Genomic DNA, 135,021 nt, shown 5'->3' on the forward strand with positions numbered 1-135,021 from the left:
CAGGAGGAGATCTGAGCAGTGTACACATGTCCTCAGGGAACAGGGAATTAATATAGACAACCTTGATGCTTCTGTGCTCTGGGGCAGAAAGAAGGCCTCAGGATGGATTGCAAGTGGATTAGAGAGGACCAAAGGGAGTAAGATGGGCAACAGAAGGCCTTGGAACATAATGGGGAATGCAGGAGGGGTTCTGGGCAGACTACAGGATCCTCAGCAGACTATACAGGCAAGAGGAGGCTCGGGGGGCACAGTGGGGCCTCAGGACAACTTCTGTGCACAGTACAGAAGTCCCATAGGGGCTCAAAGGCCAAAAAATGGGTCATCCTAGAGAAAGTGTAAGGTCCAGGGTCTTTCAGGTGATTCTAGGGCTGCTTGGACAGCCATAGTACTGACTACATTTCCCCGGGGACTTCCCCTTGTGCTGCCCCTACAGGACAGCCCTGCACCATTCTCACCTGGTACCCCAGCCGCTCTTCAGGGCTGCTGCTGCGCCAGCCCCAGTCATGGGCAAAGTTACCACTGCCGAGTTGCCCTCCAGTGGCCCTGCTCCCCCTTGCCAACTGAGTCAGCCCCAGGCAACGATGGCCTGCAGGGCAGATATGGGTGTAGGAAAAACAGGGAGGGGGAGCCAGACAGAGGAAGAGATAGGGGAAACAAGGGACAGGTCGCTGGACAGAGGGATATGGCAAGAAACAATGGGACAAAGATCTGGAAAATGTGAGACAGAGAAAAAGACAAGGAGGAGGACAGAGAAATAAAGAAACCAAAAAAAGGACAGGGAGAAGGGCAAAGGTGGAGGGAAAAAAGCAATGGGCAGCAGGAAAGATGGAGCAATAAAAAACAGGGAGGAGCAGCAGGACAGAAGGATAGCAAGGAAAAAAGACAGGGACAGGGAGCAGGACAGAGATATGAAAAAATTAATACTTATAGGGAGGATGATGGCTAGAGTGAGAAAGAGATGAAGGGCAAGCAGGGCAGTGGGATGCAGAAAGAAAAAAATAGTGATAGGGAGCACGACAGAGGGATATATAAACAAGGTGATGGACAGGGAGCTGGAAAATGGGATACTGAGAAAAACAGAGAAAGGGAGCAGGACAGAGGAAAGGGAGAGAAAAAGAGGACTGGAGAGCAAGACAGAGCTGGAAAAAATGAAAAACTGTAATGGAAAGCAGGATAGATGCTTCCAATCCACCTTCTGAAGAAGAAATACTGACAGGGAAGAGGAGAGAGGCACAGAAAGACAGACACCAAGTGGGATACAGAGACGGGGGGGAGAGGAAAAGGACAGAGCGCCAGAAAATGGGGCACTGAGAAAAAGGCAGGGACAGGGAGCAGGACAGTGGGCTAAAAAAGAGGGACAGGGAGCAGGACAGAGACCTGGAGGAAGAAAAAATAGTGATGGGGAGCAGGTGATCAAGTCTGCTGAGGACTACTAATAGGCATTATTAGTAGTTCCTCACGCAGAGAGACAAGGTTCCTTGTCTGCAGATAGAGACAGCTTCCAGTTCAAACCCACTTCATTTTATTCTTCATCTGGTTTACCTTTCTCTGGTCTCTCCAACTTCAGCCACGAGAGCTACTCTAAAGAGCAAGTAGGTATTAGATTTGTCCCTTTTCACAAACACTTACATGATAACAAGGCAAATCAGACACAACCGAGGCAAACCAAAGCCAGATGCTGGCAACAACGTCCACAGGGCAAGAACGGGAACGCGTAGCTCACCTTCCTCCAGGGCACCGCGCATGCGCCCGAGTCGACGGCGTGAGGGAGGGGCCGGAGGCCGCTCCCGGGAGCGGCGCGAGCACAAACGCCGAGCTGCAGCACCAATTTTGGTCGCTGGGCGGCAGCAGTGCTCCAGCTCCCCGCACCGCCGGCGGCCCAGCACGGCGGGCTGGCCGCCCCGTGCCGAAACAGCTCCCGGCATGCCAAGCGGGCCAGCATGGCGGACTGGGTAGATGCGCAGTCCTGCTGAGCCGGTGTTCCGGGCTCTCGCCTCTTCGCAAAATCCACTCCTGAAAGGGGCCCCTCTAGTTTCTTGGTAGCTCATCAGTTAATGTGGCAGGCGAATTTGTTTCTTGTCATTGTCTCCATGTGTGCTTTATCAGGTCTGTGTCTCCGTATATTTTGTTTCTGGCTTCCTGCTTTTTCCCTTAGTTTACCAGCTGACAAGGTCCCTGATCAGATAAGCTTGCCGGAATACACATTCTCACCCTCTCACATGCATTCATCAAGTAGTGTGACTGACCAGGTTTGGTGGTCAGGTTGCTGTCCTTCTGTGCTCTCGTCTGTGGCTTCTTCCTTTTCTTATTACCCATTTTTATTTTGCATTGAGAAGGGTCCTTGACCAGATACCCTTAGAGGAGCAAACACTCTCCTTCCACATACCCTTACCAATAGCAGCTTCATTTCAACAAGGTCAGAATATTCTTAAGAGCCTGATACATCAGCTAGGCCTTCTCAACAATGGAAGCTCTGAGCAAAGTGCAGTTTGAAAGTTCATCCTGCACATGGTGAGTTATGGAGATGTCAAGGTGACTGCCCATACCAAGGCATAGGCCTGGTAGAGCTTTGGCAAACCCTTGCCAGTATGACTGTGCAGCTGGCTGAGGTAAAGGGTTGAGCAGGGAGAAGGGAGTGTTGGGCCACAGCTGCCTTTGAGTCAAGCAAAGAAATAGTCACTAGAGGAGGGAGACCCAAGATACTTCTCTGAGCTCCAAGAGAACAGCTTGGGTTAAGCCTTGAGGAAGGGCATCACTGCAGAAGAAACATCTTCTCGAGGAAGGATGAAGTGTTTGTGGGCAGACCTGGGCTGTGGAGTCAGCAGTGTCAATGCCCAGTGGGTTTGGGGGAGCATCTATGGTGGGTGCCTATACTTTCTGTGAGCCATTAAATCAGATCTACAGAGATGGCCTAGAGCCATCAGCTGCCGAGGTCCTACACTCCTAAGCGAGAGTCTGCACTCAATGGAGAGCCATTTGAAATGTTGGTGGGCAGGCAGAGATCTTTGCTAGTGGTGGGAGACTGAGCAAAGTGGAACAAACCTCCTTGCATCACTGCTGAGAGTAGGACAGAAATGCCCACAGGGGCAAGACTGCTGCAGGCACAACGCATCCCTGCACAGCAGGATGTGCCATCCTGCACAGAGGCAAACGTGGGGGCATCTTAGTGTCAACTGACACTAATGTTGAATGTGAAGTGAGGGATCTAACTTTCCACAAGACAATTATAGATGTTAATCTGCTTAGAGGCTGATTTACAAACCTGAAAGTTTCGATGATACAAATGGTCGTCTTAGAATAGAAGGGAGGTGCAAGATAATCTAGCAAATCACTGGTATTTCAGGAGCCAAATCAGAAACGGTGAGAAGGGTAATCAGATGCTGGCATCAGGAGCTATACTGGTTCGGTACACTACCCTATTTTTAATCTTGATATAATTATACACGAAGAGAAGAGGGAAGGTGTCCTGGTTTCAGCTGGGATAGAGTTAATTTTCTTCATAGCATCTAGGGTGAGGCTATGGTGGGGGTCTGGGGATGAAAATAGCGTTGATAATATACTGATGTTTTCAGTTGTTGCTAAGCAGTCAAGGACTGTCCAGCTTCTCGTGCTGGCCTGCCAGCGAGGAGGCTGGGGGCGCACGGGAAGCTGGGAGGGGACACGGCCGGGACAGCTGCCCCAGGCTGGCCAGAGGCATATTCCATACCACGCGACGTCGCGCTCGGTATATAAAGCTGGGACGAAGAAGGAGGAAGGCGTGGGAGGACGTTTGGAGCGATGGCGTCTGTCTTCCCAAGTAACCGTTACGCGTGACGGAGCCCTGCTGTCCTGGGGACGGCTGAACCCCTGCCTGCCGATGGAAAGCAGTGAATGAATTCCTTGCTTTGCTTGGCTTGTGCACATGGCTTTTGCTTTACCTGTTAAACTGTCTTTATGTCAACCCACGAGTTTTCTCACTTTTACTCTTCTGATTCTCTTCCCCCATCCCACCAGGGCGGTAGTGTGGTGCTTGGGTGCTCGCTGGGGTTAAACCAGGACAGAAGGCTACAAGATGTGGGATTTGAAGCGAAGTAAAGATCTGCTCCTCTAACTGGATTTGAGCGCCTGTTTTCTCAAACAGAAATGTTGGATAACCTAGCGTGTAGGACCGCAAAGTGTTACAGAAGTAGCCCATCATAAATGTTAGGCTATGTGGGAAAAAGCTCATCTCCACACACAGAAAGGGGCACAGAGGAACAATGGCAGGTGGGGGAACCCAACTAATCCGCTGACCTGGCTAGTCCCAGAGCTACCACAGAAGTGCAATCAAGCCGTAAAAGGCTCACCTGCACAGAGGCGCACATGGGGGCACCCGAATCTGCGTGGTGGCTTTTAGGGAAGGTGAAGGTGAGGTGAAAATGGAGAGGGAGTCAGGGAAAGACAGATGCCCATTGTGAGACAGATCTGTTTTCCCTGCAAGAAAGATGGGGACAGACTTTTTAGCAGGGCCTGTAGCAACAGGACAAGGGGTAATGGGTTTAAACTAAAAGAGGGTAGATTTTGACTAGACCTAAAGAGGAAATTTTTGACAACGAAGGTGGTGAAACACTGGCCCAGGTTGCCCAGAGAGGTGGTAGATGCCCCATCCCTGGAAACATTCAAGGTCGGGTTGGATGCAGCTATGAGCAACCTTGTGTAGTTGAAGATGTCCCTGCGTATTGCAGGGGGGTTGTGCTAGATAACCTTTAAAGGTCCCTTCCAACACAAAGGTTCTACGATTCTATGATTCCCATCCTTGGAGATATTTGAAAACCCTAATGTGCTGAATCCAAATCATAGCTCTAGATTCTATCCTATTCCCCCTAATTTCTCTATTCTTCTATCAAAGGGAACAGTTCCACAGTATGTTTATTGTACCTTTTTTTTAATCTTAACTGTACAAAGAAAGCCAAGTAGGTCAGAAAACAATTATCTCCCCTTTACAGAGATTTCCTCTTCTCCTCCCTAAGTCTCCCTTCCCATAGCTTTTGACAAAGGCACATATACTGCCAGATTGGTCTCTCAAAGAACACGCTGGCTGCAGAGCCAAAAAACAGTGAAATCGTTTGGTAACGGCAGAACAGAACCATTAAGAAGAAAACACATATCTGCAACTTATTGTAGTGATAGCATGATGCGTAGATAGATGTTTTTTGTCTGTTACAAATGTCATAACTGCATCTTAGCTGGGAAATGTTCCAGCATCACCAGCAAGGACGGCTAAGGAAGAACCAGTTTTCTGTAACGTCTACGAAAACCAAAAAATTAAACTCCACTTACAGATATTCAGAGCGAATACATTGAGAATGTCCTGTGTGCATACCCTTCTCCCTTATGTACATCAATAAGATTCTGTACAGTGTGCATAGAGCTTGCTGCAACACTGCTGGCAGCTACGACTGCTTGGCGATTTCTTTAACACACCAGCTGCACCTACAAAAATTCTGTACTTTCCCAAGAACCAAAAAGAGGGGTTTTTTCTGTATGTCAGATGATAACAAAAATGCAGTTTTACATGTAGCTGACCCACAAAACCGCAGGAGACAGAGGACTTGTAACAGGTACAGGACGGGTTCAACAGGGACAGCAGAGTCCAACAGCATACGCTCATAATAATCCTCTGGAGAACTGAGCAACATTTGCCAATACCCAGGCTGTGATTCCTCTCAGAAGCTCTAAGACTGCAGATGTGCACATGCCAGTGGGACCAGTTTGTACATGCCAGTATGAGCCCGCCTGTCAAAATGCTGGCACCTACTCTAAACATGATCTCTCACTCTCTCAAACTCCGGTGACAACCCCGACTAAATCTCCCTTGACTTATATGAAAGCCTAGACACTTTCTTCAGTATACATACATACATCACAGAAGCTTAAATATAAGCAAGATTACGTCCACGCTAAAGTCTTCTTGCTGAGGTCTGCAAGTTCTTCCTCCTGCACAGGAAAAACATGCCCAGCTATGGCCTAGGCAGTCTGCTGAACTTTTCCTGCATTCTTCCTCACCTTCTGCTTCTCTCTCCAGATTCAAAGGAGCTTCTGATTGTGACCTTACCTAACGTTAGTGCACAAGGCACAGTTTGCTCAGTTTCTGTCCACGCTACATCACTCTGCCCATCGTGTACAAAGACATAGTCATTTGCGGCATCACTGACCTAGCGTATCAGCTTCACTCCGGTATTCACACGCACAGCGGAATTCTCAAGTCACCTTGCTGAGTTTTCTTTCGCTTCTTAGGTTTTCTCCCCAAGAATAAGACGACAGACCAATAAAGGAAGTGTGAAGCAACGATATTAGGATCGTCTTCACATACTTCATTTATTCAGTTGTATGAGAGGAGAGTAGTAGGACTAGTGTAAAAAAAGGGTTGGTCTCTCAGGTAATTCTTCTGCTTTGGGAAACTGAGTAGCGCATTTTCGCTGGTTACAGAAGCTGCTTCTAAACTGTTGACTTGTTTGCTAAAGAGTTCTTTGATCACAGAAACCTGCGAACAGCAGCATTACTGCAGACAGTGCATCTGGGAGCAGATTTGTCACTATCAGCCCTAAAGACTGGTTTTTCTTTCACCTCTTCAGATCTTACGAATAAAGCTGCTTCTGTAGAGACTACCAAATCCAAGCACATCTGGCACGGACAAACCTGCTGGCGTTTATGATCTAATACCATGACAAGAACAGTGGAAGTTACATTCTTTTGATAGTTCCCTACACTGATAACAGTTTGAAGCTGTTCTTCTGTACACGTCAGAAATTCTCCACGCTCCATCATCCACTTCTGCTACTGCTCTTCACAAACTTAGCGTTACGTTTAGTCCATTGCAAAGTGACAATCTGGGACACAGAATAAGGAGGAAATTTTATGCCCTGAAACGTGGCCTTTAAATTTTAGGAAGTCAAGTCAAATACTTCCACCCAGGTCCAGTTTTTCTGAACCTGCCCTGCAATATATGTGGCTGAGCTTCAATATTTGTACAGGAACGTGCAGTCTGATCCGCAACTATGGCAGTGTCTTTCCAGCTCTACGTCCATACGCATGTTTATGGAAATTTTGTTTGTTTTAAAAAAAGCTGTCTCTCTCTTCTGATGTGCGTATATGCTTCTTCCTATTGGCACAGCGTTTTTTGCCAGCTTGGTTTATACGCTATGCCGACGGTTGTTGATCATGGCCACAATGTGTGACAGGTCCAAACTTTTCATCATAACCTCCATGAACTCCTCGTCTTTCCTTGCTCCCTCCACAAATTCATCCAGTGAAAGTTCACCTGTGTCAGACACAGACAGACGGCATCAGGATCATGCCAATCCACATCTGAACAGGAAAAGGAGTACAGTAATCTCACTTTAGAGACCACTTACTATACATCCACTGTTATAAAGCACCAAAAGGCCTCAGACAGTCTTTTTAAGCATATATGAAACTTCCGTGATATGCAGGCAACTCCAGTTTCCCTTCCCCCCCGCCTCCCAAGGGAAAGGCTATATAAGAAAGAATGCAGGAATTGTGTAGCTAAGGAGTGGGATCATAGCTTCCGGTAAATAAGGCTGGATTAGCTGCCTCCTTTTTGGCCTAAGCTGTCATAGTCCTAACCTGCCCCGTACTTGCTCGTTTTCCTGTTTAAAAGAAGTGACAGAAGGAAGCTGTGACAGGCAGAAACAGGTTTCCTGTCCTAGGCCAAAAAGCCCTGGTGCAGGGAAGCAGCTCGGCAGAGTTCTGCTGGAGTACCAAAAGAGCACGTCCCAAGGTAATGAGTATGAAGCAGCGAGGAAGGAAGTATCTGTCAGGGTCATACAGTGACTACAGTGGCATTGACCAGCTTTTGACTCCCTGGTCCGTAGCGCTTCATGTGCTTGCTGTACTGCCTGTGGCAGACCCAGTGAAGAAACTCTGAAATTCAGCATTAAATTCCAGTTCTTCCTTTCCCTGCTGCAGAAATATTTAGGAGCAGCTGGCGCCATCTGTTAATATTTCCCACTTCTAACTCTGATATAAGCTACACACCGACGTACAAAAAGGCAGAAAAACCCACCCCACTCCAAAGCCCCACTGCCAAACTCATGTGGACAGAATACGGCTGAGACTTAGTGCAGGGAACAAATCCTGTCATACTGATTATGTATGCTGCAAGGAGAAAAATGCTTTAGCAAAATTCACGGAGAATGCATTACTGGATGAGAATTCATGTAAGCAGCAACTATAAAATGAAGAGGCATAAAGTTCAGTCAGGAAAGGAAGACACGGATGTCTCTCTGTAGCACAGAGACCATCTGGATTGGATGACAAAGACAGGAATCTTACCATCTCCATTCACATCAATTTTGTTGAAGACTCGGTCGGTGAACTCTTCTGCGCTAGTTTCATGGTCGCCACCGTTAATAGCTCGAATAGCCTGAAAGGAAGGTGCAAAGAATAGGAAGCTGCCTACTGGCTCCCAAAATGATAGGCTGATTCCACTGCAGCCCGTCAGCATAGATTCAGAACAAAACAGTCATGCCTGGTACCTTCCCCATACAAATGAACGAGCATCATAGGAAAATGCATCAGAAGTCATCAGGCCTTACTATTGGCACTGGAGAGTGAAAAAGGAGCATGGTTCTGGAGCATGGAATGAGCAGTGAAACCCAGAGGATCACCTTAAATCTGCTTAGATAGAGGTGAAGCACTGCAGAAATGGCAGAATCAGGATCCACCTGACTGATCCACTTTCTATTGCCCTACGGTCCACCAAGCCCAATAAACACTTCCAGAATCAGGGAAGAAGGGAAGGGTGGAGGGAAAGTGTTCTAAGATTTGGTTTTAGTTCTCATTACCCTACTCTGATTTGACTAATAAATTAAGCTAATTTTCCCCAAGTTGAGTCTGTTTTGCCTGTGACGGTAATCGGTGAATGATCTCTCCCTGTCCTTATCTGGACCCACATGCTTCTCGTTATACTTTCTCTGCCCCATCCAGCTGAGGAGGGGAGGGATCGGGTGGCTTGGGTGGGCACCCGGCATGCAGCCAGGGTCAACCCACCACAGTGAGGAATAGCAAATGTCTTACTTGTGTGGTGGAATTTGTGTTTAAGGAAAGAGGAAAGAATACAGACCCCCGGAGACTCACCTTAATGATGTTGAGCAATTCATGTTGGTCAATGCAGCCATTGCCATCTACATCATAGAGCTTGAAATACCACCGCAATTTCTGCTCCATCTTCCCCCGGAGAACGAGGCTGAGGGCAGCCACATATTCCATGAAGTCAATATATCCATCCTGTGGGAAAACAAAAACCAAATTGTGACAGGAACAATCTGAGGGAGTTACGGCTCTGGAGCTGTTTTACCTTATTGTGCTTTAGATTCGCAGCTAAAAACGAAAAAAAAAAAAAAAACAAATGGCACAGAGACTTGGACTTAGGAGAAAGCTTTGGTACCCATACATACACACACACACGCTATTTCTCTGGCCACCTTCAAGGTCTCCTAAATACCTGGATTCCTGAAGTTATGATCTATTACATGTCTAGACTACTCTCTGCTCGTGACCTGCAGAGATGAAACCTGTCACTTCTCATGCCCAATGTGAACGAACCCCCTCCCTGTCCGCCACAGCCGACTGCCTGTGGCCTACTGGGAGAGAAAATTGATCCAGAGTCCTGGCTGCAAGAAAAGTGGAAGGTAATTCTACCTTAGGTTTTCTATACTAGTCTGCTTTGTCTTTGCGGGAAACCACTGCTATTTCAGTAAGCCATAGCTCTCTTCTCCATTCTCTGGGGGGGGAGAAAAAAAGTGATTGAAGATATTTTTTAAAATACACAGAACACGATCTGACAGCTGGAAAAATGTTTCTGTATTTAGGTTTTTAAACATTCCATTTCTTGAGTCTACACAGAAGGTTAAAAAGCTCTTCTTTCCTCTGCGAGAAAAATGCCAGACAGTAAAGGCTCATAATCCCTAGATTTAACACTGACTAAAACTTGAAGTGGTTAAAAAGAAACAACAAATAAAGTACATATCTCTGTCAAAGATTCTGAATAACTACTTCAACAAGTTACAGAGAAAAAAAAAAAAAAAAAGCAGCTTTCATTTATCGAGGTATCTAAACTAGTTCAGGTGCCTTTCTGGAATGGACGTAAATAAATATATGTAAAAGGTGAATGTAGGTGGACTAGCAGAGCACTACTGCTTTACAGCAAGGATCACGACATTTTAAAATATTCATTCAGGATCATTGTAGTACTCCCCTTATGTGAGTTTTTCATAACTTCATTGAGCAGAGTCACAGAAAACAAAGATAACCAGCTCTAAAGGTGAGAAGGAGGGCGTGACTGCAATTTATAAAATAACTCTGTGGAAAATTTATCCTCTTCGTCTTCATCAGAGTTTTCAGAATCTGGAGGTCTGGAGGACAGATGATTCCATCCATTGTCAACGTCTGTATTACTACAGAGTGGCTCTTCCTCTGGGTGCTCTTGTTCATATAAGGAGCTTAGACTAAGTGTCTAACTGTTAACAGGCTAAGATTAATGGGCCGATGTGAACCTCATGAGGATCAACAAGGCCAAGTGCAGGGTCCTGCCCCTGGGTCGGGGCACCCCCCAGTATCAGTACAGTCTGGGGGATGAAGAGATGGAGAGCAGCCGTGCTGAGAAGGACTTGGGGGTACCAGTGGACAAAAAGCTGGACATGAGCCGGCAATGTGCGCTGGCAGCTCAGAAGGCCAACCGTGTCCTGGGCTGCACCCAAAGCAGCGTGGCCAGCAGGGCGAGGCAAGGGATTCTGCCCCTCTGCTCCGCTCTGGGGAGACCCCCCGCTGCAGGGCTGCGTCCAGCTCTGGAGCCCTCGGCACAGGAGAGACAGGGACCTGTTGGAGAGGGTCCAAAGGAGGGCCACCAAAATGCTCAGAGGGATGGAACACTTGTCCTGTGAGGACAGGCTGAGAGAGTTGGGGTTCTTCAGCCTGGAGAAGAGAAGGCTCTGGGGAGACCTTATTGCAGCCTTTCAGTGCTTAAAGGGGGCTGATAAGAAAGATGGGGACAGACTTTTTAGCAGGGTCTGTAGCAACAGGACAAGGGGTAATGGGTTTAAACCAAAAGAGGGCAGATTTCGATTAGATCTAAGGAAGAAATTTTTGACAATGAGGGTGGTGAAGCCCTGGCCCAGGTTGCCCAGAGAGGTGGTAAATGCCCCATCCCTGGCAACATTCCAGGTCGGGTTGGAACGGGGCTCTGAGCAACCATGTGTAGTTGAAGATGTCTCCGCTCATGGCAGGGGGTTTGTACTAGATGAACTTTGAAGGTCCCTTCCAACACACACTATTCTATGACTCTATGATTCTATCATCCTATGATTAACTGATATAGGTCCGTCTCCTCTAGTTGCCACACTCGTAGTTCATTCCCCCAGAGATAACTATCACTTTATTTAAAAGATAGCTTTTTATCTTTGTATGACCAAATTTGAATTTGAGAGTCTTCTTAAAACATTGTTTACTGCACAAGACGGGGCTCACGGGAGAACTTTGGAACACGTAACATCCTTGAACAAATTATAAATTCCTTGAACAACCCAAGAAATGACAGAGGTAAGGGGAAAGACCTGTGCAAGAACTGTAAATGAGTTGGTTTAGTCTATAAAACTCCTTCTCATCACTGTCATCATCCTGGGCACAGAAAACATTAGGATGAGAAAGGGTATTATTTGAGATTTGCAGTCATTTCCAGTCATTACATCCACCACAAGACCTCAGCTACCCTAATGAAGCCTGGCTGCTCCTCCCTTACCTTTAAGAATTTTGTAATATTCCTTAACATTCCTTAATGCCTTATGCCTTCTCACGTGTTGTCCAAACCAACGCTCTTTGCTCAGCCCTTAGGCTGACCTTCCTCACAACTGACCCTGTGATTTTTCACCTGCTTCACATGTGTCTCTGACTAGCTCCTCCTTGACTCACAGACATTTGCTCCAGCCGTTTCAGAACCTTGGAGCAGAGAGCAAAGCTGCATTTTCCCAGGATGCCATAAAACTAGGTTTCTCTGTCATTGAGATTACAGGCTTGCAAGCATAGGCTTAAGTATACACGGGTGAAAAACAAGCAAAAGTGAGGGGCATTGCATGCTTGAAGGCATTATGGGGCTACTGCTTCTTACCTTAAAGACAGCCAGTGGCCGCCTGTGACAGTGTGGACTACTACCTACCTCCTAGCTACTGCTATATGCTATACCTCCTAGCACTGAGAAGAGCCACATGGATTGTGCCTGTGCAGTATTAATTTCAGCTGCCAAATACCTGGAAATTGCTTCCTCTGTGAATGCTATGATGATTTCTGTTGTGTTTGATTCCTGTAGTCTCTACTATCTAATAGAGATTCTTTTTTAATAATAAGAGTGAAAACATGTAAGAATAATAATGAAATCTCCTTTCATTAGTATTTTGCTAGTCAAACAAGGCCAAGTCAATTAATACACAGTAAGGAATTCTCAAAATTCAAAGATGAACTTGCACAAGGTAGTTAGATAGTAAGGTGTTACTACCTATGGTTATGTTATTTATGTCATTATCTATGCACGTTAATTTGCTCCTTGCATTTAGCTACTCTACATTAGCGTTCCTCAGCAGCTTTCCACACCAATGTTTGTAAGAGAGAACCAAGGACTCTATAAGTGCAGGAGTCCTTTTGCTTTTAAGCAGTGCGAGGCAGTTAATTTCCTTGCCAGAGAACTCACCTTGTTCATATCAAACGTGCGGAACATCTGCTCAATGTACTCACTGGCCTCTGCATCTAGCCCTCGAAGCCCAAAGAACTGTTTAAATTCGTGCTCCGTCAGCTGTCCAGAAGGACACTCCATCATGAACTTTTTGTACCAGTGGTGGATCTCAACAGCCTGCAGATCATCCACTGTAGAGCTGCTATTGTTGCCCATGCGTATGCGTGGTCAGAAGAATGATGCTACAGGAACGATCCTCTTCCTCCCGTTGCTCTCACAGCACTGCCCGTCTGCTGCTGTCAACTGACACTAATGTTGAATGTGAAGTGAGGGATCTAACTTTCCACAAGACAATTATAGATGTTAATCTGCTTAGAGGCTGATTTACAAACCTGAAAGTTTCGATGATACAAATGGTCGTCTTAGAATAGAAGGGAGGTGCAAGATAATCTAGCAAATCACTGGTATTTCAGGAGCCAAATCAGAAACGGTGAGAAGGGTAATCAGATGCTGGCATCAGGAGCTATACTGGTTCGGTACACTACCCTATTTTTAATCTTGATATAATTATACACGAAGAGAAGAGGGAAGGTGTCCTGGTTTCAGCTGGGATAGAGTTAATTTTCTTCATAGCATCTAGGGTGAGGCTATGGTGGGGGTCTGGGGATGAAAATAGCGTTGATAATATACTGATGTTTTCAGTTGTTGCTAAGCAGTCAAGGACTGTCCAGCTTCTCGTGCTGGCCTGCCAGCGAGGAGGCTGGGGGCGCACGGGAAGCTGGGAGGGGACACGGCCGGGACAGCTGCCCCAGGCTGGCCAGAGGCATATTCCATACCACGCGACGTCGCGCTCGGTATATAAAGCTGGGACGAAGAAGGAGGAAGGCGTGGGAGGACGTTTGGAGCGATGGCGTCTGTCTTCCCAAGTAACCGTTACGCGTGACGGAGCCCTGCTGTCCTGGGGACGGCTGAACCCCTGCCTGCCGATGGAAAGCAGTGAATGAATTCCTTGCTTTGCTTGGCTTGTGCACATGGCTTTTGCTTTACCTGTTAAACTGTCTTTATGTCAACCCACGAGTTTTCTCACTTTTACTCTTCTGATTCTCTTCCCCCATCCCACCAGGGCGGTAGTGTGGTGCTTGGGTGCTGGCTGGGGTTAAACCAGGACAGAAGGCTACAAGATGTGGGATTTGAAGCGAAGTAAAGATCTGCTCCTCTAACTGGATTTGAGCGCCTGTTTTCTCAAACAGAAATGTTGGATAACCTAGCGTGTAGGACCGCAAAGTGTTACAGAAGTAGCCCATCATAAATGTTAGGCTATGTGGGAAAAAGCTCATCTCCACACACAGAAAGGGGCACAGAGGAACAATGGCAGGTGGGGGAACCCAACTAATCCGCTGACCTGGCTAGTCCCAGAGCTACCACAGAAGTGCAATCAAGCCGTAAAAGGCTCACCTGCACAAACAGGAAGGAGCAAAAAGAGACAACCACATGCTGGGGAACCCAAATAACCCAGTAAGAAAAATGAAGTTCTTGATTTAATTTCGCACAATAAGATTGGAGACCATGGGTGACAGGAGCCTGCACATATTTTGTGCCAGCAACTGGAATCAGTGAGAATCTAGGTGCCAGCAACTGGTGTTAGACCATGGATCACAGGGTCCCACATGCCTTGGGTGCTAGCAACTGGAGTGAGTGAGCGTATGCATGTCAGTATATGATCACTAGTGAATATGAAGCCATATTAGTGAGCAAATAGGTTAAATGGTTAGGGAACCAGGTGTGTGTATGTCTCTGTTAGTGAGACAACTGGAGGAGCTGACTTTTGGAAGAACCAAGGGTCCAGCCCAACTGCTGGAGACACTGTAGGGTGTGGGGTTGAGGGAGACCCAGTTGTGTATATGTGTTTCTCTGTGCAGGAGACATACAGCGGGAGAAAGCAAGGATCCTGAGAGTCTTATCAGTTATTGGAGGGACCCACAGTGTTATATGTCTTTGTGTATGTTGGCATGTGCAAGGCGATCTGTTCCAGCAACCGTAGTGGGGCTGTTAGCCCCCAGGGTCTGGCATGTCCAGGTAATCCAGAGCTAGCTACTGGGTAGACCGAGTGCCTAAGCCCAGCTACTGGAGCAATCTGCATTGTGCATATGTGTATATTTCCCACTGATGGATCTTCACCCTGATCAGCCAGAGAGGCGGACAGGATGCAGCCATCGGTGCTGTTTGTGTGAGTGCTGGGTGCTTCTGTCTGTGTTGCTGGCTGGGTGCATATGTATATATATGTTGTATATATTTGTTTGTATGTGCCTATTAAGAATACATTCTCGGCTTTCACCTGGTTGGACCTCGGGGCATAGAGCTGTAGCAGCCTCACCTGTATCAGGCCACCAGATCTGGCAACTCCTAACAACAGCACAGAGGAATTGGAGGCAATCACCATCTTTACTTAGGAATGGTTGTCATTCCAATGTTTTATCCTCACAAACCTGTATCTGTTAAAACACAGTAATAGCTTATTTTTGTAGTGCAATTAAAAAAAAATCCAAACCCAGGAACATTTTATAATAAAACAAAGAGAAGTAGTTTTAAAACTTGAAACAATGAACAGTGCTAAACAGTCCATATACTTATCTTTTGTGGACAGCATCATATAACAATGTAAGTAGTAACACCTCAAATTCACTTTCTCAAGAGCATATTAAATCAATGTAACACACATTATGTATCACAAATGTTTCAGCTACTTACACTGAAGCTGCAGATAAACATTATTAAGACCATTAAAAAATTGTTTCTGTTACTGAAATGTAGTGAGATACTAGGATAACTAAGCCTTGAAAATTATCACCATTAATCCATTTAAGAAGGACAGTATGTAAAGGAGACGGAGGATTTCTCTCTCTGTTAGACACCATTACTAAACATTCTTAAACTATGAACTCGGTGTTATGTTCAAAATCTCGTTTATGGACAAAGAGGAGGTATACCTTGCATATAGAATCATAGACCATAGATCATAGAATGGGTTGAAAAGGATCTTAAAGAAAGATGGGCAGGGGCACCTTCCACTAGACCAGGTTGCTCAAAGCCTGCTCCAGCCTGGCCTTGAACACTTCCAGGGATGGGGCATCCACAACTTCTCTGGGCAGCCTGTTCCAGTGTCTCACCACCCTCACAGTAAACAATCTATTCCTAATATCTAACCTAAATCTACCCTCTTTCACTTTAAAACCATTACACCTCATCCTATTACTACACTCCCTAACAAAGAGTCCCTCCCTACAGTCTTTCCTGTAAGCCTCTTTGAACTACTGGAAAGATGTTATAAGGTCTCCCTGGAGCCTTCTCTTCTCTATGCTAAACAACCCCAACTCTCTCAGCCTGTCCTCATAGAGGAGGTGCTCCAGCCCCCTGATTATCTTCGTGGCCCTCCTCTGGATCCCCCTCTAAAAGGTTCATGTCTTTCTTATGCTGGGGCTCCCAGAGCTGGACACAGTACTCCAGGTGGGGGTCTCACGAGAGCAGAGTAGAGGTGACCTGCTGGCCACGCTGCTTTTGATGCAGCCCAAGATATGGTTGGCTTTCTGGGCTGTGAGTGCACATTGCTGGCCCATATTCAGTTTTTCATCCACCAATACTCCCAAGTCCTTCTTGTCAGGGCTGCTCTCAATGCACTCATCATCCAGCCTGTATCCATGTTTGGGATTGCCCCAACCCAGGTGTAGGACCTTGCACTTGGCTTGTTGAACTTTATGAGGTTCACATCGGCCCACCTCTCTAGCCTGTCAAAGTCCCTCCAGATGGCATCCCTTCCCTCTAGAGTATGAAGCACACCACTTTACATATATATGTAAAGCCAAGAATTTATTGTTAGTATAATAGCAATTTTAACAGTGTAGTTCAAGAGCTATCATTAGTCTAGATTTAATTACAGAAAAGCAAAGAAAAGTAACCTAGGTTGAGTACTCATACAGAAGAAAAAAGTTGCACAAATAATACAATTATATTGCAACACACACACTTGGTTTCTATACCTTTTCTGGTGTTACACTCACTTGACTGCTGCTCCTCTGGATATTGAGATCTGTGGTTGACTCTGAAGTTTGTGGTTGCGGGGATGTTGTGGCAAGTTGTAAGCATCTGGAGTCCTTCACTGGGAGGAATGGGATGTTCTTGTTAATGGTTTCCTCATTCGCTCTTTTTCTTTCTTCTCTTTCCCTCCACTTAGGCTCATGTATATATGTTTGCTAACATAAATTTACACCTTTCTCTTTCTTTTTACATTTACATTTGAATTTACTCTATATGGTGCCCTGTACATATCTTAGATATGTTTACTTTGTTACCCCTAAACTCAGTTTTGTCCAGTTCTGGGTCTGCATTTTTTTAACTAATCATTAGTTAGTTGTTATAGCCATGGGTTCTCCAGCACAAAACCTGTGCCCCATCTCTTATCATCCCATATCTGTTCTCCTCTATGCCAAATCCTGCATCTCCACTTCTCAAGACCTCAGCTGTTTTATGAGCCCTGTATTTCTCTACTTTACATCATGGTGTTAGAGTTGTAAGTATCTCATTTTACCTAGAATAACTGCTTACCTAGAATAAACTCCTTAGCATTTTATATAGGTAAAAAGCATTTTTACCTATATAAAACCATGATTGTACCACACAAGGATAAATAAGTAACATAAATTCACCATAGACAACTGATAATTAGAGACATTGCTCTCACAGCTAAACCAAGTGAAACAAAGCTGCAGGTAGGTCATGAAAAATTCAGAGCAGGCCTGGCAAGCCTTAGTCCTGAGGCCTTGCAAACTCAGTATAGAGGCTACAGCAATACTGTGACAGGACTACATGGTCACAACAGGAGCAGGAATATAAGTGCATTCAAATGTATATGCTAATACACAATGAAGACAGCCAGGGGACAAGGGAGATTGTGCTGTTCAGATTTCATGAAGTTCAAAAAAGCCAAGTGCAAGGCCCTACACCTGGGTTGGGGCAATCCCCAGTATCAGTACAGATTAGGAGGTGAATGGATTGAGAGAAGGCCTGAGGAGAATGACTTGAGGGTAGTGGTAAACGAAAAATTGGACAGGATCCGGCAATGTGCACTTGCAGCCCAGAAATCCAACCATATCTTGAGCTGCATCAAAAGAAGTGTGGGCAAAAGGTCAATGGAGACAATTCTCACCCTCTGCTCCACTCCACCTGGAGCACTGTGTCCACCTCTGAGACCCTCAGTAGAAGACAAACATGGACCTATTAGAGTGGGTCCAGAGAAGGTCATGGAAATGGTCAGAGGGCTGGAACACCTCTCCTGTGAAGAAAGGCTGAGAGTATTGGAGTTGTTTAACCCAGAGAAGGTTCCCAGGAGGCCTTACTGCAGCCTTTCAGTACTTAAAGGGGGCTTAGAAGAAAGACAGAGAAAGACTTTTTACCAAGGCTTGTAGTAATGGGGCAATAGTTTTAAACTGAAAGAGGGTAGTTTAGATTGCAGATAGAATCTTTGGGTTGGAAGGGACCTTTAAGACTTATCTAGTGCACCCCCCCCCTGCAATAAACAGGGACATCTTCAACTAGAGCAGGTTGCTCAGAGCCCTGTCCAACCTGACCTGGAATGTTGCCAGGGATGGGGCATCAACCACCTCTCTGGGCAACCTGGGCCACTGTTTCACCACCCTCATTGTCAAAAATTTCTTCCTTAGACCTAGTCTGAATCTGCCCTCTTTTAGTTTAAAACCATCACCCCTTGCCCTATCACAACAAGCCCTGCTAAAAAGTCTGTCCCCATCCTTCTTATCAGCTCCTTTTAAGTCCTGGCAGGCTGCAATAAGGTCTCCCCAGAGCCTTCTCTTCTCCAGGCTGAAAAAGCCCAACTCTCTCAGCCTGTCCTCACAGGACAAGTGTTCCATCCCTCTGAGCATTTTGGCGGCCTCCTCTGGACCCTCTCCAACAGGGAGAGCCCTTTCCCATTCTAAGGGCTCCAGAGCTGGACGCAGCACTGCAGGGAGGGTCTCACCAGAGCGGAGCAGAGGAGCAGAATCACCTCCCTTGACCTGCTGGCCATGTTGCTTTGGGTGCAGCCCAGGATACGGTTGGCCACCTGGGCTGCGAGCACACATTGCCAGCTCATGTCCAGCTTTTCATCCACCAACACCCCCAAGTCCTTCTCAGCAGGGCTGCTCTCAACCCCTTCATCCCCCAGCCTGTACTGATACCAGGTGTTGCCCCGACCCAGGGGCAGGACCCTGCACTTGGCTTTGTTGACTCTCATGAGGTTCACATAGGCCCATTTCTCAAGCTTGTCCAGATCCCTTTGGATGGCATCCCACCCCTCAGGCACATCAACCGCACCACTCCGGTGTCATCTGCAAACTTGCTGAGACTGCACTCGATCCCACTATGTCATTGATGAAGATATTAAACTGTACTGGTCCCAATACATACCTCTCAGGGACACCACTCGTCACCAATCTCCATCTGGACATTGAGCCGTTGACCACTACCCTCTGGATGTGACCACCCAACCAATTCCTCATCTACCCAACAGTCCACCCATCAAATCCACCTCTCTCCAATGCAGAGAGAAGGATGTTGTGGTGGACCCTGTCAAAGGTCTTACAGAAGTCCAGATAGATGACTTCAGTAGCTCTTCCCTTTTCCACTGATGTGGTCACTCCATCAGAGGAAGGTGCTCACATCTCTAGAAGTGTTCCAGGTCAGGTTGGATGAGGCTTTGAGCAACCTGATCTAGTGAAAGATGTCCCTGTCCACAGCAGTGGAGTTGGACTAGATCATCCTTAAAGGCCCCTTCCCACCCAAACCGTCCTGTGACCGCAGCACTTCCGGCACTGCCCACGAGTATAACAACCCCACCACTCAGACCAGAAGCACTGTCCCAACCTCCCTTTCACCACACCCTAAATAGGTCTCAGAAAGCCTTGGCTGATTGGTTGCTTCCTTGGTTTTGGGCGGGTCCCCAAGTCCTATTCGGGATTGGTGATTTTGTGCCATGTTGCAGGATAGCCATGGCGTCGAGACGGTTGCTTCGCCGCAATTAGCTGACGGTCACGTCTCTATTCGTGTGTACGTAGATGATTGGCTGTCCTCCTGCGGGAAGGCGGGGCCGCGCTAGAGGCGGAAGCCGCCGCGGCGTGTTCCGGTGCTGAGGTGGCTGGGGGGGCGGTGGGATTCATTTTACGGCAGCGGAACTGTCGGCAGGTCAGTGCCTCTCCTTTATCTCTCGGTCTTGTCCTTCCGCTGTGTGTGGTCTGCGGGGTCGGCGCTGTCGCCCGGCTCCTGACAGTAGTCCCGAGCCGGGCTACTTCTGTCATGCAGCGCTGGGACGCCGCTGCCAGTCTTGCTGGGAGCGGTCCTGCTGCCCTGCAGGGCCCAAGAAGCCGTGGTGGGTTCGCAGCTTCTTGGGGTCCAGGGCGGTGAGGAACAGCGGGGAGGGCTGGGCTGACGGCGGTCCTCTCTCTCTTCCGGGCTCAGTGGTCCGGCCCGGCCCACCACGCCTGTGCCTACGCTGCGGCCGTGCTGCCTTTCGCCGGCGGTCTGACCGCGGTGCCCAGATGTAACGGCCAGCGGAGCCCGTCCTGGGGCGGTTTCTGCCCTGTGAGGCCCGTCGGAGGCATTGCGGTCAACTAAGCTCTCGTCTGCATAGTTGCCAGTATACTGGCTTACTTAATGAACACAGTGCAGGTCTTTTGTGTTCTACTATTAACTACAAAAATGCAAATACATACCAAAGTCAGTATGACCCTGGAAGAGCAACAGTCTTGTCTCCCAGAGCTGTGCTGTTTACTTTATTTGGGTGAGGCAATGGAACACAGAATAACCTCTGTCCTTTTGTGTTTGTCTACTTCTGTTCATGAGGAAATTGGCCAGCATCATATAATGCTTTCCTGCTATAAGCTCAGAAATAAATATGAAGTGCAAGCACCAGGGTATTCCTGCCACAAGTCCTTGAGGCTCATGAGTAAGACACATACTGGTTCTATCAGTCCTAAATCATGTTATCTTATGTCATGTGACATCTCAAACACGTATTATGCATTTGTGATTTTAAGAAGCTGTGGCTTAGTGCTCAATAGATAGATCAGATCCATCCTCTTCAAATATTGGTGACAGTCAGAAGGAGGCATTTTTGCATTTGGATGACTGTTTTCTAAAATGTGCTTTTACCACTGTCAAGGCAGCAGGTTCTGTTCCTCACTGGGGCATTGTGGGAGTGGTGGTTTACAAAACTATAAATACTTTATTATAATGAACCAGGGATTTCAGGTCTATAAATTAGTCTTTTATATTACCAGCTAAGTGAACAGTTGATGTTGACAGAAGAAATTTCTCTAGTAGGAGCTGTAAAACTATATTGTTCTGGAATTTCATGCCTCAGTCTCACCTGAGGCCAGCTGAGAAGTAAGCGAAGTACTAATATTTTTTTTCACTGGCTATTGTATTGATACAGAATGTGGACAATCCTGGCTTTCTGATAGTATGCTTCTTGAGTGGTTTCATCCTCTAGAACTCTTTGCAAGAGACTGACTGAGGCCTGGCTTCTTGTCTGATGTCTATTTGCTTCACTAACTGCTTCTTGAGCATTTTATTCTGTAGGCTGAAGACTGAGCTCATCCCATACAGCATAAGAAACCAGGCAATATCTCTGCAAGAACAGGAGAAATCCAATTTCTCGAACAGGGAAGACTTTTCACTTTTTATACTTACTGCAAATGACTGACTGTAATAATCCCAAAGTGTACTGTGCAGGATGAAGAATGGGCTTATTTCTTTACTGTTGGATAAATTATTTTCCTTTCTTTTTCTTTTTTTTTTTCCTCTTTCCATCAAGAATCTTGGTTCACGCAACCTGTACCAGTACCCAAGAGATAAAAAAGAATGGCGTGAGGGACCGGTGTATGACTTCTCTGCCTTGGAAACCATATCCTGGGCTGCATCCAAAGCAGCGTGGCCAGCAGGTCGAGGAAGGTGATTCTGCCCCTCGGCTCCGCTCTGGGGAGACCCCACCTGCAGTACTGCATCCAGCTCTGTAGACCTCAGTACAGGAGAGACATGGACCTGTTGGAGAGGGTCCAGACGAGGCCACCAAAATGCTCAGAGGGATGGAACACTTGTCCTGTGAGGACAGGCTGAGAGAGTTGGGGTTCTTCAGCTGGAGAAGAGAAGGCTCTGGGGAGACCTTATTGCAGCCTTTCAGTGCTTAAAGGGGGCTGATAAGAAAGATGGGGACAGACATTTTAGCAGGGCTTGTTGTAATAGGGCAAGGGGTGATGGTTTTAAACTAAAAGAGAGCAGATTCAGACTAGATCTAAGGAAGAAATTTTTGACAATGAGGGTGGTGAAAACAGTGGCCCAGGTTGCCCAGAGAGGTGGTTGATGCCCCATCCCTGGCAACATTCCAGGTCAGGTTGGACAGGGCTCTGAGCAACCCGCTCTAGTTGAAGATGTCCCTGCTTACTGCAGGGGAGTTAGACTAGATGGCCTTAAAAGGTCCCTTTCAACCCAAAGATTCTATGATTACTATTGAATAAGCAGACCTATATGCTCCTTGGTGCATAAAAGATGTTGGTGTTCACATGGCCTTTTCTGCTGTTGATATTCTAAGGGGCATTGTGACATTTTCTACTTCTGCAAAATAAGGTAGTTAGAAGGTGTGACTGACAAAGAAAAATAATGCACTACTGTTCCCTCCATTGTCAATATTTCCACACTTTAAGTGGCAATCTAAGAGCAAAGATTTGCTTACTAAGATAAAGGAGGTCGGGAATGAGTGGGTCATTGTAGCCAGCTTTAGAAACTTACTTCTAGCTAAACAGAGACATCTTGTCGTATTAAAAGATTCCATTTGATGGACATAATTATTGTATATAAACTTGATCTATGGCTAATGTGAGTTTGCCTAGTTTCAGTTTGCACTATTGGAGCTTCTTTCACATTTATACAAATTATTTTGCCATTTGCAGGCATGGACTTACAGTTGGGACAGATCTATAGCTTTTATGTTAAGAGGTATATCAAGTGTCACATGTGACCTTTCTGCCTAGAATACTAGAATTATTTAGGTCTTAAGGGACCTTGGGAGTTCCTTTGGTCAACCCCTTTGCTCTTAGCATAGCAACCCGATCTAACTGTGTGGTTAGCTGTAAGCCTATTCCAGTATTTTTTATCATCTTCTCTGTGCATATTTTATTTTTTTAATTGAAATCTCTTATGCTGCAGCTTGTGTCCACTGCCTCATGTCTATCTGCTGTGCATCTCATGAGATGTTTCTGGGTCTGTCTTTTTGGCTACCTAGTAGGTGATTATAGGGAAGACAGCAATTGCATCCCCTTCCTTACCTGCTATTCTCAAGGCTGAACAAGCCCAGCATTCTTCGCATCTCCATATGTCTTGTAATCTAACCCCCAGTCATCCTGAGGGCTTTCTGCTGTACTTGTTTCAGTTTGTTCCTGTCATTTTTGTGTATCAGGGAGCTTGAAAGTGGACACTGTACTTCAAATGTAGCCTGGCAAGTGCTGAATGGAAAGGATAATTGCTTCCCTCAACCTGCTGGCTGCAGTCTTACTAATACAGCTCTGTATATAGTTGACCTTCTCAGCTGTGAGAGCACACTGCTGACTTATGTTGAGCTTATCCATCAGCATCCCTAGGTTGTCTTCTGCAACACAGTTTTACAGCCATTTGGTCCCTAACCTGTACTACTGCATATGTTTGTTCCATCCCAGGTGTACATCTCTGTGTGTTTGCCTTTTCTGAACGTCATGATGTTTCTGTCCCTCTGTTTCTTTAGCCTGTTGAGATCCCTCTGGTTGGCAGCTCTATACTTTGATTTATCAGCTGCTCATTAGAATTTGGTGAATTTACTAAGGTGGATTGCATCCCGTAGTCTGGGTTAATAATGGAGAACTTAATATGCCACTCTCCCCAAAATGGCAAATTACGTATTGCTGGCTGGTACTGCTGCATTTTTCTGGTTCTTCACCTCCACTTGCTAGATCAGTCTGGCTCCTAAATTTCAAGGAGAGGAAAGATGGTATGCTAAGCAGCAGCCAGGGAATATGTGCCCTCTCCAGACTATTCTGCTATGGCAAGGTCCTGTCCTGTCACATATGTGTGTCACATGTGTTTCATCATCTCTGTAATGTGGCATACTTGCATCTGCATAGCAAATGTCAGGGCTGAGTTCTCCATTCCCACTACTTATTAACAGAAAGCTTCTATTATGTATTTACAGGCTATGTTTGGCCTGTAAAGAAGTGACTTCATTTAAGAATCAGTTACTCTTCTTCTGAGTGAACTAAACAGTTCATGGTTCTGTAATGTCATTGTTAAGAAAGATCAAGAATGAACTATGAGAGTGACTTGAAATCTGGTATAAAAATGTATTTTTCAATCATACATGTAGGTATCTTCATGTGTCTTACCAGCACATCCTCTGCTTTTATGTTCAGAGAGTCTGTCTGCTTTTGTTAGCATGATCATTTCTTTATTCCTGGGGCTTTACTTTGGCTTTTCTCACTTGGCAGAGGAGATGTATTCCCTGTAAGCCTGGTCATCCCTATAATGTTAGTGATCAGCACGAAGGGATGCTTATCCTTCTTAGCAGTTTTGTCTCTGTAACTGTATTCTGACTCTTTGCTTTGTTTTAGGGTGAAGATGCTGAGCCGTTTGTCAGGTTTAGCAAGTACTGTTTTACAAGAGCTGTCAGGAGATGATGGAGATGCAGTTACTGAATCCTCTATTGCTGTAAGTACAGCGCTACCTAAAGGCTTCTGTATCTTCTGGAAAATTAGTTTGGGGAGTGTGAATCATTTAACTGCAGTGAGAACCGTTTCCTGCCTCTTCATTGCTGAGCACTAGACTGAGCTGTCATTCCACTCGATTCTCCTATATTCCTGACCTCTTAAGTCAGCATTTTTGTGGGGCAGACCATAATCTCCTTAGTTTCCACATCTCAAGTTGACAGACTAACTAGAGTAGACAAACTAGAATTAGGGTGAAGAAAGACTTTTAAGATTACTAATGATTCTGTGTAACAGAAAGGGGAGCTCTGCATGATTGGGTGGCAGTGGAAGGCTTGATCTGTATGTTGCCCTTTGGTACTTGAGACAATGGGTAGTATGTGAGTGGTAGAGTCTCTCCAATACCACTCATTTCAGATTTGCTGGTGGTATGTTCAGCAAAGGTGCTCTTTTTTTTTGTGTATTGGCTCATGGGTATCCTGAGCCTTCCTCCTGGTTTCACCTAATTGTGTATAGTTCTATAGACTACATGAAATGCTTGCAAAGAACAGAGCGCAGCATTTAGGAGTGAAGCTGAAGATACCATTTGGATGCTGTGCTGCAGTCTGTTTAGACATTTTTCCTCCAGAGCACTCATTTCACTTTTTCAGATACAAGCTTTAGAGCCAGAAGCAGAAGGCATGGAGGAGGCACCTGAGGAGCTATTGGAACGCCTAGCCCAAACTGAAAAACTAGTTGTTCAGCTGAAGGATTTGATCCGAGAAAAGGATGCCCTGCTCCAGCAAAAAGAAACTGTACTCAAGGTATCATTTCTTTCACCAGGGACCTGGGAGCAAGAATAAAATGCTGCCTCAGCTTTCTGTGCAAGCTAGTCTCTGCTTTCTTTTGAACATTTGAGACACCTGTGCTACTAAATGCATCAGTTCCAGAGAATTATTTGAATTCAAAGAATGGACCATAACCTAAGAGATGTAGTATAGCTTCTGTTCATTTCGCTTAGGGGTAATTACTTCTAGATGAATTTTGTAGCATTTTGTCTCAGAGCTCCTCAATGCCTGTGCAGATTCCTGGTGGCTCTAATAAATGCTAATATCTTTTGTGTAAGGTTTATCTTTTCCCCACTTCAGAGTGTTTGAGACTAAGAGTAGGCCATGCTGCAGTCACCCAGCAGTCCAGCGGTTTTATGGCATGTAACCAAAGATACATATTGCATACCCTGAGGCACAACGTGAGAGAACGTGCTGTTACTTGAGATAGTGTTCAGGGACTACATATAGTAGAGGAAGTCAAACTGAGTTTGAACTAACTGCTAGGAGAAGTCCCTTGAGTGATCTATCCCTTGAAAAGAACGTACTACAGCAGAAGCTAACTATTTTGCTATTTATAGCATTTCAGAGCAAATTTGTTTCCTGGCTGTGTTTTAATTAGCACTTTTACTGGGGAGGCAGGTGGACAAAGAATGGCAGGCTGGCAAATCATGTAAGTTTTCCAAGTGGTGCTTTCAGGGTAGTAGGACTGGAATTTTAGGTGCACTCAGTTTGTGTCCTTCTTTTACAGGAAGAGCGAGAGGCTGCAGATGCTAAGCTGATGAAGCTTAAACTTCAGGCCAAAGCCAAACTGGCCTCTCTGAACAAGCGCATTGAGGAGCTGACAGAGAAAGGATCACCGTTGCCTGCACAGACCTTATCAGAAGAGCAAGTGTATCCCAAGGTTGGGAAAACAGGGCTACTTAAAAGATGTTGGCCTCTACTGATAGTCTGGTGCCACCCTACGTTTTAGGTCCCAGTGAGCTAGCAGGTCCCATCTGTCATGATAGCAGGACAATCATAGTTCCAGCAAGGATGTCTATGCTGTAGGAAGCCATTCTGTCCAGCTTCCTTGTACTGCAGGTGCCCTTGGAGTGCACAGTTTAATCTCCTCAAGGGTATGGGCCAGTTTCACTTTGCATACCTTCAGTAATCTGTTGTAGTGAAGTTCTTCTGTGCAGAAATCATGTGTCTATCTGAGCTTTAAGTTTCAATGTTATCTGTCATGTGTCTACAGCAAAAGAGAGGGTGGGTTGGCTGAAATACAAGAACAAGGAGATAAGGAGGTCATTAAAATTGAAAGGAAGTATCTTAAATGTAAAAATAAAATATAATACATATTTTCCAGCCATGTAGCTTCTTGTGCTACAACAAAGTTTTATGGATAACAAGCCATAGTTGTGTAAAGCCAGGTAGAAAATGAGGGGAAAGCGTCCTGTACCAAGACATTAAAGAAGCTATTAGCTACTAGCTAGAAACTCCTGTTGGAGCTGGTAATTTTTGAAAACTTAAAATTGTTCTGCTGACCACATAGTTTTCTTTTAAAAGTTAGTAATATTAGGTGAGGGAAATGTGATAGAAGTCCAAACAAATTGCAGGACACCAGATGATGTTCATTAAACCAGAGAAGATAAGGTTTATTTGCAACATTGAAAAAAAACATTAAAAAATTACAGGAAATATTAAAGAGTGAGTGTGAGAGCTGTCAGGTGAGAGGTGACTATTAATGGAGTAAAGATTGGTTCCATGACTTGTGCTTACTATTTTTGATTGATGGCATCATAAAATCATAGAAATGTGCTACTGTATTTCACTTTACAATACAATCTTGAGAATCTGTCTCAATGCAAAGCAGCATTTGGTTTTCACACAGGAAGAATCGGATGACCTTGAGGATTGACATAATATAAAAATAAAGCAAAATTTAGCAAGTGCAAGATCAAGAACTTGTGGTATACTGCCACTGTATATTGCAAAGCCATGAAAAAAATTGCCTGGCTGCAAAGGATAATGAAGGCCCTGGAGGCTGTTTAGCTATGTCACTTTGCATTGCTGTCTTGTTGCTGAAGCTTGTTTTTAGCTTATTCTTATGTAGCATGTGTAGACCCGTATGCTGTTACACTGCTTTGTATAGACTTACTGTTATGGACTAATGAGTGTTCTTGCTTCAAAATTTGAGTTTATCAGTTGTATAAGGCAAAATGAGAGAAGGCTTATCATCAGTTAATCAGTGACGTAGATTTTAAAAAGAGGACCTACTCTTTTTTACGTAAGGCAAACAGTTATCCTTCCAGCTATTGTACTAAGAGTGGCAAGGCCTCATGTGGAGTGTTGTCATGTTTTGTTCATTTGGAATTAGGAAAGATAAATTCTGAGAGCAGCAAAAGACTTTTCATTCTCCCATCACATTAGTAGCTGCTTTTACTAGATACTCAAAACAGCTTGGCTATTTAGTCAACCAAAGGCGGAGAGGAAACATAATTTCTTTCTACAGTTCTATGAGGAAGGTAAGCACCAAGAAAGTGGGAGAACTGTTACAGTGAAAAGACAGTACTGACAGGTGAATGGATGGGTGTAAATTAGCGAGTAAGAAAAATGGCCTTCTAATTAGAGGAATGAGATCTTGATACAGTCTCCAGTGGAAATTGTGTGGACAAGAGCCTTATTGGTTTTGGGTTAGAAGATCATTTAAGAGAAATAATGTTAGGGCAGTTACTTGCGATATTATGTATTTGGCACAGAAAGCACTTTCTAGATACATTCTTGTAAGGTTAGACCTACTGAGAAGCTACAGATTCCTTTATTTATTTATAATTATTTCCCCAGTAGATGCTCTCTTGAGTAATGGTGGTATTTCCTAGACAGATACTCTGTCTTTGAAGATGAAAAATTTAGATTGGGGTTGCATGTTGTGCTGAGGTATTGAACATTAGTCGTTCCTTTTGGAAATCATGAGTGGTAAATATAGCAAAGGGCTTCTAATTGATACTGTTACTTTCTGGGCTTTTAACAGAGTGCCTCATTTTCAGGAGAATCAAAATATCAGCTTATATCTTTATATTAAGTAGTTGGTATTTGTATACAGAACAATTGAGGCTCCTCTTAAACTTTTAAAGTGGGTAAACACAAATTAGGTTTGGATATAAGGGTTTGTAGATTTTGGAAAAATATGATATTTGAAAGCTTGAGCTCTGGGAACTTTGTGGCTGCGTTACTGTCCTTAATTGCGGTACTTCCTGTAGTGGCCAGTGTGCTTGGACTTTGTCAGAAGCTTTTCTAAATCTGACTGTAAATATCAATCCTGAAAGCTAATCCCAAGGAAGCAAACTAAGGCACCCGTCTTTCCCCTCTAGCAACTCCTTTGGCCCAGCCTTCTAAGTTATGTATATCCCTGGCTTCTTAAAGCTTCCTGCACTTCTGTTGTTTCTTTTTTCCCCTGTTCTACTTCTAAGCTTAAGTGCAATTAAAGCTTTCCTTGTCTGTCTATTCTGCCTGCTTCCAAAGACCTGCTCTGCAGGTGACACATGTTTTGAGGAACAGTAGCTTCTTACTTACTACACCAACTTCATAAATTTTTCAGAATGGATTTAAAGGACATAAATACTCTGTAGATTTCATATGTTATTGGTGATCTTTGATCCGATATCTGTACCAAGGAAAAGGAAGGAGATACATTTTGTATATATTCAGTCAAAAATCCTCAGCACTAAGTGCTTGAAGAAGTTGGGAGGGCTGAGATGATAAAAATAGAAGGATTTTTTTCCTGCTTCTCGATGACAGTGTTGGTATGTTAGGCCTGATATGTGACTCTGTGCTAAATAGGTGTACGATTGTGGTGTTAGAGAATTGCCTGCCCCACAGATGGTCTTTGAGAGACAAAAGAAGAATGCAGATGTACTGTGCTAGTATGTCTGAGTAGACATAGCCTAAGCACATGTTTTAAGTGAAATGTTGTCCAAGTTTAAATTTCATGGTCATAAACAGGATTTTGGTCCCTTAGAGTGGACTAGAACTGATGATTTTTTGCATATTCCCTTTGCTTATTTCTAACAGGTTCATTGCTATAAATCCCATTAGTCTAAAGAGATTTCCACGGGCATTTTCTGTAGTCTAGAATGTCTAATGTCTGCCCCTTTATCATGTGGAGAATATTCTTCTATTGCTAATTTAAAAATGTTTCCTTTCTGGTATTAGAGAAATCTGTGGAATTAAAAAGCCTCACAAATCAAGGTGGTCATATTGTAGATTATGTATTAAGTTTATTTAATAATATGATTTACCTTAGTTTCTATGGTAAGCATTCATGAATAATTAGCTGTTCCAAAGTGATTTGACACTTCCCAGTTAGACTTCTTGTGTATATCTACGCAGAAATAGGGAAAATAGCTACTTAACATAGGACAACTTCATTTAAAGAAACAAAGAAAATCTGAAGTTAAGAAATTAGGAAATGTAGTAGAAATAAGCATCTGGTTAGGAGTCATGAGTGCAGTAGCATTCTACTTTACTTTTTTTAATTCACCAGTAATACTGATCAGTTTACTTCTGTTTCTTTTCTTCCAACTTCTTTCCTCTTGCAATGTCAGAATAACCAAAATACAAGTGAAGGGCATAGAAAGAAACCTGAAGCACTAAAAGAGCAGCTCAGGGAGCAAGAGGAGACTGTTCAGGATCTGAAGGAACAGCTGGCTTTAGCCAAAGTGAATCTGAAAGATGCTGAAATCAAGTATGCAACACAGGTACAGAAAAATTTTTCTATTTTTCAGTTTGTGTGTGTGTGTCTGTGTTTCCCACCCCATCACTTACACTAGCATGACAGAATAGAATAGTTCATCTGGAAGAGGCCTGCAGTGATCATGCAGTCCAACTGCCTGACCATTTCAGGGCTGACCAAAAGTTAATGCACATTATTAAGGGTGTTGGCCGAATGCCTCTTAAACAGTGACCAGCATGGAGCATTGACCACCTCTCTAGGAATGCTGTTCCAGTGTGTGACCACCCTCTTGGTGAAGGTGTTTCCTAATGTCAAGCGTGAACCTCCTCTGACACAGCTTTGAACCATTCCCATGTGTCTTGTAACTGGATAATTTAAGACAGACAGTTCCCAAGGACATGCTTCTGCTTGGGGATATAGCTAAATCCTGCAGACTGACAGGCAATTTTGCCAAAGCTCCATGCCTCTCAGTCCAGCCAGTAGCATGGCGGAGAATGTGTTCCCAGCAGGCACACATGTACAACTCCTGTATACGTACATAGATGGCCAGCCACATAGGTAACACAGGCAGAAGCACCCAGCACTCACATGAACACAAACAGCACCAACAGCCTTACCCTGTTCCCCTCTATGGCAGCTCAAATGAGAGAATAGTAAGAATATATATAGATGTATATGTGGATCTCACTGACACCTGTGCTTAAGATTCTCAATCTGTCCAGTAACTGGCCCCTGGATCCAAGTCTCCCCAGTTCTGGCATGTGGACATACAAAAGCCCCAGGGCCCACAGCTCCACTCCAGCTGCTGGTACAGACCCATTGCATACACACATGTGTGCACAGAGCTGGAGGGGACTCGCCTGGACCCTCCAATAACCAACCCCCCTGTGCTGGCTTGCTTTTAGAAAATTCCATGCATTAGTGCATGCGTGCACACACAGCTCCCACCCCGACCACACCTGACCAGGGCTCCCCTACCCCCTTTAATAGCCAACCCCTTGTGGTCTTATCCTTAGAGAGATATAGACACACATGTGCATCCTGACCATGACTCTCCTGGTCCGTCTGGTAGCCACCCTCCCTGTCCTCTCACTCTTAGAGGCACACAGGCCCACACATGCACACAGCTGACAGGACTCCCCTAGTCTCTCTAGTGGCCAACTCCCTCAGAGATTCACACATACACAAAAGCAGGTCTTGTCCTTAAAGACCCCCAAGACCCTATGGTTCCTGGCAGCTGGCCAGAGCTCCACTGGTCCATCTAGTAGCCAAGTCTGCCTGTTGTCTCACCCTTGTGCATCATCCCCTCTCTGTCCTGGCTCCTAGGCTACTTCATCTGCTTGCCAACTAGTTCAGCCTGATACTCACTGGTGATCATACATTCTGTGGTAGGTTGATCCTGGCTGGATGCCAGGTGCCCACCAGAGCTGCTCTATCACTTCCTTCCTCAGCTGGACAGGGGAGAGAAAGTATAACGAAAAGCTTGTGGGTTGAGATATGGACAGGAAGAGATCACTCGCCAGTTACCATCATGGGCACAACAGACTCAACTTGGGGAAAATGAATTTAATTTCACAAAATCACAGAATCATTAAGGTTGGAAAAGACCTTTAAGATCATCAAGTCCAACCATCAACACAACACCACCGCACCCACTAAACAATGTCCTGAAGTGCCATGTCCACACATTTTTTGAATACTTCCAGTGATGATGACTCCACCACCTCCCTGGGCAGCCTGTTCCAATGCTTGACCACCCTCTCAGTGAAGAAGTTTTTCCTAATACCTACTCTTAACCTCCCCTGGTGCAACTTGAGGCCATTTCCTCTCATCCTGTCACTTGTTACTTGGGAGAAGAGACCAGTCTCACCACAACCCCCTTTCAGGTAGTTGTAGAGAGTGATAAGGTCTCCCCTCAGCCTCCTCTTCTCCAGGCTAAACAACCCCAGTTCCCCCAGCTGCTCCTCATCAGGCTTGTTCTCCAGACCCTTCACCAGCTTCATTACCCTTCTCTGGACACGCTCCAGCACCTCAACGTCCTTCTTGTAATGAGGGGCCCAAAACTGAACACAGTATTCAAGGTGTGGCCTCACCAGTGCAAGTACAGCGACACAATCACTTCCCTACTCCTGCTGGCCACACTATTTCTGATACAGTCCAGGATGCTGTTGGCCTTGGCCACCTGGGCACACTGCTGGCTCATAATCAGCTGGCTATTTAATTTATTGCCAATCAAACCAGAGTAGGGTAATGAGAACTAAAACCAAATCTTAGAACACCTTCTCTCCACCCTTCCCTTCTTCCTGGGCTCAACTTCACTCCCAATTTTTCTACATTCTCCCCCGCAGTGGCACAGAGGGGCGGGGAATGGCAGCTGTGGTCAGTTCATCACATGTTTCTGCTGCTCCTTCCTCCTCAGGGGAGGACTCCTCACACTCTTCCCCTGCTCCAGTGTAGGGTCCCTCCCACAGGAGACAGTCCTCCACGACCTTTGCCAGCATGAGTCCTTCCCACAGGCTGCAGTTCTTCACGAGCTGCTCCAGCCTGGGTCCCTCCACGGCGTGCTGTCCACCAGGAACAGGCTGCTCCAGCCTGGGTCCCCCTATGGGGTGCCATCCTTCAGGAACAGACTGCTCCAGCCTGGGTCCCCCATGGGGTCAGAAGTGCTGCCAGCAAACCTGCTCCAATGTGGGCTCCTCTCTCCCATGGGTCCGCAGGTCCTGCCAGGAGCCTGCTCCAGTGCGGGCTTCCCATGGGGTCACGGCCTCCTTTGGGAAATCTGCCTGCTCCAGTGTGGGGTCCTCTATGGGCTGCAGGTGAAGATCTGCTCCCTGGTGGAGCTCCATGGGTCCTCCCTTCCAGGGAGACAGCTGGCCTCACCATGGTCTTCACCACAGGCTGCCAAGGAATCTCTGCTCTGGTACCTGGAGCACCTCTTCTCCCTCCTCTGCGCTGACCTTGGTGTCTGCAGAGTTGTTTTCACATGTTCTCACTCCTCTCTCCAACTGCAATTTGCTGTTGCCATTTGGTTTTCTTTCTTTCTTAAATACGTTATCACAGAGGCGCTACCACCGTCGCTGATGGGCTCGGCCTTGGCCAGCGGTGGGTCCATCTTGGAGTCGGCTGGCTTTGACTCTGTCGGACATAGGGGGAAGCTTCTAGCAGCTTGTCACAGAACCCACCTCTGCAGCCTCTCCCCCACACACACTACCAAAACCTTGCCACGCAAACCCAGTACAACTTGCACACTCACACTTGTTCCAGTTTCTGGCACCATGTACACACAGGCCCTCTGACCTGTGGTCCCACTGCAGTTGCTGGCACTTAAGTTCACTTACTCTAATCTCTCCAGTTGCGGGCACTGTGGACACACAAGCCCTTTGAGCCTCTGTCTGGTTCCAGTTACTAGCACTTAGACCCCCCATACACACACAAATACACAAATGCACACCAAATAGAGACCCTCTCTCACAATGGAAGAGTTAGAAATGGTCTTTAGTAAGAAGACAGGACAGACTGCTGATCAGGTGCAGGGCAGGGACAGCCAAGTATATTGAGCAGACGCAGTTTACACAACCGGCCTTTTTTAATTCACTTACCCTCTTTTTTTTAGTTGTTCTTCCCCAAATCACCTAGGTCCATCCATTTCCCTGACTTTGGTTCTTCCTTCTAAACATTCTTCTCCCAAGTAACCAGCGATAGGACGAGAGGAAATGGCCTCAAGTTGCGCCAGGGGAGGTTTAGATTGGATGTTAGGAAAAAATTCTTCACTGAGAGGGTGGTCAGGCATTGGAACAGGCTGCCCAGGGAGGTGGTGGAGTCGCCATCTCTGGAAGTGTTCAAAAAACTTGTGGATGTGGCGCTTCAAGACATGGTTTAGGGAACATGGTGGCGCTGGATTAATGGTTGGACTTGATGATCTTTAAGGTCCTTTCCAACCTAGTGATTCTGTGATTCTGTGATTCCATAAGCCTTTGCAATCCCAAAATGCTCTTCACCTGCGTAATATATCCTGTACCCCTAGGCAGTAAGCACTCTTGGTGCTAAAGGTGCTCCGCAATTAACTCATTTTAATGTGTTGCACACTTGGACAAGGGGACTGATGATTCTTTGAAGAGCAGGGCGGGGGGGGGGGGGGGAACGATGGGCATTGGACAGACAGGGCATGGATGGACATGACACACAGGACAGCCCCTGGAAGGGACTGGACAGGGTGTCCCTTCCTCCGAGTCAGAATTTGGGTTCTTCCCTGCCTGACATTGCTATTCTGTGATGGGCTTTGGAATAGCTGGGGCAGAGTATTCTTTCAGGTCCCAGACCTGCCGTTGCTTCTTGGTGTTCTGACACATCTGTGGATGTGCAGAGGAGCTTTTGATCATCAGCTGTTATGTTACATTGTGTTTATGGAAAGATTTGTGTTAATACTCTGAATTGCAGGTTTAGCTTTTGATCTGCGAGTTGGGCTGCATCTGATACGAATAAAAACCGCGAAGTTTTATGAACTTATTGTATAGTAATCATATCTTTTATCATTCTGCATATTTTTAGATGAAATTCTATGGTTTTTGCTTTCTGGGATCTGAAATTTTATCAGTTAATATATATGTATTAGTAGGGTAAAGATACCATTGGACCAAGGTTGACATATAGGATTATCATCACACACATAGTATGTGCATGTTGAAAGCAAGCCTGCATGTCTGTCAAGCTTATAACCTTCTTGCTTGTGGCTTTTTTTAAATTGTGTGGCTTATGTTTTTCAGCTGAGCTCCCTGCAGGGAGTGATTCAGGAGAAGGAAGCTCTCCTAGAAGAGCAGGCTCAGCAGCACCAAGCTGAATTGCTCAAGATAGTGGCCCCGTCGGATCTGGAAGTAGAGATGCAGCAGGTATATTTGATATAATAATCTTATTATGGGAGAAAGGAAAAGAAATTTTACCAGTCTGAAGACACCCTGAGAGAGCAATTCTCTTCAAAGTAATTCAGAAGGGGTGAGAAGAGATATGATTTGACTGTTTGGGGGTTTTTGGGGTGCTAGTTTGGACTTTCAGAGTCCTAGCTTCGATCTGCTGATTTGTTATCAGTTGAAAAGAAAGAACAGTTAAAAGAAGTATTAAATTGTTGTGCTCCAGCTCCCTGTTTGTGAAACAATGGTGAGCTCTTCCATACTGCACCAGGGCTCCAGAATAAGTGCCAACAAAAATGAAGTTATTCAGGCTATTAAAGTAACTGTGTTATGAAAACGAGGTGTATGGATGAAACCAGGAAATCTAGCCTTCTTATGTTAGCCTCTCAGATACTGATAAAGCACTGTCTCTCTTACAGAACCTGCGTACACTTCAGAGAAAGCTAGAGGAGCAGGAGGCATCTCTGCTAGGACGAACTCAGGTGATAGAATTGCTGCAGCAGGAATTACGTACTGCTGAACAGCAAAACCAGGTACGTTTTCATGCTTTGCTTATTGTCTTACTCTCGTGTAAGTGGTGGATGGGGCCTTTGTCAGTAGCTCAGAAGTTACCAGATTAGTTTATTTCTGGCACCAGGTTTTCAACATGAAATCAGCTGGGGGGCTCCCTCAGGTCAGGTTTTAGAGCTGCAGGTCTGTATGCATAGCTTATAGTAGGTCCAGCCAGCAAACATCTCTAGTGACCCAGATCCTGGGCAGGTGGACAGGGACAAAGTCTATCCATACTCCAGGCTGCTGACTGATACATTCAAAGCTATCAAATACACACAATGCTTCACATAAGACAAAAGTGCCTAACACAGTTTTGCTGTAGCTACACTGTTTCTGGACTGCAGTATCCAGGCCAGATCAGAGCATAGACAGATATTCTTTAGTATGTCTTGTTGAGAACTTGCTAATATGACACAACTTCTGGAGTGGGTCTCACTTAATCATTTTGGAGCATGAAGAGAATGAGATCTGTGCATATATGACTATGTATATATGTGCCCCTTAAGACAAGGTTTAGTACACAGTTTCTTAAAAGGTTTGTTTGCAGATATAGGATCGGTGTATTTTTAATTTTTTTCCAATATCTGAACTTCTGAAAATAAATTTCCATGCCTTTAGAAGACACTTCTAATGTATCAGTCTCATGTTAGTAGGCTGCACAATCTCCAGCCAATCTAGTGCTGAACCTCACTTTGATAACTTTTACACACTTATGCACCACTCTGTTTTCTTTTCCTGTGTGTCACAGCCAGGCACAGTGGTGGGACTTCTTAGGACCAGGAAGAGGTGAAGAACCTCAGTGAGCTGATTTGTACTCACTACTGATTACATTGCTTACCAGGGTGTTTCATGAAGTGGTGGCATGGATATCTTCATGGCATGGTTGTTGGGGTCCCCTGACTACTCCTCTGTGTCTTTGACTTCCCTCATGCACATTATATGATCAGAGGGAGACCTTGGTACACATAAAAACTTGAGGCCATGTGGCTGAAGCTTCTCTTCCTACCCATAAAGTGAAGGGAGCTCCTCATCAGACTCCTCCTGAAACTAGCTATGCTGACGGTCCACAGCTCCAGGAGGAGGAAGTTTGAAAAAAATATTCTGGCAAGTCTAGGGTCTGTTTCTGTTTCTGTTCCTTGGTTGTCTTAAATCTTTGGTCAGTGTCAATCAGCTTTCTGGGATCTTTCTTGAAGCACTAGGTACTGTGTAGAGCACACTGTTACCTCCAGTTTCCTATTTCAGCATTTTTGATCCCCTTTCACATACACACTTTCTGTCTTTTAATTGTACTCTGTAATTGTTGAGTTCCCCCTCTTTTGTTGTAGTCCTTCCTCCCCTTTTTGGGAAGCTTTCTTTCCTCTGAAAGAGAACTCATGGCCACTGTTCTATTGTTTCTTTCCTCTACATTCCCCTGCTCTAAATTAAGACTTTTCTTTCCCAAAATTGAGAGTTCTTGTTTCTCCCAGCATTGTTTTCTTGCAATGTGCAAATAGTAGAGCAGTTTCTTTCTAACAAATTGAGATTTCTGTCATGTTTATTTCTTCCTTTCTGCTACTTAGATATTTGAAAAAGATTTAATGGCAATTTTAAAATAGAATTCACATAGTTTGCTTTGGTATTTGTCGCGGCCCGAAAGAAGTCATTTAGGACGACCCCCTTCCCCGTGAGACCAACGGCCAACTTCGTGATCCCCCTGGACTGAATTGAGGTGGAACGACACCAGCCAACCAATTTGACAATTTAATAATACACAATGCAAGGCATGAGGTTACATAAATGACTCAATGGAAACTACTCTAACTAAATAATTCAACTAAACAAACAAGTCCCCTCCAGCACATCTTTTACACTTCGACGGGGGGCGGGGGGGCGGAGGCAGAGAGAGAGAGAGCACGAGCGCGAGCAAAGAAGATATCACCACCCGTGGATCCAGCAGCGTCTTGTTGGTCCTCTTGATGCTCCTTGGTGGTGGGGGTCCCCCTTTTTACTTCTGATGGTGTCCTTTTTATACAGTCCGAGTCCCACAATCTCTGTCTGCATGCATATACAACAGGCTGCATGCATATGCAACAGGCTGGTTCAATCAGGCAATGGCACCTCTGCAGGCCTTGGTGTCTCCTCCCGGTCATTGTGCAGGCTGATTCAATCAGGCAATGGCATCTCTTGGTGTCTCCTCCCGGTATTCAATCAGGCAGTGGCACCTCTTGGTGTCTCCTCCTGGTATTCAGTCAGGCAATGGCACCTTATCTCCGTCTTTTCTGGGGTCCTCCCCGTATTGAGGCATGTTCAAGCTTTTGTACCAAGAAAAAGGTGTGAGTTCCTCGGAACCGTGAAATGTTTAAGACAGAAACCGCATATTTGCGGCACAGTATTGAACTAGCTGAGAGTTAAATTAATTTCTGTATCCTTTTACAGACACTCCTAGATCAATGCCAGAAGATGGAAGTGGATCTAAACTCTTTGAGGCATGTGCTAGATGCAGAGAGACGAGAGTCTGAGGATCTCAGGGAGAAGATGGAGCTGGAACTAGCTGAGAGGAAGCTGTCCTCCCATCGCTTGCAGGAGGAGGTGCAGTGTCTCTCAGAACAGCTGGAAGAGGCAAGAAGGGCGCAAGCTGAATTAGAGGTGAAGTATAAAGACCTGGAGCAGGAACAAAGGCTGGAGGTGGAAGAAAAAAACCTGCAGATCAGTTGTCTTAAGGTGGCTGAGCAAGAGCTGCAATCTAGCCATGCTGCCCTTGTAGCTGAAAACGATCAGCTGAAACAGGATGTTGACCGGCTGTTGCTGTTGTCTGCCGAAAACAGTGCTACAATACAGAAACTACAGGGTGAGCAAGCACAGTAGTTTGGTGAAGCAGGTTCTCAAGAGCCTAAGGGTCCTTGGGTTCCCTTTTATTTGGCTTTGTTTTTATAATAGCTCATAAGAAAGTCTTGGTATAACAGTTCCTAATTGCGTAGGAACATAGGAGTGGTTGTACTGTATCAAACTAAAGGTCTCCCTAGTGCGATCCCACCTTTCTGTCTCTGCCAGTGACCAAACCCAGTTGCAAAAGGAGGAGCATAAGAGTAGGGCAGCATATATGGTGCTTTCCTTGTGTACTGTCCCAGCCTATAATCTTTTGAGGCTTATGGATTTCTCAAGCCAGATGTATTTTTTAATTAATTTTAATAACTTGTTGGATTTTTTCCATCAACTTATGTAAGTTCTTTTTAGATGTGCCACATTCTTCAGAGTCTGAATTTCTACTGAAATAATAAGTAAGACAACCAAGGCAAGCAAATTGTACCATTTTCTCTGTAGGCTTGTATTAGAACTAATAATGCTGATTATGACTCAAGCTATTATTTCAAATTTAGTTTCTCCCAGCTCCTTTACAGCCCAAAACTGAAGCAATGACTGAGATAAGGGATATCATATACTATTGTGTATATGTGTAAACAGGATGTATTTCAGCAAAAAAGGGAAGAACACATCATAACTCTCCTTTTTTCCCCTCCATTAGATGACCTTGTACAGAAGTCTGAGGAATTTGTCTGCTGTCAGAATGAGCTGAAATCCCAGTCAGTAGTGCAGGTCTCTGAATTGGAGAAACAGGTATGATCTTTTCACACAAGTCTCCTGAAATTTTCCCATATGTTGAGGAACTGAAACCGAATGAAATGTTTGGAATTCCTTTTTTATGATGTATTGCTTGAGAAAGGCTTTTACAGATTCTCTCAGCTGATGGGCAGCCATGTTATGACTATGGAAGCCTGGGAAGAATTTTGAGTCAATTTGAGTAATTTAAAAGTTGCCAATTCATTTGTTAAAAGGTTAACTGAAAGATCAGAGAGTAATGTGTATGTATAAACTGTATTGAAATCTACCTTTCTCCCCTCTATCTATGTTTAAACAGGATGAAACAACTTCACAGGAAAAAATAATAGATCAGGAAGATCGGAATGGGACTTCACTCCTACCCACAGAAAATTTGGAAAGACAGAAGACTAAAGGTGGTATGACTATCTTACCTATTTGAATATTCTTAAAGTATTTAAGAACTATTCTTGCCTACTTTTAGATAATAAACATGTCCATGGTTACTGGTTCATTATGCTTTCATTGCCAAGATTTTCAAAAATAGTACATAATTCTTTCCAGTGGTTAAAGTAGAATTTAATTCTAAAGGACAAAGGAACTAGTTGAATCTCAGACAGTGAACAGACTGACAGAAACAAATAAGTAAACCAAGTGGAGTTATTAGAAAGACTGGGCTGTGCATCATAGGCACGTAGTGGGGAATAATCACCTACTAGATTCCTTCAGTCCTAGAACATCTCCCTTCTCTCTTTTTATTCCATGAACTCACAATGCAAGTCTTTAATGGACTTCAAGACATCATTTAAAATCATAGAATGGTTTGGGTTGGAAGGAACTTTTAAAGATCATCTGGTCCAACTCCCCTGCCCTGGGCAGGGACATCCTTCACTAGATCAGGTTGCTCAAAGCCCCATCCAACCTGACCTTGAACATGACCAATGATGGGGCAACCAACAACTTCTCTGGGCAACTCAAAGAGAAGCAGCCCTCTTAAAAGGCTGCAATAAGGCCTCCCTGGAGCCTTCTGTTCTCCAGACTGAACAACTCCAAGTATTTCAGCCTTTCCTCATAGGAGAGATGTTTCAGCCCTCCGAGCATTTTTGTGTACCTCCTCTGGCCCCTCTCCAACAGGTCCATGTCTTTCCTGTGCTGAGGGCTCCAGAGCTGAATGCAGTACTCCAGGTGGGGTCTCACGAGAGCAGAATAGAGGGCGAGAATCATCTCCCTTGACCTGCTACACATCTTCTGATGCAGCCCAGGATATGATTGGTTTTCTGGGCTGCAAGCACACATTGCCAGCTCCTGTCCAATTTTTTGTTTTCCAGTATGCCCAGGTCCTTCTCTGCAGACCTGCTCTCAATCCATTCACCCCCTAGTCTGTGTTGATACTGGGGATTGCCCCAACCCAGGTGCAAGACCTTGCACTTGTCCTTGTTGAACTTCAGGAGTTCCTCACGGGCCCACTCCTCAGGCTTGTCAAAGTCCCTCTGGATGGCATCCCATCCATCTACTGAATCAACTGCACCACTCAGCTTGGTGTCATCTGCAAGCTTGCTGAGGGTGCACTCAATCCAACTGCCTATGTTGTGATTGAAGATCATAAATAGTGTTGGTCTCCTTATGGACCCTTGAGGGAGAGCACTCATTACTGGTTTCCACTTGGACATTGAGCCGTTGACTATAACTCTTTGCACACAAAGACAGTTCCTTATTGATCTAACAGCCCATCTGTCAAACCCATATCTCTGCAATTTAGTGGCAAGAATGTTGAGGGGGACCGTATCAAAGGCCTTGCAGAAGTCCAGCTTTTAATCTGATACCGTGCCCTGAGTTAAGATTGAGTATATCCAAAATGTACCTGGAAGGCTTTCATCAGCTTTCTTAAAAAGCAGGTCCTTCACTGAAAGGAATTCCACCTGAAAAGTGCAATGACTTTTAGAGCTTCACTGTCATGTTACTTAAAAAGTCTTTCCTAATGCATGTTTACATGCATGTTTACTGCAAAACAAGCTTTTTTTGTTGTAATTTTGTTTTCACTGTGTGCGTTGAACACTTGGTTACTGATGTTTTTTAGCATTTTAAGCAGTGGGAGATGTAATTTCTTAAAAAAACACCAAAAGGTTAAATGGAAACATGTAAAAAATCATCATCTTTCAAACCTCCTCTGTAGGTTCTAAATGCTTTGTTACTCTTCTTCATCTCCTGATGACTTTCTTATTTGTCAGTGTTATTTAAAGTGTGATGCCTGAAACTGCCCTTGGTACTCCAGTCCTAACTTGAGTAGAATGAAATAAGGATTTACATATAGTTACCTTATACTTTGCAATTTCTGATGATTTTCAAGCAGACCTCAAAAAATGCTTCCAAACTACTTAACTGTCATTTTCAAAAATGTGAACACTTTGTACAGTCTTTTAATTTTCATGGGTTTAGCAGTGCAATTGCTCTCTTTACAAGCCACATGGATTCCTTAAACTTTTTTTGAAGTAGCTCTTTGAGTGATTGAATGTCTCTCTCTCCCTTGAATGCTACATAAGAGACCATTGAGTTTACCTTTTTCTACTTTCCCATCTACACTAAAAAAATAGACAAAGGTTAGGTTAACAGTTGGACTCAATGATCTTAAGGGTCTTTTCCAACCTAAATGATTCTATGATTCTGTCATCTTCAGGAAAAGCCTATAAAGTTCAGCCATTTAGCCAATTGCAAAGAAAGCAGATATCTGGATTGAGAGCTATAGATTGCTTTTCAGAGTCACTGTATAGATAATTTAACATAAGGCTTTCCCTAGTTTTTGAATGCTTCTAAGTTGATATTTCTGGGGAAGAAAGACATACTGTATAAGTTGTTTGACTGGGCCTTATACTAAAATGTTGAGGCATCATCTCTAACAGAATTAGCTAGAACTGAGATGAATCAGAATCACAGAATAATTTATGTTAGAAGGGATCGAAGGTGGATTTTAGTCCAGCTTCCTCCTCAAAGCAGGGTCAACTGTGAGATCAGACCAGGTTGTTCAAGCCTTTATGCAGTCAGGTCTTGAAAACCTCCAATGATAGTGACTGTACAACCTCCCTGGACAGCCTATTGTGACACTTGACTGTCCTCATAGCAAAAAAGGTCTTCATTACATGCAGTTGGAACCTATTTTGTTTCAATGGATGTGTGTTGTCTTCTGTTCTCCTACTTTGCACCGCTGTAAAAAGCCTGGCTCTGCCTTCTCAATAAACTCTTCATAGGTGTTGGAAGGCTGCTTTTAGATCTCCCTAAAGCCTTCTGTTCTCCAGGGTAAAAAAGCCTTGTTTTCTCAGCTTCTTTCCTCACAGGGAAAGTGCTCCAGCCCTGTGATCATACTAGTGGTCTTCTGCTGAACTTGCTTCATTTTATCAAGGTCTTTCCTATATTGGGGGTCCAAAACTGAATGTAGTACTTGAAATGTAGTCTGAGTGCCCAGTAGAAGAAGATAATATCTTTGATCGATCTGCTGGCTAGACTGCTGTTCATACAGTCCAGGTTGTTGTTGACTTGTTTGCTGCCAGGCACACTTGCTGGCTGATGGTTAGCCAGTGTCTAGCAGATCCTCTTCATCCTTACTTGCAGAGCTCCTCCCCAGCCTGCATTCCCAGGGGTGGGACTTTACATTTGTCCTTGTTGAATTTCATGAGATTCCTGTTGCCCCATTCTTCTAGCCTGTCTAGGTTGCTGTAAATGGCAGCCCTGCCAGTGAGGGTATGAGCTGTTTCCACGCAGTGTGTTGTGTTCTCCAAACTTGAGTGTGGACTCTGCCACCTCCAGGTCACAGAAAAAGGAGGTCTCAGATAGACCTCTGTGATGTTCCATTTTTTATGAGCCTCCAGACAGAGTACAACCTGTTCACCACTATTCTCTGAGCCTAATCATCCAACCAGGTTTTTTATACATTGAGTTGTCCTGCAGTCCAGACCATTTCTTCTTATTTTCGATACCAAATTATTGTGTGAAACACTGGCAAAAGCCTTGCTGAAATCAAGGTAAATGCTGTCTGCTGCTCTCACCTCATCCACAAACGCATAAAAGGCAGTCGGGTAGTCCAAATATGATTTAACCTGGTAAATACATGCTGACAGTTTCTCAGTCACTGCCTCCTCTTCCATATGCCTGCTAACGTACTCCAAGAGGACTCACTTCGTGATTTCTGGAGGGACAGCAGTGAGGCATGCTGGCTTGTAGTTTCCCACATCATCTTTCTGACCTTTTTTTTGAAGATGGATACACTATTTGTCTTTCTCCAGTCACAGTGGACTTTCCTCAATTTCCATAACCTTTCAGTGATGATGTTGTCCTTCCAAGGACACTGGCCAGCTCTCTCAGGACCCTTGAATGCAAGACAACCCATCTGTTCTCATAAATTCGTATTGCTCAATTTCTCACAAGTAGTCCCAAACTCAATCCTCAGGACAGAGGCTTGGAAGACTTTGTTGGTGAAGACAAAGACAAAGAAGGTACAGAGTATCTTAGCATTACTTGTGTGCACTGTCACTAAATCATAAACCTCAGTCAGTGACAGTCCCACATATTCCTTGTTCAGCCTTTTACTACTAGTGTAGAGGAAGAAGCTATTCTGGTCGCCTTTGACATTCCTTGCAAGTCTCAGCTTCAGTCATTTCTGGCTTTTCTAACATTGTCCATAAATGTTCCTGAATTTCTGCCTTGCAGCCTGTCCCTGTTTTTATTTTTATCTCCTGTATAATATTTCTTTGCCTCAAAGCTCTGTCATGAGTTCCCTGTTTACTTAAGCCAGTCTCATGATAAGTTGGCTTGTTTTCCTAAGTGTTGAGATGGACTGTCCTTGCTCTTGGAGGGTCTGTCTTTACAAACCTGCCAGCCTTCCTGAGCTCCTTTGCCCTTCAGAGCTGTCTGCCATGGCATCCCACCTACCAGTTCCTCAATTAAGGTGAAGTCTGGTCTCCTGAAGACTAGGATCTGTACCTCTGTTACATTCCTTCCTCACTCCCCTCAGGATCTTGAACTCTTCTATTTAATGGTCACAACAGCGAAGGCAGCCACTGATTATCACATACCCAGCCAGTTATTCCCTGCTTATTGTATTGGGTCTGGCTGAGATGGAGTTAATTTTCCCCATAGCAGCCCTTATAGTGCTGTGCTTTGTATTGGTAGCTAGAAAGGTGTTGTTAACACACCAGTGTTTTGGCTGCTGCATGACTTTTGAATGTCTCCAAGGTGGGAGACTCCACAACCTCTCTGGGCAACCTGTGCCCATGCTCAGTCACCTTCACAGTAGAAAAAGTTTTTCCTGATGTTCAGAGGAGACCTTCCGTGTTTCAGTTTGTGCCCATTGCCTCTGGTCCTGTCACCGGGCACCACTGAAAAGAGCGTGGCTCCATTTTCTTTACACCCTTCCTTCAGGTATTTATACTCATTGATGAGATCCCCCTCTAAGCCTTCTCTTCGCTAGGCTAAAGAGACCCATCCCTCTCAGCCTTTCTTCACAGAAGAGGTGCTCGTGTCCGTTCATCCTCTTTGTGGCTCTTTGTTGGACTCTCTACAGTATGTCCATGTCTTTCCCATTCTCAGGAGCCCAGAATTGGACACAGTACTCCAGGTGTGGCCTCGCCAGTACTGAGTAGAGGCAAAGGAATATTTTGCCTAATGCAGCCCAGGATACCATTAGCCTTCTTTGTGGCAATGGCATGTTGCTGCCTCCCAGTCAGCTTGGTATCAGCTGGGACACCCAGGGCCTTTTCTGCAAAGCTACTTTCCACCTGGGTGGTCCCCAGCATAAACTGGTGCTATGGTTGTTCCTCCCCAGGTGGAGGACTTTGCACTTCTCCCTGTTGAACTTCATGAGATTCCTGTTGGTCCATTTCTCCAGCCTGTCCAGGTGCCCCGGATGGCAGCACAGCCCTCTGGTGTACCAGCAACTTCTCCCAGTTTTGTGTCATCTGCAAGCTTGCTGAGGGTGCAATCTGCACCATCACCCAGATCATTAATGAAGATGTTGAACAGGATTGGATCCAATATTGACCCCTGGGATACGCTGCTAAGTTACTGGCCTCCAACTAGACTTCATGCTGCTAATCACCACCCTCTTGGCTGGCTATTCAGCCAGTTTTCAATCCACCTCACTGTCTCTTCATCCAGTGCATACATCAACAGCTTCTCTATAAGGTTCTTAGGGGAGACAGTGCCAAAAGCCTTAATGAAGGCCTTGATGATATCCACTGCTCTCCCCTCATCTACCAAGCCAGTCATTTCATCATATACAGTGACACACCTATGATAACTGGTGTTTATATGCCAGTTTACAGAGATATAAGTGTAAAAATATCCTGTCAAACAGCAGCTGGGTTCTTGTACCAATCTTCACTTGGTCCATGGCCCTTGAGTATTTTATTCTTCTCTAATTTTAACAATTTCTCATTTCATTTTTATCCAAATGAAATTTGAAACATTTTGCTACAATAGTTCTTTCTTTCTCCTCCTTTATAAAAATGTTTCTTAAAACTTGAAACTCTTATCAGCTGTCCTTTAATTTTAGTCTGTATAACAACAATTGTTCTTTTCTAAAAGGTGCTTAAAGCAGCATGTTACTTTAGTAGTTTGCCTCTGAAAAAAAGAAACGCATTATCCAATGTCAATGTTCTATATCTCCACTACATAAGTGTTACTAACGGCCAGATGCCCTGTTCTGTAAAGCTCCTGGAAGAATATCCTGTTACTCTCTAAATCAGAGTTTTAATTTTCAAAGAAATTGTTTGTGCTTGATGTTTCAGAAATACCACACTTGCAACTTGTTCTCCAGGAGCCTCAGCAGGAAGCTGTGATGGTCACAGAAAATGTGAAACAGGTAATGATTAAGCAGCTGAAATAAGCTGAAACTAAAATAGGCCAAGGACTGGCCTTAAAACAGCTAAGCTGTTACAGCCTTTTTTAACAATCCTCTTTGGAAGGTTATTATTAACTGGATTAATGATGAAAGACGGAAATAGCTTCCAAATACTGCTTGTACTGTGTTCTTATCAGACATTATTCCCTTTTGCCGGCTGCGTGGAATTCTTGTGCCCTTCATCCACCCAATCTGTATTTGTGCTATTTTCTGCCTCTTGTGAGTTAGTTCTTCAACACAGCCTTAGGCTAAACTGAGGCAAGTCTCAGGAAATACAATTCCAAAGGCTCAACTGTCATTATAGGATGCCTTTCAAATGAACCCTATCCATCCTGACTGCCCTGATGGGTATCTGGCAGACTGACTGGAGGAAGCTGAGTCTCTTTGTTGGGAGACAAGTAGACTCTATCCTTGTACTCTTCCACTGTGAACAGCTGCAGGTACAATTGCAGTCAACTTGTGAGAAGAGTACAGAGTTAGATACCTGCTGCTTTGCTTTATACTCAGTCAGCAAGGTGATGGAGATGACTGCCTCTATATAGTAAGAGTAGTAGAATTTGTTGTAGAATTGGTCATTAGCTTAGAGCGAGGGCTTGGCTTTTTCCAGATTGCTCCACTGTGTTTCAATCTGCCAACAGGGGGAAGAAGATGATGTGTTTTATCTAATGCATTCTTCTCCAACAGAGAGTTTATAGTGTATTATTACTGTGAAGTATTAGGGCAAAAGTTGACATTTGTGACTCATGTTGGAACTGGAGAGGCATTTTCATTCAGCTCGTCCTGCTTGACTTGAGACCCCTACATTCCAACTGCCTACGGTTGAGGTGTAAGGTAATGGATCAATGAGTACATACACACACCCCCCGCCCCCCCCATGGTCTTTTGAGGGGCAGATATAAGCCTTTGAACGATTTTCTTGAGCCCCTTTATAGACAGTGGTGATAACAGGTTCTTTAGCATATGATTCATCTGGACCAAGGTGGATGTTGAAAATGGGTTAATGAATCCAACCCTGGAATTGTCCATTTCAATGTCTTAATTATAGAAAGAGTCTAGCTAAGTAGCTTGCATAGAATCATAGAATAGTTTGGGTTGGAAGGGACCTTTAAAGGTCATTTGGTCCAACCCCCCTGCAGTGAGCAGGGACACCTTTAACTAGATCACGTTGCTCAGAGCCCCATCCAACCTGACCTTGAATGTTGCCAGGGATGGGACAAGTATGTAAGTATTTACACTTGGACAGCTGTATCCTGCCATTTGTGCATCTGACCCATGACTTCAGGCCAAGATATGTGTGAATCCAAACCCAGTTCAGGGCTTTGGGTCATGGGCACAAGTTATTTGGATACATGCCCCATTTCAGTGCTTGGATCTTGCAAAGGGCAAGTGCTCTAGAACTTGGGACTGGAGATCATTTCCTTATGATTGAGGAATTTTCCATTTCCTTACCTGAAGAACCTGAACATGCATGAGTCTATGGGACCTGATGAGATGCATCCCAGGGTCCTGAGGAAATTGGCTGATGTAGTTGCCAAGCCATTCTCCGTGATATTTGCAAAGTCCTGGCAGTCAAGTGAAGTCCCTGGAGACTGGAAAAAGGGAAACACTGCACCCATTTTTAAAAAGGGTAGCAAGGAGGACCTTGGGAACTACTGCCTGGGAAGGTCATGGAACAGATCCTCCTAGAAGCTATGCTAAGGCACATGATGGACAGGGAGGTGATTCGAGACAGGCAGCATGGGCAAGTCCTGCCTGACCAACCTGGTGGCCCTGTGTGATGGAGTGACCATGTCAGTGGACAAGGGAAGAGCTGCCTGGACTTCTGTAACGCCTTTGACAGGGTCCCCCACAACATCCTTCTCTCTAAATTGGAAAGAGATAGTTTTGATGGGTGGACTGTTGGGTGGATAAAGAATTGGTTGGATGTCGCATCTGGAGGGTAGTGGTCAACGGCTCAATGTCCAGATGGAGATCGGTGACAAGTGGTGTCCCTGAGGGGTCTGTATTGGGACCAGTACTCTTAAATATCATCATCAGTGACAGACCGTGGGATCGAGTGCACCCTCAGCAAGTTTACAGGTGAAACCAAGCTGAGTGGTGCAGTTGACATGCCTGAGGGACATGATGCCATCCAGAGGGACCTGGACAAAGCTCGAGGAATGGGCCCGTGTGAACCTGATGACGTTCAACAAAACCAAGTGCAAGGTCCTGCCCCTGGGTCGGGGCAACCCCCAGTATCAGCACAGGCTGGGGGATGAAGGGATGGAGAGCAGCCATGCTGAGAAGAACTTGGAGGTACTAGTGGACAAAAAGCTGGACATGAGCCGGCAATGTGCGCTCATAGCCCAGAAGGCCTGTATTCTGGGCTGCATCCAAAGCAGCATGTCCAGCAGGTTGAGGGAGGGGATTCTGCCCTTCTGCTTTGCTCTGGTGAGACCCCTGCAGTGCTGCGTCCAGCTCTGGAGCCCATAGAACGGGAAAGACTAAAAAACTACTCTCTCCCATGCCAAAAAAGGCGTAAAAATACCCCAACGCAACAGCAGAAAGACTGAAAACAAAATGAAGTGTTCAGAATTAACATTTCCTGCAACTACCCAGAATGTAAATCAGATCACACAATCATAGAATCTTTGGGTTGGAAGGGACCTCTAGAGGAGGCCACCAAAATTCTCAGAGGGCTGGAACACCTCTGTTGTGAGGCCAGGCTGAGAGAGTTGGGGTTGTTCAGCCTGGAGAAGAGAAGGCTCCAAGGAAACCTTATTGCAGCCTGCCAGGACTTACGTGTACTTAAAGGTGGCTTAGAAGAAAGATGGGGACAGACTTTTTAGCAGGACTTGTTGTGATAGGGCAAGGGGTGATGGTTTTAAACTAAAAGAGAGCAGATTCAGACTAGATATAAGGAAGAAATTTTTGACGAGGGTGGTGAAACAGTGGCCCAGGTTGCCCAGGGAGGTAGTAGATGCCCCATCCCTGGCAACATGCCAGGTCAGATTGGACAGGGCTCTGAGCAACCTTGTGTAGTTGAAGATGTCCCTGCTCATTGCAGGGAGGTTGGACTAGATGACCTTTAAAGGTCCCTTCCAACCCAAAGATTCTATGATTGTGTGATCTGATTTACATTCTGGGTAGTTGCAGGAAATGTTAATTCTGAACACTTCATTTTGTTTTCAGTCTTTCTGCTGTTGCGTTGGGGTATTTTTACGCCTTTTTTGGCATGGGAGAGAGTAGTTTTTTAGAGACACTTTACTTAGTTCTGACTTGTAGTCTCTTTATACTCTAGTTCAAACCTTTTCCCGCAGAAGTAGTACTAACGATGCCAGCTGTTTGTTGTGGTGAAAGACAGCGTGCATTGGGAACAAGCCAGAAATATTGCTGTTCATTTTAATTGCATGTTAACTTATAAGTGGACTTTTCAGAATGAAGAAATTAGTAGATGAAGTCTTAATTCTTGTATGGATGTCAACAGCAAACTAACCAATTTCCTGGGCTTTATTCAGCATCTTTGTATGGGCAAAAAGAGTTTGTGTCTGTGAAATATCAAAATCTCCTCTTTCTTTCCAGTGTGTTCCATCTTCTTCAACAGTCAGGTTCTGTCCTGTCTGACAGTGAAGTGTGAGACATACATCAGTTAATAGATTGCTGTGGGGTGGTTTGTTTGTGTGTTGTAGCCTGGTGTAACTTTCCTGGGAAGACTGCAGGTTCTTTATCTGCTGGAGTAGTGAGGCATACAGTGACAAACACATGACTTCTCACCCTCTCTGCTTGGGTGGTTCAGTGAAAGGTTAGAAATATATAGTTAGTCCCTTTGAAACAGCAAAGATGGAAGAGGAAGCATCTCAAGGTGAGAAGGAAGTTATTAGAATTGTTGCATTCATTGATATCCTAATCTGCCGAGATATGTCTTAGTCTCTTGCTTAATATCAAAACCAATCTACCTTTTTAAAAAATTTATTTTCATTAGGCATCAGAGTTGCATCTAAAGTTGGGACTGAAAGTTTTACTTAAAGCTTGGCAGAGCAGCAGCAGCTAAGATAGCTGTCTTCTAATGCAAAGATCATGGATCAAAACTAAGTATTTTTTTCTTCAACCAATAGAGTAAGAATGTTGGACCTGAGGTGAAATTGCAAGACATGCAGACTCTGGAAGCTCCAGACTCTTATGTAGACTCCTCTTCTACTTCTACAGGTGAGGACACAGAATAAGGCATGTGTCAAGAAAATTGTGGAAATTTGAGAAGTTTCAGGGACAAATCTAAGGTGATCTTGTAAAGAAGAGCTTTGAAGTCAGAATCTAAAGATGTACAGGAGATAGAAAAGATGCACATGAGGTAGAAGAGAACATTCTAATGTGGGATGGATAGGATATATCACAAGGGAAGAAAAAAGTGTTTCCTAAGGTGAGAAAGGGAGAAGGGTTTGAAGGAGAGTATGTTTGTAGATGCAAAGGCTGATGTGTAAGACAGAAGAGAATTAAGGTGAGGTGAAGAATTGTGTTCCTCTCTGCAAGCTAGTAAGTTTCATTTTGTGTCTGGAATTACCACCACGACCCCCACACTCAAATTATAAAAAACCAAAACCCAACCCAAAAGCAAGCAATGTGTTACCTAGTTCACTTGTTTCTTTGCCTCGCCATTCTTTTGTAGAGGTTAGGTATAGTGTAGACTTAGGTGATGCCAGCATGCAGCAAATCCAGGTGGTTTCGCATGTGCAGAGCTATTGGGGATGTCTGGGTGCAATCTATAGGCTCAAACTCTTTTTTTTTTTCTTTCTCACCTTGGAAGCCAGAGAAACTCCAGTCCCATATATTGTCTCTCCACTTACCTACTGACTTTACATGCAACTCATTATGTTGATGGTGACAAGTGTACCTTTTATCACTAGGTGTGTCAAGAGAGCTGGTGAATTCTGAAGTGCAAAAGCCTTTTGATGACACTTTGGTGCTCCCTGAGGTACAAATTTAGTCCAGAACTTTTTTCCTCTCTGGATTGTATGCATTTGTGGATACAAAAACTTTAATTTAGTTTGAAAGCCCCCAAAAGTTGTTTTTTTTTTAACGTCCCATAACTTGAAGTGATTGTTGCAACACTGCAGCAGGCTTTAAGAGATAGCTCTCCTTTAATGGTTCCCCGTAAATTGTTTCTGCCCTCCAAACTGACAGCCTTTATAACACAAGATGTTGACTTATTGGTGGGCTGCTGATCCATGCTTCCTGGGAAGGATTTGTGACTGCTTTTCTTTTGTAATCTATTTTTGGGGGTGGGAGGAAACCTTAAGACAGTTATTTGGAAAAAACCAAGCACTTTGGTCCAGATGCTTTGTCTAGTGCTCTCACTTTGGAGATGGACACAGACAGGAATATGGGCTTCTACATTGTTTCTTTGCCATGTTAAGTGGACAAATAGAATAGGGGACAAAACCTCCTCATTCAGAGACTACAGATAGGATGTCAGGAAAATGTGGCTGCATAAGTACACTGGAGGGCTTGTGAGGTTCACAGGAGAACTGAAACACTTCAGAATCATACTATCTTGTAATCAAGAAAGACTGGGAAATAATGGAATAGGAAGTACATTTATGGTCTAATCCTAAAGCCAGAATCTTTCATGCTGCAACTTCAGAAACTAAAATGAACAGAAATGACCTGAGGAGTCCTCCTGTTCTTAGTAAGGCCACTATTTATTGCAGTAGCCAGCTCAAGAAAGGGTATCCTTAAACTGCAAAATGTGGAAAGCAGGTACTTCCAAAAGTGACCCTTTCACAGGATTCAAAGGAAAATTGACACCTATTATTTTCTTTTAGGCAAGAACAGATGGCTTTCCCAATGGAAGCGAGCAGTTTACTGAGGAAAGTTGTCTGCCTGGAATTCCAGAATATCTTGCTGCAGAAAAACAGAAAGAGCTGTCAGTTTTGCTGCTGGAACTGAAAGAAGCCCAAGAAGAAATAACTTTTCTGAAAAGGCAGCTCAAGGGCCCAAACGGCCAAACTTCTACAGGTAACCAAACAGGAGAGGCAGCTAACCAGCTGGAAGATAATTCCCAGATACGGTTTCTTGAGAGGGAAGAGCAAAAGGCTTCAGACACACAAAATGAGTTGGGCTGTAGCTCATTACTGAGAGAAATAGAAATGCAGCAAATTGGTGTGCTTCAGGAAAACAGAATCAGTCTTCAGGAAGTGCCCCAGGAGAGCACTGTCCCATTCAGAGGGGAGATGGAGGCAATGCAAGAAGTCTCTACAGCAGATCCAGAGCCTGGCATCTCTCAATCTCAAGAACTGATAAGGTTACAAAACCAAATTACAGAACTGCAAATAATTCTGCAGAAATCAGAAGAATCCTATAAGAAAGATCTAGGAGAAAAAGGTGCAGAAATAAGTAAGTTAAACCAGTTGGCTGAGGAATATAGAAAAAAAATAGAGGGTTCTGACAGTGCATTTTGTATTTTGACTCAAGAACGAGATCAGCTCCTGTGTCAGATGAAGGAACTTTCTACCATAACTGAACTAAAAGAGCAAGTGAAGCAACTTGAGGAAAATCTAGCTCTTTCAGAAAAGCAGAGACTGTCAGACAGTCAAAGCAGTCTTCTGAGAGAACAAATCCAGAGCCTTAAAAATGAATTTAAATCCAAGGAGATAAAAATTGAAGCTTTGCAAAAAGACTTGGATGAAGCGCAACTTCAGCTTTCTGATCAGGCCATGCAATTAAAAGATCTGAGAAGCCAGATCAAGAAGAAGGAATGTGAAGTTCTTGATCTAGAACAACTTTTGAGGAAGAATACAGCTGAGATAGAAGAGCTTTCCCAAACTTTAGCCTTAAAGGGATGCGAAGCAGCAAGACTGGAACAGCTTGTGGCTGAACACACCAGGTCTATAGAGACCCTGCAACAAACCTTGCTAGAGAAAGACCAACAGATGACAGAGATCAGTGTCAGCATGACTGAGAAAATGGTCCTGCTGAACGAAGAGAAATTTTCTCTAGGAAATGAGCTGAAGAGTCTTAAAGAGCAAGCAAGTTTATTATTAAAAGCCCAGGAAGAAAAAGACCAAAACATAGAGGCAAAAGACACGTATCAGAGATGCGGGGCATCTGAGCAGCAATATGAGAGAGAGGCAGCATGTAAAGAAAGTGAGGTATTAATAAATAAACTTGAACTTCTGAAAAAAGAAAATGAGCAAGTAAAGCGGAAGCTGCAAGCAGCGCTCGTTAACAGGAAGGAGCTTCTGAAGAAGGTTAGCAAATTGGAGAATGAATTAGTACAGTTGAGAAGAGAACATGAATCGGAAACCTCAAGGGCTCAAGAAGCTGAAGGGGAAGAACATATGATAAGCAGAGAAGTGAATCTTGAAAGCCATCCCAGTGAGGAGTATCTAATTCAACTGCTTTCTGAAAAGGAGTGTGAGTTGCAGAGCATGCGGAAGGACCTGCTGGATAAAGAAACTACTGAAGCACAATTGCAGGCAGTGATTGAGGAAATGAGGCGAAGCTTGCAAGGTAAGACAAACAAGGTGAATAAAGATGAAATCATGGAGAATCAGACAATTGCTGACAAAGTAACTGAAACCAATAGAAGCCCAAAAGATTATGAAGAAAATGAAGAAGATACCTCAGCAGCTACAAATCTTGAAGAAAACCAAAAGTCTGCTCTGAAAGAGAAGATTTCAACTCTTGAACAAGAAAAAGAACAACTTCAAAAAAAACTTCAGGAAGCCCTGGTATCTCGCAAAGACACTATAAGAAAGGCTCAAGAAAAAGACAGGCATCACAGAGAGCAGCTGAAACAGCAGAAAGATGATTACAACATCTTACAAGAACAATTTGATAAGCAAAGCAAAGAAAAAGAGAGCATCCAGGCTCAGCTCAGACAACTCCAAGAAGAGAAAGGATCAACAAGGAGTGGTCTTGGGAATCAAGGTGTGTTGGATTCTTCATGCATGGAAGCAGAAAATACAAGAAAAAACAAGTGGGTGCAAGTTGCAGATGTTTCTGGGGAAGAGTTTAAGAAAAAACTTGAAAAATTGCAGATGGAGAAAGAGGAATTGGAATATAAAGTTAGCCATGTGCAAAGTGAACTTGCTTGCAAATCAGAATTAGTCTTTCATTTGCAAGAGCACGTAGCACAGTTGTTTCTGGAGATAGAAGGGCTGAAGAGAACCTCTGACCAAGCGGAAGCTAAGGCAGCAAGTATTCAGACAGAATTGGAGGAGAGTCAAGCAAAAATTTCTAGAGAGGGCAGTCTGGAAGATCTGAAAACACTGATGCACCAAAAGGATGAAGAAATCGAATTTCTTAACTTGCAGTTAATGGAGAAAAGCGAAGCTCTCAACAATGTGCAGGCACAGTTGCTGGAAAAAGAGGATTCAGTCAAGAGACTATGTAGCCAGTTGGAAACTCAAGCTCAGGTACATGAGGAAGAAAGCAAGCGACTGCAGACAGAGTTGCTTGAAATTCAGGGGAAGCAAGATGATGGTGCAGAAGCAGCTAAACAGAAGAATCAAATGCAGAGAAAGTTGCAAGCTGCACTTATCTCTAGAAAAGAAGCACTAAAGGAGAGCAAATCTCTAAAAGAGGAGCTGGCTAATGCTAAAACTACTATTGAAAATCTCTGTGTCAAGTTGACAAATATGGAAAGCCAAATATGTGGCCATGTTAAAGAAACAGATACTTTAACAGAAAAGTTAGTGGGCCTCACTGAAGAGCGAGAAAAACTTATTGCAGAAGTTGATAAAGTACTTACAGAAAATCAGAATCTTGAAGGATGCTGTAAAAACCTGACATTTACTCTAGATAGAGTCATTCTAGAGAAGGAGAAGCTGGAGAAGGACATGGAATCCTTGAAATGCTTTCAAGCTGCTGAGAGTTCTGAGTGGCATGAGAAATACAGGGAGCTGCAGAAAGAGTATGAAGCTCTCCTGCAGTCATATGAGAATGTGAGTAATGAGGCGGAGCGGATTCAGCATGTTTTGGAAACTGTTAGGCAGGAAAAGCATGAAATTTTCATCAAGCTGAAAAGTGTTGAAGCAAAAAAAGAGGAAACAGATAAGCAGCTACAGGAAGCTGGACAGGAAATTGATGGAATGAAGGAAAAAATGAGGAAATTTGCAAAATCAAAGCAACAAAAGATCCTGGAACTAGAAGAGGAGAATGAGAAGCTTAGAGCAGAGATACGTTTTACAGATGGAGAGCTACACAGGACTGGAGATATCTTTACAAATACTAGCCTGAAGGAAGATCTGGAGAGCTCTAGGAGAGATTACCAGTCTCTTTCTACTCAGCTGGAGACAGTAGTGGCTGAAAAGGAGTCTCTTAATCAAGAGATCACAGACTTAAAGTGTCATCTGCACTTAACAGAATCTAAGCTGAAGGAAAGCAGAGAACTGGTAGACGGGTATGTTGCTCAGAATACAACAGGGGAAGAAACAAATTGGGAAGTTGCCACACCACCACCAATGGAGAGGACTGAAAATCAAGTGGACGTAAGTTTTAGACCAGGATCTCCTACTGCAGAGCTGGAACAAAAAGCATTTGAAGGTAATAGCCCTTGTGAAGGTCTTGGTGCCTACATACAGCACATAGCTGAGCTCACAGAGCGAATCACAGAACTAGAAGATAATAGGAAGGCTTCAGAGCAACAGCTGGGTGACATCCGCATGTGTGTTGAGAGTTTAGCAGGTGAGAAAAGGGCTTTAGAGACCCAAATGGAAGAGAAAGTCCATGAATTGAATGCTCTTCAGGACACAGTAGCAAAGATGGAACAAACAGTCCAAAAAACCAAAGACGACCTCATCAGGATGACAGAACTGAAGGACACACTAGAGCTTGAGAAGGATGATTTGGAAGAAAGGCTCATGAATCAGCTGGCAGAACTTAATGGGAGTATTGGAAACTATCAGCAAGATGCAACAGACTTCCAGATCAAAAACGAGCAACTGAAACATGAACTTCGGAGTTTGCAGAGAATGATGCATGACCTGGAGGAGGAGAAATGTCAGATGGCAAAGGAGAAAAGTAAAGCAAGTTCAGAAAAGCAAAAGGAATTTGTAGAAAAGCTAAAATTCAGTTGGAGGGGAGACAGCAGCACACATGTAAAGGAGCTTCAGGAACTGCTGAAACAGAAACAGCAGGAGATCAAGCAGCTGCAGAAGGACTGTATTAAAAGCCAGGAGAAGAACAGTAGTTTAGAAAAAACTGTTAAAGCTCTGGAATTTGTGCAGAGTGAGTCTCAGAAAGAGGTAGAAGCAGCCAAAGAGACTTTAGCTAAAGCAGTTGAAGACACCAAAAAAGCCCAGGCAGAGCTTGCTCTCTGCAGAGTAGTATTGGATGACACCCAGAGTGAGGCAGCAAGGGTTCTAGCAGAGAGTGTCAAAGTTAAAGAAGAGTTGCAGGCAAACAAAGAGAATATTAAAATTCAAATGAAGAAAAAAGATGAGGACTTTGAGAGAAGACTTGAACAGGAAAAAGACAAGCACTCAAAGGAAATTAAAAACATGGAAGAAAAGCTGGCAACTTTGCAGAGGGAGAAAGACTATATGGAAACAACTGTTGGTGATCTTCAAGACTCCTTGAAGACAAAGGATCAAGAAGCCAAGCAATTGGAAGGCAGCCTAAACAACACGCTAGCCCAGCTTGCAGCCTTCACCAGGAGCATGTCTTCCCTTCAGGATGACAGGGATAGAGTGATAGATGAATCAAAAACATGGGAGAAGAAATTCACTGAAACTATTCAAAAGAAGGAGGAAGAAATACGTTCAAAAGAGGAAACTTGTGTTGTGCTAAAGGACCAGATGAAGCAGATGACCGTACACGTGGAAGAACTTCAAACTCATATATCCAGGTAAAGACGGTGATAATGACTCAGCTGGTATTCTTTTACTTCCTTTTGATAAGGCAGCAGCCAGAGGTGAAGTAGGAGTCCCCTTTCCTTTTGCAGTATACCAGAAAGAAAGAACTCTGAGTATGTAAACATGCTAAATGTGAATCCCAAAATAGATTTCAATGGAAAGATGGAGCTATGGAAACGTACCAAAATGTACATCTGGGAATTGCCAAAATTCAAAACCAAGCTGTCTTACATGAGTAAAATTGTTCTATAAAGTTTGTGATCAAAATGCCGTATCTTTGCATGCTGGAACATGAAATGAACATCAAGCATATGAGAACAGCGATTTCATTGATTTTTTTTTTTGTTGTTGTTAGCTACAATGGATGAGAGAAGTATTTTAATGAAAAGGAGATGATAACATTCAGTGTTTAACCGCCTCCATTTTTTCAATATTGACATAAAGATGTATCTCACTGGACAACTTTTTAAAAGCACCCCCCACTTCAGACAGTAGTGCAGTCAGAACTTTTAAAAGATGCCTTGAATTTTAAATTGAGGGAAAACTAATCATTTGGATATTTCTAGCTTGCTTTCTTGAAGTAAAACTAATTTTGTGGCTTTTCTAAATTAGTATAATCAATGAAAACTGTTACTGTGGTTTTGGATACTGAGATACTTCATTGATTTGTGACTGACTTTCTCTCCTCTGTTTTCAGACTGGAACGCAACAAGAAAGACTGGGAGTTTGAATCCAGGAAGGAGATTCAGCATCATGAAAAGACATGTGAAATGTTGCAGGAGGAAAAAAAAGAGCTATTGACTCGGCTTGAAGCATCTCAGAAACTGTACAGCAAGTCGCAGAATGAACAGCAGAAGCTGGAGTCAGAAATCATCAGCCTGAGAGACCAGCTTGCTGACTTACAGAATTCCTTCACCAAATGTGAATTGATCAGAGAAGAGCTGGGGAGTATGGTCAAGCAACAAGAGACCAGTATTCAGAATTTTAAATTCAGCTGTGAACAGCTTGAGGCTGATCTGCAAGCTTCCAAGGACCTAACAAATAAACTGCATGAAGAAACTAGTGCCAAGGATCAAAAGATCATTAGTTTGCTGTCTGCCAAGGAAGAAGCAGTTATGGCTGCACTATCTGAATTACAGCAGCAACATTCTGAAGAGATGAAAGAGTTGGAGCATAGGCTAAGTAGGGAGGAAGAAGATAAAAAAGCCTTGGAAAATGAGAAGAACAAATTTCTTGACAAACTTGATTTTCTCACTGAAAAGATGAAGTTAAGCAGAGAAGAAAGTAAGCAACAGAAGGCACAACTGGAGTCCTTCACCAAGTCCATGTCATCTTTGCAAGATGACAGAGACCGCATACTGAGAGACTACAAGCAACTTGAAGAACGTCATATTGTTATAATCTTGGAAAAAGACCAGCTAATTCAAGAGGCTGCTGCTGAAAACAATAAGCTCAAGGAAGAAATCAGAAGTTTTCATAGCCGGATGGATGACCTCAACTCTGAGAATGCTAAGCTGAATGCAGAGTTGGTGCGGTATAGAGAAGACCTGAACCAAGTGATTTCAATAAAGGACTCCCAACAGAAGCAACTTCTCAAAACACAACTTCAGCAGATCCAAACTCTGGAAAAGGAGAAAGCAATCATAGAAACACAGCTGAAGGAGTCTGAGCATACTCAGGGTGATCTCAGGAAGTACATGGAAGCCTTGAGAGAGGAAAAAGTCAGTATGTCTCAAGAGATTGAAACCCTTATGTCCTCTCTGTCTCAGGTGCAGAGTGAGATGACAGCATTATGTGAGGGAGGTCCTATCGTGGAGTGTCAAGCACAACTGAAGGCCCGAGAGGCAGAAGTACAAGAACTAAGTCATAAGCTTTCCTTCTCACAGAAAAGGATAACAGAACTTGAGGGGGAACTAGTATGTGTTCAAAGGGATACAGCCAAGAGAGTGGGAGAGGCAGAGGACAGGCTTCAAAAGGAATTGAAGCACCTACATCATGATGCAGGGATAATGAGGAATGAAACAGAAACAGCAGAAGAGAGAGTAGCAGAGTTGGCACGGGACTTGATGGAAATGGAACAGAAATTTCTTGCAGTCACAGATGAAAACAAAGATCTCAGAGCTCAAATTCAGTCTTTTGGGAAGTCCATGAGCTCACTTCAGGATAGCTGGGACCAGGCCAATGAAGAGCTTCATGTTTTGAAACAGAAATACTCTACAGACTTAGAGGAACAAAAGAGTCTAGTGCAGAATCTTCAGAAACAGATGATTCAGCTACAAGAGGAGCAACATTCCATTGCCAGGGACCGAGATACAGTGAGGTCCGAGCTGACAGAACTGCAGAAAGGCACTGGTGAAAGAGACCTCTTAGCCCAGATTGAGAAACTTAATCAGAAGCTCAGAGCCAAAGATGATGAGCTTCTCCGTTTGTCTTCAGAACTGGAAGGCTCTTCCAATGAAGTAAAATCTTTCTCCAAGGCTATGGCAAGCCTGCAGAATGAGCGAGACCGTCTGGTGAATGAATTGGGCAAAACACGTAAGATTGAAGACATGAAACAACAAGCAGAAGGGAGCACTTCCACCACTCCTTCAGAAGTGCAGAGTCTTAAGAAGGCACTGTCCTCCTTGCAGAATGACAGAGACAGAGTAGTAAGTCCTTGTTCTCTCTTTCTGGTCTTATCTAAAGACCTATAGGAGATTTGGATCTTCAGATCTTAAAATTCAGCACACTTAGATCCGGTATTTGCAATGTGAAACATAGATCACTGTCCACAGAATCACAGAATAGTTGAGGTTGGAAGGGACTTCCGGAGGTCTTCTAGTCCAAACCCCCCTGCTCAAACAAGGTCAGCTGGAATAGGTTGCCCAAGACGGTGTCCGGTCAGATTTTTAGTATCTCCATTGGTGGATATTCCACAGCTTCTCTGGGCAACCTGTTTTTTCAAGTATCTGGAAATGATTTCCAGAATTATTTGCTCCATCACTTTCCCAGGGGTGGAGATAAGGCTGACCAGCCTGCAGTTCCCCAGTTCCTTCTTGCGCTTGTTGTAGGTAGGGATGACATTTGTTTTCTTCCAGTCGTCAGGAACCTCTCCCAGTCACCATGACCTTTCAAGGGTAATTGAGTTGCTTCCCAATGACCTTAGCATTTCTGGGCATGCTCCATCACATCCCATGGATTTGGTATGTGCCATCTATGTTATCTTCTCTTACATATGGAAGCTGTAATTTCATTCTTAACTTTGCAGGGTGGTTTCCCTTGTTAGCTTGATTTAAAATATAGAATCATAGAAATAAGATATGCGTTCCCTGTTAACCTGCTTAGTCCACATCTATGGAAGCTCATGCATTTGATTTGTTTTAGATTTCATGTAATAGGCAGCCCTACCAGAGGGGATGCCATACTGGACCTGTTGGTCACCAACACATGTGAGCTAATCAATGACATCAAGATTGGAGGCAGTGTGGGCTGAAGTGATCATGTACTGGTGGAGTTCGCAGTCCTGAGGGATATGGGTCAGGCAAAGAGTAAAGTCAGGACCCTGAATTTTAGGTAAGCAAACTTTCAGCTCTTCAGGCAGTTAGTCAATAGGACCCCCTGCGAAACTGCCCTCAGGGACAAGGAAGCAGAACAAAGCTGGCAGATCTTTAAGGACACTTTCCATAGAGTGTAAGAGCTCTCGATCCCCAGGTGTAAGATAATCAGGACAGGAAGGCAAGAGACCAGCATGGCTGAGTGGAGACCTGATGATCACACTAAAGGGCAAGAAGGAAATGCACAGGCAGTGGAAGCAGGGACAGGTATCCTGGGATGAGTACAGGGACGCTGCCCGGTTGTGTAGTGTTGAGGTCAGGAGGGCCAAGGCATGGCTGGAGCAGAGCTTGGCAAGGAATACAAAGAATAACAAGAAGGGCTTCTATAGGTATGTCAGCCAGAAAAGGTCAAAGAAAACGTACCCGCCTTGATGACCAAGACTGGAAGACTGGTAACAACAGATGAGAAGGCTGAGGTACTCAGTGACTTCTTTGCCTCAGTCTTCCCTGGCAATCTCTCTTCCCACACTTCTCGAGGGAATGGCCTGCAAGATGGAGACTGGAGGAGCAAAGTCCCTCCCACCGTAAGAAAAGGTCAGGTTCGAGACCCCCTGAGGAACCTGAACATGCACAAGCCTATGGGACCTGATGAGATGCATCCGAGTCCTGAGGGTATTGGCTGATGCAGGTACCAAGCCACTCTCCAGGATATTTGAAGAGTCCTGGCAGTCAAGTCCCTGGAGACTGGAAAAAGGGAAACACTGCACCCATTTTTAAAAAGGACAGCAAGGAGGACCCTGGGAACTACCGACCTGTCAGCCTCACCTCTGTGCTGGGAAGATCATGGAACAGATCCTCGCAGAAGCTATGCTAAGGCACATGGAGGACAGGGAGGTGATTCAAGACAGCCAGCATGGCTTCACGAAGGGCAAGTCCTGCCTGGCCAACCTGGTGGCCTCCTATGATGGAGTGACCACATGAGTGGACAAGGGAAGAACTACTGATGTTGTCTCTCTGGACTTTTGTAAGGCCTTTGACAGAGTCCACCACAACATCCTTCTCTCTAAATTGGAGAGAGATGGATTGATGGGTGGACTGTTGGGTGGACGAGGAATTGGTTGGATGGTTGCATCCAGAGGGTAGTGGTCAACAGCTCAATGTCCAGATGGAGATCAGTGACGAATGGTGTTCCTCAGGGATCCATATGTTTTGTTGTCTGCCGGGACTTTAGTAAAGCCTTTGACATTGTCTCCCACAGCATTCTCCTGGAGAAACCGGTGGCTCGTGTTGGTGTTGATGGTTGGACTTGATCTTAAAGGTCCTTTCCAAGCTTAATGATGCTTATCACAGCATCATTACACTGTGAGTCTGTATGGGAACCAGTACTCTGTAATATCATCATCAATGACATAGTGAGATCCAGTGCACCCTCAGCAAGTTTGCAGGTGACACCAAATCGAGTGGTGCTGTTGACATGCCTGAGGGACAGGATGCCATCCAGAGGGACCTGGACAAGCTTAAGGAATGGGCCCGTGTGAACCTCATGAGGTTCAACAAAGCCAAGTGCAGGGTCCGGCCCCTGGGTCGGGGCAACCTCGGTATCAGTACAGGCTGGGGGATGAAGGGATGGAGAGCAGCCCTGCCGAGAAGGACTTGGTGGTACTGGTGGATGAAAAGCTGGACATGAGCCGGCAATGTGCGCTCATAGCCCAGAAGGCCTGTATTCTGGGCTGCATCCAAAGCAGCATAGTCAGCAGGTTGAGGGACGGGATTGGACCCCACCTGGAGTACTGCATTCAGCTCTGAGGCCCTCAACACAGGAAGGACATGGTCCTGTTGGAGATGGTCCAGAGGAATCTCAGAGGGAGGAAAAATGCTCAGAGGGCTGGAATACCTCTCCTCTGGGACAGGCTGAGAGAGTTGGGGTTGTTCAGCCTGGAGCAGAGAAGGCTCCAGGGAGACCTTATTGCAGCCTGCCAGTATTAGGTGTACTTGAAGGGGGCTTAGAAGAAAGATGGGGACAGACTTCTTAGCAGGGCCTGTTGCGATAGGACAGGGGGTAATGGGTTTAAACTAAAAAAGGGCAGATTTCGACTAGATCTAAGGAAGAAATTTTTGACAATGAGGGTGGTGAAACAGTGGCCCAGGTTGCCCAGAGAGGTGGTAGATGCCCCATCCCTGGCAACGTTCCAGGTCAGAGTGGATGGGGCTCTGAGCAACCTGCTCTAGTTGAAGACGTCCCTGCTCATTGCAGGGGGGTTGGACTACAAGACCTTTAAAGGTCCCTTTCAACCCAAAGATTCTGTGAGTCTGGAAGAGACTACAGCAAAGACTTGGGTCTGTTTCTCCTCTTAGTAGCTGATTGTCAAGACAGGTACAAGGTATTGCAGCTTCATTTTGACATCCTTGCTTGCATACTTAATGTGTCTCTATATAGTCTCTGGCACAATGTGGCTCAGCAAGTTTCAGAGTTCTAGTTGCTGGTCAGATGACAGACTTTTACAATCATTTTTCGCTCTCACTTAGTCTGTCTTAGTTTTCCCATCTGTTAATTCACAACAGACTTTGTGTTACTGTCTTAAACACATCTTCCTTCTTGTCCATTTTATATCTCAGTTATTTGTAGATTTATGTGTCCTCTACTGCTGTGTTCTTGAACTTGGACATATGTGTAGCGCTGCTAATACTAAGATAGATCCTCAGTAGAGGTATCTCCTGACTCATTAAGTACTTCCTTGTCTCCAGAGTCAGTCATGTCTTCTTGTCTTTGAAAACTGATTGGATGTGTAATGACAACTTATTTCTAATTCCAGTCTGAGCAGACTATGAAAAGGATTTTAGTTCCTCAGTGCCGTGGTTTACAGTAAATACCAACTTCAAGAGTTATTCTTAACCAGCTCCTTCCGTCTTGCTTTGTCTTCCTCGGAATAAGGGAATTAATATTTTAGCCCGGGGTCTTTGTGTTAATGTATGTCAAATCTTCATGGAAGGTCTTAAAACTCACTACTCTGATTAACAATAGAATTCTCAGGTTTTTATCGTAAGGAGTTTTTATTAGACTGAATCACTCATTCAATTTCTAGTTTCTCTGTCATCTGAACGTGACTTTTTTCCTCCAGGTGCCACAGTGAGAAATGGTCTTAAGCACTGCTAAGTAATAATCCTAGCTGCTTGCTTATTAGCCATACACTCTGATACTTCCTTTTAATTAAAGGTGAGAGAGCTGAAGAATTTGCAGCAGCAATACATACTAGTTGGGGTAGAATCAGCTGAAAATTCTCGCTTAAAAGCACAACTGCAGGAATATCAACAAGATGCAGATAAACAGCACCGTCTCCAAGAACAGCTGAAGCAAGAAAGTATTTCCTACCAGCAGGAACTCCAGCAGCTTAGGTGAGAATTGTCTGTCTTCATACTGCCTCAGAGATGCTTATGTGCCATTTCTTTCATTGAAAGGGCAATTGTGTGCAGAAGGCAAAGAAAGCATTGAGAACCTCAGCCTTACCTGTGTCAGCTGTGACTAAATCACTATGCCCTGTTCAGGACTGGGCACATGTTTCCCTTGTTCAGGTTTTGCCTCAGATGTAGGGTGAAGGATTACAGCCCAACATATTGGAAGGAAATGCCTGTGTGAAATAGATCAATGACCTTTTAATTTTTAGTTCCTTCATCCAGTGGTGGCAAATACAATTTGTTTGAGGGTAAATTTATGCTGTTTCTTGTATTGGAGCTTATATATATAGTTACAGAACTCTCCATTCCAAGCTGATGATGAACACCCTTTATTATCCCACTGATACATTGTTTAGGAAGTACTCATTTTGTATGAGTATCTAATCCTTTGTTTCACTTGCTGTATGTCTTCTATTTTTAAAAAAGTCTGTAATTCAAATCTAGTCAATTGTCATCTCCAATTGGCCTAAAACTAGTCAGACAAATATGGTATGTTCTAAAAATGGGGAAAAAATCCTTTCAGGTACTTCAGAGATCCATCTAAGAATGACTGAACCTGGATTTAAAGGGATGTGGTATTTTTGTGAAAAGATGTATGCCTTATCTTTGTCCAAAGTGGTATAAAAACTTGTAGTGCTCCTTCCCCCTCCGACTGCCCACACTCTGACCCTCAAACTAACACTTCAGATCTCATACAGTTTGAAGCAGCTTACAATTTTATTTATCTCCTGATAAAAGAAAAGGACATTCATTTCCTGTCTGGTTTCTACAATGTAAATGAAGCTAAGGCCTCAGATTTGTATGTTGGGATCAATGCTATGGTTCTGGTGCATATTTGACTGAGGCAGTGATAATGTTATGATGACAAGTGGCATTGTCAGTGATTTGCTTGACAAAACTCTCTGTACAGCAAGATCAAAACAACATCCAGGAATACCAAAAGTGTGAGCACTGAACAATCTGCAGTGTTGAGCCAAATAGAGAATACTTCCTTAAACCTGCTTTTAAGGTTCCTGTACTTAAGTGGGTTGGGTTGGGTTGGTTTAGTTATAAAATTTCCTTTCTGGCATGGGGTAATGATAGGAAATAGAATCATCCTCAGCTCATTCTGAGCTGGATACCTGGATATCTTAAGTGATACTGGTAACTTCCTGGTAATTTCCTTTGTGTCGTACTTGGCAGACAAGAGAAAACTACCTGGGAAAAGCAGAACAGCAGCATAAAGGAGCAGTACCTGATGGTCATATCAGAAAAAGACAAGCAACTGAGCCATTTACAAAGGATCATGCAAGAAATGAAACTGCCCCTCCGCAAGTCTCAAATTGTAGAGGAGCAGTACAAAACAAAGGTGGGTGCAAATACACAGATTCTTTATTGCATAGAAATGTGAGGCTTGAAATTCAGCCAAGTAGCATGTGTTGCTTGTATTCAGCTCGTACAGACTGCAGTATTGGGTTTTGTTTTGTGGCCTCCAAAGACTATACCAACAATGCAACTTGGATCGTTGAAAACCTTTAGAAAACTCTGGCATACCTTTGTGCTCTTCCCTTAGTTCATAGTTCCTAATGTTTCAAGAAAGAGAGTAAAAGAGATAGGGCTTCCTAGGCACCTTAGGTCCTTCTAAGCAGTATGGAACTTCTCAGGTCTGTCGTTGTGACTATTTTAGAATTGCTTCTTGCACTGTGTTTGAATCTAAGATCTTCTGGTTTAGTTCTCCTTTTAATGTCACATTCTAATTTTTAAGTTTCCTGTTGAATTTTTGTTGCTGTTTTTACCGTGACCGATATCTACAATCCTGACTCAAGCACAGAGAGGCTGAGGATTGAACATTGCCTTTTCTGCCTTCTTTTGTATGTATCACAGTCCTAAAAGTGCAGTGGAATATGTTGAGTATTTTGCTTGGTCTAGGGAAGGATACATGCATGCTGCATGTACAATACCTTTACATTATGAGCAAGGAAAGAACTCTCCTGCCCACATCGCAATGTTCAAGTGAGAAGCTTTTATGTCAGTGGAGGAGGGAGAAAATCTCCCCTTATCCCTTTGACACACACATGCATATCTGCAAAGAAAAAGCTAGAACAATAGGCATTCCAGGAAAATGCTTCAGTGCTAACCTTTTAGTCCATGTTGAATGAGAGCAGTGTGGACATTGCTTTGGCTTTTTGTTTGTTTTTCTTGTTCTCATTCATACACTTTTTTTTCCTTCCTGTATTGTAGACAGCTTTAAGATAACTTTTGAGAAGGACCTGTCGTATGTGCAAGTTCAGTGACCTTTCATAATTGTTTGGATTTTCAGATGGCTTTTAGGATTTTTCTGTTTATTCCCCATTTGCTGTTTTGCTTGAGCAAATCAGTTCCAGTCCTAGGAATAATGTTGGGCTTTGACCTTGGAATAGTAAATAGAGAGGACTAAATACAAGAGTGGGTTGTCATGTGTGCAGTATATTTTTCATTGTTCTTTCCCTGGCAGATTTCTTCAGAAGTTCCGAGAGGGGACTTTTCAAGCCTAGAAACAGAGACAAAACATCTCCAGGCCCAGCTAAGTGACAGCCTGAAAGAACTGCACCAAAAAGAGCTCAGAATTCAGCAGTTAAACAGCAAGGTACTGATTATATCTTATACTTGCTTGCAGAGTCTGGGATGAGGTATATGGGGAAGAGGGTAGGCTTCAGTACGTCTCAGGGAGCAGTAATGAATCTTTCTGTTCTTGTGGACATTTAGTGAAGTAACACAAAATCAGAAATATTAGTTAGAAGAGACGTCTGGAGATGATCTAGTACATCCTTCTGCTGTGCAAAGCAGCACTGTCACCAACATTAGATCAAATCACCCATGACCTTGCCTAGCTGAGTGGTAGAAAAATAGAGATTCTAGAACTTCTCTAGGCCTTTGTCCAGTGCTGTTCTACACTTCTAATGCAAATGTTTTTCTTAATGTCTAGTCTGACTCTTCCAAGCCACAGTCTGTGGCTATGGCCCCTTATTATATTTTCTGCCACTATCAAAAAGAGTTCACAGAATCACAGAATCACTAGGTTGGAAAGGACCTTTAAGATCATCAAGTCCAACCATTAATCCAGAACCACCATGTCCCCTAAACCATGTCCTGAAGCGCCACATCCACACGTTTTTTGAACACTTCCAGGGATGGCGACTCCACCACCTCCCTGGGCAGACACAGTTCGGCTGTGTCTACTTTATGACACCCTTTAATTTAATTGTCAACTGTTGTAAAATGACCCTTTAGCCTCCTCTTTAGCAGGCTAAAGCAGCCCAGCTCTTACAGGTATCATGTACTCCAATCGCTTGCTGACCTCAGCAGCCTTTTCCTGAACTTCTTCCCATTTCTCTATCCATTTTAGAATCATTTAGGTTGGAAAAGACCCTTAAGATTACAGAGTCCAACCATTAACCTAACAGTGCCAAGTCCACCACTAAGCCATGTCCCTAAATGCCACATCTACGCATCTTAAATACCTCCAGGGATGGTGACTCAACCACTTCCCTGGGCAGCCTGTTCCAATGCTTGACAACCCTTTTGGTGAAGAAATTTTTCGTAATGTTGAATCTAAACTTCCCCTGGCACAACTGGAGGCTGTTTCCTGTTGTCCTATCACTTGATACTTGGGAAAAGAGACCAACACCCACCTTGCTACAGCCTCTTTTCAGGCAGTTGTAGAGAGTGATAAGGTATTCTTTCAGCTTCCTTTTCTCCAGATTAAACAAACCCAGTTCCCTCAGCCTCTCCTCATAAGACTTGTGCTCTAGACTCTTCACCAGCTTTGTTGTTCTTCTTTGGACATGCTCCAGCATCTCAATGTCTTTCTTGTAGTGAGGGGCCCAAAACTAAACACAGTATTCAAGATGTGGCCTCACCAATGCTGAGCACAGGGGGACAATCACTTCTCTAGCCCAGCTGGCCACACGATTGCTGATACAAGGCAGGATACTATTGGCCTTCTTGGCCACCTGGGCACACTTCCAGCTCATATTCAGCCGGCTGTCAACCAACACCCTATCGTGGTTTAACCCCAGCCAGCAACTAAGCACCATGCAGCCACTCGGTCACTCCCCCATGGTGGGATGGAGGAGAGAATCAGAAGAGTAAAAGTGAGAAAACTCATAGGTTGAGATAAAGGTGGTTTAATAGGTAAAGCAAAAGCCGTGCACACAAGCAAAGCAAGGAATTCATTCACCACTTCCCAACGGTGTTCAGCCATCTCCAGGAAAGCAGGGCTCCGTCACACATAATGGTTTCTTGGGAAGACAGATGCCATACCTCCGAACGTCCACGTGTCATCCCCCGTCCCGCTTCTTCATCCCAGCTTTATATACCGAGCATGATGTCATATGGTATGGAATATCCCTTTGGCCAGCCTGGGTCAGCTGTCCCGGCTATGTCCCCTCTCAGCTTCCCATGCACCCCCAGCCTTCTTGCTGGCAGGCCAGCACGAGAAGCTGGACAGTCCTTGACTGCTTGGCAACAGCTCAAAACATCAGTATATTATCAATATTTTTTCATCCCAAATCCAAAACATAGCCTCATGCTAGCTTCTGTGAAGAAAATTAACTCTATCCCAGCTGAAACCAGGACATACCCTCAGGTTCTTTTTTGCTAGGCAGTTCTCCAGCCACTCTTCCCCAAGTCTGTAGCGTTGCATGCGGTTGTCATGACCCAAGTGCAGGACCTGGCACTTAGCCTTGTTGAATCTTATATGGATGGCCTCAGCCCATCGATCTAGCCTTTCCAGATCCCTCTGTAGCGCCTTTCTACCCTCAAGCAGATCAACACTCCTTCCCAACTTGGTGTCGTCTGCAGACTTACTGAAGGTGCATTTGATCCCCTTGTCCAAATCATTGATAAAGATATTAAACAGAACTGGCCCTAATACTGAGCCCTGGGGAACACCACTTGTGACCGGCTGCCACTGGATTGAACGTCATTCACCACAACTCTCTGGGCCTGGCCATCCAGCCATTTTTTTATCCAGTGAACAGTACGCCAGTCCAAGCCATGAGCAGCCAGTTTCTCCAGAAGAATGCTGTGGGAAATGGTGTCAAAGGCTTTACTAAAGTCTAGGTAAACAACAGCTGCAGCCTTTTCCTCATCCACTAAGCAGGTCACCTTGTTGTAGAAGGAGATCAGATTAGTCAAGTAGGACTTGCCTTTCATAAACCCATGCTGACTGGGCCTGATCACCTGGTTGTCCTGTACATGCATGTGATGGCACTCAAGATGACCTGCTCCATAACCTTCCCCAGCACTGAGGTCAGCCTGACAGGCCTCTAGTTCCCTGGATCCTCCTTCTGGCACTTCTTGTAGATAGGCATCGCATTTGCTAACCTCTAGTCAATTGGGACCTCTGCAGCTGAAAATGAGTGACCTAAAACCAGTCCCAGTATTCCAGGTACAGTCTTATTCGTACCAAAGAGAGCAGGTAATAACTTCCTTCATTCTACTGGCCTTCCTTCTCCTAAAGCAGCCCAGTAGACAGTTTGCCTTGTTCACAATGAGGAGTACACTTGGCTTGTATTCAGCTGGGCAGCTGCTCTAACTCCCTGGTCCTTTACAGCAAAGCTGTTGCCTTGGCAGTCTCTTCCCATCCTGTACTGATGCATGGGTATTGCCTCTCCTTATTGAACCTGAGTTTTCAGTTGTCCCAATTCTCAAGTTTCTCATGGTCCTTCCAGATTGAAGTTTTGCTCTTTGTCATGTCAGCCACTCCCCAAAATTCAATATTGGCTGCAAATTTACTGATGTCATAACTTATATTGCTGTCAGTGCTGAGCAACATGTGCCTCAGGTAGACCCCAGGAGTACTCTGCTCATTGCTGGCTGTCAAGCCATTGATCATTGCCTTTGAATACAGTGGTCCAGCCAGTTTTTGACTTAAATGTAGCAGTTCGTTTGTCTACTTCATAGCTCCTTAGTTTCCCAGTGTGAATACTGTGGGTTACGATGTTAAAAGCTCTGTGTACTGGAGCTGGCTGGGATGGAGTTAATTTTTTTCATAGCAGCTCCTAGGGTCCTGTGTTATAGATCTGTGACTAAAACAGTGTTGATAACACACCAGTGTATTAGCTATTGCTGAACAGTGCTTGCACAGCATTAAGGCCTCCGTTTTTCCCTTTGCTCTCCCTGCAGTGAGTAGGCTGAGGTGGGCAAGAGCTTGGGAGAGGTCACAACTGGGACAGCTGACCTGAATGGACCAGAAGGATATTCCAGGCCATATATAGATCACATTCAGGAGGATCAGTGACAGTAGTGTCTGAATCAGCAACTTTTCTGCCACTGAATTTTAGTGCCCTTTCTCTAAAGTGACCAGAGAGAGAAAGGAGCACAGAGGAGGGAAGAGGACAGAGGAGAAGAGGGAGAGGGGAGGAAAGACAGAGAGGAGAGAAGGCAAGAAGGGAGAGAGAGGACAGATTGGGAGGGGGACACAAGGGGGGAAAGATGGAGGGGAGAGTGGGAAGATGGGGGGGACAGGAGAGAGGAGGAGACCAGACAAAGGGACCAGAGAGTGAGATTATGTGAAGAAAGTAATTTCTAGATTCCATTTCTATTGTCAGGAGTTCTTTCTAGCCTCCTGCTTTTTAGACTCCTGAAGGAAGTCCCTCCTTTGGGAGGCATGCTTGTGATCTTCAGTGTTGCCTGTGAGCTTGAAAAAGTTTCTGTATTTCAGTACAGAATCACAAGCAGTCTGATTCCCACATTGAAATGGAAGACTCAGAATTTAGCAATCTTCAGAAAGAGAGTTGCATTCAAGGAGAAAGCAAGAATATAAAATCATAATTTATTGATGATATTTCTGAAAGGTTTAGGTCAATCTCAGCACTTGAGAAATCTTGTTTTGGAAGTGTATTCTTCTGTACATCATGTTGATGTTTTGGGACCCTGTTCTGGAAACCTTAGCCACAAGCTACTGTTGGACATTATCACTGGTCTTTGGACCTTAGCAACGTGCAGTGTGGCAGTTCCCCATGTTCTCAATAGAATTCTTACCCTCAGTTACAGAGAGAACAATTTTGCTGTCACAAAAATGTGTTCTTTACTTAGCAGTTGCATTCTCTTCTCAGCTATCTCAGGTCTTTGAGGAGAAAAATGCCCTCTCCCTCCAGCTGCGTGGTAGCAGTCGGAACATCTGCGAGAGCCATCAGCACTACAATGAGGTTCTGAACCGCTGCTTGGTGCTTGAGAGGCAGCTCCAGGAGCTGCAGTCTGCAGACAAGGGCATGGTAAGGGTGGCCTCCTTGGTGCAAAGCAGGGAAAAGCTTATTGCAGATGGCTCCACTAACTGTGCAGCATTGTAGCTACTTTCTATCCTCTTCATTCAGTGCTATCTGCCATACATTCATGCTTTCTTTCAGGAGTTGTTTGCCACAGATGCTGCTCCAGGAGCACCCCAAGAAAAGAATGAGCCTCAGAGATGCAGTTACACACCAGAACTGCAGGAGTTGCAGCTGAGGTAAAGAAAACCTGAGAAAACAAGGGTGGGGCTGTTAGTCCTGATGGAGGTTTTGGGGCTAGTGATGAACCTATTTCTGTTACTTTCTGTCAGAATGTTGGAGAAGTTCAGTTCCACACTAGGACCTTGTGGAAGTAAAGGAACTGTTATATGTACTTGACAGCTGTCGTTAGTTATCTCTTTGGATAGAACTTCAAAAAAGGAAGAAACAACATGCAGCAGCAATTCCAGTGCACCATCACCGCCCAAACTAGCATCTTTGATTTGATGGGCTGGGTCCTCAGTAACTGCTTAAGTGTATCAGTGGTCCTGGTCTCAAGGCTGTTAGCGTGAGACTGTCTGGATTGAGACCTAGCACATGATTCCTTGTAACCTTCTGGAACTAAGATCTAGCACATGATTCCTCATACCCTTTCAAAATAATTTTCAGAAGGTGGGACCATGGATGACAGAGCCAAGGAACTCCTTCCTGATGTGACATAGAAGCTTCAAGAGATTTATCTTCTCTCTTGCTTTCCAAAGAATTTAAATACATTAATAAAATATAACTAAGTCTTCTGTGTGAAGTGGGAGTTGGAGTCTGTTCACATACTGCATCAGTTAATACAATAGAAACAGAATAGTTCGTGAATTAGCCCTTTTTTGGGATATGCTTGGTTATTTTCTGACAGGTTGTCTGAAACAGAACATTTACATAGCAGCACAAAGGAGGATCTGAGGTATTTAGAGGAGCAGCTGGAGGAAGAACGGGACCATCGCTTTGCTGTAGAGGAGGCACTGTCTGCAGCACAGGATCAGATAAGGAGGTGAGGGAGCTTGAGCAAACAGGCAGTATCACCATAAAAGTATGGTGATCCTAGCTCTGTTTTCATCTGCACTTCATTACATCCTTCTGTTGAATGTCACTGGGGACACAGAAATGACTATACCATGTCTATCACAGAATCACAGAATGGTTGAGGTTGGAAGGGACCTCTGGAGGTCATCTGGTCCAATGCCTATGCTCAAGCAGGGCTACCTAGAACCAGTTGCTCAGGACCATGTCCAGATGGCTTTTGAATATCTCCAAGGATGAAGACTTCACAACCTCACTGGGCAACCTGTGCCAGTGCTCAGTCACCCTTACAGTAAAAAAGTGTTTTCTTGATGTTTAGGCTATCCTTCAACTGTAGAAGAAGATAGAATGAGACAACTGACTAGACATAAAGACAAATTCTGACTAGAAAAGAGATGCCAGCTTTCTCAATGAGTTAAATTAACTACTGGAAAATATAATTTGGAGACTGGGAATTGGGTGAAGGCAGAAGAGGAGTTTTCATACTTCCAGGGAATCTGTCTCCTCAGTAAGCACCTGTGTGTCATGGGCAAAACAGTCTTAACTTAAAGAATGTCACTCAATTTTAACGTATTGCCAATTAACGTAAGCTTTTCATTCATTTGGGTATTGAGAAACAATTAAACACTTAGGGAAGACACTTCCCCCCACCTTCCCTAGGATCAGCTTCAGTCTAGACACCTCTCCACCCCACTTCCTAGTATCCAGTACCCTTGTCTGCACCACACATTACACAGTCCCTGTGGTGAGGCAAAGGGCATTGTAGGAGGCTGGAGTCATTACGTAGTGATTTCTCTCTGCTGCTCCTTGTTTCTTATTCATTTCCTCCTTCCCCTGGAAGCTACTACCCTTTGTTAAATGTGTTTGAGCAGAGGCACCATACGCTCCTCTGGTTGTAGTTTTGGCACAGAAGGAAGCGTCATCCATTGCCAACTCAGCTGGAGCCAGCTGTGAGTGGTACAGGGCACTTCATGGCCTCTTGTCACACAGCTCTCCCCTGCAGCTCCCTGTTACCAAAACCTTGCCATTTATACGCAATACACTGTATCTCAGGTTATTTGACAGATGCCCTTATAGTCGGCAGAGAAAAGGAAGCTGACCTAGACTAGATGTTAGGATTAGGATGCAATGAGTCGCATGTTAGAAATGCCTCCTTCTCCTCATTGACTATGAAAGTGGGTTTTGTCATGTAACTTGATTGTAGGCACTTGTGCTGTGCATTTCCTGGTAGGTGAAATAAACCTCACTATTGGAGTCTTTTACACAAAACCAATGGCTTTCTTCTGATACACATGCTGACTTAGCCAAGAAATAATGGTCTGTATGGAAGAATTCTGGATTAAGTTCCCTGTTAATTGCTAAACAACTCAGACAACTGTAACCCCTTCTAGCGTTAAAGTCTATGAAAGCCTCCTTCAATCGATTTCACTTCACTAACTAATGCTAGCCCAAAGATTTGACAGTGCTGCTTCTGCATTTCATCCTTTAATAGTATCTTATCGATCTTGAATATCTGTCACTAGAAAATAGTTAGCAAGAACCAGCACTATTGGGACCACAGCTGGCATCCAAAATAATTTCATAGAATTTAAAATACACAGTTAAATCATCCGCACTGGCTTCTTTCAAGTCACACACTATGAAATTTCACTTGAAAGCCCCCATGTTGAACACAGAGATCTCAGTTAAATTGAAGAGTTTGAAATTCCTGAAAGGCAAAAGGAAAAAACCAGCACCAAAAAAGTAATGAGTTTTGAAGTGACGGGATATTAATTAGGTAAGAAAAGACTCCACTGCGAGAACCTGAATTGTCCTCTCTACTGGAGAGGAATGGTAATCTGCACATCATAGAGTATGGAAGTTTTACGTTTTCTTTCTGACTATGGCCATGACTATGGGCACAGGAAGTGGCTGACACTGAGCAAGTATAACTTCCATAGAGAGCACAATGTGCCTACTCTTTTAGGGTTTCACCAGCCTCCTGGTGGAGGAAGGAGGACTAGTGCTGGTTGGATTACCCAGTCCTGCTCACCTTGAGTTCAGGGGGCACTACAGTTGTACAAATGAAACTGGTTCTTGTCAAGTGAGGCCATGGCTTGCTTGCAATGGTTGATTACTTTTTGAAAAAATACGTCCTTTTGTAAGCTTGTCTACAGTGTTGGTTTGGGGCATCATAAGAAACTGGTTTTAATTTTATGTTTTTTGTGGCAGGTTGCAGTCAAGTGAGTGGACGTCTTCCTTAAGTGCTAGCATTGATATGACTCCAGGTCATGAGCATTCCTTGCTGATTGACACCATGGATAATACTTTCAGCAAAGTAAGAATTTACATTCACAGCTGTCAGTGATGTGAGCCCTGGCTGATGCAAGAAAATGTGAACTGAAAACTGTGAACCTATAGCAGCTAAAGCCTTCTGTAGGCACATTTAAATCTGTTCAGATTTGTGTAGGTTTCTGCTCTTGTCTTGCTCTGTTTTTCCATGCCAAAAGCCACATACTGCTCTGATTGTGACTCTGCTACCGTCTGCAGAAGCAGACTAAATTTCAGAGGTCACTAAAATGTAGGCCAGCATTGTCTGTGCCTAAAATGTGGTCCCAGGTTCCTTGTGGAATATTCAGAGCCTCAGTGGTGAGCAAACAGGCAAAGTCTATGCAAACAATATGCAATCTCATGCATAAGAATTATACGTGTTACTGGCTCCAGCTTCTGCGATGTCTGGAGAGTCTGCCTCTTTATTTAGCAACCATCTCAGTTTTTCCTCACTCATTGTCTTTCAAACCTGCGTCAGTCAGGCTGGGAACCAAAGTGGAGCGATTCACTGTGCTGAACGACAGCTGACAGTCACCTGTCCTGTTTTGCTAAGGATGAAGCTCTGCTGAAGAGTTTGCCCTCTGGTCTTTTCAAGACTTGCAGGTGGTGCTTTTAAGAGCAGCGTCATCAGAATTATAGCAAGAACCATAGCTGGATGCTACTCTGTGCTTACGCTTGGGGTTTGTTACTAGAATAGCCATTTTTTTCTTCCTACTGAAACTCTGCCAGTAGATGTTACATTGTCTGAGGACTCCTGAAAGAGCCTCTGTATAGTAAGGTCACTCTATAGCAGTTTGTTCAACAGCTTCAGAAGTCCTTTCAGCTGCAAGGGTGAAAGAACGCAACAAAGAAATAATTTTCTTCTTCCAGGCCAGAGGGTGAATCAGGATTCCTAGTAGCTTGAGGCTCTAGCAGAAAAGTACCATTGATCCATTTGTTTCTATTTCACTTGGAGTGGCTAGAAATTTGTAGGGACCTAATGTTAAAGGGAGTTGTCCTGCATTCTGTTGCCCTTTCTCAGGCAGAATTGGAGAGAACTGGTTCATGAGAAACCTGCAGAGAGCAGAGGAAGGGGAATATTTCACTGAGGATTGGCTTTAGAGGTCAAATATGACAGTGGAATGGATTTGGTAAGATTCATGCCCATTAGCTTAAACAAACTTACCGTCATGGTCTGGAGAGCTCTTGGTGAAGGCAGCTAGGGACATACTCATTCCTGGTACTGACTGGTCTCTCTTTTACTCTTCCAGACTCGGAATATCATTGGACTACGACGCCTGTTACACCCTCTCTTCTATTCCCGGACCCATTTGCCTCTCCTAGTGGCCATGTATCTGCTTGCTCTCCATGTCTTGCTCTTCCTGTGCTTTACAGGCCACCTTTGAACAGGAATAACAGATTTTTGTTGAGCCACAGCCCACTGTGTAATCCCTGGGCCTGCATTCCCTATCAACAGGGTAGCACTTAACCCAGCTGCCTTCTTTTTCCAAATAAGCCCTTAAGGAGCAGCTGCACCCAGCAACTTGCACCTAGGTTGCTCGCTGTCTAAGTATGCAGCAGCCAGTGCTGATGCTTGGGATCTGTCATTCTTGTCATCTGCCATTCCTTCGGTGTTTTTAAATGAGTGGTACATTTACCCTTTCTAAGCCAGGGTCCTCACACTCCAAGCTTCAAGGACATCTGTTCCTGTACCTGGAGGTAGCACCACTCATTTTATATAGTATTGTGCTTTGGTAGGAATAAGAAAAATATTATTGAGTTGCTGCAGTACTTCAACACTTCTAGGAACTGCAGGATCTTCCCCCTCTTAGGCGGGATTAATGAGTTGGGTTGGGGAAACCCTGTAGGTAGATACGAAAAGAGAAGCTTCTTCCTTTTATTCCATCCCTTAGTTTTGCTCCGTGGCTCACTGCTGTTTGAAATGCATATACTAAGTAAGTTCTTGACACTTCAAGGAACATGAATTGAATTTCAAAATCGTGTTTCCTGCTCAGTTACATCTCCTGTTGAAGAAAGGCTGAAGTTAGTATATCTGGACCTGATGAGTATTCTATTTAGAAACAGTCATATGTCTTCCTTGACAAGCCTGTAAAATAACATCAGTAATTTAGTTATTGAAAAGGAGGAAGAAACGAGAAACTTTTTAGCTCCAAGTTAGTAACCTGGCTGTTTATAGCATTTGTGCACCTCTCACAATGCAAAATGCTTGCATACCTCTTGAAATGAGAGCAAGCCATGCTTGTGCATTCTCGTCCACTGAACCTTTGTCACAAGACTAAACCTGTACAGGCTGTGTTGAAGGGTTCCATAATGTAGTATGTGGGCCCAAATCAAAGGCAGAAGCTCCAGAAATAAACTCTGCACCCTACGCTGAGGAAGAGAATAGAGTTCTGAAAACTTCTGGAATCTGCTTTAGGAAAAGCCTGTTGTAGAAAGCTAATGCTAATCATTGGACTTCTTTGAATCCAAAGCAAACTGATTCAAATACTCCTGAATATGTCCTGGAATTGAAACTGCCCTCTTCCGAAGTGAGAATGCTGAATGCAGAGAAGGTAGTTCCAATCTAGTTCCCTGTCAGAGATCAAATGGCCATTCTGTTCAGAGTCCTTGCCAGAAGGATCATGTCTGCCTCTTGCTGGTGTATTAACAGTCATATTTTTCCCATGGGAAAGGGGTAATTCTTTTTATATTGCTGGTAAACTAGATTCTCTAGCCAGTGAACAAAGCCTGTTTGAGGATGGATTGATTTCATCATGGTAGTTAAAACAACTGGATCTCGGGCAGGTCCAGAACATTGGCACTATATATCCATTTGTGCACTACCCTTGATTACCTGTGTGGACTTCCTCAACTATGTAAGATTCAGTGATCAGTGACCAAATACTTTGCCTATAGCTTCCTGGGGCATGTGCTCCTGTATATATAATAAAGATTATTTTTCAGATGGAATTTGTGTAATGTTGTCATGTAAATGCCAGAGGTCTCTTGAGGGTATAGTGCTGCTGTATCATACCTTTTACAGGACCACTATGGGACTGTAGGTCACTTTTGTGTACACTTCCTTGTATGCTGATTGCAGAAGCTCTGTTTCTTCGTATTATTTGAATGCCTATGTGGATGACCTTTTTCCCCCTATCTAACCTCTCTCACATCCTTTTTCAGCTTTTTCTGCAATGACAAAAGAAGGAAGTAGCACTGTAATAGTGAAAGCAATTCCAATAAAACAAGATCTGCTTGGGTTTACTTTTCTTTGCATTTAGGCACATTTGATTGAACACTGCACGCTATTAGAGTTGTGCAACCCCAGGAAAGACACAGGAGTTGACAACAGCAAGCTGGAAGCATGCTACTAACTTAGATGGGACTAGTTAAAACATAGTCCACTTCCAACTTGCTGTAGCCAAAGACAGGTACCTTTGTTCATATTCACTCCTACAATCCACCACTACCATTAGAATAAAAGGTAGTAATGGGGTGTTGTAAGACCATAGATAATGTTTCCACTGTATTTAATACAAGCAAGAATTGTAAGTGTGTTTTAAAGCCCATGATACCAGTTTTCCTGAACTAAGACAAGCTTCTGCTGGTTCAGAGACATTTAAATATTTTATACTTTCAGATGGAACAATTATACCTTAGATTAAATATATAAATTAAAAAAAACTCAGAAGGATGTCCTGATCTGATAATCAGCCTGATCTAACAGCTTTGTGCTTTGAGCTAATGGAAGATGTGGCATTTTAAGCTGATGTTTCCTGTTTCATTTTAACTTTTTGTTTCTTCTCTGTTTGATGGACCTGTCCTGCATAGTTTTTTGATCTGAGAAGATCGACCCATGGAGCTGTGCTGTGCCATCTCTGGGACACACAAGCCAATTCAGCATGGCCACTACTGAGGCAGGTCCAGGGTCTGGTTTTGTGCCAGGAGGAAGGCAGTGTTACAAGGGATAAGGAGGAGTGGAAGCAAGTTACTGCACAGAGCTATAAGAGGAACCCTTCCTTAACCTCTCGGCTACCTTTACAGAATAGGTATGGTACATGATGAGATAGAAGAGGAGGAACCTATGCAAGTACTCTCACCAAGGTCAGATCAACCGACCCCTTGCAACAAGAGCTGCATTAAGACCAGTGCTGAGATGAAACAACAGTGAGTTATGGTCATAGGTGAGTCCCTCCTGAGCAGAACAGAGGCACCCATTTGCAGACCAGACCCTCTTTTCAGGGAAGTTTGCTGCCTCCCTGAGGCCCGAGTCAGGGATGTCACCAGACTACTAATGAGCGTAGTACAGCCTTCCGTTACCCACTCTGTCTCTTTCATGTGGATTTCAGAAAGAAAAGAGATTTCAGGGTCCTGAGAAGAACACTAAAAGATTCAGAAGCACAGGTAGTGTTTTCCTCAATCCTCCCAGCAATGGAGAGAGACATCGGAAGAAACAGGTGTGCCCAGACATCAATACCTGAATCCAGGACTGGTGCCTCCACCAGAACTTTTTTTATAACCATGGGACAATCTTTAAAACACAAGGTATGCTGGGGCCTGATGGGATCCACCTGGCCTGATGGGGGAAATGCATCTTTGCTTGTAAACTGGCGGGACTCATTGAGAGGGCTTTAAACTAGGATCAGTGGGGAAAGGGGATACCAACAGGAGAGCTGAAGGTATGTATGTGTATGTCTGTGTGTGTTTATGTATTTTTTTAATTCTGCTGTAAAGTACTGAGTCAAATTTCATAACAAGTTCCACAAGCAGTAGCTTGCTTTCTTTGGATCTCATTGTAATTGTGAAGCCCAAGGGCTTCAGCCTTTTAACCTTTTTGTACTTTTATGGCAGAATGATTTTTTGGAAGAGATGAAAATGGAGATCACAGTCTGGTTTTGCACACTAAGAAATGTAATTGTGCCCCATCAAGCACTACTCATGGAGTCTGCAGTTTGTATCCTGGATATATGCCTTGTCAGCATCCCAGAGCACACGCAGCGTTGCACGGGAACTGAAGCACACTGGGGCAGGTTTTGGTACTCATGACTTGAGCAGCGTTGGGGGCTGGGGCACAGGAAGTGAAGATAGCTGAAGTTGAAACAGGAACTCGGAGCACACAGCAGTCCAAAAGCTGTTGCTAGCAGCAGGTGCCTGAGCAAAAAGCAGCAAGTTTGCCAGCAGGAGCTGGTGAGCCTTTTAAGGTAAGAAAGCTGAATGAGTTTTGAGAGTGGAAAGTGAGAAACAGTAACGACAACAAAATGTAGGGTTTTGGTGGGGAAAGAGAACTCCTTCCTGACCCAGCATGTGTGAGTTGATAGTGCTCGGCATTTGCTTCTCAGTCTGTTCTTTGGTCATCGTTGTTGCTCTTGTGTTTGAGGCTCTAAAGAACCACATTTCCAAATCAACCAGCATGACTGTGCCAAGTGTGGTAGCCCTATATTTGCGCTGCAGTGGATGCTTCTGAGGGGAAAAGTGGGACAAGCTAAAGGGTTGAGCTGCTACTTTAGCTCGTATTCCTCATGATAAAGTGTGTCTGGAGCCTTGTGGTGTGATTACAGTCTGTGGTTTGTCATGGTTCCCAAGATGCATGGTCAGTGGCTTTGGAGAGTAGGTGGTCAAGAACGATTTACAGCAGGTGTTAAAACGCTGAACCACCTGCATTTGAGCTAGCTGCTCAAATCAGCTGCCCTAATGAACAGCCCTGTGCTAGCTGGTTATTGCTGTTGTTTTATCGTTAACAAAAATGAGTCACAAACTTTAAAAGTCTTTGGAGTGAGAGTTGATAATAAATTAGGGAGTGGAAAAGAAGATGAAAGGTATTGTTAGATTGTGTTATGTTGTCGACATGAGCCTTCTAGCTTCCCCTGCTTCTATTTGCAATTAGCTGTGTTCAGTTTGTCATAAGATTACTGTCAGTGCATACAAGCATAGTGGAGTATGTCACAGACCTGCTGTGTTCTGGAGTATGACAACTTTTTTTTTTTTTTTCCCTGAGGCAGCCTGGGGAAGGCTTAAAGCCAGGTCTTCACAGTAAATCTGCCTTGGTCCTGCGTCCTCTCCCTTAGCTAACTATCTGGCTTTTTTTTAATAAAAGGAAGAGTCATCCCTGCTGAGCTCTTTTAGTTTCTGTTGTCTTTGCTCCCTGGTCTTACAGTGCTGATTCTCTAAACAATTGGTAAGGGCAGCTTGAAACTGAACTGAACAGTGCACAGTACTGAACTGGAAGGTTATGCACATGGCAGCTTTTGGTGTTGTACAGCTTGCACAGAAAGAAACTGTTCTGGGCATTTGGGGCCAGTTTGTAGGCTACTGTATGGTTATGGGATTGAGAGGGCAGTGCTGTTGAGAAGCGTATAATAAAAGTGTGCTTTTAAATCAGGATCCATCACAAAGCAGTTCTCTACACTCCTGTTGGTTTATTCGCAGGTTTATGTCATGTCTGCAGTGATGTGAAACAGGCCTCAGCAGCCCAGTCTTTGCTGCACATTCTGGTCAGTCTTTGTCTCTGACCCAGTGAAAAGCTGCTTTGTGTGACAGTAGGAACAATTTGTGGCTCCTCGACACTACAGGCAGTCACAGGTGGTGGGATGTGAGAGCTCTGCTGAGAACGATTGCTCTGTTGTGTAGGGGCAGGCGAGGCATGTAATCTGTCTTCTGTCTCTCATTTTGTAGAAACTGTGTTGTTTGAGAGGGTTTTTGTCATCTTTTTTCACGGTCACCTTGAAAATGAAATGCAGGAGTTTTAGATTTCACATTACGTGTATTTAACTTCCTCTTCCTGGGCCTGTCATGTCCTCCAGGCCTCTTTGGACGGCCTGCACCACTGCAGCTTCAGCCTATTCAGCCCTGCACACTGAGTGATTTTAGCCCCATTTCTTGTTCTTACCATATAACAGACATAAACACCACACTGTACTGTACCAGCACTGTCAGATGAGCATACGCCTTTTCTCTGAACCTTCTCTAGCACACTAGGCAGTGATTAAAAGATTGGAAAACAGACAAGAGACTTGAAAAGTCCAACCTGAGGTAAATAAGCATTGTATCATGGTGGCAGAGCAAGCCACGGCCTCTGGTAGTGTGCTATGACTGTGTTCCCTGCTTTAACCTCCTTCTGTTAAGCAGTCTCCCACAACACAGAAAATTAATATATGTTGGAAAAGCAGAAATCTGGTAGCTGGATGCTAGCACTAATTTATATTAAAATCAGGTGTGCATTTTAACTGGGAAGTCAGTATGCATGAAGACTGTGGTTTACACTTTAAAATCCCTGTGTGTCTTCCTGAAAGAGGTGCTGAGGCTCAAGAGTAGCTATTTTTGGGGTGCCCTGTGCTGTATGAGGGACAGAGAGATCAGCAGGGCAGATGGCCTTCAAGGGTCCCTTTCCAGCCTGAGTTATGCCATGACTGCTGTGGTCTGACATGGCCACAGCCACGAGCCAGCAGTGCCCACATGCTGGGCCCTGGGTAATAACATGTCATCTTTGTGCAGATGTGGAAAGCAGTCGTGGGACATGACGTGTCAGTGAAGGTTGAGGCTCAGGGAGATGACTGGGACACTGACCCTGATTTCGTGGTGAGTGTCTGGTGTGGTAATCCATAGTATCGGTGCTGGTGGTGTTGGTGTGAAGGGTTCACTGGCCCTAGGCATATGCTTGTCAGCCAAGCCGGGGCTTGGGGTGAGGCACGGCATGCAGCACTGCTGGCGCTGCAGGATCAGCCAAGTCCCACCAACCCCTTGCAGGTACTGTCAGGTCATCTGTCTAAGCCATTTGTGACCCGTATCTATGTTTAGTCTCCAGAACTTCCTACATCAGTATACCCCACATCTGACTAGAAGTAATCACTTAAGGAGTATAGAATTTCTAGTTTTCTTTTCTCCTTGGTAACTTCACAGAGTCCTCCCCACAACTTATGTTACAAGAAATAGTGAAGACTTACATTTTCTCTTTCCCGCACAGGATTCTTGATGGACAGTCCCTTTTGTTACACAAGAGTCCGATGTGTTTGAGGTTCAGTCTTCCCTACTTATTTCCAGTAAGAAATTCTAGTTTGGGACAGAAAAGCAAGTCCCCTCCTTAAAGTTCAAAATTATTAATGTTTAAAAAAACTTATATCCTGTCAAAATGATTATTTTTTCTTAATTTCTCCCATTTGTGGAAGCATTTAAAATAAGCCTGAACAGACTAAGACTTTGTATTAATTTTTTTATTCTATTTTGTATATACGTATTTTTAGCTTTACCTTGTATTAGGAAAGAGTTTATTGATGCTTCAATTTACCAAATATATGTTCAGACCTTCCAAAAAGAAGACTAAACAAATGCTGTCATAACAAAGCTAAGGCAGACCAGCAGACCTTGAGTGAAACGTTCACTTCAGTGTTCCTCCAGTGTTTTCCTAAACAATTAAATTCCCACAGCATTTTTGTTTGCAAGCTCCTCCCGGAGGAAGAGGGACGGAGCTTCCCACAGCCCCGGGCCCTGTCCCCGCGGCCGTCCCAGGCCGCGGCCCCGCCGGCCCCGGGCGCCCGGCCCTGCAGGACGCTCGTCGCCGGCAGCGACGGGGCCCCCAGGAACCCCGGCCGTCCTCGCTGCGCCTTGCCCGCAGCCCCCTTCCCGTCCGTGCCCGGGAACCGTCTTCGTCTCTTTGCCCGCCCCGGCCCAGGTCGTCCGGGCTCGCTCGCCGCAAGGCCCAGCCCGGCGGAGCTGCACCGAGCGCAGTCCTGCGGGAGAGCGTCGGGGGGCCGGGGGACAGAGCCCCGTTTCTCCGGGGCGGGCGGACCCGCCGGCCGCTGACGGCTGCGGTTCGCTCTGCAGAACGACATCTCCGAGAAGGAGCAGCGCTGGGGTGCCAAAACCATCGAGGGCTCCGGACGCGCCGAGCACATCGAGTGAGTACGGCCCGGCAGGGGGGCAGCGGGGGGCGGCGCGAGCCGCGCTGCGGGCGGGGCTCAGCCCCCGGCCGCTGCAGCTCCGACGTGCGTCTGGGGACCGGGACCTGCGGGCGGGCCGTTACCGCCGCGACGTCCCGTGAGGGGAAGCGGCAGCGCCGGCCGAAACCGGCCAAATAAGGGCTTATGCGCAGCGGGGCCGCGCCAAGGGGCGGAGCGGGGCGGAGTGGCCGGGGCCGCCCGTCCGCGCGGCCCGCCGGGGCCGTGGGGTGCGGGGGGCGCCGAGAGAGCTTCGCTGGCCCTGCGGTCTGCCTGACGGTTGCCCTCGGGCTCCTCGCTTGCGGTACACCTCCGGCCCCACAGAGCAGCGGGGTGGCAGGGAGTGGAGACCTCACCCCGAGCACAGAGCGCCTTGGGGCTGCACTGCCACCCCCGCGGGGCTGCAGCCTGCCCGCCCGGGCTCTGCCGGCTGCATCCAGGCTCTTGGTTTGAGATACTGGTGTTGCACCAGAGGCAAAATTCACAGGCCGCCTGCGATGCTGCAAGTACCTTTCGAGTACCTCCAGACAGCGCCTGTCCCTGTGGCAAAGACTTCATGGCCTTCTCTGTCCAAAGCTGGCCCTATCCTGCAGCTCCTTTTGGGACATCCCAGTACTGCCCTGCACAGTGTGGCTAGTGCAGCACACAGAAAAAAGAAAGCATGGGCTCCTGTTGAAGACACAGTGTAGCCCTGAATGGGGGCTGCAGGGTGGGGGCTGGATGCACCTGCTGAGCCTACCACTCTGGATCCTTTGCCAGGTCCAGGGTAGCGTCATCTCCTGCGACAGTGCAGTGGCTGCACATGTGTGGCTACCACACAGAGAGGCCCAGTGCGGGCACACAGTGGCAGCTGGCAGTGGGTTATGTCCTGCGCTGTGCTGGGCTTTGGCTGGTACAGTGGCACAGAGATACTCCAGCTGGCTGCATGGGTCTGCACAATCCCACAGTGACTTGCCCTGACTCTGTTTCACCAGCATCCATGAGCTGAGGAGCAAGGTGTCAGAGGAACACGAGGTCATCAAGAAGAAGGAGCTGGAGACTGGTCCCAAGGCCTCCTATGGCTATGGGGGCAAATTTGGAACAGAGCGGGACCGAATGGATAAGGTAACAGTTGTAGAGACTTCCTTGGGTCTTTTTCTTGTAAAGAAAGAGCATCCCTGTTTTCTGGTCTGACCCTCTAGGGAGAGCTGGCAGGGCTGCGCTGATTCACATATGCCTAGCTAGCCTGTAATCTGTCTCCAGGATCTGTTTGAATCCATTTGTATAACTTGTCTCTACCGCTTCCTTGCAACACTCCCCTTAGCTATGAAGAAGGACTTTCAGTGGCTTATTTCAAACCTGCTGCATAACAAATTAGGTGCCTCCCTACTTGTGCTTGGAGAACTATTGAATAAAAATTCCCTCCTCTCATTCTCTGTTACTGACCTCTGTCATATCTCCCCAGGATGAAGCCCTCGTTCATATTCTCTGTTCTCACATCAGATCTGCTTTATGTTTTCTGGTAATCATTGTCACGCTTCTTCCTGTACCTTTCATCATTTAATACTTCTTTTTTTTCAGAAGTGAGATAAAATTGCAGTAGCATTCAATATATGGGGTCACTCTGGGTGTGCATGGTACCAGGATGGCAGGGTGAGAAACAGACATTTCCAGGAGGCAAAAACAGAGCAGCCATACTCAGATCCTTCTGCCAGAGCAGAGTGACGATGTTTTTGTTGAGCAGCTCCTCAGCCTTCGTCCAGTCTTATCAGGATTTTGCAAGCATTCAGCCTCTGGCCCTTCTCCTGAGGAGTGTGTGCAATTCCTGGCCACACCACCTCCCGCAGGGAGCAGTGGGACCCTGGCCTGGCCTGTTGGTAGGCATAAAGGGTGATCCCAGGCAGGTCTGCTAAGCCTCACTCTGGGACACAGAAAATAGGGAGCAGGTGCCAGACCTGCTGCCTGTGGGTTTTCAGTTGTGCATGCCTATCTGCACTTTTCTCCTTGGTTTCCCCACGTTTTTATCCACCACTCCACTGGCATTTGGGATCAGCAGGTATTCAGCATCCCATGGTTTGCATGATGAGCTGGCAGTGGGACTGGTTGTGTGGGATGGCTGTCCTTGAAGCTGCACCACAAGTCTCAAAGCAGAGCTGATAATGGCAAAGGGCTGTGTGGAAGGCATCGCCACCACCAGCACCATCAGTTTGGACCTGTCACCCTGTGGCTGCAAGCATCTTGGCAGTGGGTCAGAGCAACTGTGTGGTGCCTGTGTATCTGTCTACCCTGCCAGTCTGACCATGGGTGCTCATGTCATGCTGTCTCTCTTCTCAGTGCGCAGTGGGCCACGAGTACATTGCTGATGTTGGGAAGCACTCCTCACAGACGGATGCAGCCCAGGGCTTTGGGGGGAAGTATGGAGTCCAGCGGGACCGAGCTGACCAGGTGTGTTGGACAGGGCAGCTGAAATACATACTTGCGGCCTGTGCTCAGTGCTGCCCCTAAAACACTGTGCTACATTTAGGATTGTGGCTGCAGTTTTCAAAGTGCTGGTGGGTGCATGTCCAGGCATGCCATGCACCACAGTCTCCACAGAAGCATGCAGCTCACCTCCTGTGTGCAGGACAATGACTGATGACAAATTGCAGGACACTTGTGGAGATTAACTCTCTGGTGTGCATTAATGTGCTTGCACTGTCCTGTCCAGGCAGCACTGAGTTTGTCTTGTAGGGCTGTGGTGTTTGGCATCTCCAAACCCCCAAGCTGTGCCAAGCACAGTAACTGGGCTGTTCCTGGACACACTGCCACAGGGACAGCAGCTGTGGTGTGAGAGGCTGAGGAGGCCTGTACCAGCCGAGGAGTGGCCAGACGCCTGCGTGTTGCAGCACAACACAGGGAGCAGGGTCCCAGCCTGGCCCCTGGAGGAGGGTGGGTGAGACCTGGCTTGGCCCTTAGGATGACTGACATTCCTCCCCTTCTTGTTCCAGTCAGCACTGGGCTTTGAATACAAGGGTGAGGTGAAGAAACACTCATCCCAGAAAGGCAAGTCCATGGGCACGTATGGCCCCTTGACACTTTGCCCAGCTTCTCTGCTGCTCCGCATATCCTGTGCTGTCTGCTCTGGCACAGTCTCCTTTGTTACTGCCCTCCTGTCATTTGTTTTAGATTTCTGTTCCCAGTCAGTCACCTTTGCAGCCCCATTCCCTGCTGTCCTGTCACCACTCTTCTGTTGTACATTCCACTTGCCTCTACGTTTTGCTTTGACGGAAACCACGTCATGGCTGAGCAGAAGATGACAACCCCACGTGCACCCCCACTGGATGGCTGATGCTCCCTTCCCCCTAAAAGTCCTTCTGAGCAACTGCCCCAGAGGGAACCCAAGCACTGTAAGACATGAGAAGTGATTTCTGAAAAAGTGGGATATAAGAAAAGGCACAACAATGGATATGGAAACAAAAGCCTATACAGAACCCATACTTTTGCAGAATTCTGGAGATGATTCAACCAAACTTTGACATGTACATACAAGCAGCTATATTCATTAAGAACATTTCAAGAACTGAAACTAAAGCTATTTTAAATATTCTGCAGCCCAGGAAGGTAAGAGGGCAAGCTCTGTTACTGTTTCAGATAAATGTGAGAAATACTGTATTACCAAGAAAAGAAGAACTGAATCATGTTCATTTCAGAGGAAACTATAAAAGGAAGGCAATGTTCTGAAAGCAGTCTTGGTTGATCCTAAATTAATGAATCGCATGCAATTGTGCTACAGTAACATTTTCCTGTATAAGACATTGTATACTAGATTGTAGACATAGAAATTCATCAGGCCTCTGTAAAACCACAGAAATCACTCAAGACGAAAATGCTAGAATTGGGTGAGGTGTTTGGATTGTTTTCCATACTGGAAACTCCAGCATCAGGGTAACAGTCATAAAATCTATATTTGCTGAAAACAGCATCCTAAAAGGTCTATTTCATAATGGCATAATGGGCAAGTAATGGTTTAATCAAGGCAAGTTTAACAAATTTCTAGGGCTTACAGATTCATCCGTAAGTGATTGAGCTTCTATAAAACAGAGACATTCTTGAATACAAAATGTTTTCATGCATATTTCTTTAGTCACAATCTTCATGGATTGATAAGGCTGAATTTGCTGGAGAAGCCCCAACTCATTCCTGTGAAATGCAGACCTGTAAGAATAGGGTCAGGGAACAAAGAGAGTGTGATTTACTGCTTCTGAAGGGTAGGATTTGGAATCAGAGCTGGCAGACCAGATCCCTGAAAGGAGAGTGTCTCTATACAGCCAGCATCTAGGATAGAGGCTGAAATTTCTTAGGACATCAGCCAGTAATAATAAGGTAGTCCTTAGAGAATAATTGAACACAGCTCAAGTAGTTAATATGTTACTAGTTTAGAAGATGGAAAAAGGGGAGGTGTAAAGAAGACATGCTGTGCGTCCTTATGACATGATAATTGAGCATGCCAGAGGCAGTCTGGGGGTAGAGCTGGAGCATGTTCTTCAGAATTGTGGGTTTGAGCCTTTGCTGCACCATCCAGAGTCAGTGGTTTCCTTGTAGATTCCATTTCCTTGAGAATCCATTATAGCAAATGTAAGCCATACAATAAAAGTTTGCCATGCTTCTGTACTTTCAAGGGCTCAATATACTTTTCACAGACCTTTTCAGAGACTGGCAGACCACAGCTTGAAATCCTTGCTCTGGAGATGCATGAGTGGGCGGATGCCCAGACTGTCAGTGCCCAAGTCTTGCCTTGGCTTTGCGTCCTTGGGTGCTGGAACTCCCACTGCCTCCCCAGCTGCCCTTGGTGTGTCACTTTTCTTCCTTGCCCTCTCAGCCTGCTGTGTCTCCTGCTCTCAGGAGACAGGCTCTCTCGCTGCCATGACCCATGCTTGCCCTGTGCACGCATTCCCATGGGCCCTCATCCTCAATGGCCCTCATGGTGCTCCTTGCCATCCACTCTGTCCCCTCCAAACCCCTTGCATTTTCTAGTGTTTTCCATCATCCCTGCTGCTCTTCCTCCTCCCTAGTGCGCCTCTTTAGTGCTGCTTCCCATTTTTACACCCTCCCCTCACCAGCCTCATGCTCGGAGCAGTATTTCACTCCATGCATCACCTCAGATTACTCCAAGGGCTTTGGTGGCCGTTACGGTGTGGAGAGGGACAAGGTGGACAAAGCGGCAGTGGGATTCGACTACAAGAGCCAGGCAGAGAAGCACAACTCTCAGAAGGGTGAGCTGGGGGAGCCCAATGTGGTAGGCATTGTTAGGACTGGAGCTTGAGACTATGCCCACTGGGGCTGTGGGGCACCATGCTTGGTTTCTGCAACATGCTGCATGAATGGTGGAAAAGCTACGGGGAGCTGTTGGGTGCCCACTGTTTGCAGCAGGGGAACGGGGTAGGTGAGGAAAGTCATTGCACGGTGCATGACTGCTGGGAAAAGCTCAGGCTAAATGAAAAGGAGCAGCAGATTACTATGGGCACAGAGATCTCCTGGGAAGCATGTCACCAAAGGAAGGGTGCAGGGGAAGCCCAGGCAGGTGACATGTCCCAGAGAGGAGGGACGGTTGTTGCTGCAGCCACTAATGGGGAAATCTGGCCTTGCTCCATGTGTTTTTCTAAGTCCTGGGTAGGGAAAAATATTGTCCCTGTGAGAACAGCCTGAGCTCACAGTGCTGCCACTTTTCTCTTTCCCTTCCTTGTCTGTTCTCTTTTATGCCATAATCTGGATCCCTGTGGCTGAAGACTATTCTGTGGGCTTTGGTGGGAAGTTTGGAGTCCAGAGGGATCGTCAGGACAAGAGTGCCCTTGGCTGGGACCATCAGGAGGAAGTGCAACCCCATGCATCCCAAACAGGTAGGGCGATGCTGCTAGAGGTGGCAGCACAATTTCTGTGGAGCACACACAGACCTAGAGATAGCGGTTCATACTTGACAGAGATCCAGCGGCTGAAAACTCAGTGTGTACAGCATGTTGTGGAGCAGCTGGGACACTGTGAACCCCCAAAGCACAAGGATAAACTCTGCCAAAGTAGGTGCATGCTTGGATCAGTGAGGGAGGTTGAATGCAAGTCCCTGAATTAGCATTCCCAGACTATACTGTTCTTTCTCTGAGGTCCATTCCTGATCATAAGCTCATTCAAAGGATGAGCACCTGGCAATGAGGCAAAACAGGTTCCAGGAATGGCTTGACTGCTGTATGTTTAACTAAAGTGAACAAGGCCACATTGCACTCAAATGTCAGGACTGGCTTCTCACCCCAGTGCCTTGGAAGCAGATTTGACAGCATACAGCACTGAACACCTGTGCACTTCACTGAAAGAAATGAAGGATTAGTCTTAAAAGCTACTGTCCAGACAGGGCCCCCCACAACATCCTTCTCTCTAAATTGGAGAGAGATGGATTTGATGGGTGGACTGTTGGGTGGATGAGGAATTGGTTGGATGTCGCATCCAAAGGGTACTGGTCAATGGCTCAATGTCCAAATGGAGATCGGCGATGAGCCGTAACGTCAGGGGTATGTACTGGGACCAGTACAGTTTAATATCTTTATCAATGACATAGTGGGATCGAGGGCACCCTCAGCAAGTTTGCAGGTGACACCAAGCTGAGTGGTACTGTTGACACACCTGAGGGACAGGATGCCATCCAGAGGGACCTGGACAAGCTCAAGGAATGGGCCTCTGTGAACCTCATGAGGTTCAACAAAGCCAAGTGCAGGGTCCTGCCCCTGGGTCGGGGCAACCCCCAGTATCAGCACAGGCTGGGGGATGAAGGGATGGAGAGCAGCCCTGCTGAGAAGGGCTTGGAGGTACTAGTGGATGAAAAGCTGGACATGAGCTGGCAATGTGCACTCATAGCCCAGAAGGCCAACTGTATTCTGGGCTGCACCCAAAGCAGCGTGGCCAGCAGGTCGAGGGAGGGGATTCTGCCCCTCTGCTCCCTTCTGGGGAGACCCCCCTGCAGTCCTGCGTCCTGCTCTGGAGCCCTCAGCACAGCAAAGACATGAGGAGAGGGTCCAGAGGAGGCCACCAAAATGCTCCAAGGGCTGGAACAGCTCTGCTGTGAGGCCAGGCTGGGAGAGCTGGGGGGGTTCAGCCTGGAGCAGAGAAGGCTCCAGGGAGACCTTATTGCAGCCTGCCAGGACTTAAAGAGGGCTTAGAAGAAAGATAAGGACAGACTTTTTAGCAGGGCCTGTAGTGATAGGACAAGGGGTAATGGTTTTAAACTAAAAGAAGGCAGATTTCTACTAGATCTAAGGAAGAAATTTTTGACAATGAGGGTGGTGAAACACTGGCACAGGTTGCCCAGAGAGGTGGTAGATGCCCCATCCCTGGCAACATCCCAGGTCAGGTTGGATGGGGCTCTGAGCAACCTGCTCTAGTTGAAGATGTCCCTGCTCATTGCAGGGGGGTTGGACTAGATGACCTTTAAAGGTCCCTCCCAACCCAAAGATTCTATGATTCTATGAGTTTGCATGTATTATCTCTATTTAGTTCCATATGCGATAAGATGCAGACAAAGCTAACTCATTTTACTGGTAACAGCATACAGAAGTCAGAGGTGCACACAGAATATAAAATGTATAAAATAGCCTCATTTTTTCCATACAGACTATGTGAAGGGATTTGGAGGCCGTTACGGGGTCCAGAAGGACAGAGTAGATAAGGTAAGACTGCATGCTTCAGCCTGCAATTGCTTCCTGCTAATCACTGCTCTTTGCACTTCTGCAAGACAAAAGCCTTCCCAGATGGAGATGAAGTCCCACTGCTCAGTGTGCAGCTATTGCAAGGGTGAGGGAACTGGCCCAGTGTAAATATCAGAGGGTGTGAGGAATGCAGCCTGGGGAGACTATAAAGCAAGGAAGAAAAAGTTTTTTCTGTTGTCTTTGAATCATTGCTTTTGAATCATTCCACTCTTAGACTGAACAGTCTTACACCTGCTTTCTCTTGGGGCAGGATTTATTAGCAGAGCCAGTGAAGAGCTTTCTAAGGGCATCAGACTGTGCCCTCCTGGATATCTAGTACCATCTGAGATACTGGTAGTGTTCTGTCTGGCTGCTTGCCGTCACTCCTACAGGCCCCTGTGTGTACCAGTACAGTCAGGATGAGCAGTGATAGCTCCTTGGAAGAGAGTGCAGCCTTGTGACAAGACTGAGAGGCCACAGGCTATTGCACCGTGCAGGAACTGTCTCTTCCACAGGAGAGGTGCTGGATCGGACTGAAGGCTCATCTGGTGTCATGTCGCCAGCACTGACTGACTGATAGGTGATGATCGTGCAGAGACCAGTATGCATACAGAGTGGTTCTTGCCTTGGACTACCTCCAGCAAGAAGGTGGTATCGCTGTGGCTGCCATTCCTCTAGCTGTTCTTACTCAAGGCATAAGGTTTGTTAGCAGCTGCCACACCCACATGTAAACAAGGCTTCCCAGAAGCTGGCTTGAATCTTTGGTCCCTCAAGTAGCCAACTTGCAGACATCCCTGGTCTCTCCAGTATCTGATGCAGATCTCTGGTGTCTGGCTCCTTATGCTCTTACACTACTCAGCAGCTGGTATGGCTTTGTGTATGAGTGACTGGCCCCATATCACACCCCCTTAACTGCTGGTGAAATCTGGCCATTCGTCATGGCGCTGTCTGTAACTCCATCAACTTCTCCGTTATTTGTTACTGTCTGCAGGTTTGTCTGTCCTGCCCAGGAGTTTCTTATGGTCTGTTTAGTTAGCTAAATCACAGGCCAGGGCCTAGGCATCTGCCTGCAAACCTTAACAAAACCCAGCAGGGTTGGCATTGGCAGGGATCAACCTTGCATGAGTCGTCCAGTTTGCTGATTCAAGTTTTCTGTTTGCACTGAAACCAGGCAAAGGCTCATCTACAGTCAAAATGCAGACTCAGGCCCTTTAATTAACATTGTGCTTTGGCAGGCTACCCTGCCAGCTTGTTCAGGAAAGAGGGTCTTGCCAGTGGGTGATGATCTGTGTGAATGGGGATCATAGAACCATAGGATAGTTTGGGTTGGAAGGGACTTTTAAAGGTCATCTAGTCCAACCCCCCTGCAGTGAGCAGGGACATCTTCAACTAGAGCAGGTTGCTCAGAGCCCCGTCTGACCTGACCTGGAATGTTGCCAAGGATGGGGCATCAACCACCTCTCTGGGCAACCTTTGCCAGGGTTTCACCACCCTCATTGTCAAAAATTTCTTCCTTGGATCTAGTCTGAATCTGCCCTCTTTTAGTTTAAAACCATTACCCCTTGTCCTATTGCAACAGGCCCTGCATTTTGAGAATATCAAAGCATAAGCAAAGGTAGTAAAAATAAGGATATTTGGTACCTAGGTTCTTGATTGCCTGGTTTTCAGGCACTGGAGTAGTGCTGAACTGATTGCTCCAGAGTAGGTCATAATATACCACAAGGTAATCTTAACTCCCCTTTGATAAAGTTTTGAACACTAGGTGTAGGATTCAGCTCTCACACTAAGATGCGTAACTTTAAATGTTGTCATATAAACAACATGTCCACGTCTCTGCTGTGGTCTGTGTAGACCTGCTTCTGAGCCTGCAGTGCTGTTTCCCTGCTCAGGTGTGTTTTCGTTAAGGAGAGCAGAGCTGCTTTTTGGGCTCCACTAACTGTAGTAGGAACTCGCCCACCCAGTCCGTTGGTGACACCTGCAGGTAGAACCCTAAATGTAACTGTACTAGTCTGAAAGCTGGATCCTACCTGCAGTTTTCTTTTTGTATGAAATAGTTTTCTCATGAAAGTAGATAAACATGCTCTATCTCACTTCCTTTTTGCTGCAAACACCCCATTGACGCTATTACCAGTTTAGCCATCTCTTCACACCTCATAAAGCCAGCAGTATCTCAGATGTTCACACACATTTTCACTTCAATGTTTTCCAGCCTATGCTACTGTATACACATACTGCAGGCAACAACCTACTGAAGGGACACATGTTTTTCACGGTTAGGCAGCTGCAGCTGTGAATCCAATAGGGAAGTGCTTCCATGCCTCGTACCACTGGGAGTGCAGGGGATGGATGCATTGAGTCCCTGGACCTCAGGAAGTGGTAGGCTGCCAGGCATCCACTCAGCTCTTTGTCGTTTTACCAGTGAGCGCTTCTGCCTTGAATGCCCAGCCTTGCTGTCCCATGCAGCAGTCATCTTGCCACTGTGCAACCTCCTCTGCTAGGCTCCACGTAGCCTTTTCAGCCCTCAGAGCACCACCCCTCTAAGAAGAACAGCCCTTGCCTTTGGCTGGAAGACAGCAGGCATTCCCACAGTGCAGGGGGGCATCAGGAGAGCAGGGCTGCAGCCAGCAGCCTCCATAGAGCTGTGGCAGTTGTACAGATGAGGACGGACACAGCTGGGAGCAAAGCTTGCAGTCATCAGTAGCCAAACCTAGCAGAGGATCTCAGCACTGGGCCTTGCCTAACAAGCTGAACACTTCATTCACTTCCTCTTGCAGAGTGCTGCTGGCTTTAATGAGATGGCAGCTCCCACCTCCTTGTATGAGAAAACAAGACCACTGGAGGCAGGTGAGGCAACTGAATACCAGCCCTGGGCTTGGTGGGAAGCTGTGAGCCTCATGGTCTCTCTGTGGCAGCACACTGGCAGGCATGTGCTGTGGTGGGATGTGGATTTCACCTGTGTTGAGGGGCAGATGGAGAAGGTGGCTGAACTGCAAGTTTCTCTGCGAGAGGCAGAGGTCTGGGTTTCTGCTGGATGCTTGGGGTGGTGGAAGGGAGACATTGGGCAGGCTTGATCAGCTGTCTTCTCCACAGGAGCTTCCATTGGCACCAGCAGCCTGCGGTCACGATTTGAAAACATGGCTAAGTCAGCAGAGGAGAAGAGCAGAAGGCAGGCAGAGGAGGACCGGGTGAGGTGGCAGGCTCAGGAGTGCCAGGTGTCTCAGTGGAAGGTGGGTCATAGCCATCTTGCCATGTCCACCAAGGCCGGCGGAGCAGACTTTTCCTCAGGGCCAATGCAGCTCCATGTCCTTCTACCTGATCTCTTTACAGTAACCTCTTGCCTGAACTGCTTCCCTGCAACTGCCATTGAAGTTCACAGCTGTCACTGGATTTTCCCTTTTGGCATACAGATCAGGACATGTCTGCACCCAGCCATGACCCCATGTGCTTTGTCCTAGGCTCCTTCTTGCCTCTAGTGCCTGGCAAACAGTGCAATCACACGTCCCCAGCATCACCATCCCAGCAGTCTGCATTTGGGATTTTCCAAACTGGAGATTGCACCCAACCCCTCACGTTTACAAGACCTCCTTCTGCATTGTCAACGTGCAGATCAGGTTTCACCAGTAAAGCACTCCCTGATACATTCTCTTCTTGAGGCTACTTTCTGCAGTCCCTGGAGTCATTACAGGTCTGCTAGCGTCCAGTCCCTAAGGGCAAGTTTATGGGACCTGGAACAGATTTCAGCAGGAGGAAAACTGAGAGTTGCTCTGTGAGCTGGAACAGATTTCAGCTGAAGGAAAATTTTTTGAGTTGCTCTGTTGGAAATGTGAATGGACATTGCTCTGGACCTAATTCAAAGGGATTGAGGGGTTCTCATGACTTTTCTCCAGCAGGAAATCCCACAGAGGGAGAAGGACCACACAGAGGCCGCCCCTGCCACTGTGCCAGCAAGGGTGCCCGGGAGTGCTGACCAAGACAGGCCTGTGTCACAAGGAGAAGAGGTGCCAAGGAGGGCTGGGGAGAGCCAGGAATGGGAGCAGGCAGAAGAGATTGCACCTGAGAGGGGCTGTGCTTTAACCGGCAGCCCTACAGGAAGAAGTAGGGTGCAGCCACAGCTGGGGAGAGGCTTTGGAAGGAGTGAGGGAGGAAATGTGGAGGTGGTGATGGGACATGGCTGTACAGCACCTTACACCGTGAGATGGGCTCTTGGAGTGGGTCAGTGCAGTGGCAGTACAGTGAGCTGTAGCTAATTATGTGAGAGAGGTTCAAATACATGAGCCATGAGGGTCTTCACACAATCCTAGGTGCCAGTTCAGCACAGACCTAATGGCTCAGCTGTTTCCCTTTTGTGCAGAGGATGACACTCCATTTGTGTCATGGTAGCACTAAAGGCACCTGCAGTGGAGCGGGCTCCCTTGTGTTGGGTGCTGTGCAGTCATGGAAGAGCTGCCTGTGGTGGATGCTTTGCAGGTGATCTTCCTGTCACTTTCTCACTTCATGGCAGGAGGCAAAAAGGGAGGTTGAAGAAACACCACCCACTTTGCCACCAAGGCCAGCAGATCTGGGCGAAGAGCTGTGCAAGATCCCCAGCCAGGATCAGCCCATCTACAGTGAAAGTTTGGATGTCAGTGGAGACTATGAGGAGCTGCCAGAGCCCTCTGACTACGGTGACAGTACCAATGGAGGTGCTGACTATGAGGAGCTGCCAGCACCCTTGGGAAAGCTGGATGCCATCTACGACCATGGAGGAGATGGAGGTGAGGACTATGAGGAGATCCTTCCTGAGGAGCCCAGCCAGAGCCAGCCCCACCTGGGTGAGTACTGATGGAAAAGCCCATGTCTTGGGGAGCTTGTATCTGTCTGCTCACCTCACTGGATATGTGTGACAGACTCCAGAGAGAATTTGTATCCTGAAGTCTACTGTGGTCAGGGTAGCAGCCCATGATGATGGAGACTTGGTAGTCTCCCACTCACTTGCCCAGCTCCAAGGTGCAAGATCAGCTGCATGGGATGCTGGGCCAGGCAGCAAGTATCTCTGCTGGAGCAGGACTCAGGCAAGAGAACCAGAGGGCTGCTGTGGGCCCTGAAGAAGCTGGACCTGGACTGATGCTCTTGGTGCATTTTTCCTGGCAAGTGACTGCCAGTGCTGCACTGAGGCCTGGGGGTGCCCTCTTAATTCAGCCTGTTGCTCAAACAGCTGGTGCTCATGAGACCTGATCTGGTGGTGTCTCCTGGGTGAGGAGTGCAGGGTAGACTTTCTCTAAGCATGTAAGCAAACTGCATGGGATGCTGTTGATGTTTCTGTGGCAGCTTTGCTGGTACTGGAGATGGTAAGTGGAGAGGCTGGAGTTATGTCCAGCCTTTTTCTTGGGAGAAGAATATGAAGCATCAGGTCCCAGCCTCTCTCTTTGCAGAAGGGGAGGGAAGTCATACCTTGCTTTGAGGTACACCTCTCCTTGTTGATAGGGTTTGGATGTGGTTCACTCCAAGGCTGACAGCTGGGTGGAGGGTGGCACTGACCAGATCTATATGGCTGATTTCAGCCTCTTTCTCATCTGCCCGTCCTGTCTTCTGCAGGGGAAATGGACAATGTTTATGAGGTGGAGAGCCCTGGGACCTGTGCAGTGGCTCTCTATGATTACCAAGGAGGTGGGTCTGCCATCCAGGCTGTGGGGAGAGGCACTGGGAGCTGGCCAGGGAGGTGGCGGCTTTACACCATCAGCAGTGGTGAAAAGATTTTGCCTTAGTGGTTTAAATTTCTTCCTCTTGGAAAGCGGAATCAGACCTGACTTGGGAACACAGAAGTTTCATCTTTCATCTGTGAAGTCTTGCTCATTCTCTGGTTTATCTGTGCTGTTTGATGGGTATTGGATAAGATGAACTCTGAGGGTTATCAGAATGCTTGTTCTGTATTCTCCTCTTGGGGTGGGGTGGGAGGAGGGACGTAAAACCAACTCTCTCTGCGGTTATCTTTGCATTGTGACTATCTTTTCTGAACCATTTTTGCAGATGGAGATGATGAGATTTCTTTTGATCCTGATGACACAATCACACACATCGAGATGGTAGATGAAGGATGGTGGCGGGGGCAGTGCCAGGGCAAAGTAGGCCTCTTTCCAGCAAATTATGTGAAGCTTCTGCAGTGAAACCAGCATTGTCCAAGCTGCTTCCTTCCAAACTTTTGCCTCTCTCTGCTTCAGCCTTTTACGTGTTATTAGCTTAATTTGGCTCAGCCTGGTGTGTCTACATGCAAGGAATACCAAGCAGCAAACTGGCAGTGTCTGAGGAAATGTTTTGGTCTGTGCCCAAGAGGACTTTGGTTCCCATCCACTTCCAAATAGGAAATGTGGGGTAGTTTAAGAGCATGTGAGTGCAATATAAGACATCTTTTCTACCTAGGCTGCCCCACATGTCAGCCAGCAAGCTTGCAGGAGAAGTGTGTCCATTCCTATTCCTAACTGGGCAAGTCACAGAAAAGAAACACCAACTCTAATCCAGTCAAGGCAGAAGGTACATGAGCTATGGGACCTTTTTAACTTGCTGTGGCCCTGGATCTCATCCTACCCAGGGGTCAAGGAAAAGAGCACTGTGAAGGCCAAACTTGCCTTTGTTCCCAAGAAGGGTTTCCACTTGCAGGATGAACCATGTTTGCAGCACAGGGTAGAGAAGCAAGAACCTGGCCTATCTATGCAGATTTTAGGGCTGGGGCCTGGGAACATTTGACCATCACAGTGAACGCTGCTAACTTTTCCTGCACATAGGCATAAGCTTGGCTGTAGTGAGCTGTTCCATTAAACAAGACAAATTTGTGCTGGCTCAATGAAAACGTAGGATGATCTTGATAAGGTAGGAGATTACTTGCCTAGTTTTCCTCTGTGTACCAAGAATGCTGTTGGGGATGTGTCAATTCTGGGGTAAACCTTGACAAAGAAGTGTAAAAATTAGATTATTTTCTGAGAAAAATTATTCTGGAAAATCTGTCTTGGAGCAAGAGAAAAATACTAAAAGGCTTCACTTAATATCACAGAATCACAGAATCACTAAGGTTGGAAAGGACCTTCAAGATCATCAAGTCCAACCATTAACCCAACGCCACCATGCCCCCTAAACCATGTCCTGAAGCGCCACATCCACACGTTTTTTGAATACTTCCAGAGATGGTGACTCCACCACCTCCCTGGGCAGCCTGTTCCAATGCCTGACCACTCTCTTGGTGAAGAAATTTTTCCTAATATCCAATCTAAACCTCCCCTGGTGCAACTTGAGGCCGTTTCCTCTCATCCTATCACTAATTAGTTGGGAGAAGAGACCAACACCCACCTCACCACAACCCCCTTTCAGGTAGTTGTAGAGAGCAATAAGGTCTCCCCTCAGCCTCCTCTTCTCCAGACTAAACAGCCCCAGTTCCCTCAGCCGCTCCTCATACGACTTGTTCTCCAGCCCCCTCAGCAGCTTCGTTGCCCTTCTCTGGACACGCTCCAGCACCTCAATGTCCTTCTGGTAGTGAGGGGTCCAACACTGAAGACAGGATTCGAGGTGCGGCCTCACCAATGCCGAATACAGGGGCACGATCCCTGCCCTGCTCCTGCTGGCCACACTATTGCTGACACAGGCCAGGATGCTGTTGGCCTTCTTGGCCACCTGGGCACACTGCCGGCTCATATTCAGCCGGCTGTCAACCAGCAACCCCAGGTCCCTTTCCGCCGGGCTGCTCTCCAGCCACTCCTCCCCAAGCCTGTAGCATTGCATGGGGTTGTTGTGGCCGAAGTGCAGGACCCTGCACTTGGCCTTATTAAACCTCATACAGTTGACCTCTGCCCATCGATCCAGCCTGTCCAGATCCCTCTGCAGAGCCCTCCTACCCTCCAGCAGATCAACACTCCCACCCAACTTGGTGTCATCTGCAAACTTACTGAGGGAGCACTCTATTCCCTCATCCAGATCATCTATAAAGATATTGAACAAGACCGGCCCCAGAACTGAGCCCTGGGGAACACTGCTTGTGACCGGCCACCAGCTGGATTTAACGCCGTTCACCACAACTCTCTGGGCTCGGCCATCCAGCCAGTTCCTCACCCAGCAAAGAGTAAACCTGTCTAAGCCACAAGCTGCCAGTTTCTCCAGGAGAATGCTGTGGGAGGCACTGTCAAAGGCTTTAATAAAGTCCAGGTAGACAACATCCACAGCCTTTCCCTCATCCACTAGTCGGGTCACCTGGTCAAGCAGGACCTGCCTTTCATGAACCCATGCTGGCTGGGCCTGATCCCTTGGTTGTCCTGCAGATGCCCTGTGAGCACTCTCAAGACCAACCGCTCCATAATCTTCCCCAGTACGGAGGTCAGGCTGACAGGCCTGTAGTTCCCAGGATCCTCCTTCCGGCCTTTCTTGTAGATGGGCGTCACATTGGCAAGCCTCCAGTCTTCTGGGACCTCCCCTGTTAACCAGGACTGCTGATAAATGATGGAGAGTGGCTTGGAAAGCTCCTCCACCAGCTCTCTCAGTACTCTTGGGTGGATCCCATCAGGCTCCATAGACTTGTGGGTGTCCAGGTGGTTTAACATGTACCTTGACTGCTTCCTCCTGGATTATGAGGAGTATATTGTGCTCTCCATCCCCATCTTCCAGCTCAGGGGGCTGAATACCTGTGGATACCTGGACTGGCTATTAAAGACTGAGGCAAAGGCGGCATTAAGTACCTCAGCCTTGTCCTCGTCCTTGGAGACAATGTTCCCCGCCATATCCGGTAGGGGATGGAGATTCTCCTTGCCTCTTTTTGTTGTTAATATATTTGTAAAAACATTTTTTATTATCCTTTACGACTGTAGCCAGACTGAGCTCTAGCTGGGCTTTTGCCTTTCTAATTTTGTCCCTGCGTGACCTAACGAGATCCTGTACTCTTCGTGAGTTGCCTGCCCCTTCTTCCAGAGGGGATCAACTCTCCTCTTTTCCCTGACTCCCACAAAATCTCCCTGTTCAGCCAGGCCGGTCGCCTTCCCTGCCAGCTCTTCTTACGGCACATGGGGACCACCTGCTCCTGCGCCTTTAAGATTTCCTTCTTGAAGGCTGTCCAGCCTTCCTGGACCCCTTTGTCCTTGAGGACTGTCTCCCAAGGGACTCTCTCAACCAGTGACTTGAACAGGCCAAAGTCTGCCCTCCGGAAGTCCATGATAGCAGTTTTGCTGACCCCCCTCCTTACTTCGATAGAACTGAGAATTCTATCATGTCGTGATCACTAAGCCCAAGACGGCATCCGACCACCACATCTCTCACCAGTCCTTCTCTGTTTGTAAACATATGTTGTAAAAATATGTTAATAACTGTCTTGGTCTTCATCCAGGCAGCCCATCAGAGGAATGTTCTGTTAGGGAAATCCTTTCAATCTAGCAAATAAATCAGAATAAGTGCTGCTTGATACTGGCAGTAGATTATTTTTGAGGGACCTCCATTTTTCCTGTTAACTGCTCTGATAGTATAAATAAGCATACACATGCAGGTGGGGCGGGGAGAACAGTCCCGCAGCTCGACTCTAGCCTAAGGGCTCCGGTGTGCTTTGCAGTCACTGCTAAAGGTGGGTTCCCCCATGCAGTATTTGGCTCAGCCTGTTCTCTCTGTTGGGTGGTTTGAGTCCCTGTGCTGAAGTCAGGTCTCCCAATGTGGCAGTAAAATAGGCGACGCCTCATAGGCCTCTGCAGGACTCGCTAGTTAAGAAATGCTTGCAGGTAATGGTCTTACCAGTCTAATTAACAAAGGAGTGAATTATTTGTTAAAGGGTGTGCTGGTTAAAGCCTCTTTATGTGAAGAATGCCGTTGTTATTTACAATATCCTGCTATCTGACACAGTTTGGTGAAGAATATGTTGCATAACCTAAAGGTATATGAACTCTGTAACTTCTCCATTTGGGCAGAATTCATATCAGCAATGTCTGTCACTCTGCTGCACTGTGCTCTCCCTCATAGCTGTAGTAATAAACTGCTGGTGTTCTGGCCAGACTAAAATCGTATCCTGGTTATTCTGCAACAGCATATGTCCTCTGTGTCTGTAGTAGGCTCGGTTCCTTGCACAATGAAAAGGGCCCCTGATTCTAGCCCTCCATCACAAATGTGGGGAAAAGGCTGGGCAGGTGGGAAGCAGGACAAGAATATTTTTTTTATTTTTAATGTTTAAAACAGTTTTCAGTAATAATCCAATGCAAACTGAAGCCCTCCCTTGAACCACTATATTCCAGCCTAGATGCTCAACATGCCACCATAGAGTTGGTTGTTGTTCCTTTGTGGTATGCAGGTGCCATCACAAGAGGACTAAATGAGGGACACACTGAGTAGCACAGCATGTGAGAAGCTGCAGGCGCACACCCCACTGCAGTTGCCAGCTGCCAGCAGCAAGGGTGCAGATGGTCCGTCCCACTGTGACACCTTTAGAATTCAAGTGCACTCACTCACAGGTTGGTTCTGGAGCATCCTGCACTTGAACAACCTTCCAGGTAGTACAGCATCCCCACTCACTGTTTGATACTGAGAAAAAATCACAATCTGTGTCTGTCAGTCATGGGAAAGACACATTGTGTTTCAGGTTAGAATTGTAAATTTTAATGTAAATTTTCTGGAGGTTTTTGGTTTGGGTTTTTGGTTGGTTTGGATTGGTGGTTTTTTGTTTGTTTTTTTCTTAAATAACTTTCCCAATGTTTTTCCTTCATGCAGTTCACCGTTTATTTCCTGATGTTCCTTTTCAGGGGACTTTGCAGAGTGGGCCTCATTGTGGCAGACTCTTTTGTGTCCTAGTGAGACTTTGAACTAGCAGTGTTTCAATAATTTTTTACAATCAAGAAAGGTGTATAGAGCTGGCTGAGAAGCTTGCAAGCTCTTTGGGTAGGTGCAACAGGCCATCCCAGCACATTGGGTTACAGAAACATTTCTTTCCCTGAAGAATAAAAATCAGTGTATATGTTGTGCGCTACGAAGAACTGGCAAGCTGCTCCCGACAAGCTGTATGCCTCGTAGGCCCATTTTTTGACTCTCCAGTAGGTTTCATTGGGAACAGACTGGATTTTGCTGGGTATCCCCTGGTAACTGAGCTATGGATGAGCATGTTTTGCTCCCTTCCAGTTAACACACCCCGCTGTGGCACAGCTGCAGAAGCACTGCTGTGGCTGCAGGCCTGCACCTGCATGTGCAGCCTGTGCCATCTTCCCTCCCCATGCAGACCCTTGCACTGGTGGCTGGCTGTTCCTGGCTTCTGCCATGGCGTTGGACAGGGCTGGCCCTTGTGTAGCTGCCTGCAGATTTGGCTGGCAGTGGGATTGCCCCAACACCCATGCCATCATTTGAGCTTGGACACACTGCAGAACCCCTGCAAGAAAAGGTTAAGCTGAGGCAGTGGCAGCTGGGCAACGCTGACTGCCCCATGTCACCAGCCAGCCCTCAGCCACTGTCATCCACAGCCACACCACTCACAACAACTGTATTTTGATTTTTTTTATGGCTATAAAGCAAAGCAAGCATTTCTGGTGAGGATTTAAGCAATGCTAGCTCACAGCTCGGTGCTGATAACTTGCTGTTTGACCAAAGCACTGAGAATAATGGATGGCCTGTTTAAACTGCTGGATGCTGTGCTAGTCTACAAAATGCTACAGAGCTTTCACAGCAGCCTGGAGAAACCCAGCAGACATCAGTCTCGGTGGAAGGAGGATGGTGTGACAGCCCCTTTGCAGGGGTCGGATTTTGCAACCCAAGACACTGCCCCGTGTCCTGTGCAGGCCCTGGCTCAGCACCTTGGGCAGCCCCAAGGCAGACCTCACCGCCCTGCTCAGGGCCAGCAACGGTACCAATGTCTGGTACCACAGGAAATAGCCTTTTACAGCATTTCCTGGTGTAGCTGCAACAGGTCCCATGCTGAGCTCAGCACATGACACTTGCAAAACAAAGACATAATCCTGGAACTGTAGCCTTGTTCCCAACTTGATTTTGCGATTCTGCCATCAATGAGGGTCAGACAAGTGACAGCAGTGTGCCACCAGGAGCCTGTGTGGGAGCCCTGAGCCCACGGCTGCCATCAAAGATTTCCCACAGATGGGCAATGCTGCACCGGTGCCACACCAGCGCTCTGTTGCAGCCCTGGTATTGTTCATGCATTGCTGCCTGGAGAGCGCAGTGTGCCCCATCCCCGCACAGCCTTCCGGAGGGCCCCCCGCACCTCCTGGTTGCGGAGGCTGTAGATGAGGGGGTTCAGCATGGGGGTGACGATGCAGTACAGTGTGGAGACCAGTGTGTCGGCTGCCGGGGAGTAGCCGGAGCTGGGCCGGTTGTAGTTCACGTTGGCTGTCACAAAGTACAGGGTGACCACGAGCAGATGAGCAGAGCACGTGGAGAAGGCCTTGCGCTGGCCAGTGGCCAGGGGCATCCTGAGGATGGTGGCCAGGATGTGGAGGTAGGAGACAACGACAAGCAGGAAGGGGCTGAGGCCCACAAAGACACTGGCAGCATGGAGTGCCACTTCACTGGGGCGGGTGTTGCTGCACGCAGCCGTCAGCAGTGGGGGGACATCACAGAAGATGTGCTGGAGCCGGGCAGCCCCACAGAAGGAGAGCCTGGAGGCCAAGAAGGTGTGCACGGTTGAGTCCAGCATCCCCCAGAGCCAGCAGCCAGCAGCTGCTGCCACACAGACACCCCGGCTCATGGCATGGGCGTAGTGCAGGGGCTGGCATATGGCTGCATAGCGGTCATAGGCCATGACAGCCAGGAGTGCACACTCAGTCCCTGCGCACCCCATCAGGAAGAACATCTGTGCCAGGCACCCACGATAGGAGATGGTTGCCTGTGGGTGCAGGGCATTTGCCAGGATCTTGGGCACTGTCACTGATGAGTAGCAAATGTCCAAGCAGGACAGGTGACTGAGGAAGAAGTACATGGGACTGTGGAGATGGGGATCCAGGGACGCGAGGGTGAGTATTGCAGAGTTCCCCAGCAGCGTGACCAGGTAAATGGCCAGGAAAAGAACAAAGAGGAAGGGCTGGCCACGGGAAAAGCCCTGGAGCATGAACTCCATCACGTGAGTCTGGTTCTCACCTGCCATGGGGCCAGCTGTGTTGGTCTGTGGGCAGAAACGAGTACTGTGAGGAGGAGGTGGTAATTGTGAGCCAGGGGACTGGAGCACAACCACCCACGAGGCAAGGGTTTCACTGGTAGGATGGCTTTGCTCCTGTATCCCTAGTGGTTGAAAGCTTCCCATGTTGGGATTTCAGAGACATTAGGATTTTAGAGTCCAGAGAGCCATTCAGTGTTGGATACCTGACTGCAAGAGAATCACACAGAAGAAACCAAGAACGGTGTGCATCTAGATTAACCCATACCTCCTGGGTTCTCCTGCCAGCCCAACCCCTTGTCTTGATGAATACACCAAGCATGCTTCTCTTTTCCTCCTGGTTGCTTCCCTGCCCCCTGGACATGGTCGCATCATTCCTTAGGTGCCACAGCCACTAAGATTGCTCTTCCCTAGCTGCTGGGTTGGGGATGTGTCATCACCCTGCAGCAGTTAAAAGATTTTTTTTTTTTCTTTATCCTGTCTCTTACTCTGCCATTTTTGGGGCATTTTGCTCTGCAATAGCCAGCACTTAAAAAAGCACGAGTTCCAACTGAGGGTGACTCACCATGTGGTGTTTGTCGAGCCACAGGTGAATTTAAGCCATCAGGGATCTCCACTGGCCTGGGGCCTCCTGTCTTTTCTTCCATTATCCTATTTCAATTTTCTCCCCAACACAACGGTTTTGCTTACTGGCATGTGAAGCTGTGATGTCCATGTCCACATGATGGACCGAGGCATGGGGAAGCAGATCTTGCTCATAAATCTCAGCCAAGGGCTATTAAAGGTGGTGCTTGCTGGCCAGGGCTGCTGCTGCCCATCATGCCAGTGCCATGAAGCCCAGCAGATGTAGACCAAGTGCTTTGGTGTGAGTATATGGCCTGGAGTGGCAGCATCTGTGAGACTGCTGAAGAAATGGGGCTGAGAGAGAGAGTAAAAACTACCCATAGTCACCTTGCCTTGGGGTGCAGATGTGTCCTAGCCAGCACTTGGCAGGGGCACACACTGCACTCAGCCAGTCTGAAACCAGGGGCTGCTCTCGGCTGGGTGATGAAAAGCATCCACAGAGGCTTAAGCTCACATATATGATGATAAGGGGACAAACAGGGTTGGAAAGCACCAGGGCAGACTGTGGCTGCATGACAATACAGGGCACCTTGAGGAACCACGAGTGGTCTTGGGGCTCTGCATAATAAAATCCTGTTTTCCTTATGCAGCTTTTTCTTTGGGTCCATTTGATTACCTCAGTAGCTGTTAGCATTCTAAACTATTCCTGGATCAGAGAATAAGGTAACTGGCCAGTGTACTGGCCATCGCTGAGCAAGTGTTTGCCAGGAGGTGCAGTGGGACCAGTGCTGGTGTCTGGGCGGGTTCTCACTGACAGCGCTGGGATGTGGCTGGCGTGCAAGGGAGGATAGCACATCACGGAACTCAAGGATTTAGTTCCCTGCTGTTCTGTCTTGGAAATTGTACACTTCAAAACAAGGCCTGCCTGCCTCAGTACAGCAGAGCTGTAAGCAGCTTTTCCTTACAGGTAACTCTGACAAACCTCCTGTGGTCAGGATTCAAGAGGACTCCCAGACAAGCTATCAATTCATGTCACTCTCCATTTACTAAACATTAAAGATGTCACCTGATGGCTATGCAGGTGCCCATTCCCATTATATAAGACCAAAGTGAATATGGAAAAAAAAAAAAAGCAAGCATTCTCTCCCTCTTTATAGACATGTTTTAGCAATTGAGGTCAATTGTCATGTCTCATCATGAGATTAAGCAACACAATTAAATTTCAGGTTGGTACCCTTACTTTACACACATTAATCTGTTTTTAATTTCTCTGTCCGAAGCATGTATCTAGATATCAGTCATGGTCTTAAAACATTGAGCAATGGAGAATTCACTGCTTCTGTTGGGAGTTTTTTTTTCTTATAGCTACTTACTGCAAGAAACTATCAAAGCACTGTTAAAAATCGTGTGCTTTTTTTCCTGTTGGAATTGCTCAGATGTCAGCTCTGTCTCACTTACTATTTTCAGGTCTTTCTCTTCCAGATTAAGGACCCTCAATTCTAATAGTATTTTCTCCTTGCTTCTACTTGCACACTGTGATCAGCGTGAGTGTTTGCTAAGTAGAAGAGGAGCTACATTCTGATTAATTTCTCTTTTACTATCCACTTTTTCAACTTAAAAAAAAAAATTAATATTGAGAGGAAAACTTCCAGTCAAAAGATTAATTCTTCTTTGCCTAGCATAATGACATCCAAACTTGTTACTCTGTCTTGTATGTGGGTGCCACAAGGTTGAGAAACCACTGCCTGGCCAAGCTCTCCAGCAGTTTCCCAGATCAACATATTCTTCAATATGGGGGTTTTTAATTACTAATTTTGCATACATTTGACAGGTACATAAGGACTATATCATCCAATATTCTGGAAATCTCAGATCATCGCTCTTTCTCCATCCAAAAGAATCCATCTCTTCAGCCAAAGCTGTGTGCATTTTGATGCAAAAATAGCCCAACTTGTTTGGCCCAGCGTTGCAGCCAGGAGCAGGTGCCCGAGAGGGGTGAAAGCTTGGAGACACCGCAACAGTGTTCCCTAGGAATCATCTCCTTCCTCCAGCTGTCCCTGTCTGCAAAGCTGTATAATGTGCACGTTGATCTGTATAAATTCAAAATTATGTATGTGTGAACTTTCACAGCGCTAAGGCAGTTGGTGATTTTGTTAGGGCACAAGTGCCTCCATGGTGTAGGTGTGAGAGGGGAAAGCTCTGTCCAGGACCTTGTTGGATGCTTTTACTACTGACCTGTTAGCCAGAGGCAAGAGTCTGCTGACAAGTTATAGTGAAGCTGGCACCAGTGAAGATGGGGACCTGCCTGTTACACAGGAGGAATAGGGGACCTCAGGAACCAGAGTGATAAAAATAAGAATACATTTAATAGTAGGAGGTTAAGCATGTAAGGGTTAGTCCTCTGTTTATGCTCCAAAGTGGAGCTCAAAACTTGGAAATAAGAGCAGGTGAGAAATGTGTGAGCCCATCGCATGCTACCAGCGAGCCCCTGATTTGATGTAGGTACACAGCGATGACACATAAGTCACTGTATTTGCAGCAGGGAATTGTTAGTTCCACTGCAGAAGGGACAGTGAGTTCAGGAGAACTGCAGATGATGCTGACAAATTCAGGATGGATTAGGCATGAAGCTACAGGGCTACAGTACAGCTGTAGGAGTCATGCAGAGGAATGACCCTAATTTTTCACCATGGTCTGGAGCGATGTAGCAGTCAGTGGACACAGCCACATGACAAGAAATGCCAGATTTAAACTCTTTGTCCTTGGATCTCCTGTATACAACCATATAGGAAGACATGGCAAGAAAATAACCCTTTCTCCATTGGACTGCACAGGAATGAGCCTTGAAAGAGTCTCCACCTTGCCTCAGCCCCTTTCCTCTCTCTCTCACTTGCACTGAAGTTGATTTCTCATGGTAACTAATGACTTACCAAGTATTTCCCAATGCAGCTATACCTTTGCCCCCTGCTGACCAGTCCAGAAAGACCGGATGGGGGCAGAGAGGGAGCACTGATGCCATCAGTGCTAGGGAGGCAGCTGGTTTCTATCATTCCCCCTGAGAGAAGGAAGTTACTCCTGACCGGTGCAATGGTGATGCATGAGTCTGAGACCCAGCTCAGCCCCTGAAACAGGATGCCTTATGTGCAACTGGGCGCTTCTGCATAGCTCCAGCATTTTGGGGTGCATTATGTCATCCTTCCTCCTATAGGAGGCCAGATGGGCTCCGTGCCCACCCAGAGAAGCCAGCTGCTGCTGCAGGAGGATGTGGCTTTCCTCATCAAGACACGACATCCCATTTGCGCTCAGGTGAGCGGACCAGATAGCCTGGAGCATGTAGCTATGGGAGGTAAGGTCCTGAGCCTTCGATATGGTCCAGTCCCAGTTTGAGGGGATGGCTAGACTGAGGGAGCCAGCAATAACACAAGGTTAATTTCTCCTGAAAAGGACTGAGGCATCACCAGCAGCCACAGCCCGCTTGCATGCCCAGACCACCCAGGAGCCCTGGATGCCAGTAATGGGTTTGTCCCCAGGTAATGTGCCGATAGGGACCCTGTGAGGGTCCCATCATGAGTGAGGCCCTGACCCACCATGGGCAGCGGTCCTGCCCTACCTTACCTCCATGTCCAAGAGCAAACAGTGGATGGCATCCAGTGCTTGGTAAAAGGGGAAAAGCTAGCAATGTCCCCAGGTGCTGTCCAGTTTGTCTTACCTGCATGAGGAAAAGCCTGTGTGTCCTTAAGGCTTGCGAGCGGAGGAGAGGCTTTTAACCCTGCAAGGGCCCTGGGGGAGAGGCTTTCAGAGGTAGCTCTTGTTCAGTGGCGGGAACAAGGAGCAGAGGAGCATTCCCCCAGTCAGCCTGCACAAGTGGGATCTGAGCCCACAGGACAAAGCCCTCCTGGCACAGGACCCACCTTGATCTCCTGTTCTGCCCCAGGCTGTGCCAAGTGCAGACCAACCAGAGCTCTCTAGCCCTGGACTCCTGCTCCAGCCCTGTGGCAGCTCTTGGGGTGCCTGGGCTGCAACACAAGTGACCATGCCAGGCACCCTGGACCATAGGAGGGTGGCTGGCTGGAGAGGCTGAGACCTGCAGTCCCTGTGCCCCAAGTCCTTCTTTATGACCCTGTTTTATCTGTTGCAGCACTATGAGGTGCCTACACTGGCCAATGCCAGCAGAGAGGCAGCAATGAGGAGGGCTGGCCATTGGCCACACTCGCAGCAACAGACCTGTGGGCAACACAGCTGTAAGGTGACTGCATGGCATCTGCACTGCATCTGTGCTTCCGGCATCTACAATAACCATGCGCACCCAGCCCGCGGACTAGGAGAGAACATGGCCATGGTGGGACTGTGATCTGGCAGCAGTTAAGGCACCAAGCAGACTCCTGTGAGCTCTTGAAGAGCTAGGCAGCAGGATTACATGCATTTACACAGAGTGAATGTTGCCTGCTCTGAGCCTGGAGTCATTCCTGAGAGAGACAGCAGGTTTAGCTGGACTTCACCACATAGTGCCATGGAAATGTAAATTGGGAAACCCAGGAAATGCAAAGACTACAACAGGGAGTGAATCTGGAGATCAAGGCTAAGACATGATTGTCTCTGCAGCAGGAATACAGCATTGCTTTATTGCAATCTTTTTGCAACGTTTGTTTCTTGATGATCGGGCAATAGGAGCTGATTGTGTAATAAGCTCTGTATCTGAAATTTCAAGAGTTGAGGAGCTGAGCAGTAGCATCATTTGGAAAGTAGGGAAAGCACAGGCAACAATCCTACATGGGAAAGAATACCCTGTGTGGAAATTCAGCATAAACACTAGAGGGAGCTACTACCTCAATGAGGGGAAAATTCATCTCCGAGGTTGCAAAAGATGAATAGCACGAAGTATGTGTGTTTTCAGGGAAGCTGGGCTGACAGGGCAGAAAGACCATGAGAACAGGACTTCGTGACACAGCCGTTTGCTTTGAGTTTACAAAATTACACCTTTCTCTTGCGACAATGATGAACATTTCCTTGTTTCATACAGAAATTCAGCAACACAGCATTCCAATATAACCTGGCTGCTCTCCCAGGATTTTAGATGAAAGCAGATGCTGGCAGCACTCGGAGAAGCCCTCTCCCACACTGATATTTGAAATAAGTCTTTGCTGAGATCATCAACGCTTGGCACAAATATTAAAATATACTGAAATCTTGCCAGATGCCAGAAACTTGGTATTCAGTTCTGGTAATCCATGCCCATTTTCTACAGTAATGTCTTCAGGACAGCCCTTGTGAGAAGAAATATCAATATTTGTATCCTCCTCTGGCCTACTGAGGCATATCAAATCTAGCCTTGGGGTTCCAGTGAGAAAATAAATCTCCATGGATTTGTGAATTGTTAAGGGGAGTTGTTTTTCAAACCAACTGCCTAAATTTGTGTGTGTAACCACAAGGATTCAATCCAGCTCCTGTAAGAACTCAGCACTTCTGGAAATCAGACTCTTAACTGGGTGCAGGGCCCTTACCTTCTCCAAGCACAAGTGCTGCACTTTCCAAAAAACAACTGTACTGTTGTAAAACTGGGAACTTCTCCAAGTCACTACTTGTTTTGAGAGATGCATTCTTCCAGCTCAAGGATTCTTTTTCTCAAGCAAAAAGCACCATTGTTTGTATTGCAGCTCACTACAGCAATACTGACAGCTCAAGGTTAATGGTCTCCACATGTGCACAAATGCTTCCTTTGGACACAGAGACAAGGGAAACAGTGCAATTCATGATGTTCAGGGTGGCAGGAATCTGCTTGCTGGATCCAAACCCTACCCAAAGCACAGCCAGCTCCATGGTCAGACAAAGCTGCTCTGGGCTGTGTCCAGTCAGGTCTGGAAAACCTCTAATGCCACAGACCTCACAGCCTCTCTGAGACCCTGTTCCACTACTTAATGATCCTCAGAGTGACTGTTGTTCCTTACATATACATGGAAAGAAACCTCTTGAGCTTCCGGCTTTGAAACCTCTGGAGGTTTTGGTTGATGGTAAACTCAGTATGAGTCAACAATGTGTCCTGGTGGCCAAAAGGGTCAACTGTATCCTGGGGTGCATTAGGCTCAGGATAGCTAACTGATCAAAAGAAGTGATTGTCCCACTATACTTAAATGTACCTCCAAGTACTGTGTGCGGTTTTGGGCTCCACGGTGTAAGAAGAATATAGAAATATTAGAATGTGTCCAAAGGACCACAACAAAGATGGTGAAAGGACTAGTGTGCATGACTTATGAGAAGCGCGGAAGAATACTAGGTTTATTCTGCTTAGAGGAGACCCAGGTGGCTTCATTGCTATTTACAGCTTCCTCATAAGGGGGAGTGGAGAGGGACTTGCCGATTTATCTCTGGTGTCCAGTGATAAAATGCAAGGAAATGCCTTAAAGCTGTATCAGGGGAAGTTCAGATTGGGTATTAGGGAAAAGTTCTTCACTGAGAGGGTGGTCAAGCACTCCAAGTGAGTAAACAAGCTCCCCAGGAATATGGTCATGACTCCAAGGCTGTCAGAGTTCAAGAAGCATTTGGACAACACCTATCTATGTGGTTTAACTTTTAGGTAAACCACAAATACATATGTTATTTACAACTACTAGGTTTCCCTGTATGGAGTCAAGAGTTTGACTCAATGATCCTTGTGGGTCCCTTCCAACTGAGAATATTCTATGATTCTATGAACTTGAAACGTCCTGTCTGAATTTTGCCTGCTGCCTCTCATCCTCCCTCCATGCCCCATTGCGACGAGCCTAGCATTGTTTTCTTGATAACCTCCCCATAGGTACTGGAAGGCTGCTATTTGGTCCCCCCAAAGCTATTCCTTCTGCAGACTGAATAAGCCCAGCTCCCTCAGCCTCTACTCACACTGCAAGTGCTCTAGCCATGACCATCTTGGTGGCTTTCCACTGAACGCAGTTCTGAGTTTGTTGGTGTACTTCTTGTTTTGGGGAGCCCAGCACTGGCTGCAGTACCTGTATATGATTTCAGAAGTACTGAGTAGAGGGCCATAGCCACTTCCTTCATTCTACTCTCTTTGGTTCAGTTCACACAGCCCAGGATGCTGTTGGCCACCTTTGCTGCCAGGGCACATGGCTCATTCATGTCTGGGTTGCTGCTCACCAAGGGCCCCTAGGGCCTTTCCCACAGGGCTGCTGCCCAGCCAGGCATCCCTAGACTGTTTTTTTGCCAGGGGCTATTCCTTCCCAGGTGCAGGACTTGGCATCTGTCCTTGTTGGATTTCATGGGGTTCCTTCTGGCTCATTCTTCCAGTCTGTCCAGGTCCCTCTGGATGGCAGCCCTGCCCTTGAGCATATTGACTTGTTCCCTAGATTTGGTGTCACCCTCAGATTTGTCAAGAGCACACTCTGTCGTCTCTTTCATATCACTAATGAAGCTGTCAAATAGGACAGGTCCCAGGACAGATACCTGTCATGCTCTACTTGTCACTGGCCTCCAGGTAGAGCATGACCTGTTAACCACTACTCTCTAAACCTGATGATCCAGATAGTTTTACAGCACTGCTTTCACTGATGTTGCTGTTGCTTTGACATATGCAAACAGAATGTACTTTTCATTCTGCATTTTCTGCACACACTTCTACTGCATGGGCAAATTCATTTGCCCTGGCTTTCTGTGGTCGTATCTGGCTCAGGAGCTTAGTGGTTTATTAACGGCAATGTTGCTCCCTGCTGGCTGCAATGGGCTTGTGTTCTGTTTTTTTCCCTCAGTGATTTTGACTGTCACTGATGCAGTTTTGATGGTACTACAACTGTACTGTCCACTGCAGATGTCATCCAAACAGTAGTTCACACAGATTTAGTACAAACTGTATCTCAGGCTTGGGTGTTCTCTTTTTCCTCTGTCCATCCCTTTTTAAAAATATCCATGGGCAACGTTCTGATGATTCTTATAAATACCACAATTGTAACACTTACTTATTTAACAGACATTCTAGTAAAACATCCTGTTCTAATGACATCAACACAGTCAAGTGTCATGAGCTTCCAACTCCCTTGTACCAGCCAGACGTTGCCATACTGGAGTAGGTCCTGCAGAGGTCACAGAGGTGGTTCAGGTTGGAGCACAGGACATACAAGGAGAGGCTGAGACTGCTTTGTTCAGCCTGGAAAGGAGAAGGCAAAAGGGAGACCTTACTGTGGTCTGCAGCTGCCTAATGGGAGTGGGGAGAGATGATAGATATAGACTCTTCTCACAGTTGCATGGTGACAAGAAGAGGCAACAGGCACAACCTGTAACAGGAGACATCCTCACTGGATGTCAGGATAAAATCCTTCAAGCTTTTTCAAGGTCTGATGAAAGTCCTGAGAGGCCACGGACTCTCTGTCCTTGGAGATACTCAGCACTCACCTCGCCACAGCCCTGAGCAACCTGTGCTAATGGGTCCTGCTCTAAGCAGGGCTTGGACCAGGGGCTCCTTTCCACCAGCACAAGTCTGATTTCTGGAGTGAAATTCTCATCAGGTTTTGGAAGAACAATATTTCAGTTTTCTTCCCAGTGATTTCCTCAGGGAGAGTTTCCTTTGGGAATGTTTTTTTGCAGATAAGTTGCTGGAGTTGCCTATTATATGGACCAGGCAAGAAACAAGAATAAGCAAAATTTAGCATTTCCAGTTTAGCCTACTCAAGATAGGACAAAAGCCTCACACTGCATCTTGTGAGAGTGGTAATGGATTGCTGTCTGACCGTTTTTTCCCTAACACTTGACAAGGAGATTTTTTGGCTGAAGAAAATTGCGTTGTCTTCAGCTTTTATTCAGTTTAATTGACCACTTGTGTTCATATTTTAGAAAAAAAGGCAGTGAGAGTTGCACCTATATGATCCAAATATAAAACTAACCAAAGCTGACCTGATTTACTTGTGTTTGTCATGGGCCAAGAGCATACACAAACTCAAACACCATGACCACACAACGTAACGTGACTTGTTGCCCTGTGGTATCATCCCTGTATTGTGGGATTTTGGGGCAGGTCTAACACCTACACACAGTCCTGTAAAATGGAAAGTGGGGTCCTGGCACCAGCCCCAGGGTCACTGTTTCTTCCTGGTCAACTTGTCCTCAGAAAGCGACAAGGAAAGTCTTTCCTGTCACCACCGAGCAGCACTTTTGCCTAATCGTTGCTACCTGGTACTTCCCGGACAGCGATGGCACCTGCTGCCCCATATCTGTTCCTCCCTCTTCCTATGCTCAGCTCCATCCTCCTGCTGCATGGAGCCAGCCCTCCAAGGCTTCTCACCCAGGCCTGGCCCAGGCTTGGGCATCAAGCCTGCCCTAGGGGCCAATTAGTGCACTTTAAACAAGATGCTTTAAATAGAAGGCTGAAGTTTGAGAGAGAAGTTTTCTTGTTTCCAGTTTGTCCACTTGGTACCCATTCCCCACAGGCTTTTCCCCACAGAGAAAATGACACTAGGGTTTCAGTGCCAATTACTAAAAGCCTAGAGAACTTCACTTCCTCACCTAGCATGTTTTTGTGAGACTTACAAACAAGGCACAAAGTGGGCTATTAAAAGTTTGAGGCAGTCACTCGTGCAATAACTTTGAAACTGTTTACATCTCCTGTACTCAATTGCATCATAATGTAGAAGCAGAATGAGACATGGAAAAAGAATGTCTTTGTTCTATAGTCTTTGTTCTATATAGACTTCCCATCTTTGAAATGTTCATGCTCTAGACAAAAAAAATACACACAAAGTTGTTAAAGTACTAAAAGGAGAAAAAGGTAAATAATTAGCAGTGCTTTAGCAATCAATATGAAATACCTGAATGACAGTAAATTTCATGGAAAACATAAGTTATTGCAACAGGAAATACAAAGCTGAAGTTCCATGGCCATTTATAATATTGATTGTACCTTCTTACACAAATTCCTGCTCTACTCTGAGGCAATATATCTACGCCATATATGTATACTACAACTGTGCCAGATGAGTGACAGATTGTTATAGGTATGAAGGGCAATTTGATATCCCTGGCTTTTACTGGGAGCTACAGGTTCCTGACCCATCTGTAGGGTGGGTGCCATAGGGAGATACAGTCTGTATTTAGTGCAAGACCCATTCCATGACTGATGTAAGCCAGATCATAGCTGCATGTCTGGAGCAGGTACCACAACAGGTGCTGCAGCAAAAGCACATTGGCTAGGGCCACGGCGTCTGATCTAAGCACCTGGACAGGCATCTCACAATATGAAGCTGGGACAAAATTTTTCATAGAAATGTATGTTTTACAGTTTTAGATATGAACTTGATTTACTATTGGATGAATTTAGCAAGAGTGTTTGTGGCAACACTGGAAGTCAGGACATAGCATGCCTTAAGCAAATAGAGGGAGCACAGCATGAGAACCTTGAGAACAATTTTACAGGGAAAGACAGTGCTGCTGATCTGATAGCCAGAATTCAAGAGACACCAGCACTGATTTCTTGACCTGTTTAGAGTAATACATAGTGTAGCACAAAGATGATACAGACCCACCTGCACTAGTCATTCTGTGCTCTCTTTCACCAATGGAGAGTGATTGGTAGTTTTGGGGTAATTTTCCCAATCTGTCAGGCTGGGACAGCTTAAGATTGATGGTCCCTCTGGAGACCAGTGCCAGGCCTGAGACAGTCTGAACATCCCTGGAGTCTGCTTCCAACATCCAGCAGTTCCAAGGTTATTTTGCAGGTGTGCACCACTTCCATTGTCAAGCAAGGCACAAGCAATCCGGGAGGTTTCTGGACATGGGGAGACACTCTGCTGGACATGGTACGCACAAGAAAGAGTAGCCTTAGATGCAGTGACCACAAGATGGAGGAGTTCTAAATCCTGAGAGGAGGGAGAGAGTCAAAAAGTGTGAGGGCCTGAGGGCACTCATATGCTCTAAGGTCCCTAACCCATCCCACCTGGGACCTCCACCCACACTCTGCCCATGGGCCCAAGAGCTCCATTTCAGCTCAGGCCTGGACCTTAATCCCTGCTATCATGGGCAAAACAATCTCAGCTCAAGGAATTTCACTTAATTTATTGCCAATTAACATAAACCTTAAATTACTGTTTCAGATACTGAAGAAAAAAAAATATGACAAATAGTTAAAGAAACACTTAGGGAAACGCCTTTCCTCCCCTTTCCCAGGCTCAGCTTCAGTCCAACAGCTTTTCTCCCCCCCTTCCTAGTCTCAGCTCCCCTTGTTGTCCCTGCATGTTATGCTGAGTTCCTCCCAAACCCTTTGGTGAGGTGACAGGCAGCACAGGAAGTTGAGGTCAGTGTGTTGTGCTTTCTTTTGCCACTCATTGCTTCTTACTCTTTTCTTCTACTACTCTTTCCTTCTTGTTTCCTCTGCTGAGTCACGGCACACCCCTGGGGCTGCAGTCCCCTCAGGGGTGTACCTGTTCCAATGTGGGTCATCCACAGGCTGCAGTTTCTCAGAAGTGTCCCTACTCTGGCATAGTTCCTCCCTGGGCTGCAGTCCCTTCAGGGAGAAATGGGCCAATGGGAATTTCATGAAGTTCAGTAGAGGGAAATGCAAAGTCCTGCACGTGGGCAGGAATAATTCCATGTGCCAGTACTCAGCTGGGGAGCCAAAGCAACTTTGCAAAGAAGTACCTGGGTGTCCTGATGGACAACAAGCTAACCACGAGCCAGCAATGAACCTTTGTGGCAAGGAAGACCAACAGCATCCTCAGCTGCATTAGCAAAAGCATTGCCAGTAGGTCAAGGGAGATCTTTTCTCCTCTATTTGGCACTGGTGAGACCACATCTAGAGTACTGTGACCAGTTCTAGGCTCCCCAATATAAGAAAGCCTGGGCAAAACTGGAGTCCAGCATGAATATGATTAAGAGATTTAAGCATTTGACATATAAGGAGAGGCTGAGAGCTGAGACTGCTTAACCTTGAGAAGAGGAGGCTCAGAGGGGTTTAGCAGTGTGTATGAATAACTGATATGAGTAAGTAAAGAAAACCAGTAGTATACAGTGAAGAGACAAGAAGCAAGAGGCACAAACTGAAATATTAGAAATTTCATTAAAAGTACTTTTTTTTTACTGTAAGGATGATAAAACAAGGTCCTGAGCAACCTGCTTTGAGGCAGGGATTTTGGATTATACAATCTCTAGAGGTCTTTCCAACTTCCAGCTTTCTATGATGCTGTGACTCAGGTATATGTGGCGCATATGGTGGAGCCTGTATATCACGGGTGAGGACTCTAGGGTGTTGCAGCAGTAGAGCACAGCTGCAGAGGATGCATGGGGGGTATGTGGGTACATGAGCAGCAGGTCAGTCCTCTCCTTCCTCCCAGTGTGGACATAATTCAGACCATACCCACCTCAGGGGCTCTATTGCTAGTCCAGTGTTTCTGTTTCTGCATTTATCTATCCTTTTTTAAGTAGCTGGTGTCCAGCTCTTTCCAGGAAAAGTAAAATGCCAATTACAATAAAGACAAGATTTGTCTCTTTAGATCTAACTGCATAAACATCTTGTTGTATTAAAATGCATCTTACTATACAGTGCTAAGTAGAAGGAAGTTATAAGATGCCAAAGAATTCATGGCTTTGGTCTTATACCAGGCCTGTTGTTTTCACATTGTAAAGACAAGGACCTACTAAAGACGGATGTGCCTGAGAAACAAGCCATAGAATAAAATAATTGGCAAAATAGGAGTAATACTGCTCAGGGAAGGTTGTGTGCCAAAAAGATTCAATCCATCTCAGTACTAAAAGTACCACAGTATTAAAAAAGTGCAGTCTTAGATTGTGAGGGTAACCACCATGTCCTCAGTGAGCTTCTCTGCAGTGCCAACCATCAGTTAAGCTGCCAGAATTGCACCAAGTTGTGGATTGGACATAACCATGTATATTCTGTGAAAGAACAGGCATCTCACCAGTCTATACATTCTTCAAACCTGTCAGTAAAATAACAGAAAAATTATGAAATTCAGAGAAAATAGATAAGAAGCCAAGTTATTACATGCTGAAGTGAGATGATGCCAGGTATCAGAAGAGTGAGGTGACAACAGATGCCCACTTGCTTCCATAGTGAGGGAGTCAGTTGGTGCTGGGATATGTGCAAGTCTCTTCAGTGTGTCCTCAGTCCCTTTTTTCATCATTCCTAATGTTCAAAGGCCAAAATGCCTTTTGACCACTCATGAGCGTTTCACTGAAAACACATCACGTAATAGAAGTGCATCTTGTGGAGGGACAGGAGCCCACAAGGGCATATGAAAACTGTCAAATAAACATGAAATAAAGCTGACAGAATTCAGTTCTCCTTCTGTATGTGGACCTACAAACATCATTCCTCTGATCAGAGAGCTAAGAGAGGAATACAAAAGCTCTATTAATTTTGAACAAAAGCAGCAGAATGGGTTAATTCCCCTCTAACTGCAGAAGAGAAAAAGGGGTCCCTTTGCCTAGGGAAAAAATCCCAAGACATTAAGAATTTTTCGAAGAAAAGGCTTCCTATAAGAAATAGAAACTGACCATGGTGCAAGGTGGCAACTACTAGGTATCTTTCCACACTGGATGCTTTATTTGTGTTCTGGCATGTGCCTCTAGGAAAATAAATTCTTATTTACACACTCTTAACAGGCTCTGTTAAAGCAACTCACCACTACACCTGAGCCCCCACATGCAACATTTCACGTCAAGAGACAATAGATACTTGGTGATTCTGCACTGTAATTTACATGGGTGGCACTCTTGACATAACACAAGCTGTGACTGCAGGCTCAAGAAGACCTGGAAAATATTCTGCAGAGAATAACAGATGGGAGGATGATCTGCAAGCAGTTCTGTGCTCACTGCATTTTTTCAGTCTCTGTCCTGGTGTACTTCTCTGTCAGTTGTGAGTCTGGGTCCTGTCCGCAGGTGAGAATCCCTGCAGCAAGTATGCCAGCTGCAGTGTACCAAGACACCAGGCTTTACAATAGCCCAGCTATCTCCATGCTTAGTGCCGAATGAAAGTCAGAGTTGGAATGATTTTTCATAGAATCACAGAATGGTTTGGGTTGGAAAGGACCTTTAACGATCATTTAGTCCAAGCCCCCTGCCATGCGCAGAGACATCTTTCACTATATAAAGTTGCTCAAAGGTGCATCCAACTTGACCTTGAACACTTCCAGAGATGGGACATCTACCACCTCACTGGGCAACCTCTTCCAGTCTCACCACCCTCAATGTAAAACATTTTTTCCTTATGTGCAATATAAACCTACCTTCTCTCAGTTTAAAACTGTCACCCATTGTCCTGTCACTACAGGTGCTGATAAAAGGTCTTTCTCCATCTTTCTTATAAGCCCCCTTTATATATTCTGGCTGATGTAGTTGCCAAGCCACTGGCCTGGCAGTCAGGTGAAGTCCCTGGAGACTGGAAAAACGGAGACATTGCACCCATTTTTATAAAGGGCAGCAAGGAGGACCCTGGGAACTACCAACCCATCAGCCTCACCTCTGTGCCTGGGAAGATCATGGAACAGATCTTCCCAGAAGCTATGCTAAGGCACATGGAGGACAGTCAGCATGGCTTCACCAAGGGCAAGTCCTGCCTGACCAACCTGGTGGCCCTCTGTGATGGAGTGACCACCTCAGTGGACAAGGGAAGAGCTACTGATGTCATCTGTCTGGACTTCTGTAAGGCCTTTGACAGGGTCCCCCACAACATCCTTCTCTCTACATTGCAGAGAGACAGATTGATGGATGGACTGTTGCGTGGATAAGGAATTGGTTGAGTGGTCACACCGAGAGGGTAGTGGTCAACAGCTCCATATCCATATGGAGATCAGTGACGAGTGGTGTCCCACAGGGGTCTGTATTTGGACCGGTACAGTTTAATATCTTCATCAACGACATAGGGGGATTGAGTGCACCCTCAGCAAGTTTGCAGATGACACCAAGCTGAGTGGTTCTGTTGACACACCTGAAGGACAGGATGCCATCCAGAGGGACCTGGACAAGGTCGAGGAATAGGCCCCTGTGAACCTTATGGGGTTCAACAAGGTCAAGTGCAAGGTCCTGCCCCTAGGTTGGGGCAACCCCCAGTATCGGTACGGGCTGAGGGATGAAGGGCTGGAGAGCAGCCCTGCCAAAAAGGACCTGGGGGTACTGGTGGATGAAAAGCTGGACGTGAGCCAGTGATGTGCGCTTGCAGCCCAGAAGGCCAACCTGGGCTGCACCCAAAGAAGCGTGGCCAGGCAGGGCGAGGGAGGGGATTCTGCCCCTCTGCTCCAAAATGGGGAGACCCCCCCCTGCAGGGCTGCGTCCAGCTCTGGAGCCCTCAGCACAGGAAAGACATAGACCTGTTGAAGTGGGTCCAAAGGAGGGCCACCAAGATGCTCAGAAGGATGGAACAGCTCTGCTGTGAGGACAGGCTGAGAGTTGGGTGTGTTCAGCCTGGGCTCCACAGAGACCTTATTGCAGCCTGCCAGTGCTTAAAGGAGGCTGTCCTGGTTTCAGCAAATGCCTGGGGCAGTGGGCACCTCCGGTGTTTTGGAGCTTCACTCCCGAACAAGTGCAGAATCCTGATAAACTAGCAGAATATTTGGAAGAAGTATGCTGTCAGCCTGGCAGCTCCAAGGAGACACAAATCATTGCAATGTGCTGGGGCCTGGCCCATGCCTACCGAACCCTATTTAACACTATGCAAAGGGGAGAGAGGCTCTCTGGGTCTGATGGCAATGTGGCAGGCACTGTGACTACTCCAACCCCTGTGGCAGGCACTGCCACTACTCCAACCCCCACGGCGGGCACTGTAGCTACTCAGACTGTTGCAGCTGAACCAGAGAACCAGCCCATCCCGGTATCAGTTGCCCCTGTACAAAAGAAGAAATCTTGGAAGCGGAAGTCAGCTCGTTTAGTAAGGGAGGAGGAAGATTCTGCTAAGAAGGAGCCAGAGGAAGAGAGTGAGGAGGCAGAGTGCTCTGAAGCAGGGCCATCACAAGCACGGAAGAGGGAAGAGAGCGAGTCATCACTTGAAGAGGAGGAAGAGGAAGAACTTATAACAGAGACGGTAACTACCCGATCTCTATCCCTGAGTGAATTGCGAGATATGCGAAAGGATTTCAGCCGTCGTCCAGGTGAGCACATTGTCACCTGGCTGCTCCGATGCTGGGATAATGGGGCCAGTAGCCTGGAATTAGAGGGTAGGGAAGCCAAGCAGCTGGGAACCCTTTCTAGGGAAGGAGGCATTGACAAAGCAATTGGAAAAGGTGCACAAGTCCTCAGCCTCTGGAGACGACTCCTGTCGGGTGTGAAGGAAAGGTATCCCTTCAAGGAAGATGTTCTATGTCACCCAGGCAAGTGGACCACCATGGAGAAAGGTATCCAGTACCTGAGGGAGCTAGCGGTGCTGGAAGTGATTTATGGTGACTTGGACAATGGACAATCATCCAAAGATCCAGATGAAGTTAATTGCACGCAACCTATGTGGCGGAAGTTTGTACGGAGTGCACCATCATCATATGCCAACTCATTAGCAGTAATGGCCTGGAAGGACGGAGAGAGACCAACGGTGGATGAATTGGCTGGCCAACTCCGGCAATACGAAGAAAGTCTCTCTTCCTCCCTACGGGCCTGCGTCTCTGCTATAGAGAAACTGTCCCGGGAGTTCCGGCAATTCAAAGAGGATATGCCCTACCATCCATCCACCCATACGGACCAGTGTCTCAGCCATTAGGAGTAAGCGCTCTTCTGTTCAAGAGAGAAGATACAGAAGATACACACCACGAGCCACCCTGTGGTTTCAATTGCGTGACTACGGAGAGGACATGAGGAGGTGGGATGGAAAACCTACCTCGACCCTAGAGGCACGAGTACGCGAGCTGCAAGGAAAAACAATTACAAAAGGGTGTTCAGGTTCCTCGAGGAAAATCGTCGCTCCACTTTCCAGTGGGCAGCTTCCCAGAAAGAATAGAAGAGCTGATCTCACCTCTGATCCTCTTGAAGGGACTTCTGATTCCTATTTACAAGAAGTGGGTAACGAGTACTATGAGCAGGATTAGAGGGGCCCTGCCTCCAGCCAGGCAGAGGAGAGGGACAACCGAGTTTATTGGACTGTGTGGATTAGATGGCCTGGCACATCAGACCCACAGGAATATAAGGCTTTAGTGGACACCGGTGCACAATGTACCCTGATGCCATCAAGCCATATAGGGGCAGAACCCATCTGTATTTCTGGAGTGACAGGGGGATCCCAACAGCTGACTGTGCTGGAGGCCGAAGTGAGCCTAACTGGGAATGAGTGGCAGAAGCACCCCATTGTGACTGGCCCGGAGGCTCCGTGCATCCTGGGCATAGACTACCTCAGCAGAGGGTATTTCAAGGACCCAAAAGGGTACCGGTGGGCTTTTGGTATAGCTGCCTTGGAGACGGAAGAAATTAAACAGCTGTCCACCTTGCCTGGTCTCTCAGAGGACCCTTCTGTGGTGGGGTTGCTCAGGGTCAAAGAACAACAGGTGCCGATCACTACCACAACAGTGCACCGGCGGCAATATCGCACCAACAGAGACTCCCTGATCCCCATCCATGAGCTGATTCGTCGGCTGGAGAGCCAAGGAGTGATCAGGAAGACTCGCTCACCCTTTAACAGCCCCATATGGCCAGTGCGAAAGTCTAATGGAGAGTGGAGACTGACAGTAGACTATCGTGGCCTGAATGAAGTCACGCCGCCACTGAGCGCTGCCGTGCCGCACATGCTAGAACTTCAATATGAACTGGAGTCAAAGGCAGCCAAGTGGTACGCCACCATTGATATTGCTAACGCGTTTTTCTCGATCCCTTTGGCGGCAGAGTGCAGGCCACAGTTTGCTTTCACTTGGAGGGGTGTCCAATACACCTGGAATCGACTTCCCCAGGGGTGGAAACACAGCCCTACCATTTGCCATGGGCTGATACAAACTGCACTGGAACAGGGTGAAGCTCCAGAGCATCTGCAATACATTGATGACATCATCGTATGGGGCAACACAGCAGAAGAAGTTTTCGAGAAAGGGAAGAAAATAATTCAAGTCCTTCTGAAAGCTGGTTTTGCTATAAAACAAAGTAAAGTCAAGGGACCTGCACAAGAGATCCAGTTTTTAGGAATAAAATGGCAAGATGGACGTCGACAGATCCCAACGGATGTGATCAACAAAATAACAGCTATGTCTCCACCAACTAGCAAAAAAGAAACGCAAGCATTTTTGGGCGTTGTGGGTTTCTGGAGAATGCATATTCCAAATTACAGTCTGATTGTAAGTCCTCTTTATCAAGTGACCCGGAAGAAGAACGATTTTAAATGGGGCCCTGAGCAACGACAAGCCTTCGAACAAATCAAACAGGAGATAGTTCATGCCGTAGCCCTCGGGCCAGTCCGGGCAGGACAAGATGTTAAAAATGTGCTCTACACGGCAGCCGGGGAGAATGGCCCTACCTGGAGTCTCTGGCAGAAGGCACCAGGAGAGACTCGAGGTCGACCTCTAGGGTTTTGGAGTCGAGGATATAGGGGATCTGAGTCCCGTTATACTCCAACTGAAAAGGAGATATTGACGGCATATGAAGGAGTTCGAGCTGCCTCAGAAGTGGTTGGTACTGAAGCACAGCTCCTCCTGGCACCCCGACTGCCGGTGCTGGGCTGGATGTTCAAAGGGAGGGTCCCCTCTACACATCATGCGACTGATGCTACATGGAGTAAGTGGGTCGCGCTTATTACACAGCGGCCTCGAATGGGAAATCTTAATCGCCCAGGAATCTTGGAAGTGATCATGGACTGGCCAGAAGGCAAAGATTTTGGAATATCACTGGAAGAGGAGGTGGCGCGTGCTGAAGAGGCTCCACCATATAATGAACTGCCAGAGAACGAAAGGCAATATGCCCTGTTTACTGATGGGTCCTGTCGTATTGTAGGCAAACATCGAAGGTGGAAAGCTGCTGTATGGAGCCCTATACGACGAGTTGCAGAAGTGGCTGAAGGACAAGGTGAATCAAGTCAGTTTGCGGAGGTGAAAGCCATCCAGCTGGCTTTAGATATTGCTGAACGAGAAAAATGGCCAGTACTCTATCTTTATACTGACTCATGGATGGTGGCAAATGCTCTATGGGGGTGGCTGCAGCAATGGAAGCAGAGCAACTGGCAACGCAGAGGCAAGCCCATCTGGGCTGCTGAATTGTGGCAAGATATTGCTGCCCGACTAGAGAATCTCGTCATAAAAGTACGTCACGTAGATGCTCACGTACCCAAGAGTCGGGCCACCGAAGAACATCAAAACAACCATCAGGTGGATCAGGCTGCTAAGATTGAAGTGGCTCAGGTGGATCTGGACTGGCAACATAAGGGTGAATTATTTATAGCTCGGTGGGCCCATGACACCTCAGGCCATCAGGGAAGAGATGCAACGTATAGATGGGCTCGGGATCGAGGGGTGGACCTGACCATGGATGCTATTGCACAGGTTATCCATGAATGTGAAACGTGTACTGCGATCAAACAAGCCAAGCGGTTAAAGCCCCTCTGGTATGAAGGACGATGGTTGAAATATAAATATGGGGAGGCCTGGCAAATTGACTATATCACACTTCCACAAACTCGCCAAGGCAAGCGCTATGTGCTTACCATGGTGGAAGCAACCACCGGATGGCTGGAAACATACCCTGTGCCCCATGCCACCGCCCGGAACACTATCCTGGGCCTTGAAAAGCAAGTCTTATGGCGACATGGCACCCCCGAAAGAATTGAGTCGGACAACGGGACTCATTTCCGAAACAACCTCATAGACACCTGGGCCAAAGAGCACGGCATTGAGTGGGTGTATCATATCCCCTATCATGCACCAGCTTCCGGAAAAATTGAACAATACAACGGACTGTTAAAGACTACACTGAGAGCAATGGGTGATGGGACATTCAAACATTGGGATAAACATTTAGCCAAAGCCACCTGGTTAGTCAACACTAGGGGATCTACTAATAGAGCCGGCCCTGCCCAATCAAAACTTCTGCGTACTGTAGAAGGGGATAAAGTCCCTGTGGTGCATGTGAGAAACATGCTGAGGAAGACAGTCTGGGTTACTCCTGCATTAGGAAAAGGCAAACCCGTTTGTGGGATTGCCTTTGCCCAGGGACCTGGGTGCACTTGGTGGGTAATGCGGAAGGATGGGGAAGTCCGATGTGTACCTCAAGGAGACTTGATTTTGGGTGAAAACAGTCAATGATTTGAATTGTATTATGTTAATTGTTCAGTATGACATTACTACTATGGCTGCTATCTACCATATCAATGGTATTATAGTAAGAATCACCCAGACTGATGAAGAATGAGCTTCACTGAAACCAAGCAACGTGCAGCAGTGATGAAACCAGAACCGGCTTCAGCAGCTTGCGCCCAACAAATCCCTCGAGATCGACATCTTCGACCTGCAGATCAGGGGCTGGTGCCGTCGTCAGAATTTTGGGTTTTTTGACCACGGGGCGGTTTACACGGCACCAGGTCTCCTCGCAAATGATGGAGTGCAACTGATGCCGAGGGGAAAAAGGATTCTTGCTCATGAGCTGGCAGGCCTCATTGAGAGGGCTTTAAACTAGAATTGGAGGGGGGAGGGGCTAAAACCGGGCTCACTAGAGTTGAACCTAGGGGTAGGTTCAACGTGCCAGAGTTGAAATCGACAGCCCGGCTCAGGTGCATCTACACCAATGCACGCAGCATGGGCACCAAACAGGAGGAGCTGGAAGCCATTGTGCAGCGCGACAGCTATGACGTAGTTGCCATCACAGAAACATGGTGGGATGCTTCTCATGACTGGAGTGCTGCAATGGATGGCTATAAGCTCTTCCAAAGGGATAGAATGGGAAGGAGAGGCGGTGGGGTGGCTCTGTATGTTAGGGAGTGTTTTGATTGCATAGAAATCGAAGATTGTGAAGACCAAGTCGAGTGCTTGTGGGTAAGGATGAGGGGGAAGGCCAATGAGGCAGACATCCTGCTGGGAGTCTGTTACAGGCCACCCAACCAGGATGAAGAGACGGATGAGACATTCTATAAGCGACTGGCGGAGGTCTCGCATTCGCTGGCCCTTGTTCTTGTGGGGGACTTCAACCTACCGGACATCTGCTGGAAGTATAACACGGCAGAGAGGAAACAGTCTAGGAGGTTCCTGGAGTGTGTGGAGGATAACTTCCTGATGCAGCTGGTGAGTGAGCCCACCAGGGGAGGTGCCTTGCTGGACCTGCTGTTTACAAACAGAGAAGGACTGGTGAGAGATGTGGTGGTGGGAGGCCGTCTTGGGCTTAGCGACCATGACATGATAGAATTCTCAGTTGTGAGTGAAGTAAGGAGAGGACTCAGCAAAACTGCTATCATGGACTTCCGGAGGGCAGACTTTGGCCTGTTCAGGTCACTGGTTGAGAGAGTCCCTTGGGAGACAGTCCTCAAGGACAAAGGGGTCCAGGAAGGCTGGACAGTCTTCAAGAAGGAAATCTTAAAGGCGCAGGAGCAGGCGGTCCCCATGTGCCGTAAGAAGAGCTGGCGGGGAAGGCGACCGGCCTGGCTGAACAGGGAGATTTTGCTGGGACTCAGGGAAAAGAGGAGAGTTTATCACCTCTGGAAGAAGGGGAAGGCAACTCATGAAGAGTACAAGGATCTCGTTAGGTCAAGCAGGGACAAAATTAGAAAGGCAAAAGCCCAGCTAGAGCTCAGTCTGGCCACAGTCGTAAAGGATAATAAAAAATGTTTTTACAAATATATTAACAACAAAAAGAGAGGCAAGGAGAATCTCCATCCCCTACTGGATATGGCGGGGAACATTGTCTCCAAGGATGAGGACAAGGCTGAGGTACTTAATGCCTTCTTCGCCTCAGTCTTTAATAGCCACTCCAGGTATCCACAGGATATTCAGCCCCCTGAGCTGGAAGACGGGGATGGAGAGCACAATGTACTCCTCATAATCCAGGAGGAAGCAGTCAAGGACATGCTAAGCCACCTGGACACCCACAAGTCCATGGGGCCTGATGGGATCCACCCAAGAGTACTGAGAGAGCTGGCGGAGGAGCTTGCCAAGCCACTCTCCATCGTTTATCAGCAGTCCTGGTTAACAGGGGAGGTCCCAGAAGACTGGAGGCTTGCCAATGTGACGCCCGTCTACACGAAAGGCCGGAAGGAGGATCCTGGGAACTACAGGCCTGTCAGCCTGACCTCTGTTCCAGGGAAGATTATGGAGCGGTTGGTTTTGAGAGTGCTCACAGGGCATCTGCAGAACAGCCAAAGGATCAGGCCCAGCCAGCATGGGTTCATGAAAGGCAGGTCCTGCTTGACCAACCTGATCTCCTTCTATGACCAGGTGACCCGCCTAGTGGATGAGGGAAAGGCAGTGGACGTTGTCTACCTGGACTTTAGTAAAGCCTTTGACAGCGTCTCCCACAGCATTCTCCTGGAGAAACTGGCGGCTCGTGGCTTAGACGGGTTTACTCTTCGGTGGGTGAGGAACTGGCTGGATGGCCGAGCCCAGAGAGTTGTGGTGAATGGCGTTAAATCCGGCTGGCGGCCGGTCACAAGCGGTGTTCCCCAGGGCTCGGTTCTGGGGCCGGTCTTGTTCAATATCTTTATTGATGATCTGGATGAGGGAATTGAGTGCTCCCTCAGTAAGTTTGCAGATGACACCAAGTTGGGTGGGAGTGTTGATCTGCTGGAGGGTAGGAGGGCTCTGCAGAGGGATCTGGACAGGCTGGATCGATGGGCAGAGGCCAACTGTATGAGGTTTAATAAGGCCAAGTGCAGGGTCCTGCACTTCGGCCACAACAACCCCATGCAACACTACAGGCTTGGTGAGGAGTGGCTGGACAGCAGCCCGGCGGAAAGGGACCTGGGGGTGCTGGTTGACAGCCGGCTGAATATGAGCCGGCAGTGTGCCCAGGTAGCCAAGAAGGCCAACAGTGTCCTGGCCTGTATCAGGAAGAGTGTGGCCAGCAGGAGTAGGGAAGTGATTGTGCCCCTGTACTCGGCACTGGTGAGGCCGCACCTTGAATACTGTGTTCAGTTTTGGGCCCCTCACTACAAGAAGGATGTTGAGGTGCTGGAGCGTGTCCAGAGAAGGGCAACGGAGCTGGTGAGGGGTCTGGAGCACAAGTCTTATGAGGAGCGGCTGAGGGAACTGGGGTTGTTTAGTCTGGAGAAGAGGAGGCTGAGGGGAGACCTTATCGCTCTCTACAACTACCTGAAAGGGGGTTGTGGCGATGAGGGTGTTGGTCTCTTCTCCCAAGTAACTAGTGATAGGACAAGAGGAAATGGCTTCAAGTTGCACCAGGGGAGGTTTAGATTGGATATTAGGAAAAATTTCTTCACTGAGAGGGTGGTCAGGCATTGGAACAGGCTGCCCAGGGAGGTGGTGGAGTTGCCATCCCTGGAAGTGTTCAAAAAACGTGTGGATGTGGTGCTTCAGGACATGGTTTAGGGGACATGGTGGTTCTGGATTAATGGTTGGACTTGATGATCTTAAAGGTCCTTTCCACCCTAGTGATTCTGTGATTCTGTGATTCTGTGATCATGGACATGGACCGTGTCAGATGACAATCCAACACCACATACCATCTCCCCTGCCCTGAGAGACTGCTATGATGGATGAAGCCCAGAGTCATGGACTGACTGAACTCCATAGACATTTTAAAGTGATGGCCCATGGACTAAGAAAGTGATATCTGTGTGTATATATTAAAAGACAGGAAGAGTAATAATGAATAATTGGAATGTATTGAAAAGTATAGGACCTGGGCATGACGTAAATGGTATGGAATAAGGGGTGGATACTGTCCTGGTTTCAGCCAGGATAGAGCTGGTTTTCTTCACAGAAGCTAGTGTGAGACCGTGTTTTGGATTTGGGATGAGGAACTATTGATAATGTGCTGATGTTTTGGGTTGTTGCTGAGCCGTCAAGGACAGTCCAGCTTCTTGCGCTGGCCTGCCAGCAAGCAGGCTGGGGGTGCACGGGGAGCTGGGAGGGGACACAGCCGGGACAGCTGACCCAGACTGGCCAAAGAGATATTCCCTACCATACGACGTCATGCCCAGTACATAAACTGGAGTTGGCCGGGGGGGCGGAAATCGCTGCTCGGGGACGGGCTGTCGATCACGGGGTGGTGAGCAATCTCTGTATTGGGCCTCGCTTGTTCTTGTACATTCCTTTGTTGGTATTATCATTATTGTTCCCTTCTTTCTTTCTGTCCTATTAAACCGTGTTTATCTCAACCCACGAGGTTTTTCCTAATTCTCTCCCCCGTCCCACTGTGGGAGGGGGAGTGAGCGAGCAGCTGCGTGGTGCTTAGTTGCCGGCTGGGGCTAAACCACGACAGAGGCTTAGAAGAAAGATGAGGGCAGACTTTTTAGCAGGGCCTGTAGTGACAGGACAAGGGGCAATGATTTCAAACTAAAAGAAGGCAGATTTCAACGAGATCCAAGAAGAAATTTTTGACAATGAGGGTGGTGAAACAGTGGCCCAGGTTGCCCAGAGAGGTGGTAGGTGCCCCATCCCTGGCAACATTCCAGGTCAGGTTGGATGGGGCTCTGAGCAACCTAGTCTAGTTGAAGATGTCCCTGCTCATTGCAGGGGGGGTTGGACTAGATGGCCTTAAAAGGTCCCTTCCAATCCAAACTATTCTATGAATCTATGATGTATGCAAAAGCAGCAATAAGGCCCCCCCCAGAGCCTTCTCTTCTCCAGGCTGAACAACCCAAACCCTGTCTCTCTCCATTGCAGAGGTGTTTCATCCCTCTGACCATGTCTTTCTTGTACTGGGGATCCCAGAGCTGGACACAGTTCTGCAGGTGGGGTCTCCCCAGAGTAGAGGTCAAGAATCACCTCCCCTGACCTGCTGGCCATGCTTCTTGTTACAGAGCCCAGGATCAATTGGCATTCTGGGCTGTGAGCGCACATTGCCAGCCCATGTCCAGCTTTTCATCCATCAATATCCCTCAAGTCCTTCTCAGCAGAGCTGCTGTCAATCCATCCATCCTCCAGCCTGTACCGATATCGGGGGTCACCCCAACCCAGGTGCAGGACCCTGCACTTGGCCTTGTTGAACCTCATGAGGTTCACATAGGCCCACTTCTCAGGCCTGTCAAGGTCCCTCTGGATGGCATCCCTTCACTCAAGCATGGTGTCAGCCTGGTGTCTCATTTGGTGTCATCATTTTTACTGAGGGTTGTAAAGCTATGGTGAGAACAGACTCACTACCCCCAAAGTGAAAGCCGCCACTACCATCGTGTAACTGATGAGTTGCCCAGTGATGTACCTCATCTGCAATGGAAGATTCCCAGCAATGTATATTCCAGTGTTACTTGTGAACGTAAAAGCATAAAGACTTCAGGTGCTGGAAACAAGATTTCTACATCTATTCACCATCTTTTTCCAACTCTCTATCATTTTCCTTAGCCGAGAAGGCAAAAGGAGGCAAGTAAGGAGGGCTTTGGGAAGAGTTTGAGAATGGGACCTCATGGAAGTTCAAATCGCATGGCAGAAGGCAGTAACATCTTGTCTGAGTCCAAACTATATTTGTATCATAATGAGCCCATGTTCTTGGAGCATTAAGAACATCTGAATTAGTGCTTGAAGACTAGAGATGGAGTTTGACCAAAGTAAGTAAATCACAAAGGCAGTGGTTACGATGAACACAGAACTGCTATTCCCCAAATCAGGAACAGGTTGCCCAGAGAGGTTATAGATGCCCCATCCCTGGAAACATTTAAGGTCAGGCTGGATAGGGCTCTGAGCAATCCAGTCTACTCGAAGATGTCCCTGCTTACTGCTGGGTGGGTGGACTAAATGACTTTTCACAGAATCACAGAATCACTAGGTTGGAAGGGACCTTCAAGATCATCAAGTCCAACCATTAATCCAGAACCACCATGTCCCCTAAACCATGTCCTGAAGTGCCACATCCACACATTTTTTGAACACTTCCAGAGATGGCGACTCCCACCACCTCCCTGGGCAGCCTGTTCCAATGCTTGACCACTCTCTCAGTGAAGAAATTTTTCCTAATATCCAATCTAAACCTCCCCTGGCACAACTTGAGCCCATTTCCTCTTGTCCTATCACTGGTTACTTGGGAGAAGAGGCCAACATCCTCGTCGCCACAACCCCCTTTCAGGTAGTTGTAGAGAGCGATAAGGTCTCCCCTCAGCCTCCTCTTCTCCGGACTAAACAACCCCAGGTCCCTCAGCCGCTCCTCATACGACTTGTGCTCCAGACCCCTCACCAGCTTCGCTGCCCTTCTCTGGACATGCTCCAGCACCTCAATATCCTTTTTGTAGTGAGGGGCCCAAAACTGAACACAGGATTCAAGGTGCGGCCTCATGAGTGCCCAGTACAGGGGCACGATCACTTCCCTACTCCTGCTGGCCGCACTATTTCTGATACAGGCCAGGACCTTTTAAAAGGTCCCTTCCAACCCAAACAAATCCATGAAATCCATGAAGTCCAGCAGCACTAGGAGGAGAGGACACTCCATGGAAATAGTGGCAAACAGATTAAAACAGACAAAAATAAGCACTTTTTTTTAAATGCTGCAGGCCAATTTTTGAAATCGTCTGCCACCAGAGGTGGACAGTACCAGCAGATTCAAAACAATAATAATTGAACCCTTGGACTGCATTTGCTGGTCATGCTATTTCCTATATCAACACCGTGAATATGGATGTATCTCCTGGAGAGAAATATGCCACTAAGAAGCTGCTAGTGCAAAGATTCTCCAGAATCTGCTGTTGCATCTGAGACCTCTCCAGTACAACAGCTACCTGGAACCTGAGGCAACTGCAGCAAACTGCAGCTGCCATGCGTGCCCTCCACCTGCTGTTTGTAAATGCCTCCCTCCACAAGGTGGTATAAATCTTCTGGCAGCAAAATCCTGAGACAGATGATTGCTGAAACATTTTTATTACCTGTATCACAGGACTGGCTCTAAAGCAAGTCTCTTTTGCAAGACCCAATTTGCCATTGGAAGTCATATGGAGCTCCATTCTCAGTAATGGAAAAAGGGTAATGCCAGGAGATACCACTACACTTCACAGTCTGTCTGTACTTGCATCACAGCCCATTAATACCCTGGCTTATTATGAATGGAGCCCAAAGCTTTCCATCAGCTCCAAACATTTCAGTCCTCAAGAACCTGAACTCTGTATATACTCTTTGGTCTTCTTGTCCTGTAAGAGGAACATCAAACTACAGAAAAAAAAATAGACCATGACTGTTTTCTCCATATGACAAAGAAATAGCAATCTCCCACCTTATGCCCAAGACAGGTCAAGTAGGGGCTAGATTTGAACTTATTAACCAAACTTATTCTTGAGCTCAACAAGGTAGAAGTACAGGCAAGAAAAAAAAAAAAACAAAAAAACCCACACAACAGATTGTACTCATGCCTACATAATGATCCACATTTGCTTCATGGGCTTGCTTAGGTCCAGAAGACAGACAACCATATCTGCATGATACACAGTTCAAATTCCTGGTAGATTCCAGGCCAAAACAGTTTCCATCTCTCTTCATCAGATCCTGATACCAGTTACTCACATGTCCAGGACATGAACTGCCCTTGCATTCAAACATCTTTACATTATGTTCCCCATTAACTATCTAGTACTTTTATTAGCCAGATTTCCTCTTTATTTGCTCCCTTTCCTTCCAAAAAATCCCAGATAATATGGAAGCCAGGTTTTGTTTTTCACCCAACACCTAGGGGAAAAAGAAAGAAAAACGGAAAAAAGTAGTCAGTTTTGCAAACTGTTGTTGAATTTCAGTGCTTAAATTTAAAATGGGACTATGTTTATCTTTTCCAGAGAAAATACGTTCTAGAGAAATTTTTCAGAAATCTGTTCCATCTCCTGAGTGCAAGGAGAGGTCTGGAAGCTAAGCAATTGGTAGGATAAATTATGTTAACAGGACTGTAGTGTTTCGGTTAAATACTGGAGCACTTCCTCTAGAAATCATAAACTGTATGGTTCAGCATCCCTCAGTCTAATATTCAGGTACCATGCTTCTGTGAGAATAAACAACAGGCAGAAGGCATTTAAGAATTAGTAAGAGGATAACCACCAAAATGCAAATGTCTACTGTGCATGAGATTGTTGCAGCATCAGACATTACAAATTTAAGCTAAACCAGCACTCAGATAACTTGCCTTTATTATTTTACAAAATAATGTTTGGAGCTCAAATAAAGCAACAGAAAATCTTTATGAAAGAGAAGAAACAGCATACACGAGGCATTACCAAAAGTTCTTAAGAATGGTTTGACTTTGGTGTAAAAAAATCAAAAAAATCAGAGGTTTCAACTTGTTCTGTAAAGACAGATTAGGAACAGGGAAGGGGACAACAAGAAGAGAAAAGTGAGAAAGGATACAAGAAATTGTTTTAAATTAAAGCCACTGGAAGTTACAAAATCGAGGTGATTCACCACAGGACCAAAAGGCACCCAAAGGTATACAAAACAGATATTAAGTGTCAGAAGACAAGTTAGAAAACATTTATTGAGCACTTACAAGGAGGGGGGGGAAAAAAGAAAACAACAAAAAAAAACTTTTTAGTAAGAGTCCTCAAAACAGAGAGCATCTGCTGTCATCTCATAAATCCAAAGGCTTCGATATTAAAAATAATTTTTGACACTGTCCTGGATCTAACACCAAATATTTCAATATTAGATCTCCTGATAAAGTTCACAGAACCTTTTTAGATTTGCAAAATAAACACTCTGTCTAGAGAAATGGGACGTCACAGTTTTGCAGTCTACTGAGGTACAGTCTTGGTGGATCAAAGAAATGTTAATGTGGGCATAACTGGCAGCTATCTAAGTAACAGTGACTGTGATCTGATAATTATTCTGTGAAAACATGCACCACTAAGTCAGTGTTATTTTTGTACTTGAAATTTTAAACAGGTCAGTTTCCCCAAATGTAATGTTTGCAAGTGACTAGAAAAAAAAACAACAACATTTAAAGTGAGCAGTGTAAGCTAGGAATTATCATTTAATGACATCCCAAATTAATATCCAAAAAAGAAAGCACAATATAAAGAAACATTAAAAAATAGTAAGGGTTAATAGTTACAAGAAAAACACACATAACTTAAGAGAAACTTAAGGAATCAATAAAATATCAATTGGCAGCAGCATTCAGGACAGCAAGATTTCAGACCTGTATAAAACACATACTCTATCATGAGCAGATCCACCATGGGATACTGCTGGTGAAAATAAAAGCAGCAATGCAAAAATGCAGAAATATTCCGCAGATCCTTTTAATCTGTACCTGGAACAAAACAATGACTGCATTTAATCTCATATAATAGTAAAGAAGGAACAAAAATATTGATGTATTTAATTAAGGAAGCTCTACAGCAGCACTTCCTACAAATAAACATTTTTCAGTCAAATGCCCAACATTTCACACTGTTGTCTTAAACTGGTCAAAGGGCAACTTGCCTTTAATCTGTAACACAATAACGCATTAGTAAATCTGGAACTCAGTCAACAGTTCTAGCGACTAGTATAGTCGATGCTAGTCATGCATAACTTCAGGAAAGAGAGTCAAGCTAACAAACTTCTTGTCCCACATACATTACAAAGGTACCTTCACCAATACAGTGCATTTGAAATTATCCAAAAGAAATTCACTCAATACAACATGGCACCTTAACTTTAAAAAAAATCAGCATTGTAAGATGCTATTAAGGGGACAGTTTAAATGGATTAAAAACTCCTACAGAAACAGATCTCAAAATGCATCTAACGGGAAAACATAAATAAGCATGTCAAAACCTTGCATTGTACTTCAAAACCAAGTCCTCGTGCACCACCATATAATAATTTCATCAATTTTCTGAATAATTAAATTACTTTGTCCATATAATTTACAAAGGATAGGGAACTCAGTGCTTCAATGCTCAGTAAGTCTTTCAGTTGCCATTAGGCATGTTGTTACAAGGCTTAATGTAAAGAACTCCTGGCACAAATTCTACAGCCTTTGTGTACCAGCATTCAAATCAACATCTCTGGTCTTTTATTACGGATTCAAGAAATCCATAGCTCTAACAGCCACTATCAAGTTTCATCAGAACTACTGATCTCATGCCCCAGGCAATCTAAAAGCACAAAACAGAAGATCCTTCACAGGTACTGGACTACACCACACCTTTCTGCAACTTCCCCTAGAACTTCCATTGCAGGCTTGTCAGCCCAGACCAAACCGAACCAGTAGGATATGCTGCATTCCTCTTGAAAATGGCTTCTAAATGTGCCCTCCACCAGATGCTTAAGATATGAATCATGATACAAAACTGAAGACAACCTTGTTTCTCAGCTTGGATCCAGGAAAGAAGGGACAGAAGAGTTAATATTACCCTGCTTAATGCTGCATTTTTTTCATATTCTTTTTCCTCTCATTTCTCCTTAAGGGACTGTGGGAACAGAGCAAATATTAAGAATCTGAGGCCTACTAC

At 46.0% G+C, this 135,021-nt stretch overlaps 3 protein-coding genes across 3 annotated transcripts; 1 reads left to right on the top strand and 2 right to left on the bottom strand.

Moving 5' to 3' along the window:
* Positions 1-7,151: 7,151 nt before the first annotated feature.
* Positions 7,152-12,951, bottom strand: LOC309413069 (guanylyl cyclase-activating protein 1-like; the record flags this gene model as incomplete). The annotated part of the gene is made up of 4 exons (XM_082010138.1): positions 12,719-12,951; positions 9,118-9,267; positions 8,314-8,404; positions 7,152-7,279 (listed from the first exon to the last, which is right to left on the bottom strand). The coding sequence occupies exons 1-4, from the start codon at positions 12,914-12,916 to the stop codon at positions 7,152-7,154; spliced, it is 567 nt and encodes a 188-aa protein (XP_081866264.1). The 5' UTR covers positions 12,917-12,951.
* An 11,434-nt stretch (positions 12,952-24,385) lies between these two features.
* GOLGB1 (golgin B1) lies at positions 24,386-97,080 on the top strand (the record flags this gene model as incomplete). Its single annotated transcript, XM_082012357.1, has 34 exons — positions 24,386-24,475; positions 25,122-25,274; positions 26,029-26,181; positions 29,864-30,016; positions 34,755-34,877; positions 35,315-35,428; positions 37,863-38,274; positions 38,950-39,041; positions 39,343-39,439; positions 45,800-45,873; positions 50,007-50,097; positions 50,793-50,860; positions 51,711-56,737; positions 57,442-59,392; positions 63,492-63,670; positions 64,913-65,082; positions 66,175-66,335; positions 70,810-70,968; positions 71,101-71,198; positions 71,870-72,004; positions 74,245-74,350; positions 81,814-81,897; positions 83,140-83,213; positions 84,227-84,356; positions 85,566-85,676; positions 86,219-86,273; positions 88,373-88,483; positions 88,997-89,107; positions 90,864-90,919; positions 93,712-93,781; positions 94,031-94,164; positions 95,439-95,748; positions 96,512-96,583; positions 96,944-97,080. The coding sequence occupies 34 exons, from the start codon at positions 24,386-24,388 to the stop codon at positions 97,078-97,080; spliced, it is 11,061 nt and encodes a 3,686-aa protein (XP_081868483.1).
* Positions 97,081-103,055: 5,975 nt separating this feature from the next.
* Positions 103,056-104,159, bottom strand: LOC309416672 (olfactory receptor 1F1-like; the record flags this gene model as incomplete). Its single annotated transcript, XM_082014023.1, has 1 exon — positions 103,056-104,159. The coding sequence occupies one exon, from the start codon at positions 104,157-104,159 to the stop codon at positions 103,056-103,058; it is 1,104 nt and encodes a 367-aa protein (XP_081870149.1).
* Between the last annotated feature and the right edge of the window lie 30,862 nt (positions 104,160-135,021).

This window comes from Phaethon aethereus (genome assembly GCF_964289735.1).
Source record: "Phaethon aethereus genome assembly, chromosome: 1".
Taxonomy (NCBI): domain Eukaryota; kingdom Metazoa; phylum Chordata; class Aves; order Phaethontiformes; family Phaethontidae; genus Phaethon; species Phaethon aethereus.